The sequence below is a fragment of the Neofelis nebulosa genome, chromosome 5 (assembly GCF_028018385.1).
Source record: "Neofelis nebulosa isolate mNeoNeb1 chromosome 5, mNeoNeb1.pri, whole genome shotgun sequence".
Taxonomy (NCBI): domain Eukaryota; kingdom Metazoa; phylum Chordata; class Mammalia; order Carnivora; family Felidae; genus Neofelis; species Neofelis nebulosa.
The window spans coordinates 30,548,811-30,691,915 of NC_080786.1; the positions used below are offsets into that span (position 1 = coordinate 30,548,811).

Sequence of the window (143,105 nt, forward strand, 5' to 3'; positions counted from 1 at the left end):
TCTTTTCTATGGGGTTGTCTTTCATTATTGATGGACCGATGACTTGGGATCTTTATTCTGAGATGAAAGACTTCTAGGCAAGACACTGATGCACAGGGAATTAGCCTGGATGTATTTGGATTACAGGAGAGTTGCTACAACTGTTTCTGATGGAAACGCTAGAGCCATTTCTGACATATTTCTTCCTAAAAGCTAGGTAAACAGAAAGACCCCATAAAAAAAGATGAGAGACTTTTTTTTAAACATTTATTTGTTTTTGAGAGACAGAGTGTAAGTGGGTGAGTGGCAGACAGAGACACATAGAATCCAAAGCAGGCTCTGGCTCTAAGCCATCAGCACAGGGCCCAGTGTGGGGCTTGAACCCATGAACTGTGAGATCATGACCTGTGCCGAAGTTGGACGTTTAACCAAGTGGGCCACCCAGGCGCCCCTAATGTTTCTAGTTTTTGAAAGAGGGATACAGAAATATAAGCCAGGGGCTCTTTCTACAGTTCACAACCTGGGTAAGAAAATAAGAAACACCACTCAACAGAAGCATAATGACAGGTGATAAATGTCCATGGATATGTTTTTCACAACACGGGTTCTTATACAAAAGTGTAGCTGAACGTGGACTTTGTGGTGTTTCCACTGCATCTGAAAGGACTCTTAGAAAATATGAAATCTTGTTACTGGGTAACACTAGTGGTCCGGTTTGCCAAAGGTCCTTTCCAGTGGCACCAAGTTAACTAGTAGGGAGAGCAGAGATACCTGCCAGATAACCTTTAATCTGTAAACTTATCCAAAGTTTGAAAATGCCACGGGGAATCTTAGGAATCCCACCAATCAGCCAACAGGATCATCTAGACACTTGTTCCACCTGCAGGTGCTACAGGCCATTGCTCAGACTGCCTCTCAGAGGGAGGCAAGGACAAGTTAACGCTCTCCTTACATCTGGCTTCCTGTCTTTGCCCATCCCTCTTGTGTTTTTAATCACCTGTGTCACAGGACACGTGTAAGTAGTTGGCATGTGTTAAACTCCGAATAGAGCAAAATCAGAGTTAAAGGCAAATGTTGAACCACTTACATTCAAACACAAGCTAGTGAATGAAGAACTTTCGGTTCAAGGGCCAAATATTCTGCATTCCTGAGAAATCTGTTTCTCATTCTGTTAAGTATTTTCACATTGCGCTTTGCTTCCACAAACTAAGTGGGTGTACATTTTTGAGTGTAGCTTTATCACTTCAAGATCTGAATTAGGAGAATGAAAGAAAATATGTAGTTTTTAATTTTTTTAATTTTTACTTATTTTAGAGAGAGAGCGCGCGTGCATGTGTGCACCTGGGGAAGAGGCAGAGAGAGAGGGAGAGAATCCCAAGCAGACTCCACATCGTTTGCATGGAGTCCGATACAAAGCTCTATCTCAAAAACGGTGAGATCATGACCTAAGCTGAAATCAAGAGTTGGATGTTTAACCACTGAGCTACCTTAGTGCCCCTATGTATTCTAAAAAAAATCCGTCCATGAAAAGGGAGCCAGGTGTTAGTTTCCTACAGGGGGAACGTTCTCATGGAGGTACTGTAAGGCCAAGTCGGTCCACTTCATTTCTTGCTCTTTAACAGATTCTGTGGTGCCACCGTTGTCCTGTTCCGGTTCAGGAAGCTCATTCTGAAACGGTACAATGGACATTCAGAACGCTGGTATATTCTGCATTAATAAGCCCCTTAAAACTCAAGAGTACTTAGAATTAAAACCTGTGAGTTCTTAGAAACAGGCAGCATGATTGACAGAAATGTATCGTAAAGAAAGAACTAGGATAAAAAAACGTGAGGAAATATCACATGTATCGCTCACATGTGCCCTGATGTCTGTAGTAGGGAACAGTAGCACCACGACTCTGGCACTTGTGCAAGAGGCAGTGGTGGCAGAAGGATGAGAGCACAGGCTTTTGGAAGCCACTGGGATCCAAGCCCACAATGCCACCCTTTGCTGGGTTACCTGGGCAAGGTATTCAAACTCCTGGAGCCTTTGTTTTCTCTTTGGCAATGGGAGGAAAAAGGAGCCATCACCTCATAGGACAGCTATGAAGACCAAATGAGATCAAGTAAATGAGATCAAGTGCTCACCACTGTGGGGGCCATCCAATGCTCAAGAAATAGCTGCTGTTATTACTAGTGGCTAGGATCACTGAAAAGACCCCCTACTGACTCTTTTCTGGGGAGGCTGCTTTAATAGAATACTACATTTGCTGGAATATTCCTTAAGCACAAGAAATGTATTAAGATAAAACAAAACAAACTATCCTGTCCCCAACATGCTCATATTATTATTAAGTGGCAAGCACTGAAAATGTAACATGATAGGTGAGACTTCCCTCTAGTGATGGAGCATAGCAACATAAATCCTGCAAATGACCAGTTCATATCCGGCCAGCAATTTTCTTAGAATGGTAAATCATGGGCCACACTTAGTATAGAATCTGACATATAGATTTTTCAGCATGAGATTTAATTTACATGTAACACTGTATAAGTTTGAGGTATATGACATGATGATGATACATGTATGCATTATGAAATGATTATTGCAATAAGGTTAGTTAACACATCCATCGCTTCACATAGTTAGTTAACCATATTTTTGTATGTGTTGAGAACTTTTGATAGTTTCCTTGTAGTTTAAATTTAAATTTACTACTACCAGGATTTTGCTTTGTACCAGAGTTCACTGACACCAATATGTCTTTTTAACTACCTGAATTTACACCTTTTGAGGGGGGCAGCAAAGTGTTACCCGATACTGAGACTTAGGATTTCCCACTGAATTCCATTTTGCAGTATATGAATATAGTAATGTTTTTATCCTTTAAAATTATTCAAAATAGTGGGGCCCCTGGGTGGCTCAGTCGGTTGAACACCCGACCAGCTCAGGTCATGGTCTCACATCCATGAGTTTGAGCCCTGTGTCGGGCTCTGTGCTGACAGCTCAGAGCCTGGAACCTGCTTCAGATTCTGTGTCTCCCCCTCTCTCTGCCCCTCCCCTGCTCATGCTCTGTGTCTCTCTCTGTCTCAAAAATAAATAAAAACATTTTTAAAAATTTGTAAAAATAAAATAATTCAATATATATAAAATGATTTACTTACAGTTTGTACGAGTATTATCTGAACCACATACATCTTGTTTTACAACATACAACATAATACTGAGATTCAAACACATCTGTACAAACTGCAAAGAACTATCATTTACTGTAACACAATGATACATTCAAACTTAAAGAGGAAGTTTGTTTTCAATAATTATTTATAGCTGACAAAGCATAAACAAGTCCTTTGCTAATGAATTATGTGATTGGCAGACAAGCAACTTTACTTAATTTCACCTTATCCGTGGTATATGTTCTGAAATAATGTCTTTCATTTGGTCACTACTGTCTCTTGCAATGAATGCCAAGGTTAAAAAAAAAAAAAGCGTATGTGCTTGGAAAACAAACGCACAGTATCCTGAGGTATCATAAACCCAACCATCAATTATATGCTTTACTGCAAAATGGCCTCGATTCTCGGCAGCTACTCCTATGAAAAGGCAGAGTCCTCTTTCCCCAGTTTCAGGTTGGGACTGGCCAAGTGCCTTACTTTGGCTAACACAGAGCAGCTGCAGTGTCAGTGGGCTCGCTGTCAGCCTGAGCTCCAGGCAGCCTCACCGTTGGTCTCCTGCTGCTCTTGGAACCCCGAGACAGCCATGTGCAGTCTAGGCTAGTCTGCTGGATAATGAGACTTGGGCCTAAGCACCTCGCCATCCCAGCTGACGACCTGCTACCTACCAGATTATGTGACAAGTCCCCCGATGACCCAGCCTCCAGCTGGCCTGCTGGCTGACTGCAGAGCACAAGCAGATCCAGCAGGGATCAAGCTGGCAAGGACTGGAAGACCCTCTGAGCCCAGCCACAAAATCATGAGATAAACTGCTATTGTTTCAAGCCACTCTGTTTGGGGGAGATTTGTTAGGCAGCAACAAAAGCTAACCAGTACACACATTACCTCAGAATCACAAGACACAGGAAAAGACACAGATTTGCAAGCAGGCTAGGCTACAGCCTGGATGTTAGCATGGAAATTTCTCTCCCTCAACCCCTTCCACAGCAATGGTCCCCAAATCCTGCCATGAGCCTGTCGAGAATTAACCAGCTCCCCTCCAGTGTCGTGCCTTTGTTCAGGCCCTCCTCCCCTGCTGATACACTACTGCAATCACTTCCTTACTGGTCCCTCTGCCCAGTCATTTGCCCTTTTCTCCATGTCACATATCCTCTAACAACACTGCTGAACTGATTTTCCAAAACTCAAATTTGAGCATGGCAGATTTCTATTTTGAAGACCACTCATTCCTGGCTATCCTCAGAATGAGGTTGAAGCATCGCATCAAATACTCCTCTCAAAATCTGGTCCAAGCCCATTTTTTCTGCCTACCTTAGATGACAAATATTTTCTCCATCCACAGTGAATGTCTCACCATCTCAAGCCTTCAAAACTCTGAGCCTTTGAACTTCTGTCCCCTCTGTTGGAGTGCCCTTGTCTATCCCCACTAAATTTCTGGCCCTCCCTTATGACCAGCCTAAATATTATATTCTCCCTAAAGCCCTTCCTGATGCCAAATGGGCAATCAGCCACTTCCTATCCTATGTAGCTGTTTACAACCCATTTATAACACTTACTGTAATTATTTATGTATGTTGCCTCTCTAGCACCCCAGGGGCAAGAACTATATCTGACGTTCACATAGTCTTATGGCATACAGTAGGCTTCAAAAAAATGCTTGTTGAATGAAAAAACAAAAGTTTACAAGACAGGATCTGCAGCCTTCACACAGACCTAGGTAGGAAGTCCCAACTTACCAGCTGTCGGGCTTTGGACAAGTTCCCCTCTCTGATCCTATTTCCTTACTGTAAAATAGGGATAATACTACTACTCTCGCAAGGGTGTTTCAAGGGCTAGAGATAACATACATGAAATCTCAACCTCGGTCCAAGGCATAAAACTGGTATTGAGTAAGTGACAGCTATAATTCTCATTATGCACTCTCTTTTGACTATTTTTCTAAACTTGAACTAAGCTGTGACTTATTATTTAATATGTGTATTATTCATTGAACATATTATCATCTCTTAACCTTAAATGAAAATGTAGGTGAGCTTAAGTTTATTTGTTGGTCAACAGCAGTAGCAGTCTACTTGTAAGCTGTATTTCATTAACAGCTCCTCTCAAGGCACTTGGCGTGCTCTACAGAAAAAGTTCCCAGAGCCTGTTCTCTTTGTTTTTTGTTAGGCCTCTATGACATACATAGGATTTTAAATAAACATTTATAAATGCAAAACTTTTATATTTTATTTTTTAAAAATGTTTGAGAGCAAGAGAGCGCTTGTGAGTGGAGGAGGGACAGAGTGCAAGGGAGAGAGAGAATCCCAACATGGGACTCGATTCTATGAACTGTGAGATCATGACCTGAACCAAAATCAAGAGTCGGACGCTTAATCAACTGAGCCATGCAGGCACCCTTACAAACGCAAAAACTTTTAGATCATTTATTATTACATGAGGTTCAACAAACTCCTTGCAGGACAGTTCTCCAGAGATCAGGAAAGAAAAGAGTATCGTAGGGCCCTTTTGGTCTAAATGCAAAAAAGCCAGGTGTCTTTCAAACATTTTCCAGGAAACCTAGGATAGGTGTGTATTTCAAGAGTGTGTCTCTAAAGATGTCAATTGATCAACTACAGGTAGACAAGTAGGAAATACACAGTAAATGCCACTGCTTCGTGTTCCACTCCATCTTGTGCATTAAGGTCTCATTATCTGGTTTACTAGCTTTGGTGCAGTGGACAGAATGTGGCTCAGAAGGCTTGGGTTCCAGTCCTGGTGTGACCCCTAACTGAACTCCTCATATCAGCTCTCTGAACCACATTTCTCTACAAATAAAAAGGTCAAGCTATCCAGGGTCTTCTAGAGTTAGAGAAGACCTAACTGTTCATTTCTTTGCCCTACTGTTTTATTTGTCCATTGACATCCTACATCTACTAGCACACTCCAGATCATACGTCTAAGCCACCATCGCTGGCACAAATTATAGCCTACCAGTGGTATTGCAACATCTTCATACGGCAGCTTGTCTTCTCGCCAGGCATCGTCAATCAAATCCAAGATCCTTCCATCTCTCTGTACCTCACTGTCCATTCTCCTGCAGCTTTGATCTTGTCAGATCTATAAGCCAAAGAGGTGACTTCTTAAACATGAAGGCTGAAGGGATGATATAATCTAGCACTAGGACTCCCCAGGCTTTTTAGCCTGGATGTGTCTTTTGGTGTAACATCACCCTGGGAAATGGGAAAGACTCATCTTCTCATTTGGGTCAGGTGACAACTTATTTATAAGATCACAGTCTCTCCGTTCTGCTTCCTGCCCCCGGCCCTCCCCGCTGCTGAAGGATGCTTTATAGCATATATAGGACAGAAATCAGATATAGCTCAGTTGACAGACCAGTGTGACAGTGTGACCTTGTGTACAAGGCCACGGTATATCTAGAATGTAGCTTTTCTCTCCTAATATGCATGTTCACCTTTCCCTGTTCGGGATGCCTTTGATGAATCCCTGATTCATAACCAAATCTCCTCTCTGTCCCCTTTAGCCTTTTCCTGAAATATTTCTACAAGTCTCCACCTGCCTTGGCTCTAATATTAGCATCCTTAGGCACAGGAGCTAAATGAACACACTGAGATACTGAACTGGGCCACACAAAGTAACCAACTACAGATCTGACAGAAATCCTCAGCTGAGTTTGTAAAGGAAAACTGCCTCCCTTCTTAAAACAGTGCCCAACCAGAGTTCTGAAAGGAGCACCTCCCAGTGAACAAGAGTAGCAGGACCCCATGCTGCTCATTTCTGCTTTCCTTTGGGGTTCCTTCCTGATTTTTTAATGCTGTACTCCCTTCAATGCCTGGACCCAGTGGTCAAGATGTTACTTAGCTCCTTGGCCATAGCTGATTCTCCATTTTTCTCCTAAACAGCTGCAGCCAGCATGGAGAAAACCTCTGGTTTCCCTGTTTCCAAGTTTGGGCTCTGCTTCTTCATTATGGGTTATCACCCTACTGTGCTTCCTGCCACAAAGTAGCCATCCTGATGGCCTGGAAGCCAATGGCACCAAAGGCACCTCCAGTCACTCCTAGTTTCTGAGGCTAGAACATTCACACAAGGAACAATCTTTCGGGGTGGACCCCAACTCTTTAGACAGGTCTGTGCTTGTCCCCAACAGCATGATTGCAAGATAGCCCTAATGCCTAGGTAGTAATTACACAAGTTAGGTGGGATAAGTTTTTGACCTCATGGTAAAGATCCAGGCAAAACTGAAGCAGAAGGTATCCAGCTAGTTCTGTCTTCTGTGAAACAGATGAAGCCTTGATGTTTCACTCAACAATTAATTCAGTACTACCCAGTAGATAAAGCAAGTATAAGGATATTGACTTTAGGAAATTTACATACAGTTCGTTATATTTTTGGAATCCCTGTCCCTTAAGAGCCCCTTTTCCTGCTGCCATTCCTTTGTCCTTGCTGCTGTCCCCTGGGATACCCTCATTTCTCTAGTTGATCAGAACTAGTTAATTTTCCCAGTCACACATAGATTGTGTGACTTTCTGTGAAGTGTTTTTCAAATCACTCTACCTTTAGCAGGCATTCTGCCCTTGAACGTTTCCTTCTTGTCCTTAGGATCCACCTAACAGGTTAGGTAGTCTTTCCAACAGTTTGCCAGGTATCCTTGTCTCCAATTAATATGTGTAAATTTTGCAGCAAGACTCAGCACATCTTTCCCAAATTTCGCCTCAATCTTTTTTTAGCCGTCCCTCTTGGAAACACCACTAACCCTGCCACACTTTCCAGACTTTGCACGTAAAAGCCTTTTTTCCCCATCACTAACGCCTACTTTTCCTTCCAAACTCAACACTGGGATCAGCTAATCTGGTCAACATCCCATTTCCAGAGTCAGACGCTAATGTGCCTTCACTCTTCAGGGGCTGGAAGAGTGGAAAGCATTGTAGACACTCAATGTCCCACACAAGGCCCGCTGTCCCAAGCACTTGCCACACTCGACAGAACGAACCACTACCACCTTCCTGAGCAAACTTTTCTTACACATTTAACAGTCCCAATGCCTGGAACGCTCTTTACAATTCCTTTGTTTCCAGCTAACCCCTAGTCAGTCTAAAAAACTTGGCTCCCAGGTCGTGTCCCGCAGGAGCTTGTCACACTGCTCATTACAAGGTTTTCCTAGACACTCGGTGCGTCCGATCCCCGGAGCAGGGGCACGTTTTATCTCATCATTGCACTTTATCGCTCTGGGAACAGGTAATTAACAAGATCTAAGTGGGACGGCCTTTTATCCCTTACTAGAAATGACCCTCGCAGGCCACCACCATCCGTAAGAAGCGTGGGGCGGCTCAACAGTCCCGGCTTCCGGCTCCAAGATGGATACACCAAATGTGGAAGCGGGGGAGGCCCAGAACCGCCACGGAAGTGCCTTTGCACCCGCCCACGGCGTGCACCGGGGAAAGTGATTGTGAGGATGAAGTGAAGCCATCGGCCTCCACCCACGGGAATGGGGAAAGGGCGACGCTGAGGAAGCAACGCGTCGGCGTCCCTCCAGACTAGGGGCGCAAGAAAGTCTTACCCGCGCGGTACCCAGCGCCGCACCCGCTTCTACCAGACCCCACCCTCAGCATCACGTGACCCAAGCCCTTTTCTCTCCGACTCCCGGATGTGGGTGAGCCCATTTGTTTGCGTGGAGGGGAGGTCTGGGAGGACGCAGCTTCGATTCAAAAGCGAGCGGGCAGTGGGCGGGACGAACGTGGAGACAACGGAGGCTGGACGTCGGGTTGGCGGAGACGCGCGTGCGCGCCCCCGGCCGGAGGTAACGGCGGGAAGGCTCGGGGGCGCGCTCGCGGCGGCCCGGTAACTGCTTGTGCGCTTGTACGACGGGCGAGGGGCGGGCGTGCCCTAGCCCGGAGGCAGCCCTGGCTGCGGTGGCGCCGCGGGCTGCGCGGCCGTATGGCCCGGGGCTGGCCTCCGCAGCAGCCCGCCGGCCACCAGCCCCGCCTTCGCCGGCCGGGGTCCGCTGCGGCGCCCCGCCCGTCCGCCTCGCTTCGTGTGCTGTGCGGACCCGCGAAGGCGAATATGGCCCTGCCCGGCACACCGTCCGGGCCAGCCAGGTTGTCAGCCCCTCCCCCGAGGCCGGGCCGGCTGGAGGGCGGCCGGGGGCGGGGGGGGGCGAGCTGCCGCCGAGCCCTCGTTTTCCGTGGCGGAGCCAGCTGCGTGCCGCTCTTCCTCTGCAGAGGAGGAACCCCCGGCACAGCCCTCCCGCCTAGGCTGCAGTACCTGGTTAGCTTCCCAGCATTGTTGTGACCGGCCCGTGACGGCACCTGATGCCGGTTCTCTAATTGGGGGGGGGGGGGGGGGGGGGAACTTAAGCAGTTTTTGAAGTAAGTTAATGTCAGTACAGGAGGTACGGAAATGTGACAGAAATCGTGAAGGACTGAAGTTACGGATTGCTCCAAACAAATCAGGGGTGGGAAATAATCATATCATAGAGTGAGGGTTTAAAAGGGACAGTTCCTTAGGAGCACTTCAATCTTGAAGATACTTGAAGACAGGAAATTCAAGCTCAATGTTTTTTTTATGTCCCTTAGAACATCAGAGAGTAAAAACGAGTCTGCTGGTAGTGACTAATCTTCATTTATAGTTAGAGTACCCTTATTTCCACAAAGTAGTTTTCGTTGAGCCTTACATCGGATTCATTAAATTGTTTTATTCCTTTAATAAAGCAGTACTGTAGGGTAGGTGCACTGCTGTTATAGTTACCCACATGGTTGCATTTCATTTTATATCTATGGAGAGGAAGTCCTAGTAAGGATCATCAACTACATGCAACTTTCAGATATTTATATTTAAACTTATAGCTGTAGTTTAATAAAGTGTATTCTCTTATTTGAAATGCAGTACCGCCTTTAGATTTGTATCAGTTTCTTACCCTTTATATCATTATCAGTGATCAGTAGAGTAAAAATGAAATTAAAATGGGTTAGAAAAAAATTAAAGTGAAATGAGTAGAGATTTATAAACATTTAGACACACCGTCCTTTAAAAATGTATGTAGATTCAGGTTTTACAAATTATTTTCAATAAATGTATCTTAATTGTACTGAGGCCATTTTTCTCCCATTAGAAGGTGGACTTTTGCTTTGTCCTTCCCATTTTCATTTATGTAGTAGTGGTGGCCAGTTGAGACAGCATCAGTAATCCACTCTATTAGAGATCGCTACTTCAAAAAAAAAAACAAGTCAACTTGATTTGAAATTCATCTGCAGCCAACATGAACAGTGGTTGCAGGGATTGAATTTATTTTTATGTTAGTTTTTTTTTTCCCCTCTGAAAGTTAAATTTGCTTTTTTGGTTTTATAAAACCACAATAGTGTCATCATACCTGTGAAAATTTATAAAAGTACCACGATGTCAATATTCAGTCTGGGTTGCTTTTTCCAACTGTCCCTTAAATGACTGTTTACAATTTGTTTGGATCAAAATCTCGTAGAGATCCACATGTTGCACTTGGTTGATACATCATTTAAATCTTTTTTAATAGAGCAGTTCCCTCATGTCCCTTTCTCCCCATAATAGTCTAGAGTTAACTAATTGTATCCGCATAACATCCTTTAACATGTACATCCCTTTATTTCCTTTAAACCAGTAGTTAGATTTAGAATCACACGGTCCAGTATAGTAGCCACCAGCCAGGTATTTAAATTAGTTAAAATGAAATCAAATTAAAAATTCAGTTCCCTAGTTTCATTAGCCACATTTTAAATGCCCAATAGTCACAAGTGCCTGGTGGCTAACCTTGGAATGGCGTAAACATAAAATATTTCAATAATCACAGAAAATTCTGTTGAATAACACTAGAAGATTAGATTCAACCTTAATTTTTGTTTTTGTTTTTTTGTTTTTTTTGGGGGTCAGGGTGGTGGGGGCAAGAAGATTTCCTAGGTGGTGCAGTAGACAAATCTATTGCATTAATTATCAGAGAGGCATGAAATGCCTGAGTTGTCTCTCTTGTGTTAAGATTGAGCAGTGTAATGCGTTCAGGTATTGTTAGCCCAATCCATCCATCGTGAAATTCCCTATGAGCTTTTCACTTAATGGGGAAATCTTTTCATGGATCTAGATTGCCTGTATCCATTATTGCATTAGGGATTGCAGAATGCTGATATTCTAATTCTCTCATTCCTTCAGTGTTTATTAGCTGGAAATCTTTTATGAAGAACAACTCTCCCCCACCAGCCATTTGACTACCATCAGCTATTTGAAATGTAGTTTGTACAGGAAAGGCAAAAAAAAATGCTTAATTCTTTCCCTCTATTTTCAGACTACAGTAATGAGTTGGTGGCCTAGCAACCTCCAAAGGTAACCATGAGGGTTTTTGCATTTTTAAAAAAAATCATCATGGACTTGAATATATTTAAACTGTTTCAACTTACTGCAATTTTGTTTTTTGTTTTTTAATACCCAAATTTTCCTACCTTTAGGTAGTGGCATCTCCTTTAAGTTGGCTCCTGTCCACCTTGATATGACTAGTAGCCTTTGATAATTCCCTTTTTTCTGGTAAAAGCATGTTCCTCTCTCATTTATACATTAATGGCCACCAAAAAGACCTGGTTCCTTTGAGTGGAAGATGGTATTTAGAGACCACAGCCTGGGTGCTCTTGCTGCTAGTTTGGTCAATGGCTCTAGGATTTACGATGGCCAGAGTTAGAAAATACACTTATCATTTATTATTATTATTATTTTTTTTTTTTTTTTTGTTTTATTTTTAAAAATTTTTTTTTCAACGTTTTTTATTTATTTTTGGGACAGAGAGAGACAGAGCATGAATGGGGGAGGGGCAGAGAGAGAGGGAGACACAGAATCTGAAACAGGCTCCAGGCTCCGAGCCATCAGCTCAGAGCCCGACGCGGGGTTCGAACTCACGGACCGCGAGATCGTGACCTGGCTGAAGTTGGACGCTTAACCGACTGCGCCACCCAGGCGCCCCTCATTTATTATTTTTTAAATGTGTATTTTTGAGAGAGGGAGAGCATGCGCGTGTGTGTGCGTGCACACACACACGCGCACACACACACACACACACGTGAGAGAGGGGCAGAGAGAGGGAGAATCTGAAGGAGGCTCCAGGCTCTGAGCTGTCAGCAGAGCCCGATGCGGGGATCAAACTCACGAACTGTGAGGTCATGACCTGAGCTGAAGTCAGATGCTTAAATGACTGAGCACCCAGGCACCCCAGAAATACATTTTTTAAAACAAATATACAGAATTCACACTGATTATTTACATTTTAGGGTTTTTTTGTATTTGTTCTTATATGTGTGTCTTTTTGTCTTGCTGAAAATCTTAGAACCACATTAGGTTAACATAATTACTTTTTTTCCTTATCCTATATTCTACATATTGGTTTTAAGTTAATGATACCAATTTTATTATTAACCATGTGATTCCTAATAGTGTTTAGGATTTCTTTGCAGTTCTTTTTTATCTTTAATATATATCCCACTTGGGCTATGTACAGTAAAACTTGCATTTTAAAGGCATATGAAACAATTTGCTATATGGTTTGTTTGCCAACTTGATATCTAGTTGATACTTGTTTCATTTTGTTTCCAATTTTTAATACTCCTTTTTTAATTTGGATTTTTTTATATATGTAACAAATTAGCATAGTTCTCAAAACAAGTATCTGTAAAACAGAGATATCCAGACAAGTTTAGCTTTCATTCCTCTTTTCTCCACCCTGTTTCCCTTCGTTATAGGTATCATGTTTACTGGCTTTGGATTTATCCTTTGATAAAAACAAATGCATTATCTACTTGCTTTCCCCGTCTGGTAATATATGCCTTGTAGATCCTTCCATAGGAGTATGTTATCCCTTTTGACAGCTTCATAACATTCCATTGGTGGATGAATATTCAACTAGTCTCTCTCTCGATAGGCTTTTGTGCTATGTCCTACTGTTGCACATTGTGCTGCACCGTGTGTCCTTGTGCATGTGTGACTTTGTATTTTTGCCAATGTGTCTTTGGGATAGTTTCCTAGAAGTGGCATTGTTGGGTCAAAGGGTAAATGCATATTTCTCAGTTGCTAGGTATTGCCAAAATCTCTACAGAAGTTATACCATTCTGTGTTCCAAATTTGCTTACCATGTATGTGAGTGCCTGTTTTTCCATAGCCGTATCAGAGTATATTGTTAAACGTTTGAGCTTTTGTTAATCTAAATATAACTTTCTGTATTTTAAATTTGTATTTCTCTTACTTGTGAGACATCTTTTCATGTTTTGTTTTAACTTAATTAAGTTTTTATTTTCATTTCAGTTAGCATACAGTGTTACATTAATTTCAAGTGTACACCTTAGTGATCGGTACTTCCATACAACACCTGGTGCTCATCACAGCGAGTGCCCTCCTTAATCCCCATCACCTATTTCACCCATCCCTCCACCCATGTCCCCTCTGGTAACCATCAGTTTGTTCTGTATAGTTAAGAGTGTTTCTTGTTCTCTCTCTCTCTCTCTCTCTCTCTCTCTCTCTTATCCCATTGCTCATTTGTTTTATTTCTGAAACATAGGAGTGAAATCATACGCTATTTATCTTTCTCTGACTTATTTTGCTTTGCATTATACTCTCCATCTCCATCCATGTTGTTGCAAATAGCAAGATTTCATTATTTTTTATGGCTGAATATTCCATTGCATGTACATACCACATCTTCTTTATCAGTTGTTGGACACTTGGGCTTCTTCCTTGGCTATTTAAAATAATGCTGATATTTTCATATGTTTAAAGTCATTGGCATTTCTTTTTGTGTGAACTGCTTGTTCATATCTTCTGCCCATATTCTATAGATTCCTCCCCCTGTCTAGTTTTTATTTATTTATTTATTATTTTTTCCCCTCAACTTTTAGGAAATTTTTATATATTGGATAATTTACCCCTTGTGATAAAACTTTCAAATACTGTTATTTATCTTTTGACTTTGCTTATTGGCATTTTCCCTATGTACAAGTGTATCTTTATCTACACTGATTTCTCGGTCTTTCTTCTTATTCTTTCTGGACTTTGAGTGATAGTTTGGTCAATGTTTTAAAATTTCATTTTTATTTTGGAAAATTTCTTTGATACTTTGTGTTTTTTCCCTTAAGTTTAAGTAGGAACCTTTCTGAGGAATGATAAGTTATATTGATTGCTTATTGGAACAGCCAGTTTATCAGCCATAGTAAATCTGACAGAACCATATGTCTTTGTAATCATAGTAACACCAAGACAGGTAAGGGACAGAGCATTGTTACCCTCCTTTAAATGAGACGTGATGGGTAGGCATAACCCTTTTATTAGTACATATCAATTCATAATTCTATCTGGAGTTTTATTTTCTTACTGTGTCCCATTTTGTGATAATTTGATCTTGGGCATATACTCTGAATATTTTTCCTGAATTGTAAAATGAAGAGGTTAAGTAAGAGGCCTTCAGATCCTTTCTAGCTCTTAAATTTCAATATACTAATGAATTTCAAAGCTGTGCCTGTTATTAGCTATCCTATGTGGATTCTTTTTCCCCTAAGACTTTAAGTGTCTTTTCTCTGTTTCCCACCCTGCATTTCCTTTAACTCTCCTATTCTAGATTTCACCACTTTAAAACAGCCTTTATTCCAAAGAAAAGTTGTAATTAATAACTTAAAAAGAGTTAACCATTAATAGCTTATGTCTGTTGATGTCTTGGTCTAACTGCAGAAATGACCATTGTAGAGCTACACCGTTTCCATTTAACCACATTTAGCATTTTATGTTAGTGGCAAGGAGTAGCAGATGATCAAACAGTAATTAAATTGGTATTTAATTTTATGAACCAAGAATATCTAACTTTATATCATTATCACATGGCACAGGCAAAGAAGAAAGCAAAGTGACATAGTACCTAGAGTTGAATGAAGCTCAGTTTGGCTAGCAAGGAATCAGTGATCTAGCCATGAGAAACTCAAATTAGAAAAGTCCATAGAAAATCTGGGTCCTTGCTGTTTACCTGATCCCAAGAAATGAGAACTGATGGTGTTTGGCAGCTATTCAAATAGATGGTGAAGGTATTGGTAAAGAAACACACTAGTAAGATTATTTTCCACAGAGAAGGTTGATGGTTCCCCCACTTCACCATCATCCATTTTTTAAAAACAGAAATGTCTTTGTTTTAGTCTTAAACCATTTTTACTTCTGAAATGGCAGTTTTCCCAGATGTGGACTATTTTCATTATTGTGTTACTGCCATCTGGTGTCCATGGTGTTGAGTTTGCATTTTTCCTGTATTCAGACTTTTTCGTGTGGTTTCATTTATTGCCAGTAAGACACTATTAAAGCAAAAGAAGATATGAGGGTATTTTTAGATCTGAAACTGAAAATATATAAACATTGCACATTGGTTGGGACTTGGGAGTCGCACTGCCTAGGTTTGATCCTAGGACTATAATTTGTAGTTTACTGTAGTCAAGATAGCCTCAGTTTCCTCAAAGTAGTGGTATCTTTTATGAGCGTGTGAAGAATGAATTTGACTGTATATACAACGCAGAACAATTGAGCATTCAATGGCTGTTACCTTCTGTTATAAATATTGTTAGTTAATAATATCCAGAAAATGTTAATGTATATTAGTAAATGTGTATTATTAATACATTAATGTTTAAGAATTATGTGACCTAAAAAAGTATAATTTTACTGATCATAATTTTGAATAACTGTAGTAGCACTGTCCTTAGGAATAGCTGTTTCTTTTCCTTTTTTTAAATTTTTTTATGTTTAGTTTTGAGAAAGAGAGAGAGCCCATGAGCGAGCAGGGGAGGGGTAGAGAGAGAGGGAAACACAGAATCTGAACAGACTCCAGGCTCTGAGCAGTCAGCACAGACCCCAGTGCGAGGCTCAAACTCACAAACTGTGAGATCACGACCTGAGTTGAAGTCAGACACTTAACTGACTGAGCCACCCAGGCTCCCCAGGAATAGCTCTTTCTTACAGATTTAATAAATACCCATGTACGGTAGTCAAGAGCATGCTACTTACAGTGCACATTTGATGGGCTATTAGAATCCCATGAAACCTTGGAGATGATAGTTCATACCCCCTCATTTTACAGATGCAAAAACTGAAGTCCAAGGACACAAAGCTGCCTAGTTGCAGAGCAGGGCTATATCTTGGGTTTTCATCTACATGGTGCTGTGTGAACTATGCACTGCCTCTCAGCTCCCCAGAGGGGAATAAAACATGGAATGTAGTTATACTGTAATTAACCATGTGATGGTTTGAAAGAAAGTGGATTAGAACATGACATTCTTTTTCTTTAGGTTTTTATTTTATTTAATGTTGGCATAATATAATGGGAAAACCAACTGGAGAAAAACCCTCTGTGCCATATTTGTGCACAAACAGTTTAATACTCCTGTTAGTAACTTTAGAAATAAATGCAAATAACATGCAGTAGTTGTATTTTCCAATCTTTCATTCCTCTCTGTGTCTCCAGGACACCCTGTTCTCGCCTCTGTCGGTACATTTGTCACACGGGGGGAACATTTTGGGTTTAATTTTTTCTTTCTCAAACTGGACTATTAATTCCTTGAAAAGGACCATTTCTTTCATCATTATGTACCTGTGGTTAGTACAACACTGAATTCTGTGTTAAATGAAGGAATCCCCTTCTCTTGTCTTTATAATAGATGAGGCGTTAGTACAAAGGGGCAGAACCTCCCACCACAGCCTTTCAGAATTCCTTAAAGACTAATTCAGGGTTGAGCCTTTGAAGGGTTAAGGAAAAAAAGTAGTTCCTCAGGAATGAGGAGTGGTTTGACATTGGTTAATAGTTTTGTAGAGGGGAAGAAACCTACAACAGGTACTTCTTATTGGCAGGCACTTCCAAATTTAAGGGTAATCTTTCCCCTGTCCTTCTCACCTTCCTTTCTTTGTGGTGCATCTTTACCTTTCTATGGCAGTCCGTTCTGTCTCCTTCCATTCTTCTCTGCTAGACTCTCCTCTGCAGTTCTCCAGCTATGACCAGGTTGCACAGAGGGATAGGGAAAAGGGAGGAGAGTTATGATAAGTTCAGCCAGAAGCATCTAGCATTTGCCATCTGAAATGCTACACTAAGCTCTGGAGCTGCAGAGGTGAATAAGATTCAGTTTCTGCCCTTAAGGGTTAAATAGTAAGGAAAAAGTGTGCAAAAACCTCATTCCCTGTGTAGTGTAACTCCTATGAAAGAGCTCTTAAGGACTCGCAGTGGGGGAAGCACAGAGGAGGGAGGACCCGTGGGGCTGCCTTTGAGGGAAGGGAAGGTGTTCTGGGAAGCCTCACAGGCCTGCCATTTCAAGGGTGGGTAGGATCTTTCGTGATGGACCAAGGAGTTCAAGCTCAGGGCATTTAACCTTTTTATAGTATTAGTCTCTTTTTTAAAGGGCAGCGATCTTTACCTCTTTTTTTTTTTCTTTAAGTCTTTTCATTTATTTTGAGAGAGAGAGAGTGTGCCCGCATAAAAGGAGGGCTAGAGAGGGAAGGAGAGAGAGAGAGAGAGAGGGAGAATCCCAAGCAGGCTCTGTACTGTCAGCTCAGAACCTGATGCAGGGCTCAAATTCACAAACCCCGAGATCATGACCTGAGCTGAAACCGAGAGTCAGATGCTTAACTGGCTGAGCCACCCAGGTACGCCAATATCACCTTTTTATAATATCTCTTTTTTTAAAAAAATAAAGGTATACTTTTCCTCTGATGTGTGTGACCCCTGATTACTTCCTCTCATTTTGTGAGGGGCTTTGTTGTTAGTGTCCTTCTGGGACACAGAACTGGTTCACAGGAATGCAACAATAAGGTATGATTTCTATCATGTGGGAAGGCTGTCAGTAGCATTCAGATTATTGTAAGTCATTTTCTTGTAGTCTGAAATGTATTTGGTCCTAATATTTCTTGAAGGGATATTCCTGGACTGCTTCTACACCCATCCTAAGAAGTGGCTGCATTTTCTCATTGTTATTTGTTATTGTATGTTTTCATTCACATTCTTAGGTTTGTAAGTTGGAATGTTAGAACTTGAAAAATGAATTTTCTCCTGACTGATTGTTTTTGCTTTCCCAGTTGCCAAGACAAAGGGGATTTGGCGATGGAGGCTTTGTTGGAAGGAATGCAAAATCAGGGACATGAAGGGTAAGATTGCTTTTGACCTTAAGCTCCTCACTGAGTTTAAAAAGCGTATCCAAGTTATCCCTCTATTTTGTGCTTTGGCTACAGAAGCAAAAGTGCTGAGCAAAAGCCCAGTTGATCCGTGTCATGTTTGTGGACGGCATCTCTCTTTGGGGTGTTGGCCTCATCTCAGTAGTGTGAAGCTGGCTACTTGTTTTCATCCCCCTCTAAATTTTCTCCTCCCCAGAAGCAAACGTAGAAGTTCAGCAGTTTTGTACACTAAGAACAAATGCTTAAAAAAGTGTTTAAGCCTTAGTGATGATAGCTGTCTGTGGCCATTCCTGGACACCTGTTTGAACCCAGTGCACCTATCTATGTTTACTTCTTTTTCTGCCTCTGTAATATCCGGCACCTCCTATAACTGTGAAGGATGTCAACAAGTTTACAATAATAAGGTCGGCTGCAGGAAGTTTCTAATAATAAGGCGGGAAGAAATCGTTGAAATAAACCTGGCTCAATGATGAGTTTCTTGAAACAGCTCTTAAAATTGTATTATCACCTTCCCACTAGCCTACTCACTTCCAAGGCTTTTTATTTTGGTTAGCTAAGAATGTGACAAGCTCGCCTGGATTCTTCCTGATAGCTCTCCTAAAACATTACAGAAGAGCTACTTGTTGGTCGTGGAAGCCCCGCTCACAAGCCAGACTTGAACATCATCTCGTGTTTGAACAAACGATTTAGGCTTTAGGGTTGGCTATGAGAGGAAGACAGAACATGCAGTGGAATAAGTAATCATCTTAATATGAACATTAAAAGGAAAAGCTCGGAAGTCCTTTTCTTTGCTTCTAATAATTTCTTTACTGACACTGTTCCACCTCAGGTGGGTTTATGTCTGCTACGTTTTTACATGCGAAGGATAAGTCATGGGCATATGATCTTATTTACAGGGGATTTTTGACATCCTGTGAAGCAGAACTACAAGAGCTCATGAAACAGATTGACATAATGGTGGCTCATAAAAAATCTGAATGGGAAGGGCAGACACATGCTCTTGAAACTTGCTTGGGCATCCGTGAACAGGAACTGAAGGCTCTTAGGGGTCAGTTGGATATGAAACACAATGAGGTAAAGCCGTTGATTCACTCCTCTTTTTGATATTTTGACCTTGACTTTTGTATTAAATATGTTTCTAAAATATTTGTTGAAGAAAGCATTTGTGTGTTGTTTCTGAATTACTTCAGTGGTTTCTTTTAGAAGAAAAATTCATTGTGAAAACATGTAAGAATATTAATATTTATTTCAAGGATCATGTTACTTTGGTCACATAGAGCATATAACCTCTTAAAGAATGTGCAAAGGGTGTTACACGATCTTTGTATAACTGTCATCCTATTACATGTTTGTATTACCATTCACCGAGTTTAGCGAACGTTGTTTTTGGCCTCATTGTATGACTAGTGTAAAAAAGTTAAGCCCAGAATTCAATAATTTGCCTCTCTGGGTTCCATTTAAAATAAAATCCAGAAAAACTTAAAGTTTTTTTTTCTCTGCCCTTGTTGAAAATTAGGGGAAAAGAAAGGAAAGAGGAAAATAAAAATTCCTTGCAATCCCACCACCACTAGTTATTGGTGATTTGGGGGGAAAGTTTTATAATGTTTGTTGATTGACTTCCATAGTTTAGCTGGTACAGTAAAAAGAAGAACATTAAATATTAGAAAGGAAGCAGAAAGCACTTCTAAGCCCAAGAAATGCCTGTAATGTCTCGCATGAGTGTCAATCTGAGAAGGATTGCAAAAGTTGTAGGAAGGGCCTGGCCCCAACCCTGACTCTGATGAATTTTCCCACCAGCAGGATCACCCACGTATGAGTGCTGTTACTCAGTTTATTCAGGAACACTCCCGTGAGAGTATACACTGAGATTGTGATGCTTTTTTTTTTTTTTTTGTAATGTTTGTTTGTTTATTTTGAGAGAGAGAGAGAGAGCATGCATGTGAGTGGGGAAGGAGCAGAGAGAGAGGGGGAGAGAGAATCCCAAGCAGGCTCCATGCTGTCAGCACAGACCCCCAATGTGGGGCTCAACCCCATGAACTGCAAGATTGCAACCTGAGCTGAAATCCAGAGTTGGATGCTCAACCACCTGAGCCACCCAGGTGCTCCAAGATTATGATTCTTTTGATGACAATTATCAAAAGTATTTTAGAAATGTTTCACATAACAAGGAAAGAATTAGGCTTGATATAAAGTGGTTTATGCTTGTCAAGGGAGTCTGTCAGTGGTTGGCCGTTTGCACTTTGGGTCAGAGCGGTACAGAGTAATATTGGCCGTGTCAAATTCAGTTTTCTGTGAAAGCCATTTGCTAAGCTGTAATGTATTTTAAAATTTTGTAGAACTTTGAGAATGTATTTTAAAATTACACTTAATGCAAACACAAAGGTGGTGAAAAAGTATATGAGATGGTAATTGTATTTGATTTTTTTAAACACTGTAATTTAGGTAGGGTCAATGCTCCTTGTCTGGTAAGCTACTTTAGCTACCATGTCTTTATTTCTCCTAGGGCAAAACAAAAGTAGTTTTGTTTAGTAAGTTAAATTGATTGTGGTTTCCTAGCTAAGAAAATCACCGTATGTACACATAGGTATCTAAGTCGTTTATTTTGTGAGAAACCCATTAAGGAAATTCCTATGTGTGTGATTTTGAGAATATTTAGTCACTATGAGGCTGTTTAAACTTATTCCTGTAGCTTAGTTTTGATGTCAAGGGCATTATTGCCGTTACTTAGTACCTCAAAAAGAAATTAAAGGGATTGAATGGATAGGTTCCATGGTAAGGATTTGAAGATTACAATTCTGGCCTGGGGACATAAAAGAAATTTAGAATTGTAGCTGTCTGGTCAATTTACTGCTTCATTGATTGGGCTGCTGAAAGTTGGTTAAGTTTCTAGAAGTAAAGTGCTTTTACCAAATGCTAGTAATGAGAATCTATCCCATAGAGTTCGTCTGTGAAATTGTGTTGGTATTAACGTGTTTATAATCTGCTTTGATATAAGAGTTAGAAAATAGGACTTTAAGTTTTTGTCATTCTTATTTGTTTGAAAGTTACAGGCTTAGAAGCAGCCCTATGGTATGAACAAGTGCTACCCAAATGACAGGTGCGTGGTGAGATACAAAACTTTCACCAGAATGGACATCAGCACGTTGCATCATTTACTTCTTAGAACGTTTTGCTACATAAAAAATGCGAGTTACACTAAACAGTGTGTTTGGTGACATAATTGCTTCACATTCTGCCTCAAGCTCCTTATCTTGTGCTGGATTGCTGTAGTGACCAGATCCAGCCTGTGTGCGCATGCGTGGTGCTTGGAGGAATACTAGTATAAACAATTCATTTTGTAAGTGAGTGCTTTATGTGTTTTCTGATTACACTGTTGGGATTGGGTTGTTCGTTTTTTTAAATTTATTTTTATTATTTTTATTTTTATTTAAGAGAGAGTGTGGGCAAGCTGGGGAGGGGGCAGAGGGAGACAGAATCTTAAGCAGACTCCACACTCAGTGTGGAACCTGATGTGGGGCTCAATCCCATGAACCTGGAATCATGACCTGAGCTGAAATCAAGAGTTGGACGCTCAACTGACTGAGCCACCCAGGTGTCCTGGGATTGGGTTGCTGTTTTGGTTTGGGTTTTGGTTTTTAATTTTATTTAAATCCAAGTTAGTTAATATATAGCATAATAATGGTTTCAGGAGTAGAATTTAGTGATTTATCCCTTACATATAACATCCAGTGTTCATCCCAACAAGTGCCTTCCTTAATGCCCAACACCCATTTAGTATATCCCCCCACCCACCAACCCTCCAGCAACCCTCAGTTCTCTATAGTTAAGAGTCTCTTATGGTTTGCCTCCCTCCCTCTCTGTTTGTAACTATTTTTTCCCCTTCCCTTCCCCCATGGTCTTCTGTTAAGTTTCTCAAGTTCCACATATGAGTAAAAACATATGATATCTGTCTCTCTGACTGACTTATTTCACTCAGCATAATACCCTCCAGTTCCATCCATGTTGCTGCAAATGGTAGGATTTCATTCTTTCTCATTGACAAGTAGTATTCCATTGTATATATAAACCACATCTTCTTTATTTATTCATTAGTCAATGGACATTTGCGTTCTTTCCATAATTTGGCTATTGTTGATAATACTGCTGTAAACATCAGGGTGCATGTGCCCCGTCAAATCACCATTTTTTTATCGTTTGGATAAATGCCTATTGCAATTGCTGGGTTGTAGGGTAGCTCTATGTTTAATTTTTTGAGGAACCTCCATACTGTTTTCCAGAGTGGCAGCACCAGTTTGCATTCTCAACAGCAGTGCAAAAGTGTTCCCCTTTCTCTGCATCCTTGCCAACACCTGTTTCCTGAGTTGTTAATTTTAGCCATTCTGACAGGTGTAAGGTGGTGTCTCATCGTGGTTTTGATTTGTATTTCCCTGATGATGAGTGATGTTGAGCATCTTTTCATGTCTCTGTTAGCCATCTGGATGTCTTTGGAAAAGTATCTGTTCATGTCTTTTGCCCATTTCTTGACTGGATTATTTGATTTTTGGGTGTTGAGTTTGATAAGTTCTTTATAGATTTTAGAAAATAACCCTTTATCAGATTTGTCATTTGCAAATATCTTCTCCCATTCCATCTGTTGCCTTTTAGTTTTGTTGATTGTTTCCTTTGCTGTGCAGAAGCTTTTTATCTTGATCAGGTCCCAATAGTTCATTTTTCCTTTTATTTCCCTTGACTCTGGAGACATGTGTAGTAATAAGTTGCTACAGCTGAAATCAAAGAAGTTGTTGCCTGTATTCTTCTCTAGGACTTTGATGGTTTCCTGTCTCACATTTAGGTCTTTCATTCATTTTGAGTTTATTTTTGTGTATGGTATAAGAAGGTGGTCCAGGTTCATTTTTCTGCATGTCGCTGTCCAGTTTTCCCAACATCACTTGCTGAAGAGATTGTCTTTTTTCCATTGTATAATCTTTCCTTCTTTGTCAAAGATTAGTTGGCCATACATTTGTGGGTCCATTTCTGGGTTGTTTATTCTGTTCCATTGATCTATGTGTCTGTTTTTGTGCCAGTCCCATACTGTCTTGATGATTTCAGCTTTGTAATACAGCTTGAAGTCTGGAATTGTGATGCCTTTGGCTACTTGGGGTCTTTTGTGGTTCCATACAAATTTTAGATTGTTTTAGCTCTGTGAAGAATGCTGGTGATATTTTGATAGGAGTTGCGTTGAATGTGTAGATTGCTTTGGGTCGTATAGACATTTTAACAATATTTGTTCTTTTGATCCATGAGCATGGAATGTTTTTCCATTCCATTGTTTCTTCTTCAATTTCTTTCATAAGCTTTCTATAATTTTCAGTGTACAGATCTTTTACTTCTTTGATTAGGTTTGTTCCTAGATATTTCATAGTTTTTGGTGCAATTGTAAATGGGATTGATTCCTTGATTTCTTTTTCTGCTGCTTCATTATTGGTGTATAAAAATGTAACTGATTTCTATATGTTGGTTTTATATCCTGTGACTTTTCTTAATTCATGTATCAGTTCTAGCAGTTTTTTGGTGGAATCTTTCAGATTTTCCATGTAGAATATCATATTGTCTGTGAAGAGTGAAAGTTTAACTTCTTCCTTGCTGACTTGGATGCCTTTTATTTCTTTTTGTTGTCTAATTGCTGAGGCTAGGACTTCCAACACTATGTTGAACAACAGTGGTGAGAGTGGACATCCCTGTCACGTTCTTGACCTTAGGAGGAAAGCTCTTAGTTTTTCCCCACTGAGGATGATATTAGCTGTGGGTCTTTTGTATATGGCCTTTATGATCTTGAGGTATGATCCTTCTATCCCTACTTTCTTGAGGGTTTTTATGAAGAAATGATGCTAAATGCAAATACATGCAAAATGATGTATTTTGTCAGATGGTTTTTCTGCATCCGTTGAAAGGATCATGTGGTTCTTTTTCTTTTATTAATGTGATGTATTATGTTAATTGATTTGCAGATATTGAACCATCCCTGCATCCCAGGGATAAATCCTACTTGATTTTAATATGTTGTTGGATCCAGTTTGCTAGTATCTTGTTGAGAGTTTTTGCATCCATGTTCATCAGGGAAATTGGTCTGTAATTTTCCTTTTTAGTGGGGTCTTTGTCTGGTTTTGGAATCAAGGTAATGCTGGTCTCATAGAATGTGTTTGGAAATTTTTCTTCCATTTCTGTTTTTTGGACCAGCTTCAGAAGAATAGGTATTAAAACTCTTCTTTACATGTTTGGTAGAATTCCCCTGGGAAGCCATCTGAATATATCTGTTAAATCCATCTGATCCATTGTGTCATTCAAAGTCATTGCTTCCTTGTTGATTTTGCTTAGATGATCTGCCCATTGTTGTAAATGGGATGTTAAAGTCCCCTACTATTATGGTATTATTATCAAAGAGTTTCTTTATGTTTGTGATTAATTGATTTATGTATGTGGGTGCTTTCAAGTTGGAGGCATAAATATTTACAGTTGTTAGATCTTCTTGGTGGACAGATCCCTTAATTATGATATAATGCCCTTCTTCATCTCTTGTTACATCTTTGTTTTAAAAGCTAGTTTGTCTGATATATGTATGACTACTCTGGCTTTCTTTTGACATCCATCAGCATGATAGATGGCTACTTTCAACCTGCAGTGTCTTTAGGTCTAAAATGAGTCTCTTTTAGGCTGTCTTTTTTTTTTTTTTTTTAATGTTTATTTATTTTGAGAGAGCATGAGTAGGGGAGAGAGAAGAGATTGAGAGAATGAGAGAATCCCAGCGCAGAGCCTGACATGGTGCTCAATTCCACAGACCATGAGATCATGACCTAAACCAAAATCAAGAGTCAGACGCATAGCCAACTGAGCCACTGAGGCCTGTGGATTGGTTTTAATGGCCATTTCTGCTAGTGTTACCTCCTGACACCATGCAGTGCAGGTTGATCTAATGAAACAAACAAGTAAGGAATTTGGAGTCCTGGCTGTGCCTCTTTCCAGCTGATTGGCCTTGGACAAATATTCTAACTTCTCTGAGCCTGTTTAATCATGTGTAAAATTGGAACGTAATGCTTATGTCCCAGGGTTGTTGTGAAGAGTGAGTTACTCTTTAAGAATTCTCTTTGAAAACTTCCAATTGTATCTAAAACGATCCGTTATTTCAGTTTTTTCTTCTGTCATCCATAGTGACAGTTTCAAACCTTGGCTCCCGTTTCTCTGCCTAATGCCATCCCTTCTCAGCATTTAACCTCTTTTTTGCCTCTAAGAAATTGAAATATTGTTGAGTGCCCATTATGAACAAGACCCCTGATACATAAATAAAAGTAAACAGTCTTTTCTTCACATTTAGTATTTATGCTTGCCACATGTAGTAAGTAAAAAGAAAAATGGTTCTGCAAGGTTGGTAAGAAAAAACAGTAATCACCTGGCTTACCCCTCTGAAGCTGGAATTCTGGCTGCTTGGAAGCACTCATTTCAATGCCTTTAAGTCTTTTGGTATTCTCCCCATGTTTCTAAGTAACATTTGATACTGATTTTTTTTTTAATTTTCAGTTTTAGCTATTTATCTAATGATTTGTTACTATGAAAGATAAGGGTTTTACTCTTTTACATACAATTTTCATCCCCTCATCCTGCCAGGATTGTATATCTTAATTTTTGGTTAGATCAGTATTTCATATTTACATCATTAAGATGGTAGATGTTATTCACATCTGAGACAGATAGTCTAATGGTAAGCATATTTCTTACATAATTTTTTGTTTTCCTGGGAATTAATAATTATCTCATTTTCATTTACTTTTTAAAAATTTACCTACCACTGATTCTTCCCAAACTCTCTGACCCAAGTGTAAGTCTTCTCTGTGTGTTCAGACATATCAGGTAATTTATTTATTTTTTTTCTTTTTTGTGAAGATGTCTTTAGTGGAACTTGTCATTCTCGAATAAGGATAGGCAACGCTGTAGGCTAGCTGGAGAGCTGTGATTTTGGGAACTCCCTTCACCAGTATTCTAGAGTTTCTTATGCTTTTCTCCTTTTTGTCTTTGTATTCTGTCATATTCTTTATTAATTTCTTCATTTTTGGTAGAACATACTTTTGAGATCTTCTATGTCTAAAATAACCGTAGTCTCTTTTTTATGTCAGATTGAGAGTTTTATCAGCTGTAGAATTCTGCTTTCAAAGTAAATTTTATACAGGATGTTTTTAGTTAAATACGAATCTTTTAGGCTTTAGCATCTGATAATGATAGACTGGTTAAATTTGACCAGCCCACCCACTGAGAATAACTAGGTAAGTTAGATTAAAAAAAAAAAAAAAAAGTCTGCTTGAAGTAGAGTGCTAAACAAGCTGGTGAAGAATTTACCAGGCCAGGATCTGGGCTAAACGAGAGGTTGAGGCAGGAGCCCAGGGTTGGGGAAGTTATTAGCTGAACCTAGAGAAGGTAGCTCAGAGGATAGAGACTGAATGGGGTTTTTGATAACTTCAAGGAGCTAAGAGAATAAAAGATTTGGTGTCCAAAGCAGCTGTGAACCCCTCCTTACTGTGGGTTGGGACCTCAAAAGGCAGCACTCTAGGAAGAAGGATGGGCTGGATATAAAACAGGCCCTCTTGAAATTGTCACTCAGCCACAGACATTTGGATCTTGAAACAGTTTAAGGTGACCCTAGAGTGCTGCTGTCCCTAGGCATCTCCAAAGTTCTAAGCCTTCCAGGAACCTGGAAGAAGCAAACTTAATTTTTTTCCAGAGGGAAAAAACCCCCACTGTTCTGGGGCTTGAATTATTTCTTCAAATAATTTTTGCAAATACAGTGCCTGATACCCACTCAGAAAGTGACCCCTGACACACAAGAAGATAAGCAACAAAAATGCGAAAAAGCAGAAGCGACAGAAGTTAGACACAGATACATGGCAAATCTAGATATTGGGCAAATACCATGCTCCAACTTTGCAATAGCTGTGTTCACTATGGTCAGGGAGGTAAAAGATAAGATTGAGCACTTCAAGAAAGAATTGAAAACTATATAAAAAATGAAATGAGGGGGAATTATAATATTGAAAAGTAAAATAACTCAAATTAAGGCCTTAAAGATTAAGAGATAATTAAGAGAGCTTGGATATAGGACAGAAGAAAATGTTTAGAATAAAGCACAGGCAAATGATGGAAAATATAGAGGGAAGATAAGAGAAAGAGGATGCAGTGAGAAAGTTTAATATGAGTGTTTTTGGAATCCCTGGAGGAGAAGAAAAGAGTATGAATGAGCAGAAGCAATATTTGAAGATAAATTAACCAAATGTGAGGAAGGCCATGTATTTTTGAAGTCAGAGAATCTCAAGCAAGATAATAAAAAGGTTAGTAGAAAGAAATATTTACCTATGTTGAAAGCTAAAGACAAAGAGGAAGTCTGAAAGCAATCAGAGAAAAAAAAGATTATTTAACAAGAAAAAAAGATTATCTATAAACAGCTCTGAACAGCTGACTTGTCAGCTAAAACAGTGGAAGCCGGAAGCCAATAGAGTGATCCTTACAAAGAAATGACTGTTCTCCCTTGCCAAACCAAAATCTATATCCAGAGTAAAGATGACATAAAGATATTTCAAATCAATAAAAATTGAGAGAATTTGTCATTGACAGACCAGCGCCAAGGAAATACTAAATGTTCTTCAGGCAGATGGAAAATGATCTCAGTTGGAGATGAGCAGATAAGGAAGAAATGTAAGACAACAGTAAATATGTGGGTAAATCTAAATGAACAGTGACTGTATGTAACAACAGTAGCCTTTTCAGTTTTACATATATGTGTAATTATGATGGCATTTAAGTCTGGTTGGGGTATAAATGGAATTAAAATATTTCTGTAGTCCTTGGGTTGCCTGGGCATTAGTAAAATGACTAACACTGGATTTGTTAAGTTGCAGACCTATGTTTTAATCTCGAGAGAACTATTAAAAGTATATATTGATATATTAATAGAGTATATATTTTCCAAGCTACTAGAGAGAGAATAATGAAATGATCAGAAGTTACCATTTCCAAAGAAGGCAGGAAAGGAGAGAAAAAGGATCTTAGTGTTTATTAAGTACACATTGTACTTAATAAATGACAGATTTAAGGTTTCCTCTGCTATCTGAAGGTTCACCTTACACCACTTCTGCTTTTCAAAAGACTTAAGTTAGTACCTGTCTTTGCTAACTGAAAAAGCTGAAGAGGATTTTTACTTTTATGAAGTGATCATTGCTTCTTTGCTTTATGCCATCTTGGCTTGTAAACACAGGTTTCATGGGAAGGCTTTCAGATAGTGGGGGGATCCTTGCAGGTCCATTAAATGTAATTGCATAAAATGGCCTAATTAAAAGATACAAATTGTCCAACTGGATACGAATAATTAAACTCAATCATTTGGTGTTTATAAAGATGCACCAAAATTGAATTGTTCTTAAAAGAATTTTGTTTCTGTTTTTTCTAATTAAGATAAAACATTATGTTGATTTCAGGTGTACAATGTAACGATTCAGTAGTTATGTATATTCTGAAGTGATCACCACAATAAGTCTAGCTAACATGTGTCACCATACATGCTTACAAAATTTTTGTGTTTGTGATGAGAACTTTCTTCCCCCAAAGCTTTAGATGCCTCTATTTTCTCCTTTATTGATACTGCCTATTAGGATATAAATCTCTGAGGTATTTGGTGATCAGTATTTTTATCTTATTTTATTTTAAATTAATACATACAATATTATATTAGTTGTAGGTATACAACATAACAATCTACACGTTACAAAATGCTCACCATGATAAGTGTAGTTACCATCTGTCACCATACAAAGTTATTATAGTATTATTGACTTTATTCTCTATGCTGTACTTTTCATCCTTCTGGTTTATTTTATAATTGTAAGTTTGTAGCTCTTAATTCCCTTTGCCTATTTTGTCCATCCCCCTGCCTTCCTCACCTGGCAACTACCAGTTCTCTGTATTTATGAATTTGTTTCTGTTTGTTTTGTTTTGTTTTTTAGATTCCACATATAAATGGGTGATGAGAACTTTTAAGATGTAATTGTCTTGTTTGCTTTTTTTTTTTTTTTTGAATGTTTATTTATTTTTGAAAGAGGGAGAGAGAGAAAAAGCACAAGTGGGGTAGGGGCAGAGAAAGGGAGAGAGAATCCCAAGCAGGCTCCGTGCTTTCAGTGTGGAGCCCGATGTGGGGCTCAGACCCACGAACCGTGAGAACATGATCTGAGCTGAAGTTGGATGCTTAACCAACTAAGCCACCCAGGCGCCCCTGTTTACTTTGTTTTTTAACTTACTACATTGTGATTATTACCTCCTGTTCCCCATTCTCCCTCTCCCTCCTCACTTATTAATAGATGAAATTCTAACTGGTTATGGAGAGAGACTGATGGGTATTGATGGAGGTGAGGGCTGATAACTAGCTGTGGCTGGTATCAAGCCATTGAAAAATGGTTGGGATAATGCCCTTACTCTGGTTGCTGGAACTGATTTCTTTGAAGTGGGGTAAATGGTAAAGCAGGTTCAAGCCTCCTACTGTCTTTCCATCTAACATGACTATTCTGCACTTTGATTTCTATAACTTTTTCTTGAAGTCTTACTGATTTTTGTTCAATATTCTTAGTTTCCAAGGTTTTTACAACCTTGTATCTCTTAATTTTTTCATGAGTTTTTTTAAATAAAAAATGTTGGGGAGAATAAGTCAAACAGAGCAAGTTTTCATGTAAATCTAGAAATTTTAGAAAGGTTCTGTTTTCCATTTTTTGTCAGTGTTATGGATTTTTAAGTAATTAGATGTTTGATTTCCTGAGAAGGGGGGTATTACCATATACAGTTGAGAACTTGTTTTTACGGGTAAGTGCAAAGGTTATTTCCTATTTCAAGGTTTCAAGGATATTGTTTCAATGCCAATAATGAAAAATACTACACCTTTTGGCTTCTAGGTTGTAATGTTGCGTCAACAAGTAGAAGAACATGAAAAAGTTAAACAAGAGATGTCCATGGACTATAAGCAGGAGTTAAAGAAACTACATGAAGAAGTAAGATTTTAATTATGTTATGTGTTGCATAATTCTCTCTTTAACCCTTAGAATTTTGTTAACGGGCCTGTTTGGACTTCATAAAACGAGAAGTGTATATATTCTCTGGGAGGTATAGGGTTAGAAATTTATTTCTTTGTTTTTAAATTCAGGCATAGAGTCTTGTCTAATTATATGTTTGATGCTATCTAAACAGGGATTCTAGAATGTGTTTCTCAGTTGAGTACCTGAAAGAAATAAAGCCGTTTTTGTATAATACTATAAAATATTGATACCAAGAACTTACGTAAAAAAATTTAATGTTTGAGTTAAATCAGCTAGATTTTAAATAATGGAGAATCCAGAGTTTTCAAAAACATTTTGGGATAAATAAGAAAAGTAAAAATTGTAGCAACTCAATGTTGCTAATTAACTGAATGTTGAGTTAAATCAGCTAGATTTTAAATAATGAAGAATCCAAAGTTTTCAAAAGCATTTTGGGATAAATAACAAAAGTAAAAATTGTAGCAACTCAATGTTATTCTCCAGATTAGGAAAAAACAACAACAACCTGCTTTTATTTTTATTTAATTCCAACGCATTCCTCTCCTGCTTACTGAATATCAGTGTTCCACAGGAGAATGACTCAAGAACCACAGGTCTAGAGAAAAGAAAAAAGAATTTTTATTTACTGCTTTTATCATGGGTGTGGTTTATGGGGTCCTTAAGTGCAAGGCTATTGTAATAAAAATTAAAGTTTTGTTTAAAAAATATTTTTCCCTTGATTTTTTTCTTTGATGCAATATCTTTCTGTTCTAGTGTTTATTTTTTATATGCAAGTTTGAATCGTTTGTATTTAATTTGCAAATCTAACACGCTCAGTCTATTTTCAATAGTCCTGTTTAGCACTGCTCTTGCTTTCATAATACCAATTTGTTCCACCATGACTGTTTACAAATTCTTAAATTTTAAGTCTAGAAATAACTGTGTCTACAGTTAGGCAGACTGAAAAGAAGCTATGAAAGACTACAGAAAAAGCATATAAGGGACTTCAGAGGAAACACCAAAAATCACAGGGAAGATCGATCTGAAATTGAGAGGTTAACTGGAAAAATAGAGGTATGTTCATGGTAATAATTTCTTCATAGTGGTTGGCAGACTTCCTGTAGGAAGGTGCTCTTTCTAGAAATGGTACTAGTTCTGAACCTGGTTTTCTGCCGTCTCCAGGACTGGCGTGGAGCTATTTCAGAGGTACATCCTGTCATCACCTGGTCTCCTGTGGTTAATGGGGTTATTACCTATCAGTAGTTTCCAGTGGGGCACTACCACCCTTTGAGGGCATTTGGAAATGTACGGACACATTACTTTGGTTGTCCAAATGACTGGGAGTGAAACTAGTGTTTAGGGGACAGGGACTAGGGATTCTAAACATGCCCAGGGCCACACTACACAGGAAGGGTTACTGTCCCCAAAATGCCAATATTGAGAAACATTGACCACCAGTCACTACCAGTCCTCCATGGGCAGTGTCCTTGTCTTATTTACCACCTAATAGAATAGGGGTTAGTAAATGTTGAAACTACTTGGCTTTTTGTACAGAGTACTGTGCATATCAGATTGCTTATCCTCAGTTCCCATTTAGATGTAGTAAGCCATTTACTCCCTTCTTTGCTTTCTTTTTATTAAGGCAGAGTAACTCTGGTTATTGTGTATGTTGATTCCCAGAGGACCTAAGGGAGGTGGTGAGTTAACACTGCCAAGAGTGAAGGAAGGAACAGCATGAGGCTGTCACTCTTTTCCCTGGTATCTGCCTCTCCCCTCCTCTGTCTATACCATTGGTCCTCCAGTGTACCAAGAATCACCAGAGTCCTCTTTAGGCTGTCAGAGATTCTGCTCCAGTAGTATGATGTGGGGCCTAGGATCTGCATTTTATCTAGCTCCCCTGGGTGTTTGTAATTTGAGAAGTATTGTTCAACATTTCTCTATGATTAGATACAATTTTCTCAGAGCATCTGTCACCCACAAATACCATTATTACTATTTAGAATTGTAATTTCTATAGTTAGTGTTCTTTTACATCATAATATTTTTATACGTTCGAAGAGCCTAGACTCAGAGGACTATGCAGATACTGCTTCCTTTCCAGGCACCTTCAACGATACCTGAGGTTTTCTCCCCAGACTCCTCATCTTCCTCTTGTTCCTCATTACCACTTCTTGGCCATTCTCTTTTCTACCTTAAGACCCCATCTTTGATCTTCATGTCTTCAGCCTGTATCCCCTACCAATATACATACAACCAAAGTCATCATCTTCTGATCCTTGGGTTATTTCCCTTAGAGGTTTCAGCTTCCAGGACACTGTCACTGTCTCCAACAATACACTTACCATAATTCTTAAAGATTTCAGTATCTACAAGGATGATACTTATATGACTCTGGTCTTTGAATTCCTTGTTGTTCTTTCCTCCATGGGCATATTGATCTCCTCCTTATCTCATCCACCCATTCCCGCTACTGTTCCTTAGGTGTCGTCATGACCAAACTTGCAACCCTCCTGGAATCACATTTTTAAGCATTTCATTCTTTGACTACCATCCTTCTCTTTTTAGCTCACTTCCTCTAGTCCCTTGACTCTCAATAGTCATTTGATCCCATCCCCAAGTGATTGAATTCTGCCACCTTTTCACTGCTGCATACCTATCACATGCCTTCATGTGTCAGTCATTACCCAGCTTCAATTCCATGGTAACATTCCTTATATTCCCCTTCAGCTCCTGTGTCCCTCTCTTACTTCATCATATTTGCTTGGCAAAACCATAACTGTAGTTAAATCCAGCTTTCTGCCCAGTCTCTACTTGCCATGTGTGGTAGACCGTGGCTGGAGAAAAACATAATTATGCTGACTGGCCTCATTTTAAATTCATGGTCACTTCCTCAAATAAGTCCTAATGCTACCCAGAAACATACTATATTTCCCTTCACTCTGCTACTTTCCATAATGACTATTTCATACTTTCTCTTTTCTCAAATTTCGATACTTTTTTCCACATTCTTATATTTGGGTGATGATCTTGCTTTCCATTTCATTGAGAAAATAGAAGCAATAAGAAGAGATTTTCACAGACTTCTGACACTGTATCTTCCCACCTATTTGCATCTGTGCCCATATACTCTGCCTTCTTGCTGGTGGAACTGCCCATACTCTCCCCGATCCTTACCCAAGACATGGCTCCACCGATTCTTCTCTCTTCTGCATCCTCCCTTCTTTCATACTGGATATTTCCACCACCATCCAGATTTCTCCCCTCTTAAATCCTCTTTTGACCTCTCTTTCTCTGGATGCTGCCCCATTTTTTCCTTCATTTTTTAAAAATGTTTATTTGTTTTTGAGAGAGAGGGCAAGCAGGGTAGGGGCAGAGACAGAGGGAGACACAGAATCTGAAGCACTGAGCCCAACGTGGGGCTCAAACTTTTGAAATCATGCATGACCTGAGCTGAAGTCGGATGCTTAACTGGCTGAGCCACCCAGGCACCCATTTTCCTTTGTTTTATAACTAAACTACTTTAGGCATCTGTACTGGTGTCCAATTCCTCATTGTCCATTTTTCTTGCACCCACTCAATAAGGCTTTTGCCCCCTCAACTCTGCAGAAGCTATTTACTTGGAGGTCACCAATGACTTGTACCTGAAAATAGTTCCTTGATTTGACTTAGAGAACAGCCATACTTTCCTGGGCTTTCTCCTACCTTGTTAACCAGTCCTCTCAATCTCTTTTGATCCCCAGCCTTTTACCTTTGGAATACCCTAGGGTAGTGTCATTGGACCTCTTCTTTTTTCTATCCATGCTCCCTCCCTTGGTGATATCATCCAGTCTTGTAGTTTTTAGCACTGTATATATGTTGATAATTCCCACTTTTATATATCCAGCCTTGACCTGTCCTTTTTGCTACAGAATAATTTTTCTAACGGCCTGTTTCAGCTGTTTCACATCTCCACCTTGATATCTAAAGCTGTGTCACACTTCATACTGGTCTTCTCTTCCCCATCTACCAACACCATTCCTGTTTTAGTTAATGGCAACTCCATTCCTCAACTTTTCAAGCCTAAAACTTTGGAGTCACCCTTGGCTTCTCTTTTCTCCACACAGCAGCCAGAATGATTCTGTTGTAATTATGTCAAATCATGTCCTCTCCTCTACAAAAAACCTTCTAGTAGCTTCTCTCAAAAGCTGAAGTGATCCTGATCACCTACACAATCTTGCTCCTTGTTAACTGACCTTTCTCTACCTACTTTTCCTTTTACTCCATTCAAGCCATACCTCGTTGCTTGCCCTTAAACATACCAGGACATTTCTACCAGTTCAACCTTTGTACTTGCCTTTCCATCTTCCCAGAATAGTATGACTTCATCCCTATCTCCCTGGGAATTTAAATGTTACTCAGTCTGGCCATCCTTTTTTTAAAATTGCAACTCCCAACTCTGTGTGCTCCATTTTCTCTAAAATAGGTATTGTCATGTAATGTATTATACAGTGAATGTGTTGTCTAATGCCAATTGAATGGGGCTAGGATTTTGTTTGTTTTTGTTAACTGTTGTATCCCCAATCCCTAAAATAGCCCCTGGCATATATAGGAGAATGAATGAATGAATGAATGAATGATTATCAGAAAGCTGGTTAACTGTGATTACCCCCAAGTTAGCATGAGACTTCTAGAGGTGAGGGTCCTAGAGAACAGTGATAGAAATCCCTTTGATTTTCATAACTCATAATTTCATATTTTATATGATCATAAATCATATTTTCATAATCATATTTTCATAAATATTGGGCTCATCTTCTTTGTTGCTCATGCAACTTGTAGTGACCCATCATTAATTTTGACTGTTCCACTTTGGGTTACAAATACCTGTTAAAATTTAGTACAGATCTCCCATTGTTATTCAAGTTCTTGCAGTTGTTCTGTTGAGATGGTAAAAATCTGGATATCAAAGGGTATTCTGCTTTAGGAATCTATTTGGTTCCTGAATTTCAGATACTGAGAAGAATTGGGCTACGGAGGGACTTACCTGAAAATTTATTTGATCTGTTCAATTTCTGTGTTTGGATATCAAGAATTGGTAGCAGGATCTCCTCATGATCATATTTTGAAATTTTAGTTCTCTTCAGATCAGTTTTCTGAAGAACATCACAAAAAATGATAACAACCTTTAGGTGGCAGCAAATCTGTGAAAACCATCGTGGACCCAGTATTCAGCATCTGTGCTTCATACTCTTCACCATTAGGGTGTTAAATTTAGAGAGACAGATCTCCAGAGGCTCAGTATGTCAGGAATTTAGTGTTGCTCTCCAGTTCTATCAGCTAAGTGAGTAATGGAGCTCCTGCTGGGGAGTAAGGTGTGTGTATACCCAGGGACAAGGGGAAAAATTAAAGTAAGAATGAATCTGGGAAGCATGACAGTAAGGAGAAGCACTTAGAAGTTAAGTACCTTAATTGCCTCTTCAGGAATTTCGTCAGAAATCACTGGACTGGGAGAAGCAACGCCTGATTTATCAGCAACAAGTATCTTCTCTGGAAGCACAGAGGAAGGCTTTGGCAGAACAATCAGAGATAATTCAGGTAGGTTTAAGCCATTTTAAAAAAAGAGGCGGAGAAGTCTTGATGACATTGACACTAGCTGACCACAGTACACGGGTCCTCTCTCATATCTGCTCACGTCTTTGTGCCCCATGCTCCTTTGCCTGCTCCCTCCCTCCCTCCCTTGTGCTCTCTTGCCCTCTCACTCTGTGGCTGTCTGGTTCTCCTGCTCGCTACATGCTCACATTCACGTCATTCTCCTAATCTTGGTCTTCCCTTTTTCTCCCCCTCTGTCCTTCCCCTTCTCCCTCTCTCTACCTCTGTTCTTTCTCTGTTTTCTTTTCCATTTCTTTAGTGTTTGGCTGTTTCTGGCTCTTGCCTTGGCTCCACTTCTGTGTCTCGCTCTGTTTCTGATAGCTGGGGTACCTTGGCTGAGATGCCTCCGCCAGGGAGCCTCAGATCGGCTGCTGTTTGCATACAGATACTATGAGATTCATACTGCACTGATGTGCATACTAACTAAAAGTATCTTTGTGGTGACAGATACTTTTGAGAACTGTAGTAAAAACCTTTTTTTGAATGAACTGGTGGCTTAAGCAGAACTAAAAAATTGCTACCTAATTTGGGGATATTGCTTCTTAGAATACACTCACTTTGTATGCTTTTCCAATTAAAAACCAAGAACATAAAAGGAAATGAACATAGAGGGGAGTAAATATTTGTGACCATTCATTGTGTGCCAGACACAGTCTCAGTGCTTCTTCTAGAAGCAGTTATCTGGAATATATTGCTCTGTGTTATCTCTTTCATTTGATAATCTGTCAAGGTTGGTAGTTATCTCCATCTTACAGAATAAGGGAATTACTGGAGAAATTACAAGAGCTGAAGGAAAACCTTAAAAAAATATATTTAAAAAAAAGTCTGCATTATTTTCTGCTTTAAGTCTCAGTAATGTTTTGGCTTTTAATCATTCCCCTGAAATAACAGCTGGCTGATAAAGTACCATGAATGCTGTGCTGTGAGTAACTCTGGTCAGGTGGCACGAGGGGCCTCCAGCATCCTCAAGGAGGAAAATTATTTCCTACGCTGCAGCAAGCTATGCAGTCAGAGTGGGCCAATAAAATCCTGGATGTCTAGACCAGAGTTTTTTTTTTTTACCTGAATGCTAAAGCACTGTGCAAACATAAATAGTTATAAGATATTGTTAAATTCTTTTTTTTTTAATGTTTATTTATTTTTGAGGGAGACAGAGCTCCTCCAGGGGAGGAGCAGAGAGATAGGGAGACACAGAATCAGAAGAGGCTCCAGGCTCCGAGCTGGCAACACAGAGCCTGACACAGGGCTCGAACCCACAAACTGCGAGATCATGACCTGAGCTGAAGTTGGACATTTAACCGACTGAGCCACCCAGGTGCCCCTATTATATTCTAATTGTAACCTTCAGGTTGGAGAAAAAAAAAAAAAAAAAAAGGAATCACATCCTACTTTTTAGTTCTCAATTACTCATCTGTGGAGTGTGCTTACTATTGATTGCAAATCCTTTTTTCAAATTACTATTGTGATTACTCTGCATAATTAAACCTCATTGTTGGTAAAAGTGAGATTTTTATTTACCATAATTCAGCTAGGCTAGAAGAAGCAGCCTTTAAAAAGCCAGCACTTGTTTTCCCTACTAAGGCTGTTTGAATTGTTCTTCTGATACTCTGCCTGCTTAACTCAAAAAATGTTACTGATAATATATTTCTCTTTCTTCCTTAGCAAACTAAACAAAATTAAACCTTCATGTGATTCAGTATGTGGCAGTGCTGTGTGAGCGTCATTAAAAAAAAAGAAAAAAACTTTTAAATGAATTTCTGTATAGTTGTTACCCAACATTAGATGGTTACCATCATTTTGCCAGTCTTTTTTTTTTTAATTGTGGTAGAAAACACTTTAAAATTTACCATGTTAATGATTTTAAAGGGTATGGTATAGTAATGTTAACTATATGCATAGAGTTGTGTAACAGGTCTCTAAAACTTTTCTCACTTGCAAAACTAGGCTCTGTACCCATTGAACAACAGCTCATTTTGCTAGTCTTATTTCATCCTTCTCCACTTTTTTATCTTTGGCTGGAATATTGTAAAGCAAATTACAGAAATTGTCATATTTCCCCACAGATAAGGACTTTAAAAAATTATGATATACTAGTACTACATTAACAGAATAAATGATCTATTAACATAATTTAATGCTTACTCTATTCGGACTTCCCCAGTTGTCTGAAGTTACGTCTTTTTACAGTTGGATGTTTAAATTGGAATCCAGTCAAGGTTGACACATTACATTTTGGCGATATGTGAATCACCATTGAACAATAAAGGCAGAAAATCTGGGTGATTGGATAAATGGATATCACATCTACACTTCCCCAAGTTTTTAAAAACTCTTGATGTAGACTTTTTTCTTATCCATTTTTTAACATTTAAAAGTGGAGTTCATAGTAACTTCTCAATCTTTGAGTCATTTATTTGTTCAAGTTCTTTCTTCTGGTCAGCTATTAAAGTTACATAATACATGTTCATTTTAGAAAAATGAGAAAATGTGGATGACATGAGAAGTAAATAAAATAACCCATAATTCTGTCCTTTAGAGAGTTAGTTACCATGATTTACATGTTGGTATAAATTTCTTCCAACTTTTACTATGCTTATCTGCAGTTATATACTGCAGTCATGTACCTTTAGTAGGAAAACATTGTTATGTGTGTGTGGGAATATGTATCCTTGGTTTTTAGGTTCCACATAGAAGTGAAATCATACAGTTTTTGTCTTTCTGTCTGACTTATTTCACTTAGCATAATGGCCTCTAGGTCCATTCATGTTGTCACAGTGGCAAGATTTCATTTTTTTTTTTTATGACAGAGTAATATTCCATTATAATAGAATATGAATATATATGCACACACCCCACATCTTTTTTACCTGTTTATTTATTAATGGACACTTAGGTTGTTTCCATGTCTTGGCTGTTACAAGCAGTGCTGCAGTGAACATAAGGGTACATACATCTCTTTGAGTTGATATTTTTGTTTTCTTCAGCTAAAGACCCAGGAGTGGAATTACTGGATCATATGGCAATTCTATTTTTAATTTTTTGAGGAGCCCTCAGACTTTTTTCTGTAGTGGCTGTACCAATTTATATTCCCACCAGCATTGTATAATGTCTCCCTTTTCTCCACTCAGTAATACTTGTCTTTTTGATACTAGCCACTCTGACAGGTGTAATGTGATATTTCATTATGATTTTGATTTGCATTTCTCTGATGATGAGTGATGTGTAGCATCTTTTCATGTGCCTGTTGGCCATCTGTATGTCTTTGGAAAAATGACTATTCGTTTTTATTTTACTTTATTTTATTTTATTTTATTTTATTTTATTTTATTTTATTTTATTTTCCTCTGCCCATTTTAAAATCAGGTTTGGTTTTTTGATATTAAGTTGTGTAAGTTATTTATATATTTTGGATTTTAACTCCTTATCATATGTATGACTTGCAAGTATCTTCTCCCATTCAGCAGATTGCCTGTTTGTTTTGTTTATGGTTTCTTTTATTGTGGAAAATGTTTTTAGCTTGATGTAATGCCATTTGTATATTTTAGCTTTTGTTGCCCTTGCCACAGGAGACTGGTCCAAAAAAATATTGCTAATACTGATGTCAGAGCTTACTGCCTGTGTTTTCTTCGAGGAGTTTTATGGTTTCACTTTTTATGTACAAGTCTTTAATCTATTTTGAATTTTTGTATGAAGTGTAAGATAGTGGTCCAGTTTCATTCTTGTGCATGTAGCTGTCTAGTTTTCCCATCATTTATTGAAGAGACTGTTTTTCCCCTTTGTATGTTCTTGTCTCCTTTGTCATAGATTAATTGACCGTATAAGCATGGGTTTGCTTCTGGTTTCTATTCTGTTCCATTGATATATGTGTCTGTTTTCATACTGGTATCTTACTGCATTAGTTACTATAGCTTCGTAGTATAGTTTGAAATTAGGGGGCATGATACCTCCTGCTTTGTTCTTCTTTCTTTTTTTTTTTTTTTTCTTAAAAAAAAATTTTTTTTTTTAACGTTTATTTATTTTTGAGACAGGGAGAGACAGAGCATGAACAGGGGAGGGACAGAGAGAGGGAGACACAGAATCTGAAACGGGCTCCAGGCTCTGAGCTGTCAGCACAGAGCCCGACGCGGGGCTTGAACTCACAGACCGTGAGATCACGACCTGAGCCGAAGTCGGACGCTTAACTGACTGAGCCACCCAGGCACCCCTGTTCTTCTTTCTTAAGATTGCTTTGGCTACTTGGCATTTTTTGTAGTTCCATAGAAATATTACGATTCTTTGTTATAGTTCTGTGAAAAATGCCATTGATATTTTGATGGGGATTGCATTGAATTTATAGATTGCTTTGGGTAGTATAGACATTTTAATTCTTTTAATTTATGAGCATGGAATATATCTTTCTATTTATGTTGTTTTCAGTTTCTTTCATCAATGTCTTATGGTTTTCAGTGTACAGATCTTTCACCTTATTGATTAAATTTATTCCTAGGTGTGTTATTCTTTTTGATGGAATTGTAATTGCAATTATTTTTGCAGTGGCATTTTTCTGATAGCTCATTATTAGTGTGCACAAATACACTACTATGTTAGTATGTTAATTTTGTATCCTACAGCTTTACTGAATTCATTTATTAGTTCTAGCAGTTTTTTCTGTAGTCTTTAGGGCTTTCTTTATGTAGTGTCATGCTATCTGCAAATTGTGACAGTTTTACTTTTTCCTTTCCAATTTTGATGGCCTTTTATTTCTTTTTCTTGCCTAGTCACTGTGGCTAGGACTTCTAACACTATGTTGAATAAAAGTGGTGAGAGTGGGCATCCTTGTCTTACTCCTGATCTTAGAGGAAAAGCTTTCAGCTTTTTACTGTTGAGTAAGTAGGTTAGCTGTGGATTTGTCATTTATGCCCTTTATTATGTTGAGATATGTTTCCTGTATATCCACTTTATTAGGAGTTTTTATCATAATGGATATTGAATTATCAAATGCTTTTTCTGCAACTATTGAGATGATCCTGTGATTTTTATCTTTCATTTTGTGGTGTCTCACATTGATTTGTTTGTGGATATTGAACCATCCTTATGTTCCTGGAATAAATCCCATTTGATCATGATATATGATCCTTTTAATGTATTGTTGAATTCAGTTTGCTAATATTCTATTGAGGATTTTTGCATCTGTGTTCATCAGGGATGTTGACTTGTAAATTTCTCTTTTTTTGTGGTGTCTTTGGTTTTGATATTAGGGTAATTAATGCTGGCCTCATAAAATGAATTTGGAAGCATTCCTTACTCTTCAGTATTTTGGAATAATTTGAGAAGGGTAGATACTAACTCTTGTTTAAATGTTTTGTAGAATTCACCTATAAAGCCGTCTAGTTTTGGACTTTTGTATTTTGGGAGTTTTAAAATTACTGGTTCAATTTCATTACTTGTAGTTGGTCTATCCACATTTTCTATTTATGTGTGACTTAATCTTGGAAGGTTGTGTGTTTCTAGGAATTTATCCATTCTAGGTTTTCCAGTTTGTTGGCATGTAATTGTTTGTGGTATCCTTTTATGATCCTTTGTATTTTCTGTGGTGTCATTTGTAACTCTTTTATTTATTTTGTCCTTCTCTCTCTTTTGTTTTCATATTCTTATGAATATGGCTGGAGGTTTATCAGTTTTATTTATCTTTTCAAAGAACCAGTTTTTAGTTTCATTGCTCTTTTCTGTTTTATTTAAGTTTCTATTTCATTTATTTCCTCTGGCCTTTATTATTTCTTCCTTCTGCTAACTTTAGGCTTTGTTCTTCTTTTCCTAGTTCCTTTATGTGTAAAGTTAGATCGTTCATTTGAGATTTTTGTTTCTTGACTTAGGCCTCTATCTTTAAGAACTTCCCTCTTAAAGCTACTTTTGATACATTGTTTCCATTTTCATTTGTTTCAAGGTATTTTTTTCTTTCAATTTTGTTGTTGTTATTGTTGACCTATTAGTTGTTTATAGCGTGTTGTTTAGTCTCCAGGTGTTTGTGTTTTTTCCAATTTTCTTCTTGCAGTCAATTTCTATTTTCATATTATTGGGGTTAGAAAAGATGCTTCATATGATTTCAATCTTACTGAATTTATTGTGGTTTGTTTTGTGGTTTAACATGTGGTCTGTCCTGGAGAATGTTCCATGTACACTCGAGAAGAGTGTATTTTGCAGTTTTTGGATGACATGTTTCGTTTATGTCTGTTAAATCCATCTGGTCTAATGTGTCCTTTAAAGCCAGTGTTTACTTACTGGCTTTCTGTCTGGCTAGTCTATTCATTCAGGTAAGGTGTTAAAGTCATCTACTATTTATTCTATTACTGTCAGTTCTCTCTTTATGTCATTTAATCTTTTCCTTATTATGTAGGTGCACTAAGCATTTTATAATACAATATTTTATTTAACTTTCACGCTTAAGATTTTCCTTTTTAAATATGACAAATCAACAAATGTATAGTAATAATGATTGCAAAGGAGTCCAGTCTACTATTAAATGTACCATAATTTACGTAACCAATCCCTAATTATAGAACATGTAGTTTTTTTACTTTTTCACTCTTGTAAATAGTGCTTGGTTGAATGTCTTTATATAAACATCTAGGAGAATATGTCCATTTATATTCTTAAGAAATGGCCCTAGAAGTGAAATTGCTGCATCCGTGTAGTTGTCTTAAAGATTTTAATATATATTGGCAAAGCACTCTCAAAAGTTTTGTTGATACAGACTTTCACCAGCAGTGTTTGAGATTGTCCATTTCCTCACGCTTTACCAATGTTGGGCACTATTATTTCTTTTAATTTCCCCTACTTCTAGACTTGTCTTTGCCAATCTTATAGGTGAAAAAATACAATATCTGATTATTTGTTTTTAATTTGCATTTCTTTAATTATGAATTAGGTTGAGCATTTTTTCATGTACTTGTAGGCATTTCCAGTTTTTGTAAATGTTTTATGTCCTCTGCCCATTTTTCTTTTAGTATATTTATATTTTACTATTTTGAAATAGCTCTTCATACATTACCTATATTATTAGCCCTTAGCCATTTTGTTGCAATTGTGGATATTTTCCTATTTGACCTTAATTTTTGCCTAATAGTTTTTTTTGGAAATACAATTGTTTCATAAACAATTATTTAGAATTGCTTAGTTCTATTAATTTTTTCTTTAGGGTTTCTGTCTTTGATGTCATACTATAAAGCCTTATCTAAGCCAAGATTTCTTCTGCTTTATAATTTTTTTTATATATTTGATCTGAAAATTATTTTGTGACATGGTATTTGATACGCTAATCTTTTTTTTTCTAAATGGTTATCCACATAATTTATTGACTGTTAGATTTTGAGAACTTGACAGAATGAATCTAAAATTGATGTGGAAAAATAAATGAATGGTACTAGGCAACATTTTTTAAAAAGAGGGTGATGTTCTATCAAATATTAAAAAATACAGTTGCTAAACAACATGACATTAGATACAGTGATAGAATGATGGTTACATTTGCATAGGAAAGGATCCATTTAGTCACTGAAACATAAGGTCATTTCTGTGTGGAAGGCAAGCAATCACCGGCTGCTTTCTCTCTTGCCCATATACAAGTGTTGAAAGGAGATATTAAGGGAAATCTTAGAGAACATTAATAACATTAAAAAAATTAAAATATTAAACCAGCACAGAGTATAAAATATTTAGCCCATAAATGGTATGTGAGAAAAATAGAGGCTGCATTAAATATATATGTTTTCCTTTTGAAATATTTAGATGAGCTGTATGATATTGTACGAGTCAGTTCTAAATCCACTTTTCAATTATGTATGTGAGTATAAATGTAATATTTTTTAAAGCATCATATTTCTCTCACAACTTACAAAGAAAAGATGATCCTAACTCAAATGTTAATCCGTTGTCTAGGGAGAATTATCCGAGTTAATTAAATTGGCTCAGACCTACTGTTTTAAAGTTTGTGGTGACATAGACACGACAGTGATAAGAAGGTATTACTGGGAGCGGTTCTCTTAATGGGCTCGTCAAGCTGCTCCTTGGTGAAAATGCTGCAAGGCTGTGGCTGCGCTGACACATTTGGAGTTGACACTGATGGGGAGGTTGGTGAAGATGGATCCTGCCGTGGCCATAGCTTCATACTGGGATCCTTTGGAAAATAAAAGGCCCTTGTTTCACATGACACTGTTCTCAGGAATCTTGGCGGTCTGGGAGAGTCACACCCTTGAAGCACCAGGATTACAGACCCCAACCCAGTGAAGGATTTGACTGCAACCCTGGTTCCTAGCCCCTTCCTTACTCTTACACTTCAGCTGCACACCATCGGCTTTTATTTCCATCTCCCTGACAGAAATGGTCTTTTTAATTGTTTCTTTACCTTGAACACCTCTGCTGTGAGCTCTGTTGTTGAAATAATCCCACTCATTCCAATAGAATAGTTAGGATGCCACATGTTAGATTAATAAAAGGAAGTTCTGGATTCTAGTTCAAAAACTTAATGGCAGTGGTTAGTGCAAAAAAAAAAAACAAAAAAAAAAACCAGTTCAGAAATATCGCCTTCAGATACCTCTAACACTAGATATTTGAGAGAAATAGTCATTACTTTAGAAGTGATTTATATGATTGCTTCTGACTGTTAGTATTGGAAGAGGTATTTTTGAGATATTCTAGTGTAGTTCTGTTCAGTGGAAATGAAATGAGAATTACATCTGTAACTTCAGATTTTCTTGGCAGTCACATTTAAAAAGTGAACAGAAAGAGGTGAAATTCATATATTTAAGTCGGCATACCAAAAAATATCATTGAAGCATTTACATTTTTTTTGTTGACTGAGTCTTTGAAATCCAGGATGTAGTTTACGGTTTGTGTACGTCTCCTTTCAGACTACAGTCCAGGTGCTCAGTGGCCACACATGACTGGTGACTGCCATATCGGACTGCACAGGCCAAGTGTGTTAACTCTAGTTAATGAAAATTGAGACTTTGTACTGGAATGATTAGGTTCTTCTTACTGTGCTTAAACACTGTACTTGTGTGCGACTGAAATAGTGAATCAACAAAAGAAGGTGGGTCCTTGATTCCTTACAACTAAGAAATTGGTGAGTTTTTAAGTATCAGATCTAGACTCACTGTTTAAAATATAACTTAGTTAAATTGTGACTCCAGCCTTGAGTTTAAGAACTCAGATTTGAACTAAATAGTATTAAATAGCTATTGCAGTGTTAAAAAGACAGTGTTAGTGTTTTGCAATTATGAATTCTTTCATCCTGAGAGGCCATTTGGGCAGAGGTTTTCTAGCTGTGTTCTGCCAAGGCCGGGGGCTGCCGTGCAGTTTAAGATGGGCTTGGGGAGGTTCGGCCATCTCAGCAAGTTGGGCCCCCTCACTTTCCTCCTCACCCTCATGGCCCAGTCTCTTCAATTATTTATTCTGCACAAGATTCTGTAGAAGAGTTTCCCTTGAGGAAAAAAAAAAAAAGTTTATATTGTATTTTAAAAGTTTGGAAACTGTTGCATGCTTGGCAGTTGTTTTTACAGACTAAAAATTCTTTGATATCCTTCTTTCACACTATTTTATGAATCTGGCAGAAAAAGGTTTTGGTTCTTTATGCTGGAATCTTGATCTATAATTTACACAAATACTATTTGTCTGTCTCTTTGCCTTTCTCCTTCCAGCCTTTCTCTGGCTTATGAGCATTATTGAGCATGTACTTGTGTGACCACAGTATAGGATTTTGGCCCTGTACAGTATACAATAAAATCTTTCATCTGTAGCATATTGATTTCTCAGAGACATTTCAGCTTAAATTAAAAAACATTTTTTTAATGTTTATTTTTGAGAGAGAGAGAAAGAGCGAGCATGAGCGGGGGAGGGGCAGAGAGAGAGGGAGACACAGAATCTGAAGCAGGCTCCAAGCTCCGAGCTGAGCTGTCAGCACAGAGCCCGACGTGGGGCTTGAACCCACAAACTGTGAGATCATGACCTGAGCTGAAGTCGGACACTTAACCACTGAGCTACCCAGGTGTCCCATCAGCTTAAATTTTTAAAATAAAATTGGATACCTTTACCTTTAAAAATACTTACAATTAGGGAAGTTTGACTTACACAGATGAATTATGTCCATCTTCGGTATGTAGAGGAAGTACCTATCTGGATGCAGGGTTAACACTTGTGAAAACTAGAAAGTTGGGAATTAAAAACCAGTATAGCTGGGATACATAGCCTAGGAATTACCTAAGTCTGCAGGAACTTTATACTGCAGGTCTGTGAGACAGTCTAACTAAAGTGGCATTATTTGTATGTACCTCAGTAGATAAATCACTAGAAGAAACTAATTTGAGTGCAGTATGTTTAGTGAAGTCTTTTAGCTCAGGGAATGTCTAAAAATTGGTGACAGAACCAGTCCTTTCTCTCCTCCAAGCACAGCACCTTTTTCCTCGAGGAACAAAATTCCCCAGTTCCCTCTAACCCAAATTTAAACATTTTGTGGTCAGTTTGAATCATCTGAATATGCATGTTTGTAATGTATCTGAAAATACAGAATAATTAACTACATGCAGCATGTTCTAGGGTGGGGAGAGAGGAGAATTTGACCTGGAAATTTAAGATGTTTAGTGATTAAAAAAATGTTTATGAGCTTCCATAAGAAATAAAATAATGCATTATAGTTTCTATTTCCTATGTTGTAAAGAGGAGAGAAATCCTGTTTTCGTATATGATGACTCATAGATGCAGTTAAACTTCTGTGCAGTGGGTAGAATAATGCAGCTGTCTTTGCAGTAAATGGGTAGCATCTCTTCTCCTGGGGAATCCCTTTACTTTCTCAATTTTTTATTACCCCTTTTTCTCAAGATATTTATTATATAATTGTTAGGACTTTATTTTTTTAATGATTCTTTAAAAAAATTTTTTTAATGTTTATTCATTTTTTGAGAAAGAGATGGAGACAGAGCACGAGGGGAGGAGGGGCAGAGATAGAGAGAGACACAGAATCTGAAGCAGCTCCATGCTGTGAGCTGTCAGCACAGAACCTGATGTGGGGCTCAAACCCATGGACTGAGAGATCGCGACCTGAGCCAAAGTCGGACGTTTAACCGACTGAGCGCCTCCCCTCTGCCGCAGGTGCCCCAAGACTTTATTTTTTTAAAAGCAGTTTTAGATTTACAACAACATTAAGAGGGAGGTACAGAGATTTCCTGTATCGCCGCCTCCATTACCAACATCACTCACAAGCATGCTACATTTGTTACTAAGTATGAACTTACATTCACACATCCTGGTCACCCAAAGTCCATAGTTTACTTCAGGGTTTATTCTTGATGTGTATGGCCTATGGGTTTGTACAAATGTGTAATGACATATACCGTCATTGTAATAGCATACAGAGTATTTTCACTGCCATAAAAATCCCTCTGTGCTCTGCCTATTCATCTCTCCCCTCCCTCCACATCTCCATAATCACTGATATGTTTATTGTCTATATAGTTCTGCTTTTTCTTTTTTTTTTTTTTTTTTTTTTTTTTTTTTTTTTTAAGATTTCCACATCTGGCTTTATTTTTTTTTTTTTTTCTTTTTTTTTTTTTTTAATTAATTTTTTTTTTAATATATGAAATTTACTGTCAAATTGGTTTCCATACAACACCCAGTGCTCATCCCAAAAGGTGCCCTCCTCAATACCCATCACCCACCCTGCCCTCCCTCCCACCCCCCATCAACCCTCAGTTTGTTCTCAGTTTTTAACAGTCTCTTATGCTTTGGCTCTCTCCCACTCTAACCTCTTTTTTTTTTTTTTTTCCCTTCCCCTCCCCCATGGGTTTCTGTTACGTTTCTCAGGATCCACATAAGAGTGAAACCATATGGTATCTGTCTTTCTCTGTATGGCTTATTTCACTTAGCATCACACTCTCCAGTTCCATCCATGTTGCTACAAAAGGCCATATTTCATTTTTTCTCATTGCCACGTAATATTCCATTGTGTATATAAACCACAATTTCTTTATCCATTCATCAGTTGATGGACATTTAGGCTCTTTCCATAATTTGGCTATTGTTGAGAGTGCTGCTATAAACATTGGGGTACAAGTGCCCCTATGCATCAGTACTCCTGTATCCCTTGGATAAATTCCTAGCAGTGCTATTGCTGGGTCATAGGGTAGGTCTATTTTTAATTTTCTGAGGAACCTCCACACTGCTTTCCAGAGCGGCTGCACCAATTTGCATTCCCACCAACAGTGCAAGAGGGTTCCCATTTCTCCACATCCTCTCCAGCATCTATAGTCTCCTGATTTGTTCATTTTGGCCACTCTGACTGGCGTGAGGTGGTATCTGAGTGTGGTTTTGATTTGTATTTCCCTGATGAGGAGCGACGTTGAACATCTTTTCATGTGCCTGTTGGCCATCCGGATGTCTTCTTTAGAGAAGTGTCTATTCATGTTTTCTGCCCATTTCTTCACTGGGTTATTTGTTTTTCGGGTGTGGAGTTTGATGAGCTCTTTATAGATTTTGGATACTAGCCCTTTGTCCGATGTGTCATTTGCAAATATCTTTTCCCATTCCGTTGGTTGCCTTTTAGTTTTGTTGGTTGTTTCCTTTGCTGTGCAGAAGCTTTTTATCTTCATTAGGTCCCAGTAATTCACTTTTGCTTTTAATTCCCTTGCCTTTGGGGATGTGCCGAGTAAGAGATTGCTACGGCTGAGGTCAGAGAGGTCTTTTCCTGCTTTCTCCTCTAAGGTTTTGATGGTTTCCTGTCTCACATTCAGGTCCTTTATCCATTTTGAGTTTATTTTTGTGAATGGTGTGAGAAAGTGGTCTAGTTTCAACCTTCTGCATGTTGCTGTCCAGTTCTCCCAGCACCATTTGTTAAAGAGACTGTCTTTTTTCCATTGGATGTTCTTTCCTGCTTTGTCAAAAATGAGTTGGCCATACGTTTGTGGGTCTAGTTCTGGGGTTTCTATTCGATTCCATTGGTCTATGTGTCTGTTTTTATGCCAATACCATGCTGTCTTGATGATTACAGCTTTGTAGTAGAGGCTAAAGTCTGGGATTGTGATGCCTCCTGCTTTGGTCTTCTTCTTCAAAATTACTTTGGCTATTCGGGGCCTTTTGTGGTTCCATATGAATTTTAGGATGGCTTGTTCTAGTTTCAAGAAGAATGCTGGTGCAATTTTGATTGGGATTGCATTGAATGTGTAGATAGCTTTGGGTAGTATTGACATTTTGACAATATTTATTCTTCCAATCCATGAGCAGGGAATGTCTTTCCATTTCTTTATATCTTCTTCAATTACCTGCATAAGCTTTCTATAGTTTTCAGCATACAGATCTTTTACATCTTTGGTTAGATTTATTCCTAGGTATTTTATGCTTCTTGGTGCAATTGTGAATGGGATTAGTTTCTTTATTTGTCTTTCTGTGGCTTCATTGTTAGTGTATAAGAATGCAACTGATTTCTGTACATTGATTTTGTATCCTGCAACTTTGCTGAATTCATGTATCAGTTCTAGCAGACTTTTGGTGGAGTCTATCGGATTTTCCATGTATAATATCATGTCATCTGCAAAAAGCGAAAGCTTGACTTCATCTTTGCCAATTTGGATGCCTTTGATTTCTTTTTGTTGTCTGATTGCTGATGCTAGAACTTCCAGCACTATATTAAACAACAGCGGTGAGAGTGGGCATCCCTGTCGTGTTCCTGATCTCAGGGAAAAAGCTCTCAGTTTTTCCCCATTGAGGATGATGTTAGCTGTGGGCTTTTCATAAATGGCTTTTATGATCTTTAAGTATGTTCCTTCTATCCCGACTTTCTCAAGGGTTTTTATTAAGAAAGGGTGCTGGATTTTGTCAAAGGCCTTTTCTGCATCGATTGACAGGATCATATGGTTCTTCTCTTTTTTTTTGTTAATGTGATGTATCACGTTGATCGATTTGCGAATGTTGAACCAGCCCTGCATCCCAGGAATGAATCCCACTTGATCATGGTGAATAATCCTTTTTATATGCTGTTGAATTCGATTTGCTAGTATCTTATTGAGAATTTTTGCATCCATATTCATCAGGGATATTGGCCTGTAGTTCTCTTTTTTTACTGGGTCTCTGTCTGGTTTAGGAATCAAAGTAATACTGGCTTCATAGAATGAGTCTGGAAGTTTTCCTTCCCTTTCTATTTCTTGGAATAGCTTGAGAAGGATAGGTATTATCTCTGCTTTAAATGTCTGGTAGAACTCCCCTGGGAAGCCATCTGGTCCTGGACTCTTATTTGTTGGGAGATTTTTGATAACCGATTCAATTTCTTCGCTGGTTATGGGTCTGTTCAAGCTTTCTATTTCCTCCTGATTGAGTTTTGGAAGAGTGTGGGTGTTTAGGAATTTGTCCATTTCTTCAAGGTTGTCCAATTTGTTGGCATATAATTTTTCATAGTATTCCCTGATAATTGTTTGTATCTCTGAGGGATTGGTTGTAATATTTCCATTTTCATTCATGATTTTATCTATTTGGGTCATCTCCCTTTTCTTTTTGAGAAGCCTGGCTAGAGGTTTGTCAATTTTGTTTATTTTTTCAAAAAACCAACTCTTGGTTTCGTTGATCTGCTCTACAGTTTTTTTAGATTCTATATTATTTATTTCTGCTCTGATCTTTATGATTTCTCTTCTTCTGCTGGGTTTAGGCTGCCTTTGCTGTTCTGCTTCTATTTCCTTTAGGTGTGCTGTTAGATTTTGTATTTGGGATTTTTCTTGTTTCTTGAGATAGGCCTGGATTGCAATGTATTTTCCTCTCAGGACTGCCTTCGCTGCATCCCAAAGCGTTTGGATTGTTGTATTTTCATTTTCGTTTGTTTCCATATATTTTTTAATTTCTTCTCTAATTGCCTGGTTGACCCACTCATTCGTTAGTAGGGTGTTCTTTAACCTCCATGCTTTTGGAGGTTTTCCAGACTTTTTCCTGTGGTTGATTTCAAGCTTCATAGCATTGTGGTCTGAAAGTATGCATGGTATAATTTCAATTCTTGTAAACTTATGAAGGGCTGTTTTGTGACCCAGTATATGATCTATCTTGGAGAATGTTCCATGTGCACTCGAGAAGAAAGTATATTCTGTTGCTTTGGGATGCAGAGTTCTAAATATATCTGTCAAGTCCATCTGATCCAATGTATCATTCAGGGCCCTTGTTTCTTTATTGACTGTGTGTCTAGATGATCTATCCATTTCTGTAAGTGGGGTGTTAAAGTCCCCTGCAATGACCACATTCTTATCAATAAGGTTGCTTATGTTTATGAGTAACTGTTTTATATATCTGGGGGCTCCGGTATTTGGCGCATAGACATTTATAATTGTTAGCTCTTCCTGATGGATAGACCCTGTAATTATTATATAATGCCCTTCTTCATCTCTTGTTACAGCCTTTAATTTAAAGTCTAGTTTGTCTGATATAAGTATGGCTACTCCAGCTTTCTTTTGGCTTCCAGTAGCATGATAAATAGTTCTCCATCCCCTCACTCTCAATCTAAAGGTGTCCTCAGATCTCAAATGAGTCTCTTGTAGACAGCAAATAGATGGGTCTTGTTTTTTTATCCATTCTGATACCCTATGTCTTTTGGTTGGTGCATTTAATCCATTTACATTCAGTGTTATTATAGAAAGATACGGGTTTAGAGTCATTGTGATGTCTGTATGTTTTATGCTTGTAGTGATGTCTCTGGTACTTTGTCTCACAGGATCCCCCTTAGGATCTCTTGTAGGGCTGGTTTCGTGGTGACAAATTCCTTCAGTTTTTGTTTGTTTGGGAAGACCTTTATCTCTCCTTCTATTCTAAATGACAGACTTGCTGGATAAAGGATTCTCGGCTGCATATTTTTTCTGTTTAGCACACTGAAGATATCGTGCCAAGCCTTTCTGGCCTGCCAAGTTTCAAAGGAGAGATCAGTCACGAGTCTTATAGGTCTCCCTTTATATGTGAGGGCACGTTTATCCCTTGCTGCTTTCAGAATTTTCTCTTTATCCTTGTATTTTGCCAGTTTCACTATGATATGTCGTGCAGAAGATCGATTCAAGTTACGTCTGAAGGGAGTTCTCTGTGCCTCTTGGATTTCAATGCCTTTTTCCTTCCCCAGTTCAGGGAAGTTCTCAGCTATAATTTCTTCAAGTACCCCTTCAGCACCTTTCCCTCTCTCTTCCTCCTCTGGGATACCAATTATGCGTATATTATTTCTTTTTAGTGTATCACTTAGTTCTCTAATTTTCCCCTCATACTCCTGGATTTTTTTATCTCTCTTTCTTTCAGCTTCCTCTTTCTCCATAACTTTATCTTCTAGTTCACCTATTCTCTCCTCTGCCTCTTCAATCCGAGCCGTCGTGGTTTCCATTTTGTTTTGCATTTCGTTTAAAGCGTTTTTCAGCTCCTCGTGACTGTGCCTTAGTCCCTTGATCTCTGTAGCAAGAGATTCTCTGCTGTCCTGTATACTGTTTTCAAGCCCAGCGATTAATTTTATGACTATTATTCTAAATTCACTTTCTGTTATATTATTTAAATCCTTTTTGATCAGTTCATTAGCTGTTGTTATTTCCTGGAGATTCTTCTGAGGGGAATTCTTCCGTTTGGTCATTTTGGATAGTCCCTGGAGCGGTGAGGACCTGCAGGGCACTTCCCCCGTGCTGTGGTGTATAACTGGAGTTGGTGGGCGGGGCCGCAGTCCGACCTGATGTCTGCCCCCAGCCCACCGCTGGGGCCACAGTCAGACTGGTGTGTGCCTTCTCTTCCCCTCTCCTAGGGGCGGGATTCACTGTGGGGTGGTGTGGCCCGTCTGGTCTACTTGCACACTGCCAGGCTTGTGGTGCTGGGGAGCTGGCGTATTAGCTGGGGTGGTTAGGCAAGGTGCACGGGGGCGGGAGGGGCAGGCTTAGCTCGCTTCTCCTTAGGTGATCCACTTCAGGAGGCGCCCTGTGGCAGCGGGAGGGAGTCAGATCCACTGCCGGAGGTTTGGCTCCGCAGAAGCACAGAGTTGGGTGTTTGCGCGGAGCGAGCAAGTTCCCTGGCAGGAACTGGTTCTCTTTGGGATTTTGGCTGGGGGATGGGCGGGGGAGATGGTGTTGGCGAGCGCCTTTGTTCCCCGCCAAGCTGAGCTCTGCCGTCCAGGGGCTCAGCAGCTCTCCCTCCCTTTGTCCTCCAGCCTTCCCGCTTTCTGAGCAGAGCTGTTAACTTATGACCTCCCAGACGCTAAGTCGAGCTTGCTGTCGGAACACAGTCCGTCCGGCCCCTCCGCTTTTGCCAGCCAGACTCGGGGGCTCTGCTTGGCCGGCGAGCCGCCCCTCCGCCCCGGCTCCCTCCCGCCAGTCCGTGGAGCGCGCACCGCCTCGCCGCCCTTCCTACCCTCTTCCGTGGGCCTCTCGTCTGCGCTTGGCTCCGGAGACTCCGTTCTGCTAATCCTCTGGTGGTTTTCTGGGTTATTTAGGCAGGTATAGGTGGAATCTAAGTGATCAGCAGGACGCGCGGTGAGCCCAGCGTCCTCCTACGCCGCCATCTTCCGGAACTCCCTTGGTTCTGCTTTTTCAAGAATGTCATATAGTTGGAATCATATAGTATGTAGCCTTTTGAGACTGGCTTCTTTTACTTAGTAATGTGCATTTAAAGTTCCTTCATGTCTTTTCATGTCTTGGTAGCTCATGTTTTTAGTGCTGAATAATATTCTATTCTTTGGATATACCAAAGTTTATTTATCCACTCATCTACTGAAGGACATTTTGGTTGCTTCCAAGTTTTGGCATTTATAAATAAAACTGCTGTGAACATACATGTGCAGTTTGTTGTGAAAACAATGTTTTCAGCTTCTTTGGGTAGATGCCAAGAAATACAATTGTTGGATTGTGTGGTAAGAGTATATTAAATTTTGTAAGAAAACACTAAGTTGCCTTCCAAAAAGTCTGTAACATTTTGCATTCATACCAGCAGTGTATGAGAGGTCCTGGTGCTCTACATCCTCACCAGATTTTGGTATCATCAGTGTTCCAGATTTTGGTCATTCCAGTAGATGTATAATTATTGTATTAATATGCATTTCCCTGATGACATCTAATGTAGTTCACCATTTCATATGTTTATTTGCCTCTGTATATCTTTTTTGGTGAGATGCCTTTTCAGGTCTTTGGCTCATTTTTTAACTGGGTTGTTTGTTTCCTTATTCATAAGTTTTAAGAATTCTTACTCTAATTTCTCCCGGTCTATGGCTTGTCTTCTCATTCTCTTCATATTGTCTTTCACTGAGTGGAAGTATTCAGTTTTAATCAAGTTCACCTTATCAGTTCTTTCTTTCAGGGCTCATATCTTTAGTGTTGTATTTAAAAAAAACATTCCTATACCCAAAGTTATCTAGGTTTTCTTCTATGCTATCTCCTAGGAGTTTTATAGTTTTGCATTTTACATTCACATCTTTGATCCATTTTGAGTTGATTTTTGTGACAGGTAGAAGGTCTTTGTCTAAATTTATTTTTTTGCTTGTGGATGTCCAGTTGTCCCAGCACCATTTATTGAAGAAACTGTCTTTGTTCCATTATATTGCCTTTGTTCCTTTGTCAAAGTTCAGTGGACCGTATTTATGGGGGTCCATTTCTGGACTCTGTATTCTGTTCCATTAAACTTTTTGTCTGTTTTTTCACTAGTACTATACTCTCTTGATAACCATAACTTTATAGTAAATCTTGAAGTCAGGTAGCATCAGTCCTCCAAGTCTTTTCTTTTTCTTCAGTATTGTTTTGGCTTGTCTGAGTCTTTTGCGTCTCCATATAAACTTTGGAATCAGTTTGTCAATATTCATAAAATAATTTGCTTGGATTTTGATTGTGATTGTGTTGAATCCATAGATCACATTGGGAAGAAATGACATCTTGACAATATTGAGCCCTCCTATCCATGAATATGGAATATCTCCCCGTTTATTTAGTTCTTCTTTGATTTAATTCATCAGAGTTTTGTAGTTTCCCTTATACAAATCTTGTGCTTATTTTGTTATATTCATACTTTAATTTTTTCAAATGTTAATGTAAATAATGTTGTGTTTTTAATTTAAATTTCACATGTTCATTGTTGGTATGTAGAAAAGTGACTGACTTTTGTGTATTAACCTTCTATCCTGTAACCTTGCTATAATTGCTTATTAATTCCAGGAAGGTTTTTTTTTCCTTTTTTCTTTAAGTTTTTATTTTAATTCCAGTTGGTTAACGTACAGTGTTATATTAGTTTCAAGTGTACAACACAGTGATTCAACAATTCTGTGTATCACCTTGTGCTCCTCGTGACACGTGCACTCCTTAATTCCCATCACATATTTAAGCCATCCCCCATCTTTCTCCCCTCTGTTAACCATCAGTTTTTATCTATAATTAACAGTCTGTTTCTTGCTTTGTCTCTCTTTTTTCCCTTTGCTCATTTGTTTTGTTTCTTAAATTCCACATATGAGTGAAATTATATGATATTTGTCTTTCTCCGACTGACTTATTTCTCTTAGCATTATACTCTGTAGCTGCATCCACGTCATTGTAAATGGCAAGATTTCATTCTTTTTTATGGCTGAGTACTATTCCATGGTGTGTGTGTGTGTGTGTGTGTGTGTGTGTGTGTGTTTGTGTGTGTGTGTACACACCACATGTTCTTTATCCATTTATCAATCAGTGGATACTTGGGTTGCTTCCGTATCTTGGCTATTGTAAATAATGCTGCTAGAAATGTAGGGGTGCATGTATCCCTTTGAATTGGTATTTTTGTATTCTTTGGGTGAATATCCAGTAGTGTAATTACTGGATTGTAGGCCAGTTGTATTTTTAACTTTTTGAGGAATCTCCCAGGGGGTTTTTTGTTGTTGTCGATTCTTTCATATTTTCTACATAGATGACCATGTTATCCTTGAGCAAAGACAGCTTTATATCTTCTGTCCCAATCTGTATACCTTTTATTAACTTTTCTTGCCTTATTGCAAGGATATCCAGTTGGTGTTGAAAAGGAGTAGTAAGAGGGGATATCCTTGCCTTGTATCTGATCTTAGTGAGAAGGCTTTGAGTTTCTCACTGTTAAGTATGATGTTAGCTGTACAGTTTTTGTAGATAGTCTTTATCAAATTGAGAAGGTTCCCCTCTATTCCCAGTTTTTATGAGAGATTTTTGTTTTTTTGGGTCACGAATGGGTTATTATAAATGAACTATTATTTTATGTTTTTATGCAAGTACAACTGGGTTTTATTTTAGTCTTCCTTATTCATCAATTATTCTTTTATTGTTTCACTTTTATCTATTGGTAATCTGTGTTTCTAGGCTCAGCTTGCCAATCGGAAACAGAAATTAGAGTCTGTGGAGCTGTCCAGCCAGTCGGAAATTCAGCATCTGAGCAGTAAGCTGGAACGGGCCAATGACACTATCTGTGCCAATGAGTTGGAAATAGAGCGCCTCACCATGAGGATCAATGACTTAGTGGGAACCAATATGAATGTTATACAAGAGCAGCGGCAAAAGGAAGAAAAATTAAGGGAATCTGAAAAACTGTTAGAGGTGTGTTTTAAAATTACTTCCATTGCGGGGGGCGCCTGGGTGGCGCAGTCGGTTAAGCGTCCGACTTCAGCCAGGTCACGATCTCGCGGTCCGTGAGTTCGAGCCCCGCGTCAGGCTCTGGGCTGATGGCTCGGAGCCTGGAGCCTGCTTCCGATTCTGTGTCTCCCTCTCTCTCTGCCCCTCCCCCGTTCATGCTCTGTCACTCTCTGTCCCAAAAATAAATAAAAAACGTTGAAAAAAAATTTTTTTTAAATTACTTCCATTGCGGGGGGAGCACCTGGGTGGCTCAGTCTGTTAAGCATCTGAATCTTGGTATCAGCCCTGGTCAGGATCTCACAGTTTTGTGAGTTCGAACTCTGCTTTGGGCTCTATGCTGACAGTGTGGAGCCTGTTTGGGATTATTTCTCTTCCTCTCTCTGTCCCTCCCTTGCTCAATGCTTTCTCACTGTCTCTCAAAGTAAATAAATAAAATGTGTGTATGCATGTTTTTAAGAGAAAATAATTAACCTCGAACTAGGTTCCAGAATCCATGGTTTCTTTCTTACTCTGCTGCCAGCGGATCAGACATTGATAGCTTTATTAATATGGTACCTGTTATAGTCTGACTCCCTGGCTTCCTTTCCTCATGAAATAGAAAAATTGTAATAACACCTGATTTTTTTCCTGAGCATTTTTCAGATTCTCCAGGAAGAAAAGAGGGAACTGAAGGCAGTTCTTCAGTCTCAAGAAAATTTCATCCATGAGGAAAGAATGCAGAAGGAGAAGCTACAAGCAAAATTAAAGCCAACTGACAGTCAACACACAGTACAGGCTGTGAGGTATATTTAATCCTAAATATTAATTGTAGCCATTTGGTTGTTTGGCATTCAGCACCAGTTTTAATACTGCATATTCATAATTTTGTGTTTGATCACATTATGGTTTTTCCTATTCAGTTTTAATTTCTGAGTTAAGTTTTTATGGTGTTATAAAATTTTGTGTGGTTAGTTTTTTTCTGCCTCCAGTTTGGGTCCTTAACCAAAAGACTGTAATGTTTAGAAAGTTAGAAAGTGCTTGGTCAATCTGTAGCCTTGGTGAAACTCCAAATGTGAAAGGAATTAGAGTCCACATCCCCTGGGAAGCCTCCGTTCTTGGTAAAATAGGTCATGATTTGCAGCTGCTTATCAACATCATTAATAAGCCAGCTATTGAGATAGCCCTTCTTAAAAAAAAATCCTAAAACTCATTTCTATATATGAATTATTGCCATGAGGTTTGTAATACAAAGTAATAGAGGAACTATGCTCCTGATTTAAGTCTGGTACACATTTCTACTCTTTACAGAACTTTGCTGTAACTTTTTAGTTTCTTTGGCTCAATGTATCAAGTGGAAACAAAATTTTTGGGTTTTTTGTCTTTTTCCCTTGAAAAGCAGGCCAAATCCCAGTTGAGAAAGGAGTAAACTGCTGCCGACTTCTTTGAGAAGCATCAGCTCTTGCTTCTTTACTCTCCCAAATGTTCTTTTTGTAAAGCAGGAATCAAGCTGAAGAGTTCTAAAGAGTTTCATTGCCAAAAACAGTTGAGAAATATGAACTGATTGTGCATTGTTTATTTGCAAAGATCAGAAACCTTGAACAGTCCTCTTGTGTCCTTCGTTAGGTCACCAGACGAGCCACAGGCAGAAAGGAGGTACACCTCGCAAGGGCAGGAGGACTTGGGCAACGTGCTGTCTCAGCTGGATCTCACCCACAATAGTGAAGAACTTCTGCAGGCAGAGGTGACTCGTTTGGAAGGCAGGTAGATAATTACATACCCTTTCAAGAATGTTCACGTTGTTAAAAATGATTTTTGATCATCATATTGAGAAACTAATATAACAGTCTTATTGAAAAAATAAGGTTTTTTTCTCTAGTTTCCACAAATAAGCTAACTTCTTATTTCAGTGAGAAAATAGAAGTAAGAAAAGGAGGGATTCTTGATTTTTCTCCCACCAAATCTACCGGTCTGCCTGCATCTGTGCCCTTAGTCTGTTAGAGTGGATGAGTGGATGGATGACATGTCTGTCCCCTACCACTTCACTTCTGTCCTGTTCTTCTCTCTTTTACATCGTCAAACTCTTCCTCTCTGCTCAATCATTCCCATGGGTATAAAGTAGGCTTAGTATTTCCTGTGTTGGGAGAAAATGGAAACCCTTCTTGAATCCTGTATCCCTGTCAAGTCGTTTCCATATTTCTCTGTTCTCCTTCAGAGTCAGATCTGTCAGAAGAGTTGTCTGTACCGACGCACTGATCTTGATCTTGCGTTTCTCCCCGTAGAATGCCTTCAGTTAGGCTCTACTGTCAAGCGGCCACCTCGCTGGAGCTGCTCTCAGCGAGGCACCCTGGGCACGTGGCTCTCCTTCTTCCTATTCAGAAGAGCCCTTGGGTTGTTTCTTGGGTGCTGGTTAAATCCTGATCTGTGCTGTAGCATGCCCATGCTTGCTTTGTTGTCATGCTTGTGAACTGTTTTTGTTTGTCATACCTCTAAACTTTGTGACTGGGAAGAGTTTCATATTTTGTGTGAAACATGAATCATGATCATTTGTACATGAGTACTTTCTGTACGTAAAAGATTTTAAACTGTACAAACTATTAGCCTTTAGGCAAAAAAACAACAAAAATATTGCCATTTTACCCTTTTAAGAAATACATTTTTTTGTGTTTACTTTTATTTCTTTGGTTTTTGGAAACCACCAAGTATTTTCTTACTAAATATCATGTGTGCACATATGTATGTGTGCACACACATACACATAGTTTATGCTTTATTTATTTTGCACCTTGGAATACTTAACATATTCTTGGTTATCATTATTGCGGTGTATGTGTATACTTTAGATTGAATAAAATAAAGGTTATTATTCTTTTTGACATTGGAACTAAAATTTACCTTCCTATCATAGATTTTCCATCGATGCACTTTTTAGTATTTTAGGTATGTTTTACCGTGCTCCCACAGGCTCTAAAGACTTACCTCATGTTTCTGACTTGCAGTGTGACCTTGGACCTGTAGCCTCTTTAAGCCCCCGTTTTCCCATCTCTAGCTAAGACAAGAGTATCTGTGATTCTTCTCTCTCTGCCTCAGTGTTTGACACACTGTACTTACATACGAGTACCAAATAAACAAGCATTCTACCACATTTAGAAGTAGGTAAACTTGAAATAAATGGACACAAACACCAGTGTTCAGTAATAAACAATGCCTTTAAAAATATTTTCTCTATCAAAGGCAAATTGAAAAAGGGATCCTTTTTTAGACAGTTTATTTATGTCATTCAGTTTGAACAAAATATTCCCTGAGAAAGGAGCAGAAGGATGTTTTTAGCAGAAATGAGTGGTGAGATAACAGAGGCATGGTGCCCTGAGGTTCTCATATCTGGTGAGGGATTGATTCTTAAGTAAGGGTGACAGGTTGGAAACTGTTTAAAGAAGAGTATTTTTTAGGTAATCAATATGTGGGTTTCAGGATTTTTGTGTTACGTCTGTGATCATATTTTTGTCATGCACACAGCTTGGAGTCTGTGAGTGCAACATGTAAACAGCTGAGCCAAGAACTAATGGAAAAATATGAAGAACTGAAGAAGATGGAAGTATATAACAACGAGTACAGGGCAGAGATTAAGAAGGTAAAAATCTGCCTGCGTTCGCAAAGTTGTGTTTATAGACTGAGCTGGGGGTTGGGAGGTCATCGGAGTTATTTTTAATGAGAGAAAAATGCAGTACAAAGAGCCACTTGATATTCAGGAGTAGCTATGCACCTGGAATGTGCTTTGGTAACGTCTTCGTCATCCTCAGGGATGCCGTAGAAATGTTTTTGAGATAATTGAAGCCTGTCCTTTTTGAATGCTATACTTTATTTTAAACGTGTTTTGATGAAAAGCTTTCTAAAAGTTATACACTTTTTTGCTTGCTAAAAGATACTATATGAACTAACATTTAATATTTTCTTACTGACTGGAGCTGGTTATGGCTGATTTTCCCATGCTGTGTGGTGTGGTTTTAATACCCTCACTGGCTGTTGAGGTATCAGAGCTGACTGTTTCCACACTGATGGGCCTTAGCTGTTACGTTTGTTGACTCGTATTTTTTATTACTTATTTGAGATTACTTCTAGTTTCTTCCTCTTCCATTTCTATTGTCTTCTGTGGACAAGGAAGCCATATAAACAAAGTTTTTAGTTTTGCAACTAAAGAGAATCACAGGTGTTGTCCTCTAAATAATGTGTGCATGGACTTTGACACTGGCTTTCAGCATTTGACTAACACATCTCTCCCTGATTTGCGATTAATAAATTATCATGGGTAGAGCCATTAGACCTTCGGTGTAGACATACAACTTGGTAAATTGCTAATTTTTTGCAGACTTAAGGTAAAAATTCATGTCTTGAGGTAAGGTAAAAATTACCTTAATATTTTAACTATTAACATATCTATCTAATGTGCTTTGTCTTCATTTTTTATGCTTTCCTTTCTGTTTCTTTGTAGTTGAAAGAACAGATTCTACAGGCTGAACAGAGTTACAGTTCTGCATTAGAAGGAATGAAGATGGAAATCTCTCAGCTGACTCGGGAGTTACACCAGCGAGACATCACTATTGCCTCCACTAAAAGCTCCTCCTCTGATATGGAAAAGCGACTCAAAGCAGAGATACAAAAGGCAGAAGAAAAAGCAGTAGAACATAAGGTGAAGCTTGAACAAAAACTCTCTTCATTTGAAGTGTTTCTGAAGATTGAATTGAGTACAGAGATAATTTCCATAGTATTTTTTTTTAATGTTTTAATGTTTATTTATTATTGACAAAGAGAGACAGAGCATGAATGGGGGAGGGGCAGAGAGAGAGGGAGACACAGAATCTGAAACAGGCTCCAGGCTCTGAGCTGTCAGCACAGAGCCCATCGTGGGGCTCAAACTCACAGACAGCGAGATCATGACCTGAGCTGAAGTCGGACGCTCAACCAACTGAGCCATCCAGGCGCCCCCCGCATAGTATTTTTTTAAAAAAATGTTTATTTACCTTGAGAGAAAGAGTGTGAGCGGGGGAGGGGCAGAGAGAGAGAGAGAAAAGTGAGAATCCCAAGCACAAGTATGGGAGCATTGAACCTCGAGCCCGACTCGGGGCTTGCTCCCACGACCTGTGAGATCATGACCTGAGCCTATATTAAGAGTTGGACACTTGGGGTGCCTGGGAGGCTCCGTTGGCTGAGCATCCAACTCTTGATTTCGGTTCAGGTCATGATCTTATGGTTCATGAGTTCTAGTTCTGCATCAGGCTCTGTGCTGACAGTGTGGAGCCTGCTTGGGATTCTTTGTCTCTCTCTCTCTCTCTCTCTCTCTCTGCCCCTCCCCTCTCTCTCTCTCTCTAACTAAATAAATAAACTTAAAAAATTTGTTTAAAAAGTAGTCAGACACTTAACCGACTGAGCCACCTAGGTGCCTCTCCATAGTATTTAATTCAGCAAATTTGTATTAGACTCCTGCTTTGGGCTGAGGGTGTGCTGGTTAACAAGCATTCTGTGAGGATCAGTGGGGAGGTGAGAGTGACTAGAGTAGAGAGGCTGTGTCCCTTGTATCTGGTGAGAGTGCGATGTGTCTGCACTGACAGACTAGAGTACACAAGGGATGGGACTGGGAAGCAAGAACTCCTGAAGGGCCCTGCCAGCTTGTGAAAGGTTTTAGTGTTCTCTTGAGGCCACTAGACAATGGCTGTAAGTGGGCGTCAAGGGTCTCTGTGGTTGTCCTATGGAGAGTGAGCGAGGAGGCAAAGAGACCACTATGGATACAGGAGTGACATGGTGGCCTGAGCAGTGGGCAGGGAAGGTAGAAGGAAATGGAGGAATTCTGAGGTACGTGGCTGGTAAAATCAACTGGGCTTTGTAGTTGCTCGGACCCAGAGGGCAAGTTAGAGTTAAGGGAGGATGTCACTCAGGATTGCAACATGGGCAGTTGAGTAAAAGTGACGCTCTTTAGTGAAATAAAAGATGGGAGCAGATTGGGGCAGATACTGCATTTGTATGAAAGTTACACAAAATAGGGAAGCTGGTGGAGGGAACTGGTTTGAGATAAAAGCTGGACTTTGATATGGAAATATCTAATAGATGATTCCACAGAAGGCTGGAGTTCAAGATTAAAATTGAGGTGAGGCATTTGTCTGTGGAAACCTCTGCATGGAGTTGGCCTTTGAAACACCCTGAGAGACTCAGAAATTATGGGAAGAAAGCATAGAGATAAAGAGCTGAGACTGAACCAAACTTAGGAAACTACTCATTTAGGGTAAAAAGGTTTTAGAATAGAGCTGAGAAAAGAAGGGGATAAGGAGGGAAATGAGATAGTTTTCACAAAGGAAGCAGGAAACCAAGGAAGGCAGGAGTCTTTTCAAGTTGGAATGGCCAAGCAGACAACTTGAGGAGAATGAGGACTGAAGGTAGGTTATAGGCATGCCTCCTCTTTTTGCACTTTGGTTTGAGCCCTGTGATGAGCAAATCTCTTGGTGCCATCTTTCCAACAGTATTTGCTCGTGTTTCTGTGTTACAGTTTGGTAATTCTTGCAATATTTCGTAAATGTTCTCATTATTATTATGTTTGTATGGTAATCTGTGATCAGTAATTATAACTTGCCAGAAGTTCAGGTGATGGTTAGCATCTTCTAGCAAAAAAAATTTTTATTTTCATTTTTTAAAAATAATTTATTTTTGAGAGAGAGAGCACACACATGAGCAGGGGAGGGGCAGAGAGAGAGAGAGGGAGAGAGAGAATCCCAAGCAGGTTCCACACTGTCAGCACAGAGGCAGATGTGGGGCTTGATCCTGTGAACCGATCCCATGAACTGTGAGATCATGACGTGAGCTGAAATCAAGAGTCAGAAGGTTGGGATTCCAAGAGGAGGGAAGATGGTGGCATAGGAGGACACTGGACTCACCGCGCGTCCTGCCGATCACTTAGATTCCACCCACACCTGCCTAAATAACTCAGAAAACCGCCAGAAGACAAGCAGAACGGAGTCTCCAGAGCTAAGCGCAGACGAGAGGCCCACGGAAGAGGGTAGGAAGGGCGGCGAGGCGGTGACACTACACGGACTGGCGGGAGGGAGCCGTGGTGGAGGGGCAGCCCGCCGGCCAAGCAGAGCCCCCGAGTCTGGCTTGCAAAAGCAGAGGGGCTGGACGGAGTGTGTTCGGACAGCAATCGGGACTTAACATCTGGAAGGTTATAAGCTAACAGCTCTGCTCGGAGAGCGGGATGGCTGGAGGGCAACGGGAGAGAGAGTTGTTGAGCCCCGGAAGACAGAGCTCAGCTTGGCGGGGAACAAAGGCGCTCACCAGCGCCATCTCCCTCGCCCATCCCCCAGCCAAAATCCCAAAGGGAACCAGTTCCTGCTAGGGAACTTGCTGGCACCACGCAAACACCCAACGCTGTGTTTCTGCGGATCCATCCCTCTGGCACCGGGTCTGACTCCCTCCCGGTGCCGCAGGGCCCCTCCAGAAGCGGATCTCTGAAGGAAAAGCGAGCTGAGCCTGCCCCTCCCGCCCCTGTGCACCTTACTGATCCACCCCAGCTAATTCGCCAGATCCCCAGCACCACAAGCCTGGCAGTGTGCAAGTAGCCCAGACGGCCACGCCACCGCACAGTGAATTCTGCTCTTAGGAGAGGGGAAGAGAAGGTACACACCACTCTGTGGCCCCAGCGGGGGTGCTGGGGGCTGATATCAGGTCTGACTGCGGCCCCGCCCACCAACGCAAGTTATTCAAGACAGCACAGGGGAAGTGCCCTACAGTTCCCCACCACTCCAGGGACTATCCAAAATGACGAAACGGAAGAATTCCCCTCAAAAGAATCTCCAGGAAACAACGACAGCTAATGAACTGATCAAAAAGGATTTAAACAATATAACAGAAAGTGAATTTAGAATAATAGTCATAAAATTAATCTCTGGGCTTGAAAACCGTATAGAGGACAGCAGAGAATCTATTGCTACAGAGATCAAGGGACTAAGGAACGGCCAGGAGGAGCTAAAAAATGCTATAAATAAGCTGCAAAATAAAATGGAGACAACCACGGCTCAGATTGAAGAGGCAGAAGAGAGAATAGGGGAATGAGAAGATAAAATTATGGAAAAAGGGGAAGCTGAGAAAAAGAGAGATAAAAAAATCCAGGAGTATGAGGGGAAAATTAGAGAACTAAGTGATGCACTAAAGAGAAATAATATACGTATAATTGGTATTCCAGAGGAGGAAGAGAGAGGGAAAGGTGCTGAAGGTGTATTTGAAGAAATCATAGCTGAGAACTTCCCTGATCTGGGGAAGGAAAAAGGCATTGAAATCCAAGAGGCACAGAGAACTCCCTTCAGACGTAACTTGAATCGATCTTCTGCACAACATATCATAGTGAAACTGGCAAAATACAAGGATAAAGAGAAAATTCTGAAAGCAGCTAGGGATAAGCGTGCTCTTAACATATAAAGGGAGACCGATAAGACTTGTGACTGATCTCTCTACTGAAACTTGGCAGACCAGAAAGGAATGGCAGGAAATCTTCAATGTGATGAACAGAAAAAAAAATATGCAGCCGAGAATCCTTTATCCAGCAAATCTGTCCTTTAGAATAGAAGGAGAGATAAAGGTCTTCCCAAACAAACAAAAACTGAAGGAATTCATCACCACTAAACCAGCCCTACAAGAGATCCTAAGGGGGATCCTGTGAGACAAAGTACCAGAGACATCACTACAAGCATGAAACCTACAGACATCACAATGACTCTAAACCCATCTCTTTCTATAATAACACTGAATGTAAATGACTAAATGCGCCAACCAAAAGACATAGGGTATCAGAATGGGTAAAACAACAAGACCCATCTATTTGCTGTCTACAAGAGACTCATTTTAGACCTGAGGACACCTTCACATTGAAAGTGAGAGAAGAGAACTATTTATCATGCTACTGGAAGTCAAAAGAGAGCTGGAGTAGCCATACTTGTATCAGACAAACTAGACTTTAAATTAAAGCTGTAACAAGAGATGAAGAAGGGCATTATATAATAATTACAGGGTTTATCCATCAGGAAGAGCTAACAATTGTAAATGTCTATGTGCCGAATACGGGAGCCCCCAAATATATAAAACAATTACTCACAAACATAAGCAACCTTATTGATAAGAATGTGGTCATTGCAGAGGACTTTAACACCCCACTCACAGCAATGGATAGATCATCTAGACACACGGTCAATAAAGAAACAAGGGCCCTGAATGATACATTGGATCAGATGGACTTGACAGATACATTTAGAACTCTGCATCCCAAAGCAACAGAATATACTTTCTTCTCGAGTGCACATGGAGCATTCTCCAAGATCGATCACATACTGGGTCACAAAACAGCCCTTCATAAGTATACAAGAATTGAGATCACACCATGCATACTTTCAGACCACAATGCTATGAAGCTTGAAATCAACCACAGAAAACGTCTGGAAAACCTCCAAAAACATGGAGGTTAAAGAACACCCTACTAAAGAATGAATGGGTCAACCAGGCAATTAGAGCAGAAATTAAAAAATATATGGAAACAAACAAAAATGAAAATACAACAATCCAAATGCTTTTGGATGTAGCGAAGCCAGTCCTGAGAGGAAAATACATTGCAATCCAGGCCTATCTCAAGAAACAAGAAAAATCCCAAATACAAAATCTAACAGCACACCTAAAAGAAATAGAAGCAGAACAGCAAAGACACCCTAAACCCAGCAGAAGAAGAGAAATAATAAGGATCAGAGCAGAAATAAACAATATAGAATCTAAAAAAACTGTAGAGCAGATCAATGAAACCAAGAGTTGGTTTTTTGAAAAAATAAAATTGATAAACGTCTAGCCATGCTTCTCAAAAAGAAAAGGGAGATGACCCAAATAGATAAAATCATGAATGAAAATGGAATTATTACAACCAATCCCTAAGAAACACAAGCAATTATCAGGGAGTACTATGAAAAACTATATGCCAACAAACTGGACAACCTCAAGAAATGGACAAATTCCTAAACACCCACACACTTCCAAAACTCAATCAGGAGGAAATAGAAAGCTTGAACAGACCCATAAGCAGGGAAGAAATTGAATCAGTTACCAAAAATCTCCCAACAAATAAGAGTCCAGGACCAGATGGCTTCCCAGGGGAGTTCTACCAGACATTTAAAGCAGAGATAATACCTGTCCTTCTCAAGCTATTCCAAAAAATAGACAGGGAAGGAAAACTTCCAGACTCATTCTATGAAGCCAGTATTACTTTAATTCCCAAACCAGACAGAGACCCAGTAAAAAGAACTACAGGCCAATATCCCTGATGAATATGGATGCAAAAATTCTCAATAAGATACTAGCAAATCGAATTCAACAGCATATAAAAAGAATTATTCACCATGATCAAGTGGGATTCATTCCTGGGATGCAGGGCTGGTTCAATATTCGCACATCAATCAACATGATACATCACATTAATAAAAGAAAAGATAAGAACCATATGATCCTGTCAATTGATGCAGAAAAAGCATTTGACAAAATTCAGCATCCTTTCTTAATAAAAACCCTCGAGAAAGTCGGGATAGAGTGAACATACTTAAACATCATAAAAGCCATTTATGAAAAGCCCACAGCTAACATCCTCAGTGGGGAAAAACTGAGAGCTTTTTCCCTGAGATCAGGAACACGACAGGGATGTCCACTCTCACCGCTGTTGTTTAACATAATGTTGGAAGTTCTAGCATCAGCAATCAGACAACAAAAGGATATCAAAGGCATCAAAATTGGCAAAGATGAAGTTATGCTTTCACTTTTTGCAGATGGCATGATGTTATACATGGAAAATCTGATAGACTCCACCAAAAGTCTGTTAGAACTGTTACATGAATTCAGCAAAGTTGCAGGATACAAAATCAATGTACAGAAATCAATTGCATTCTTATACACTAATAATGAAGCAAAAGAAAGACAAAGAAACTGATTCCATTCACAATTGCACCAAGAAGCATAAAATACCTAGGAATAAATGTAACCAAAGATGTCAAAGATCTGTATGCTGAAAACTATAGAAAGCTTATGAGGGAAATTGAAGAAGATATAAAGAAATGGAAAAACATTCCATGCTCATGGGTTGGAAGAATAAATATTGTCAAAATGTCAATACCACCCAAAGCTATCTACACATTCAATGCAATCCCAATCAAAATTGCACCAGCATTCTTCTCGAAGCTAGAATAAGCAATCCTAAAATTCATATGGAACCACAAAAGGCCCCGAATAGCCAAAGTAATTTTGAAGAAGAAGACCAAAGCGGGAGGCATCACAATCCCAGACTTTAGCCTCTCCTACAAAGCTGTAATCATCAAGACAGCATGGTATTGGCACAAAAACAGACACATAGACCAATGGAATAGAATAGAAACCCCAGAACTAGACCCACAAACGTATGGCCAACTAATCTTTGACAAAGCAGGAAAGAATATCCAATGGAAAAAAGACAGTCTCTTTAACAAATGGTGCTGGGAGAACTGGACAGCAACATGCAGAAGGTTGAAACTAGACCACTTTCTGACACCATTCACAAAAACAAACTCAAAATGGATAAAGGACCTGAATGTGAGACAGGAAACCAAAACCCTAGAGGAGAAAGCAGGAAAAGACCTCTCTGACCTCAGCCACAGCAATTTCTTACTTGACACATCCCCGAAGGCAAGGGAATTAAAAGCAAAAATGAACTATTGGGACCTCATGAAGATAAAAATCTTCTGCACAGCAAAGGAAACAATCAACAAAACTAAAAGGCAACCAACGGAATGGGAAAAGATATTTGCAAATGACATATTGGACAAAGGGCTAGTATCCAAAATGTATAAAGAGCTCACCAAACTCCACACCCGAAAAACAAATAATCCAGTGAAGAAATTGGGCAGAAAACATGAATAGACACTTCTCTAAAGGAGACATTTGGATGGCCAACAGGCACATGAAAAGATGCTCGACATCGCTCCTCATCAGGGAAATACAAATCAAAACCACACTCAGATATCACCTCACGCCAGTCAGAGTGGCCAAAACGAACAAATCAGGAGACTATGGATGCTGGAGAGGATGTGGAGAAACGGGAACCCTCTTGCACTGTTGGCGGGAATGCAAACTGGTGCAGCCACTCTGGAAAACAGTGTGGAGGTTCCTCAAAAAATTAAAAATAGACCTACCCTATGACCCAGCAGTAGCACTGCTAGGAATTTACCCAAGGGATACAGGAGTACTGATGCATAGGGGCACTTGGACCCCAATGTTTATAGCAGCACTCTCAACAATAGCCAAATTATGGAAAGAGCCTAAATGTCCATCAACTGATGAATGGATAAAGAAATTGTGGTTTATATACACAATGGAGTACTATGTGGCAATGAGAAAGAATGAAATATGGCCCTTTGTGGCAATGTGCACGGAACTGCAAAGTGTTATGCTAAGTGAAATAAGCCATACAGAGAAAGACAGATACCATATGTTTTCACTCTTATGTGAATCCTGAGAAACGTAACAAGAACCCATGGGGGAGGGGAAGAAAAAAAAAAGAGGTTAGAGTGGGAGAGAGCCAAAGCATAAGAGACTCTTAAAAAATGAGAATGAACTCAGGGCTGGTGGGGGGTGGGGGGGGAGGGGAGGGTGGGTGATGGGTATTGAAGAGTTGGGACGAGCACTGGGTGTTGTATGGGAACCAATTTGATAATAAATTTCATATATTTAAAAAAAAGTCAGAAGCTTAACCAGCTGGGCCACCCAGGTGCCCCAAAAAAGTATTTTTAAATTATATGCCCTGGGAAACCAGAATATTCATTTGACTCATTTTATTATGGTACTTGCTTTCTTGTGGTGCTCTGGAACTGAACCTGCACTATCCCTGAGGTGTGCCTATATTCTCTTGTGTACGGAGCACAGTCCATGTGATGTGGGAGGTAGAAGCCACATGAGAGGAGGCTGATGCTAGAGAGCGGGAGGGATTTACCAGTGAACTCGTTCATCTTTTTTTTTTTTTTAACATTTATTCATTTTTGAGAGCTAGAGTGTGAGCGGGGGAGGGGCAGAGAAAGAGGGAGACAAAGAATCTGAAGTAGGCTCCAGGCTCTGAGCTGTCAGCACAGAGCCTGACGCAGGGCTCAAACTCATGGACCAGGAGATCATGACCTGAGCTGAAGTCGGACACTTAACTGACTGAGCCACCCAGGTGCCCCTTCTTAGAATATATTAAATGCATGCATGTTAATTCATCTTGACACTCCTTTTTAAACAATTTTTTTAGGAAGATATTTATATACGTGTGTGTGTGTGTGTGTGTGTGTGTGTGTGTGTGCGCGCGTGCGCGCGCGCGTGTGGGTGCGAATGGAAAATGCATCTTTACCTGATGAAAATCATGTGTGGAAAACTTTTGTAGATGCATTTGATTTATTTGTTGTGTTTGTTTTTTTCTGCTTTTCCCTTCTCAGGAGATTTTGGATCAGATGGAGTCACTCAAGTTAGAAAATCATCATCTTTCTGAAATGGTGATGAAATTGGAATTGGGTTTACATGAGGTACATAAATAGAAACTTAAGTCTTTTTCTGTTATCCAAGCCTTTTAAAGAAATAGCTTTAAATATTGATGTTGTAAAGACAGAGTTAAGATCAAACAATGGAATGCTCCTTCTGCAGAAACATTCTCAAAGAAGTCAAGACAATGATGGAAATGAGCAAAATATCACTCTGCACTTCAGCAATTGGAAGATTTTTTTTATTATGCATATGACAAAATATATGTATAGTCTGTGTTCTTAATAGGGAGCGTGTATATAAAGTGCTCAGCATAGTGTCTGGAATGTAGTAAGTATGCAGTAAATGTTGCGTACTATTATTACTGTTGTAGGTACTATGTTCATAATATCTTGTCCTTATAAAGTATATCACCTTTTACATAATTTGGTCTTAATTATACTTCTATAAGGTATAATTAATTTAGTCAAATATTCTAGAATCTTTTACATTCAAAGTATTTTAGTAGACAGTGTAACAGACACAAGGATGGCTGAGGATTCTTGCCTTAGGAGAGTGAAAGTAAACCAGTAAGGAGGGTAAGAAGTGTGTACCAGCTCCTGTGAAGTGGGCAGAATATGCTTACTTAACAGTGAGTAATAAACCCTGTGGATGTCCTTTTAGCTATTTTTTAATAAAATTCTTGTAATTTGCAAAATGACCCATCTGTTCTGACCCATCTCTTCTTGATGTTGGTCAAATGCCTGAAGATTGTAGAAATTCTTTTTTTCTGCATGTCCAGAGAGTGTGTGCCTTCAGAGATGTATGGTTACACAGCCCCTATTTGCTATTAAGTAGTTTTAATTTCATAATCATGGTTTATGGGGGCTGGGGTGGGAGAAAGTGCAAAATACAAAATACTAAATGAATACTTTATTTCAAGTAAAAGAAAATATTAGGGACTATCTTTCTAATCTTTTGGGACAGTAAGATTCTCTTAGCATCATGAATGCATAAAGAATTTTACAGCATAAACAATTTTACAACATAAAAATGTAAAATTTGTGGACGGCATAAGACCCCATAAAATAAGACTAATAGAGTTGGGGAAAACAATTTGTACATAGTCAAAAGGTTAATATAAAATATTAATATGGGGCACCTGGGTGGCTCAGTTGGTCAAACGTCCAATTTCAGCCCAGGTCATGATCTCACGGTTTGTGGGTTTGAGCCCTGTGTCGGGCTCTGTGCTGACTCTCACAGTCTGGAACCTACTTTGGATTCTGTGTCTCCCTCTTCCCTTCCCCTGCTCATTCTCTGTCTCTGTCTCTGTCTCTCTCTCTCAAAAATAAACTTAAAAAAATTTTTTTTAATTAAAAAAATTAATGTAAGGATTTCCTGCAAAGATAATAAAAAGATCGGATTCCAGTAGAAAAGTGGACAAAGAACAGATAATTCATAGAAGTAATGCAAAAATCTAGTGACCAAGAAAAGCTTATTTAACCTCCCTATAACCAAAACAAAATAAATATTTTTTTGCTAACTGGCTTGACAGTGATTTTTTAAAATGAGTATAATCAGTATTGGCCAGGATATAGGGCAACAGACTCTTAAGCTCTGTTAACGAGAAAGTGAATAGATATGGCCTTTCTAGAGGACAATTTAGCAATGTCCATTAAACTTGTAAATATATATAGCCTATAAAGTCCTGGATCATCTGGATTTCTGATTTTGTTTTTATTTATTTATTTTTTTTAACGTTTTTTATTTATTTTTGGGACAGAGAGAGACAGAGCATGAACGGGGGAGGGGCAGAGAGAGGGAGACACAGAATCGGAAACAGGCTCCAGGCTCTGAGCCATCAGCCCAGAGCCTGACGCGGGGCTCGAACTCACGGACCGCGAGATCGTGACCTGGCTGAAGTCGGACGCTTAACCGACTGCGCCACCCAGGCGCCCCTCTGCATTTCTGATTTTGATAGTCATTGCAGATTAGTTCTCCAGAAAGGTCATACCAGTTTGCATTTCCAAAGAACCCATCTTATAGGAGCAAATGTGCAGAAATGGTCATTTTGATGCTATTTTCAATGTCTAAAAATTTGACATAAGCTAAATGTTAACCTATAGAGGGATGGTTCATCTGTGCCTATCTATACTATGAAATATTACGTCACCATTTAAGGTGGCACATGAAAATAATGCATCTCATTTTGCTCCCTCCCAAATCCCTCTAAAACTGTAATGAATGGATTTTTCTTAATTTTAGTAATTTTTTTTAAGAGTTTACTTATTTTGAGAGAGAGAGAGTGAGTGAGAGTGTGTGCAAGTGGGGGAGGGGCACAGAGAGGGGGAGAGAGAATCCTAAGCAGGCTCCACGCTGTCAGACCCTGATGTGGGGGCTCCATCTCACGAACTGTGAGATCATGACCTAAGCTGAAATCAAGAGTTGGATGCTTAACTGACTGAGCCACCCAGGTGTCCCATGAAAGGATTTTTTTAAGTGCAAGCCTACAAGGATAGGAAAAAGGGGAGAGGAGACAGCAGCTAAATTGTAAGGGGGAAGTTGGACTCATGGCGGGGAGGGGGGATGCCAGGAGAGGGAGGGAGGGAGGGAGGAAGGGAGGAAGGAAGATAGATGATTTTTGTTTGCCCTGATAAAGCCAATAGTAAGCTAGTAGTGGAGAAAGTCAAGATCCAGCCTCATTTACACCACAGAATCTTCAAAAGACTCAGGATTTAGTAGAACTTGATTGAGAGAATCTTATCTTATGCAGTGATTGCCTATTCATATTTAAGAGTTGGAAACTGTCAGGGGTGCTTAAACCAGACTATGCCCAGAGATTCTGTTGAGTTTAATTTCTCCTGAAACCCCATCTAACAGTGGTAGTCCTGTCCTTTCTTTACAAACAGCTGGGCATGTGTGTGGCATGCAGTTTTTATATTACCTTTCACATTCACTTATCTGAATTGTTGCTAATAAACTAATAAATTTGAGAAAACTTCAAAAGATGCCTGGCAAAAGCAAGCACTGTCTTTTTTAAAAAAGTTTATTTAATGACATCAAACATCAGACTCTGGTTGGTCAAAATCCCATCAAGTCGTTTAAACTTCCTCTGGTTTTGAAGTTACACACAGTGTGAACATGTTGTATGTATTAAGAATAATTATTAGAAGGTTCCTGTTCGTGTTTTATCACCTAGGAAGGTGGAATTACTTGTACAAATGAATGTCTGGATTAAATAACTATTGTAACAAAATTAATTATCTTAATAATGAAAGCAGTAACTCTGATAAAATAAATTATATGCCACACTTAAAAAATCGACATTAGTTTGTAGTTTAACTCCTGTATCCTGCAGTTGGTTTTTTTTTTTAAGATTTTATCTGGCATTGGCAACTTATTGAAAAATTTTGTAACTTACATCACTATTGGTACACAGATAATTGGATGCTGCATCTTAAAGTTTATAGTTTAAATTCTGTTTGTTAAACCACTTTTGACCAGCTTATTTCTAGAAAATTCTTTACAGAAAAGACCAAGCTAAACATCATATTAAATTCCAAACAAGATTGCCATAATTTTTCAAAATGTTAATGAAAGATTTTGTCATTAGAAAAAAAAAAACAAAAACGGTCCAGACTACTGTTTTTTCAGGTACTGTTTTACCAGCAGACACCTAGATGGAAAAGCAATAAAATGAATGATCTTAGAACCTATACCAGATCAGAGTAGGAATCTCCACCTTATACTTGCATGCAGCTTTACCACGTAGTTCATATTGATTTCACGTCCCAGAACAGGTGCCGATGTTATGTAAAAGTCCTGAAGAGCAGAGTACTTTTCAGAACCTTCTGCTCAAATGCCTTTCTTTGAACTAGGTCTCTCGGTCTTCTTTTGTAGATACTCTGGAAGAACCCATGGCTGCTGTTTTCTTTCTTTTCTTTGTTTCTGACTCTACTTGTAGCTTTCCTCCATCTGAGTTCCAGCCTTCCTCTAGCTCCGTAGGTATTCCTTGGCTCATCAGGGAAGCCCATTGTGCTCCTAATTCCCCCCCCCCCCCCAATTTACTGTAAGAGACAACACTTTTTTTCTCATAGGGGGCCAAACACAAGTATTCACTTTTTCCAAAGTAAAGCTACAGATGAACTAGTTATAACTGAAAGAAATGTAATTTCCTACCAGCAGTCTCCCAGATCACAAATATTCTTCTACAAATTAAGTAACTCTAGCATTCTCTTTTATTAGGCAAAAGAGATTTCACTAGCAGACCTCCAGGAGAATTATATTGAGGCCTTAAATAAATTAGTGTCTGAAAATCAACAACTGCAGAAAGAGTTGATGGATACTAAATCTAAGCTGGAGATTTCTACTCAGATATGCAAAAAAAACCATGAGAGAATCTTTAAACCGACACACAGCAGAGCACCTGAGTTCAAGAATACGGAGTTCAAGTAAAATTTCTTCACAGTTTACTTAAAATGTGTACTGTTGGAACTCTCGTTTGAGCACGATTTCAGACTACAGAAATTAAATCTTCCTCAAACGACTCTGTGTCTGATTCTGAAGTACAGTGTGGACAAGTAAAGCTGCCATGAGGATAAAATGCAGCGGGTGGTTGTATGGCACTTCCTTCAAGCTTTAGTTTCAGACACTCTGGACGCATGCATAAACAACGTCCTTCCTCCCCTGAGCCTTTCCATGCTGCCTCCCCCCTCTTTAGCCCCACTTGTACCCTAAAAGTAGAAATTGGCTTTTCATATAAAGAAAGCTTCCTTTGTATTGTTGGTCAATTAATTATAAGCTGTTACCATAAGAAGTCAGCATTCAGTGAAAACCCACCTGGCTTCAGCTCTTATTCTACAGCTGACGTGTTTCCTACCTACCAAAGCCTCTGCCGACCCCTCTCCTCCACTGCCACCTCCACCCCAGATGATGTCAGGCACCCTGCTCATGCGCACAGTACTTCCCTCTGTCCTAGCACCAGACACACTATGGCAGTTTGTCTCCGCGTGAGGGCTGAGGCCTGGCGGCGGGGGTTGGACGTTTGGGGCCTGACTGGATAGAAAGAGCATGTAGCCCGAGTGGGCTGCTCTTTTAGTAAATTACAGCCTTACTGGTTAGGCTATTCCTTTGTTTTTAAGTGAACTTCCTGCAGCGGTTCTGTGTTGAAAGAGAAAAGTTACTACAATGTATTTTTGTTTTGTTTTCTAATCTGCTATCCAGGCCAACCCGTGGCCCGTACAGACACGATGGAGTAAAGACTGAGCACTGCAAAACAGGTCTTCATTCTCCAAGACGACAGGCGTTGGATAGTATAGAGCCCATGTCCAGAGTCCTCAGCCCCCTGCGCTCTCAGATCAGCCCTTGCAGTTCCACCATCTCTTTGCCTTCTAACTTTCTGTATAAAACTAGCTCTTTGCCTTCAGCGCTAGATACAAATGATGCCAGTTTTTCTGACACTGTCTCTGAGAGTATAAATGACCAGGAAGAGTTTATGTCTTCGGTATGGAAACGTTCTGATCTTATTAGTTTATTAAGTCTATTTAGTTTGATTTTATTTTTTATTTTAAGGGTAAAGCAGGGTGATGGTTTTCTGTTTTGTTTTGGTTTTGTTTTTCCTTACTGGTTCTCTAGCTTAAGTACTCTTTATTATGTTCACGTAGTTCTGTCTTGCAGTTTTACTCATGAAGACACATTTCATGATTACTTTTCAAAATACATCTTAGTTTTGAAAATTAACATAACCATTCATTTGTATCTTTTTTTTTTTTGGTTTGTTTATTTATTTTGAGAGAGAGAGAGAACAGTGAATGCAGGGGTGGGACAGAGAAAAGGAGACAGAGATTCCCAAGCAGGCTTCCTGCTGTCAGCACAGACCCCGATGGTGGGGTTCGAACTCACCAGGATCATGACCTGAGCAGAAACCAAGAGTCGAAGTCTTACCCAACTGAGCCACCCAGGCACCCCCATTCATTTGTTTTTAACCCTAATTGGAAATTCCTTTCCTGCCTTTTTCAGAGAGGGTCAATTTTGTATTTCAGAGAGGGTCAATTTGTAGAGGGTCAAGGAATATCTCTGGATGCCAAGATGGTCGTGAGGCCTATCCAGTGAAGAAGAAAGGAAGCAACTTGGGAAAGGGAGAAAGCGGGTGGGTTGAGGCGGAGGAAGGAACTGCGCCTGACATGTCCAGACGTGGACTGGGTACCCCACTGCGACACTCGCTGCTCCGTGTTCCTGCAGCCACTGTGCAGACTCCACCATTTGTCTGCGTTCTCTACCGAAGCCCTTGCCTCTGGCCAGATTTTCATTACCGTCACCAGTTACATGGTCCTGTCCCTGTGAAAATGCAGTATTTTTGACCTTTGCATATGCCAACAGGTTCATGGAAGAGTTTTCTTTTCATTGTTAAAAGAAGTCTCTGCTTCACTTACATGTAATTCTGAGACCTAAAAACATCCTGAAAACTTTCTTCCTAAGTTTGGCAGCAAAACCTTTTTGGCACTAAAACCTGACCTGAACTGAACTGATGTGCTAATATGTATAGACTCTTTATCCCACTTAGTATTTTGCTTCAGAAATATCAGTGTATTTGATTATGAGATGTTACCTCAGACTCCACTAAGGTAATACAGTTGATCCTTATTCGTCACGGATTCTGTATTTGCGAATTCTCCTACTCGCTTAACTATTTAACACCCTGTTCAATACTTGAGGGTCTCCCACAGTCATTCGTGGTCCTGTGAGGAGCTGTGAAAAGGTTGGATCCCCGCTTACACGTTCCCAGCTGAGATTGGTTGAGGTGGTGCTTTGCCCTCCTGTCCAGCTGTCACACAGAGGTGACCAGAGTGGGGACGACGTGGGGACAGCACAGTGTAGCACAGGGAGCTCGGGCTCTGGGGCCTGGTAAACAGGGTTGGAACCCCAACTCTGGCACCCGTTAGTGGGGTGGCCTCTGGCAAGTCACTTCACACTTTTGCACCTCATTTTCTCTTATGTAAAATAAAGAAAATGGATTCTACCAGGAGGAGTTGTTTTTAGGATGATAGTCTGTGTGAGATTGTGTGTGTGTATATTTCCCCAAGGAGCAATGATTCTTTATTCACTAACTCAGTGTTTGAGGGGACTGTATATAGAAAATAACGACTGCACGTGAGAATGGACTGTATGTGGTACATGTCCTATATTACCTTTCTAAAATCTGGATTCTGAAATACCGTGGCCCTAGGAGTTTCAGATGAGGGAGTGTGGACTGAGATTTTGGATGAGGGAAAGTGTTGATTTCACTTGCTGTCTAATCTGTTGTCGGTAGATTTTCTGTGCTTTAAAATCAAAGTAACATATTCAGATTTTAAAAGTGAATTTAAAATAACAGGCATTAGGTATATTCTCTTCTGAGGGTATTAAAGGATATATAAGTCTGAACTGAGATATTCTTTAGGCCCATAACTAACATATTTATGTGACACTTTACATTTATACAACTTGTGTCAGAAAGGAAGAAGTCTTATGTTAACGTTTATGGAACAGCTGCTTTTTTACTAGTCCTATCATTAGGATAAAAACAAATTATCTCTTTGGAAGAAAAAGTATTTTAAGTCACCTTTTAATATTTCTCGTTAGAAAATGTATCTGAGAAATCTACTGTTCAACTTACATATGTCCAAATTTGTTTCTCCTTCAGTGTCCCTTGCCTGTGTCTCCTCTTGGTTCAATAGCTACCAGATTTTTGGAAGAGGAGGAACTGCGGTCCCATCATATTCTAGAGCGCCTGGATGCCCATATTGAAGAACTTAAAAGAGAGAGTGAAAAGACAGTGAAACAGTTCACCACACTAAAGTAGCCTTTTTAAAAAATCACAAACTTGGAAATAAAAATGAACCCTGAAGAGTTGCTGTCACCCAACGAAGCAGCTTGTCAAAACACGAACATGTAAAAATAGTGAAGATGAGACGTCCTAACACTGTTGGGAAGAAATCTGAAAACCTGATGCTTCTCTAAGGCATTTTCACTGCACTGGTTTGTTTGAAGAACTTTCTCCAGCAATAACTTGTAAGAATAAACCACTTTGCTAGACTTCTTTTTTTTCTCACATTACTCTTTATTATTAAGTGGTATTTTCTCTTAATGACTTCACTGTGAATAGCTGTAGACTAATTAAAATAAGGATTTTATGATACAAGTTGAAGAGAAAGTAACTATAGAAGTGGGTAATGCAAGTATGGATTTCAGAGTCAGACTGATCCAGATTGATGTACCAGTGTTGTTGCTTCTGGCCGGTTGGGTTGGGAGAGTTTATAGGGGTGAAAGAATTGTGACAGAAAGCCCTGTCTTGCTCCAAACAAAGTATAAGAGAGAGGTGGAGGGAGAGGACAGGCTGGTTTTAGGCATGCGTGCCTGTGGAATGTCAGATGGAAATGCTTGGCATGTGCATTTCTGAGATGTTTAAAGCGGAGACAAAGATCTCAGGGTGCAGAAGGCGTTTAAAACCATGGAGCGCTGATATGATCTACCAAGGAGGATGTGTAGGGAGAGGAGAGCAGTACAAAGGGCTGGGGGCCCTGAAGGACGCCAGCATCTGAGGATCCCAGGAAATGGATCAGTGGAGGAGCTAGAATGGGCAGCTGGAGACATCAGAAGGCACCGGCTGAGGGAAGGGACAGGGCTTCTGCGACTCTCCCCTCCCCAGTGCCCCTTTCCTCTCAGCATACAAACATCCTGTCATTTCCCCTTTCTTTAAAGCAAAACAAAACCTCAGTTCCCTGTGCCTTTCTGTCTCATACTCTGTATATTTCCTTTCTTTCACCCAAACATTTCTGGCAAGAGTTGTCTGCAGTGATGTTTCTGGTTCCTCACCTCTCTCTTAACCTCCTCCAACCCCACCTCCATCCCTACCATGAAACTGCTTTCTTGCTCTCGAGGTCACCAGTGATGTAATTAGTCCCTGAGCATCATTTCACACATTAGCCAATCCCTCTTCCTCTCTTGGCTTCTATGACCTGTCACTCCTGGTTTCTCTCCTACCTTACTGGCCCCTCCATCTCACTTGCTCTTCTGGCTTTTTCTCTTCCGAAGCCTCTCCTCTCCCTTCACCCCCACCCCGGGGCTTTGACATGGGTTTTCTCACTCAACTTCCCCAGAATATTCCATTCACTTTTTAAGCTTTTAAGAGCATCTATAGGCCAGTGACCCCTACATTCAAAGCTCATGTTGACTTCTCTCCAGAGATGCTGTCTTAGATACCTGACTCCCAGAGCTGCTTTACTTGAATGTCTGGTGAGCATCCTATGTTGAATTTTCACAAGAGAGAACTCTTGGTTCTCCCTCCTCCTAAGATTGCATGTCAGGACAGCTTCATGTCTGCCATTTGCTAGGAGTTCCCCTTATTTCCTTCTTCACCCACACCTCCAGGTCCAAGCCATTGGGAGGTCCTATCAGTTCTGCTTCCCAAATCTCTCTTTAGATGTAGCCATTTCTCTCCCCGGTGCCACCACCCTGGTCCAGACTAACGCATACTCCCTTCATACTACTCACCACTCTGAACTCATTTTGTTACTTGATTTACATTTTTATTATCTGTTTCTACCCTTAGAATTGTGCTTCTTGAGGGCAAGGACTTCGCCAGTCTGGTTCGCCGTGGGGGCGTCATCACCCAGCATAAGCCCAGCACTGTGGAAGTGCTCAGATTGTTTGAACCAACAGATAAATGTCCTTCCTTAGATGCACCACGTTTTCCCTTTGTGCCTGTGGACGTGCTGTCCCTTAGGTCAGCCTCCTCTTCCCAAACTCTTTCACATGCCCCTATTATCTTGCCTGGCAAAGACTTCCCACAGCCCCCGATCAGACTCAGGGAGAGCTGCTCATTTCTTACAGTGCCTTGTGTGTGCCCTTCTCAAAGCACTGACCATACTGTGCTGTCTAATTTCTGTCTCTCCCACTAAATTGGAAACTCCTTAAAGGAGGGACAAGGTCCTGCCTCTATCCAGTATGCTGTCTTACACATAGCAGATACTAAGTGAATACTAGGTGGGTAAAAATGGCTACTATTCTGGGCTTCATTGTACTCACCTGTAAAATGGGGATGGTACTTCATGGAGTTGAGAGGATTTACCGAAAATACATTTCTGCAAGGGCTTTGCAGACTCTAAAACTGTGATGCCCATCTGGATTGGTATGAGGGGATTTTTGAATGTCAGACTGTCCCATGCTTCCACTTAAAATATGTAGGGCACAACCCCAAGTTTCTATGGTACATGTTGACTAGGAGGAGCAAGGACAGACTCTAGTCACTGGAGATGCATAAGGAATCATGAGGTACTATGTACACCCTTAAACTTATACTGCATTGTTGGTTGAAGCAAACTGTCTAAATTTGTCAAAATGTTTGATTGCAATTTAATCTCTCAACTTCATTTTTCAAGAAGATATGCCAAATATTAAAATGTGTCAACTAAATTTGAGCTAGTTTCCTAACCCACACTTTACAAAATCTTTCTAGGATCAGGATGTTCACAGGAGATGAAAAGGTAAGGGTGCTCTCATCTACTTTTGGTGTTTACGGATGACGTTGTGTTGGGTGAGTTACCTCATTCCACTTGGCCGGCATTCCCAGTGAAGTTTGGTCTGGATTTCTATGCAGGTTTTAGCTGAAGAGGACAAAGTGGAGTTCTCACTGTGGGGAGGATGCTGCCTTTCAGTGGAGCCTCCTTTGATTTCAATGAGCTGAGGATGCAGTGGGTGTCATTGTTCCCACATGATTTATGTGGCTTACCCAGGGTCCCAGAGCCAGGCTCTCTTTAGCAGAGGCCAGGGGTAGAGAGTGCAGACTCTGCAGGCTGGCGACCCTGTTCCTAATCCTGGCTCTACCGCTAACTGGCTCTGTGACCTTGCACAAGTTAATTAACTGCTCCATACCTCAGCTTTCTCATCTGTAAAACGGGAAGCAATAATCATGCCTCCCTCATAAGGTTTTTGTGAAGATTAGTATTTGTAAAGTACATAGAACAGTGCCTAGCCTAGTAAGCACCATGAAAGTATCTTGTCAAGTAGAAAAAAAACACAACACTGTCTCTGTTATGTCTTCTCAACTTAAAAAAAAAATTTCTACCTTCCGTCTCCTACCTAGACACATATTGCTTGGTAAACTGGGGTGATGGTAATCTGTTTGCAAAACACCCTTGAGTCCAGAAACTAAAAGTTACGGGTGAGAAAAATAACTATAAAATAAGTTCTGTCATTAAGAACATGCATAAACAAACAGGTGTCATGAATGGCAGTCAAGGGCAGAAAGGTAAGGTTAGAAAAAGAGATTTGTTGACTTGTTCTAGAAACAGTTTGAGATCGCATGTAAAACATATCAAAAAGAAACAGTGGAATCAGGGCAAAGGGAAAATGAAGGCCATCAATGTCCATTCACAAATTAACAGAATATCTAGTTCAGTTGCTGGGGACAGGCAGCAACTTTACCTCTGAGGTTTTTGTTTGTTTGTTTGTTTTTTTAATGTTTATTTATTTCTGAGAGAGAGACAGAGCATGGGTGGGGGTGGGGGAACAGAGGGAGACACACAATCCAAAGCAGCTGTCAGCACAGAGCCCGACATGGGGCTCAAACCCACGAACTGTGAGATCATGACCTGATCCAAAGTCAAATGCTAAACCAACTGAGCCACCCAGACACCTGAGTTGTTGTTGTTTTTTTTTAAGTTTATTATTTATTTTGAGAGAGAGCATATAAGTGGGGGAGAGACAGAGACAAGGAGAGACAGAATCCCAAGTAGGCTCTGTGCCATCAATGCAGAGTTGGACGTGGGGCTCGAACTCGCAAACTGTGAGATCATGACCTGAGCCGAGATCAAGAGTCAGATGCTTAATTGACTGCACCGCTCAGGTGCCCCTTACCTCTGAGTTTCTTAAGGGCAAAAGTGGGGAAGGAAACATTATGTAACAGCTTTATGGTGCTGACGAGATCAAAACAGACCATGGGTTGAAGAGAGGCACATCTTTTTTGAGTGCGTGTATGAGCCTTAGGAGAGGTCCTACAACATTTTTGTAACTGATAGTAATAGAATCTGCATGGGGCGCCTGCGTGGCGCAGTGGGGCGCCTGGGTGGCGCAGTTGGTTAAGCGTCCGACTTCAGCCAGGTCACGATCTCGCGGTCCGTGAGTTCGAGCCCCGCGTCAGGCTCTGGGCTGATGGCTCGGAGCCTGGAGTCTGTTTCCGATTCTGTGTCTCCCTCTCTCTCTGCCCCTCCCCCGTTCATGCTATGTCTCTCTCTGTCCCAAAAATAAATAAAAAACGTTGAAAAAAAAATTTTTTTTTAAAAATAAAAAAAATAAAAAAAAGAATCTGCATAGTTTCCTTACAGTGTGCTTTCATTGTGGGCTGATGGCAAAGGCTGAAGTGCAATCAGAGACCAGTTCTAAGACAATCCCAGATGTGATGGTGTAAAGCTCTCATGGTCTGGCCTGATCATGGGATAATTTGGAGAAATGATGGACTGCAGGCCTTCAAAGCAATCTTCTATAAAAGCTGTTTCTTTACAGTGTGATTTCGATAATCTCACAGCCAGTTCACTCTTTTTTCCTCTGTGGGAACCTAGAATTTGGGCATTTTATGTCGTCCATTAAGGCCAAGTTCAAGTCATTTGACAATACAATCATTAGAAATAAGTGTACACTCTTCTTATGAAAAGAAAGAACCTTACTAAGGCAATGCTTGAATGGTGGAAGGTCCAGGAACTCCCTGATACTAAATGCAAAATAGACAAATTTGCGTATGTACATTTTTCTCTCAGAGACTGTCCATCAGACTCTCAAGGATATCTGTGAACTGGGGGGGAAAAAAAATCAAGAACCACAACTTCAGGGACTGGAATTTTCCCAGAATGATGTTATCTGGGAAGAGACACAAAATTTGCAGGAGCCCATCCCATTCCTGTTGGGGCTGGGGCTGAGTTTTAAAGTGCAGCTGGATAGTCATTAAAAACTCAAGCTTTTCTGACAAAATTATGAAATTTAGAAGTTTTGAGTTCGAGAGCGAATGGCTAAGCAAGAATTCTTGAGATGTTTTTAGTGCAAAAGTTGATTGTATTATAGCACGGGGACAAGCCCCATGCGCAGAAAGAGCTGCACCAGGATTGTGAGGGGTGACTACGTGCTTTTTAATTAGTGAGGTTAGGGATAGCGTAAGCCTCTAAGGAATTTGGAAGCAAGGCTTTCAGGACCTTGAGGGGCTAGCTGCTGTTAAGGTTACTTTTAGTCTTTAATAAAACATAAACATTAGGGCACTAAGGCAGCCATGAAGGTCATGCTGTGCGTGGTTCAGGTGTCAGTGGGTTGCAAGCTAGAAGGAGACTTAATTTTGGCTCCATTTCTCTTGCCTTTGTTCTCATCATTTTCAATAATAAAAGGACAGGTAACCCAATTTTAAAGTGGGCGAAGGATCCGAATAGACATTTCTCTAAAGAATATATACAAATGGCCGAAAGCACATGAAAAGATGCTCTACATCACTAGTCTTCAGGAGAATGCAGCTTCAGGAGAATGCAACGCTATGTGAGATAACCACTTCCTAGCCGCGATGGTACAAGAGATGGACAATAAACAAGTGTTGATGAGGATGTGGATAAATTGGAACGCTTCTGTGTTGCTGATAGGAATGTAAAATGGTGCAGCCATTCTGGAAAAGTTTGACAGTTCCTGAAAAAGAGTCACCGTTTACCCAGCAGTGCCAATCCTAGGCACGTGTCCAAGCTCACGAGAACACAGGTCCACACGGAAAGTGACACATGCATGTTCACGGCAGCGTTACTCGTGGTGGCCAAAAGTTAGAAACAACCTGAATGTCCCTCAACCGATGAGCCGATAAACAAAATGTGCTGTATCCAGACAGTGGAATATGTTTGGGCGTAAAAAGGGATGAAGCATTGCTGTCACAACACTGATGAACCTTGGGAACATTCTGCTACGTGACAGAAGCCTGTCACAAAAGACCACATATGTATCATTTCATTTATATGAAGTGTCTATGATGGGCAAATCTGGAGAGCCAGACAGTAGGTTGGTGGTTGCTAGGGGTGGTGGGGAGGGGGGGAAGGTGGGGGAGGTTGAAGACTAAAGAGTAAGGGGTGTCTTTTGGAGGTTATGAGAGTGTTCTACAATTGATTGTTGCACAAGTCTGAATGTAACAACCAAAAAACTATTGAATTATATGCTCTAAATGGGTGAATTGTATGGTATGTGGGTTATATCTTAATAAAGGTGTTACCCAAAAAAAGCCTTCCTGATGCATAGCAATGCCTAAAAAATTCAAGTTTATATTCAAAACACATCACAGCACAATGCATGCCAAAGTTTCATGTTTTCTGCTCTGCGCGCCCATTCAGGAGTAACAGTGGTAGCCTTCTTCAGAGAACGGGTGACCAAGCTCTGTCTGCATGATTGCTTGTGAGTGGAGGCAGTTCCTCACCTCCAAGATGATGTGAGTAAGGGCTTTGCCGCAAGCTGGGCGTGCTGCAAGCCTCCTGCTCTCCCTCCAGGGCGTGGTCTTACACTGCCTGTGAGGGGAGCAGTTTCCAGGATTACTGAGGGTCCTGGCAGCAAAGTCCATAATAATCAGCCAGGCAGCACTTTTTGGCTAAGTATCTTGTATGGAGGGGCTACAGGAATGCTTGGCACGAACCTCAGTGGTGAGGAGGACTGCGTCCAGAACGTTTCAGAGAGCGCTACAGACCAATGATGGGGAAGTGTGTGAATATGGGACATGTGCACTAAGACTGCTTGGCAAATCCTCCAATAGCTCTCCAAGCACGACTGGGAAAAACAGAGAAAGGAAAGCCAGATCCATTACATAAACCTCTTCATTGCTTCAGCTCTGGAACACAGATCAGCTAAGACCGTTTGACACTAGTTTGCCCAGTGCTTTTGTGGAACAACCACTCCTTTGGGAGGCATCTGGTGTGGCTGAGCTAATTGCCAGTTTCCAGAGCTGTCCTAATTCCCATGGCACTGGCTTTGGGAGGCAACGAGGACCTCTTGGGATTCCATCTCTTGGATTTGTCTTACCCCTGTTGGATAACGTGCCAGTCCCCGAATCTTTCTGCAATCTAGAACACATGTTTCAGGTCCTCAGCCCAAAATTAAATGCTACAAACAAGGCAAGAAGTGTTTTCTACCAATTAATTTCAACTGTGATGGAGGATATAGCCTGCTCCCAGCAGGAGCATGTACTCCCAACTGTGCAGGTCCCTGTATAACCCAACAGAGTGGTGGCTGGGCAGGAGCCCAGTGGTTTCCCCAGTGATCCCCCTCCTGGCTGACAGCCCAGCGTGGAATCCTGACCTGTTCATATTAACAAGTCCTGGACCGTGAGTGAAGGATAGGAAAGATTCTAGGTAGCTGGTATGTTCAGCGGGCTACCTCCTGCAAAAACTTCCATTTGTATAGTGAGAAGGCATCCCCTGATCTTTTTTATTTTGCTCCAAAAGGTCTTAATACTATCACTTTTTAATTTTTTATTTTTTTGGATTTGAGGTACACAAATGTGTTCTCTTTTTTTAGTGATTTTTTTATTGTTTTGTTTTTTATTTTTTTAAATTTACATCCAAATTAGCATATAGTGCAACACTGGTTTCAGGAGGAGATTCCTTAGTGCCCCTTACCCATTTAGCCCATCCCCCCTCCCACGACCCCTCCAGTAACCCTCAGTTTGTTCTCCATATTTATGAGTCTCTTCTGTTTTGTTCCCCTCCCTATTTTTATATTATTTTTGTTTCCCTTCCCTTATGTTCATCTGTTTTGTCTCTTAAAGTCCTCATATGAGTGAAGTCATATGATGTTTGTCTTTCTCTGACTAATTTCACTTAGCTTAATGCCTTCCAGGTCCATCCACTTAATTGCAAATGGCAAGATTTCATTCTTTTTGATTGCTGAGTAATACTCCATTGTAGATATATACCACATCGTCTTTATCCATTCATCCATTGATGGACATTTGGGCTCTTTCCATACTTTGGCTATTGTTGATAGTGCTGCTGTAAACATGGGGGTGCATGTGTCGCTTCGAAACAGCACACCTGTATCCCGTGGATAAATGCCTAGTAGTGCAATTGCTGGGTCGTAGGGTAGTTCTGTTTTTAGTTTTTTGAGGAACCTCCATACTATTTTCCAGAGTGGCTGCACCAGCTTGCATTCCTGATTACTATCACTTTTTTAAAGAACACCAAGCAATTCCAGTGTCTTCTCAGGCTAAGCCATTCCCTAAATCCATATATTTCAAGCTGTTTTCCAGAGATCTGAAATTTTTCAGTGTTAATACATGTTCCGTAGAAATATGCCCAAGCGGAATGAGAAATGCTGCATATCGTATCCCCTAGGGCCAGTATAGAATTGGGAGAACTCTTCCCTTCACTGGCCAAGATCCTTCCAGCCCTCCAGCTCTCTCCCAGTGCCTCCTCTATTGCCTCCCAAAGCACTGGGAGCTGGTGACCTTAGGCACTTACAGTTCTCGACCTTTTGTGTGCCAGGGACTCCTGTGACAGAGTGGTGAAGCCTATGGACACCTCAAAATCATGACTACGTGCATAAAATAAAATACGTAGTGTTAAAAGGAAAGCCAATTATTTTGACGTTCTGTTATCAAAACCTGAGACAAAATAGATTTGTAACACAGTATTCTGTATACTTCTTTATTAACTCATTAAATAACAAGATTGAGTGGCAGGTCTGGCTCCTACTATGCTTTCAAAGCAGTGACTCATGAAAATCATGTTTTGAGATGTCTACAACAAGTGTAATGAGATATAAAAATATCTGTGATTTCTACTGGAATAAAGCTCCCGGTACTGGTAGCTGCTGTGGTTTATGGTCTATATTCTTAATGGAATAAAAACTAAATTTCAGTTAGAGCTTACTGAGAATTAGGATGTCAATTTTTCCCATCCAAGTTCATGGACTCCTAAATTCCATCCTTTTTTAAAAAAAATTTTTTTTAACGTTTATTTATTTTTGAGACAGAGAGAGACACAGCATGAATGGGGGAGGGGCAGAGAGAGAGGGAAACACAGAATCGGAAACAGGCTCCAGGCTCTGAGCCATCAGCCCAGAGCCCGACGCGGGGCTCGAACTCGCTGACCGTGAGATCGTGACCTGAGCCAAAGTCGGACGCTTAACCGACTGAGCCACCCAGGCGCCCATAAATTCCATCCTTAAGCACCTTGGTAGGGGGTCTGTGAACTCCAGGTTAAGAATGGAGAGGCGGGGCGCCTGGGTGGCGCAGTCGGTTAAGCGTCCGACTTCAGCCGGGTCACGATCTCGCGGTCCGTGAGTTCGAGTCCCGCGTCAGGCTCTGGGCTGATGGCTCGGAGCCTGGAGCCTGTTTCCGATTCTGTGTCTCCCTCTCTCTCTGCCCCTCCCCCGTTCATGCTCTGTCTCTCTCTGTCCCAAAAATAAATAAAAAACGTTGAAAAAGAAAAATTAAAAAAAAAAAAAAAAAAAAGAATGGAGAGGCTTAGGGGCACCAGGTGGCTCAGTCGGTTAAGCGTCTGACTTCGGATCAGGTCATGACCTCATAGTTTGTGGGTTCAGGCCCCACGTCGGGCTCTGTGCTTACAGCTCAGAGCCTGGAGCCTGCTTCGGATTCTGTGTTTCCCTTTCTCTCTGCCCCTCCCCAGCTCATGCTCTGTCTCTCTCTCAAAAAATAAACAAACATTAAAAAAAAAAAAAGAGAGAGAATATAGAGGCTTAGAACTTTGTAAGGTTTACCTCACACCTGGTTAGTCTTGTTCTCTGTGAACACACACTTGGGTAGAGGGGGTACTATTTGTACTTAGTATCCCTGACTTACACAAGGAAACTTTTTTTTTTTTTTTAAATTCATGGCATACCTTTAGGCATCTTGGAGAACAAGTGTTGTTCATTGGCAAGCCAGAGCATCACACCTGGATTATTGGGGTGCCTGGAGTCTTGGGAGCCCTCAGCATTTGGGGCAGCCAGGTCAAGTCTGGGATGGGCAGAGCTCCTGGCCTGGGGCTCCTCAGAGGAGAGCTAGGTTTGGCCATACAGCCGATAGTCCGTAGAGGTGACAAGCCCAATGAGTGATGTGTGGAATCTTGGGCTTGCTGGATGTGACCAGGGAGAAGCTGGACCACTTGAACATCTTTGACAGAGCCGCAGAGGGTGCCACTGTCTTCTGTAGACAAGGTGCTAAAGGCAATTTTAGGCTAAAGGCAAAAGGGAATTTTGCATCCCAAGTGGAGCCACCTGGGGACTGCGGGGCAAGAGACAGGTGAGGGGTGGTTGACGTAGGGGGGCCTGGTGGTGTTCTCGTGGGTGCAACCCTGCAAGCAGTCTCAAATCTCTGTCTTCACAGAACAATCCAATAGTCTGAATCTTTCTGGAATCTCAAGACCTGTATCTTGGACTCTTGCCCTAACAAGACTCTTGTCTGCCTGCAAACAAGGCAATTATTTTCCAGCAATGGTCTGATAGTCGTAGCTGTCTACCGGTGTACCCTGTCACTTCTTTTTTTTTTAAACTTTTTTTTCCAACGTTTTTTATTTATTTTGGGGACAGAGAGAGACAGAGCATGAACGGGGGAGGGGCAGAGAGAGAGGGAGACACAGAATCGGAAACAGGCTCCAGGCTCCGAGCCATCAGCCCAGACCCTGATGCGGGGCTCGAACTCACGGACCGCGAGATCGTGACCTGGCTGAAGTCGGACGCTTAACCGACTGCGCCACCCAGGCGCCCCAAGTACCCTGTCACTTCTTTTTTTTTTTTTTAAATTTTTTTTTCAATGTTTTTTATTTATTTTTGGGACAGAGAGACACAGAGCATGAACGGGGGAGGGGCAGAGAGAGAGGGAGACACAGAATTGGAAACAGGCTCCAGGCTCCGAGCTGTCAGCACAGAGCCCGACGCGGGGCTCGAACTCACAGACGCGAGATCGTGACCTGGCTGAAGTCGGCCACTTAACCGACTGCGCCACCCAGGCGCCCCCCCTGTCACTTCTTATCACAAGGTAAGCTATAGGTTGACGGCTCCAACGAGAAACAGAAGTTGTCCAAATTAGCATTTCACGTTAACACTGGATCTAAAAGTGTTTGATTGGATTCAAGTCTATCCATAATATTACTAGAAACTTCAACGTTAAATTTGTCAAGAAAGGAATTACACTTAGAGTCTTGAAATACAATCTGTATTGTTGTAATCTTCAAATTGTTGTTGTAAAGAGCATTGTCACTACTTGGCAAAGTTCCTTGTCAAGGTCTGTATGAAGAATTTAAAGACATTGTTAATTCAAAATGCCTTGATCAGGAATTGTGCATAATGGTTTCAAGCGTAAGTCCTTATATAGAAAGTTAAAGTCACAAAAGAAAGCTCAGGGTTTTCATTAAAAATTTTTTAAAAAGACCATATTAAGTCATACTAGATCATATAAATCATATAAATTCAATGTCTTCTAATATTTGCATTTTATCTTTATCATCATAATTACATATTTCAGAGAAAATCGATGAATTTTGTCCCACATACACACCTTTAAATCCTCTCTTGTTTACCCCAGAGGGTTGTACAAATATTACTGTCTATGCTTTTTATGTGAAGTCTTCTTCTAAATGTTCAGTCATGAGATGAGAGGGCCTCATGGCGAAACCTGCCATGAGTTCTGGCACGTCATGGGCCTGCCCCTCCTCCTCTTCCTTTATATGCCTCAGCTAAAATATTTCTGCAGTTAAAATCTATTTTGATTAATGGTTAAATATACGTGAGCTACTCAGATGACAGCTCATCCATTTATTAGTTCATTTGTCAAACATTTAATCAAGCAAACCCCTCAACTAGGAGCCTGAGCACCTGCTACTCCCTGCAGGTGCCAGTGCAGGTGACACAGACCCCAATTCCCTTCACACTCGCAGAACCTGACAGGTGTGCCTGGCGGCCTAGTAACACACCTGCGCCCTGAGCACTTTGTATCTTAAAAAGTGCTTAAAGATAGCCCCAGTGCCCAGGGCGATGGGGCCCAGAGAATGGAGTCTCAGAGCAGGAAGGAGCATCTCAAAGCCAGCTCACCACTTAGCAGCTGTATGCCCTTGGGCATTTTCCTCATATGCAGAGAGTGGACTCTGATCCTTACTCAGCAAGGCTGTCAGGAGACCAGGTGAGAGGCTGAGTAGGGAAGAGGATGGAAAAGCTGTAGATGGAGCCTTGTAGGTAACACCAAAGAGGGCAGCTGTAGGAAAGCATCCACTCAGGCATCTGACCCTGGCCTCGGGGTCTGGGAGTCAGAGGGGCAGGTGTGAGGCAACCCAGACAGCCAGCTCATCCAAAGGAGGGGTGGGGGCTGCATTGCAATGCAGATGCTCACAGGCTTCTGGAGAAATGCTGGCCAGATTTCGGTGTGATTTTCCTGATTTTTAAATGTTGGCACTGATTAACTTTTTTTTTTTTTTTTTTTAATACTGCATGCTGAGCAGTAGTTTTCAACCTCTGCCCACACCAGTATTGGGGTGATAAGGATGACCTGGTACCAGGCTCCATTATCCCTGGCAAGGCCCCTCAGGGGGTAGCAAGGCAGCAGTAGGAAGGGTCATCTTTCTTGCCTGCAGGGCTCCCGGGGAAACTGATGCCACAGAAGGTGGCTGCCCGCCATGTGTTCCATCCTCAATGGAGAATGGGGCTCATCTTGCAATAGAGTGGACTTCTTTAAGAGTTAAAACCAGGAGCACCTGGGTGGCTCAGTCAGTTAAGCATCCGACTTCGGCTCAGGTCATGATCTCATGGCTTGGCTTGTGAGCTTAAGCCCCATGTCGGGCTCTGTGCTGACAGCCTGGAGCCTGGAGGCTGCTTCAGATCCTGTCTCCCTCTCTCTCTGCTCCTCCTCCAGTTGCATTCTGTCTGTCTCTCTCTCAAATATAAACTTTTAAAACAATAAAAAAAAAGAGCTAAAACCATAAAACTTGTAGAGGAAAACAAAATCTTTGAGACCCTGGTTTAGGCAAAGATTATTATTTTTTTTAATGGTGGCACGGATGATTTCTTTGCCCCTGAATAATGAATGCCAACATTTCAACATACATTCTTCAAAATTACATAGAATAAAAGACTACTGAAAATGTCTTAGTTTTGGTCTAATTCCATGCCTTTCTTCTGTCTCCAAGAAGCAAGTGCTGTCCTAGTGATGGTGTTAACATCTCACAACTATATTTTTGTATTTGTTATATCTATATTTTTGCTCACCCACAAAGAATGCACAGCATGACTTCATGTAGTATAATCTGTATGTACATATGCTAGAAACAATTAGAAAATGTACTTTAAAATTTATGCCATTTACATCATGAAAATACACCTGTAAATACCTAAAAATATATCTAACAAAAGACATTACTGAACACAAAATCTACTAAACATTACTACTGAGAGAAAGGAAGAATTTCCTACCTCAGCCTCAAAATTGGAAGATGGAAAAGATGGGCAGGGCTAGAATGGCAGGAGATATCCAAGCACAGTGTCTAATGCAAATCAGTACTTGACCTTTACATATTATGACCCTGTAAATACCCACATATAATATATACCATGATTAATATGACTTTTTTGTACAATATTTCTTCATGAAATTAGTATTTGCTTTGTTTTCATCATAGCTTTCACCAAATAGTCCTGCAAACTCCTCAATGTCACTGTAAAATAGCCCCAGTACCTCAGGTAACTGATTTAGTGGTCCCATTTTATTTTTTCCTGTGATATGCCTCCTGGACTGGTCTGCCCTCTTCCTTTCTAGACCGTGTCCATCCTCATTGTCATGCAGCTGTTCCCCAGATTTGTCCATTACCATCCTCCTGAGTACCCCCTTGTCCTCCCTTTCTGTAGGAGCTTCCTGGTCCCAGTGCACACTGTTCTTGGCTTACAGGAGGAAGTGGTAATGCCTTATATGTCGTAATCTTGAACATCACACACTGTTATTTCTGTCACATTCTAATTGTTAGAAGAGAGTCACTAAGTGTAGCTCCCACTTAAGGGGATGCAGATTAGGCTCTACCTTAGGAAGGGAGGAGTACCAACGAATCTGTAGAAGTATTTTAAAACCACCACAGGGGCACCTGGGTGGCTAAGTCAGTTGAGCATCTGACTCTTGATTTCAGCTCAGGTCATGATCTCAGGGGCATGAGACTGAGCCCCACATTAGGCTCCACACTGGGCATGGAGCCTGCTTAAGATTCTCTCCTCTGCTCCTCGAATGTACCTCACTCTCTCAAAAAATAATATAAAATAAAATAGTAAAAAAATAAAGTAAAACCACCATAGATGCCATTTGCAAACTCTGTGTGTGAGTTGTGTGTGTGTGTGCATGCATATGTGTGTATATGTGTGTGTATGTGCATATGAATACCTGCATGTGAGTGTGTGTGTGTGTGTGTGTGTGTGTGTGTGTGTGTACGCATGGGGAGGGATCCTAGAGGAATCCCTAGAGGTCTAATAGGGTCCTGGTCCTGTCACTGGAGACCTTGGATTGGTTAGTTTTCTCAAAGAAGAAATGTTTGGAGGGTATAAGGCAGGCAGCCAGGGGCATTATGTGGGATAAGGGCTTGGGGTGGTCTCACCATACAGTATGCAAATCGTATATATTTTCTAACCATTACTTTTCTTCATGTGGTTTCAGATGCACTGGCAGTCTCTCTTGAGTGGGAGATTTTCCTTTTCTTTACCTGTCTTTGGACTCTCCTTCCTTGTCTAGGTAGATTATAGCTGTTCCAGCCAACTCCCAGAAACCCTGGATGAGCTGGGTTTTGTACCGGTGGCTCAGGATGCCTGTCATCTAGTGATCTTGGAAAATTCTAGGTATGTTCATGGACCAGGGGGTGGATTGGCTCAACTGCTTGAAATTAAGGCAGTTACCTAGAGGGAAGGTCTTTTAACAGAGCTGTCTAGGAAGGGAATAGCTGTTTCATGGACAGATGAGCTCCTGGTCTCTGGAAGATTCTAGGAGAGGTAGGTGGCCAAGTGGTGGAGACAGGATTTCTGCTCTTAGAGGCTAGAATCAGTGATGACTAGGATTTCAGGAGGAGCCTGGGATGTTTGGATTCAACACTGCACTGGGAACAACACATGGCCCTTTAATATCATCCTCATAATGCTGAGGACACCCATGGTGTGGCAGTGATGACAGCTGACACTCACCAAGCAGGAACTATGTGTCAGGGGCTCTTCTGTTCACTGTATTCATGTTACCTCATTCAGTCCCCATAAGAAACTTGCATGCTGAGCGCTTTGATTATCCCTAGTTCACCGCTGAGGAAACCAAGACAGGGAGGATCAGTAACTTGCCGAAAGCAGAGGGAAGTGGCCGAGCTGAGACGGGACCCAGGGGGTTGCGTTCCTGTTATGCCAGCCTGACGTTGGCAGACAGGGTCTGAGCTACAGGCCTTCCCTGGCCTTGGGCCGGCCAGAGCTCAGTGAGAAGGGCTGTTCAGCTAGCTGCAGAGCTTCCCCAAGTTGAACCAATGTTTACAGAAAGAAACCACAGCTTCGATCATACATTAATGGCTCCCGATGGCGCAAGACAGCTTTCAGTCAAACGGGACCAGCAGCTAAGAGGACATCTTTCCAGAAAGAGGCCCATTCTCTTCTTTTTAAAATGGACTTTTAACACTCTTGCTGAGCTTTAAAAATTTCAAGTGAAGCTTTTACTGACAGAGTGGATTTCCTCCCGCAATCAGGTTAACGTGTTCTCTTCACTGTGTTTCTCCTGGGAGGTGGGGAAGGAGATCCGCTGCTGAAGAAATGGAGGCCAGAGGGTTCATGGTGCCCACGTTTGCCCAAGTCCCAAGGGCGGAACCATCACAAAGGATATGGGCAGGGGAGGGGACAGCCTCTAAATGCCTCAGGCGTCTTGGCTACACCTAATTTTTTTGTAGTATAATAAATGTTAACTTTCCCATCCCCTTGGTTTCACGTACATACACATACAGCAGCCAGTGTTCAGGGAGCAATTTGTAATCCTGCAGTTGTTTCGATTTAAATAAACGTCTCCCCGTTTTCCCCTGTCACCATTCTTTGTCCATGTGGGAGCTGCCGGGGCCCTTACATCTGTACTTCATTAATCATGTGGCCCAATTGTTCTTGGCTGTTCAGGGCTGTGGCTGCTCCTGTGCCCTCATGCCCCAAGCATCTCCACAGTCCTGTCTGCCACCCGGGGCAGGGCGCCACGGCCTCCGTCCCTGCACAGCCGGGGTGCAGTGATGTCTGATTCCTTGTGTCAGAGAGGCAGTCAGCCATCCCTCCTGATGGAAACAAAGCAATCTCAGTGCAAGCTGAGGGCCATGTGTTCCTTGAGAAGAAGGGTACTCCTCTGATCGATCTGGTGCCCTGATGGCTTCCTGGTGGCAAAACAGTGTGAGTGCTCCCGGCTGGTGGCAGTTTCTGTCTTCCTGTAAACATACATTTCCCACAAGGCAGAGAAACTTGCTGCTGGGCATGTATTTTGTACTCAGTTGAGAAAAAGAGGGAAATGACTGCTCTGGATGTTGTAACTCAACAGCCTTTTTGGTCAACAGCCCTGGAAATAAATCCAGTGATCTAGGAATTCTTTTTTGAAATGACAAATTGATGTTTACCTCAGAAACTTACTGATCATTTATTCGAAATGCAGGTGTCATTTAATCATGACATGAGATGAAACAGCAGGAACGTCCAGCCTGGGCTCCTTCTTCCTGGGGTGGTGTATACCTGCATGCACTTGTGAGCTCCAAGTGGGTGTGTTGGGTGGCATCTCCCTGGAGCCCAGAGGCATTGGGAGGCCTCCAGACCATCCTTGGACCTACGGTTGGGCAGCTGACTGGTTGTTAGTGGGCTAGTTTGCTCTGTTGGGATTGGTGTGGGGAGGGCTGCAGATGCCTTGAGCTATATTTATGTGCTACTAAACAGAAGCACTGAGCTTAGGCTATAGAATCTCCTTTAAATAGGGTCCTGGAAGGGGAAATCTGGGCCAGGATCCACAATTAGGGAGAGGAAAGGCAATTCCATGAAGCTATTCATGGACAAAGAGTCCTGACCACCCCCTGCCACCCACATTCACACACAGGGTGACCATTTTTCTCTTGTCAAGCTGATGCCCTTTGTTTGAGTCCTGTTCTGTGGAATATGCATGTGTTTTCTTTAGAGCCTCAGAAGTAAGTGTGGGCTGCTGGTCTTGGTAAAAAGTTCACCCACTTCTTTAAAGACCACCATGAACTACCTCCCCCACCATCCCCAGGGTGGTCATTCCAGTATCTCCCCTGCCTCAGGTTCCCAGCCCTTCCTGGGGTGTGGCCCTCCCTGAGAGCATCTTAGATTCTCCTCAAGTTCAGGCTGTGGTGTCCAGAGCTGGGCAAAAGGCATGGGGCCAGTCTTGGTGAATTGGAAACATTTCAACAAATGTCAGGGAATTGGTTACTGGACTGCTGAGTTACGTTACTTTGCTGGTCCTGTCTTCATCTTTCCTCTCTGTTTTCCCAGTGAAACACTTGCCCAGCATTTATCAAACCACTATTTTGTGCCGTGGAGAAAAACCAAAGTATCTGTGTTCAAACAATTCATGACTAAGTGTGTGGAACCTCCAACAACCCCCACAATCATATAAATCATGTAGAAAGTACCTGGTTAACAGATGAGCTGACAAAGTGCTAAGTGGAACAGGGAAGGTGGGCAGATAATTCCACATGAGATTGGTTAGTGGGAAGGCTAAGGAAGGGCTGACAAAAGATCTGGGGTTGGTTTGGATCCCTGAAGACCAGGCAGGGCTTCTCCAGAGAGAGGGGGAGGGAGGGGATTTCCAGTGAGAAAGAACATCATGTGTAAAAAGTATTGGGGGGGGGGCGGGCGTGCAGTCCCTGGGTGGCTCAGTCAGTTGAGCATCTGACTCTTGATTTCGGCTTAGGTCATGATCCCAGAGTTGTGGGATCAAGCCTGCCCACTGAGCCTGGAGCCTGCTTAAGATTCTCTCTCTCTCTCTCTCTCTCTCTCTCTCTCTCTCTCTCTCTCTCTCTCTCCCTCTGCCCCTCTCCCCCATTTGTGCCCTCTCTCTCTCTCTCTTAAAAAACAAAACAGGGGCGCCTGGGTGGTACAGTCGGTTAAGCGTCCGACTTCAGCCAGGTCATGATCTCGCGGTCCGTGAGTTCGAGCCCCACTTCAGGCTCTGGGCTGATGGCTCGGAGCCTGGAGCCTGTTTCCGATTCTGTGTCTCCCTCTCTCTCTGCCCCTCCCCCGTTCATGCTCTGTCTCTCTCTGTCCCAAAAATAAATAAAAAACGTTGAAAAAAAAATTAAAAAAAACAAAACAAAACAAAACAAAAATGGTGGTATGAGGGTCCATGGCCTGCCTGGTGTTGTGTAGTTAATTTTTGCAAGAAGCATCTCATGGAATCTCTAGCTAAAGTAGAGAAAACATTGTGAAGCCAGAGTGTGTGCTATAGATTGAATGTTTGTACCCCTCCCCCAAATTCATGGTTGAGACCAAATCCCCAAGATGATAGTGTTTCAAGATGAGGCCTTTGGAAGGTGATTGGGTCATAAGGGTGGAACCCTCATGAATGGTATTAGTGTCCTTATAAAGAGACTCCAGAGAGCTCCCTTGCCCCTTCCACCATGTGAGGACGCAAGGAGAAGAGAACCATCAGGAAGTGTGTTCTCACCAAACACCAAATCTGTGAATGAGTTGATCTCAGATTTCCTCCAGAACTGTAAGCAATGAATTTGGATTGTGTTTTTTTTTTTTTTAAGAGAGACAGAGAGAGAGAGAGAGAGCGAGAGAGCAGGAGAGGGGCAGAGAGAGGTGGGGACATAGGATCCAAAGTGGGCTCTGCACTGTCAGCAGCTAGCCTGATGTGAGGCTCAAATTCATGAACTGCGAGATCATGACCTGAGCCAAAGTCAGATGCCCAACCAGTTGAACCACCCAGGTGCCCATAAGAAATGAATTTCTGTTGTTGATTAGCCACCCAATCTGTGGTATCCATTATAGGAGCCAGAACAGACTAAGACAATGGGGAACTGAATCTTATCCCTTAGACAATGGGGAGTTGTCAGCAGGTTTTAAGTAAGAGTATAATATGAGCAAATCCTTCTGGCTTTAGTGTTGAAGTTGTCCTGGTTGACAGGATCCAGGAGGCCAAGGAGGAGAGGGAAGGAAGAAGCTGCCTTCTATCAAATTGGTCCACAGCACCTTGAAGGTGGCTCTTGGGGAATGCATTCCTCCTGGGCAGAGACAGCCAGACATGGAGCCCGCCCCTTTGACAAACCCTTTGGTGGCATTTCACCAATGATCACTGGATCCCAGATGGCTTTGGAATCTTCTGCCCCCCTCCTAGAACCTCCACCCATTCTTATCTGAATCCTCCGTGGCAGGCACAGAGGGGTGCTGCTCAGATTTCCCTTCAAGAGAGAACTTGCTGATTATCTGCAAGGCGTGTATTGTATCAGATAGTTTAGAGCTTCCAGTTGGCAGCATCTTCAGTGTCGGCCTTAGCTTTTAGACATTGTTGGATTCAAGTTGCTGATTTGGGGGGAAGATTTTTTATATCTGTGTTGATGAGAGATATTAATGTGTTGTTTTCTTATAACGTCTTTGGTTTTGGTCTTATGATAATGCTGGCCTCAGATGAGTTAGGAAGTAAGCCCTCTGCTTCTATCTTCTGAAAGAGATTGTAATAAATTGGTATACCCTCTTTCTTAAATGTTTGGTAGAATTCGCCAGTGCACCTATATCTGGCCATGGAGCTTTCTTTGTAGAGGGTTATTGATTATTGACTCAATTTCTTTAATAGATTATAGGCCTATTCAGATCACTTATTTCTTCTTGTGAATTTTGGAAGATTGTGTCTTGCAAGGAACTGGACCATTTGCTAGCCTAAGCTATCAAATTTGTGGGCCTAGAGTTATTCATGGTATTCCTTTATTATACTTTTAATGTGCATGGGATCTGTAGTGATACTCCCTCTTCCACTTCTGATATTGGTAATTGTGTCCTTTTTTCTTAGCTAGCCTGGCTAGATGATTATAGATATTATTGATCTTTGCAAAGAACCAAGCTTTTGACTTTGCTGATTTTCTCTGTTGATTTCTTGTTTTCCATTTATTGATTTTCGTTCTTTTAAAATTATTTCCTTTCTTCTGCTTCTGTTGCTCTTGTTTTTCTAGTTTCCTAATGTGGAAGCTAATGTAAATTGATTTTAAGAGTTTTTTTCTTTTCTAATATGTGCCTTCAATGCTCTAAATTTCCTACTAAAAAGAGCTTTTGCTGCATTTCTCAAATTTTGAAAAGTTTTGTTTTCATTGTCATGTAGTTCAAAATATTTTAAAATTTCCCTGGAGATTTCTTCTTTGACCCATTAGCTATTTAGAAGTGTGTTGTTTAATCTGAAAAAAAATTGAAGTTTTCCAGTTATCTTTCTGTCAATGATGTCCAGTTTAATTCCACTGTGGCCTGAGAGCAGACAGCACATGATTTCTGTTCTTTTAAATTGGTTGAGGTGTGCTTTATGGCCCAGAATGTGGTCTCTCTTGGTGAATATTCCATGTGAGCTTGGAAATAAGGTGTAATATGCTGTTGTTGGGTGAAGTAGTCTATCGGTGTCAATTATATCCAGTAGTTTGTGGGTGGTGTTGAGTTCTACTATGTCTTTACTGATTTTCTGCCTGTGGGTGGGGTCCATTCTCTCACTCCAGATACAGGAGGGGATTTTTCTCTGATATGCCTGGTGGGACCCAGTGGAGATCTGGGAGATAAAACTCAAAAAAATATGGGGGCCCTGATGATTGGGTCCCTGGAGAGTTTTCAACTCTCAAAGTTGTCCACATGGAGCCCCAGCAATTTGTCAATTACAATTCAGGTTGTCCCACCCAGACCATGCTTCCCATGGAGGTTTCTGCTCTGGTGGGTTCTGATTCTCTGTACCACCTGTCAGTCTCTCCAGTTTACCTTGTGACATGACCTCACTTGTCCTACAGACATAAGAAGGGCCATTGATTTTTCAGTTTGTCAGCTTTTTACCTGTTAGGAGGGAGTGATGGCTTCGAAGCTTCTTACTTGCTGGATCAGAAATCATATGTCTGCCTTCGCTTTTTTTTTTTTTTTTTTAATTTTTTTTTCAACGTTTTTCATTTATTTTTGGGACAGAGAGAGACAGAGCATGAACGGGGGAGGGGCAGAGAGAGAAGGAGACACAGAATCGGAAACAGGCTCCAGGCTCCGAGCCATCAGCCCAGAGCCTGACGCGGGGCTCGAACTCACGGACCGCGAGATCGTGACCTGGCTGAAGTCGGACGCTTAACCGACTGCGCCACCCAGGCGCCCCTGCCTTCGCTTTTGAACTGAGGCCGAGCTCTTTCTGAGCAGCCCCCAGCCAGTGACTGAGCAGACTAGGGTCTGGCCTGGCCGTTTCTGCACAACAAGGGACTCTTCTGTTGTGTTATCTGAGACTTGGACCACTGCCTGAAGTTCTCCCTGCCTGATCCTGCTTCCTCCATTTTTATCTTTTGCAGGTATTACCCTCTGATACCCTGTGTGCATTCCTAACTCTGTCTCAGAAACTGCTTGCCAGGGAATCCAAGGGGTAAATTTGAACATACGCTCGATACTGTTGTTGGTTCCAGGAGGAGAACAAGGAAATCTATAAGCCACAGGATATGGATAATCTGATTTACAAAGTGTAGCTTGCTAACCTTCGGGCTAGGCTCCACCACTTACGGTCACACATCCCCATTTGGCTGTGGTGCTATGAGCCATCCTCCACAGTACTGCCCAGGAGTGAAGACCTCAGCACCTGGCCTCTTCAGAGTCCAGAAAAAGGAGGAGTTTCTGCCCCTCTGTTAAAACCAGTTTTTGTTTGAAGACCTACCTTTTCTACCTGCACCTGACACAAATTATGCTTTCTCCTGAGATGGTGAAGTTCTTCTGGGAGGCTTTCACGGAAACCTTGGCTTAATACACCAATAGTCCTGGTGTTCTTACAAGAGGAAACATGGGGAGTCATGGATCAGGTGGTGGTGGGGGGCCTCGGGTCATCATGGAAAGCAATCACCACAGCATGGCTGAGAGATGGCAAAGGCCTGAATTAGGGCAACGCTGTGGGAGTGCAGTGGATGTGGGGGTGGGCGAGTGGGTCACAATGGACGAGATTTCATCATTGAGGGGAATGAAGGAGTCACTAGTGACCATCATAAGTCTGACTTAGGTACCTGGGGGATGGGGATGTATTTACTGTGTTGGGGACCCAGGAGGAGTTGGAGGTAATTTGGGGAAGAAAAGTGACTTCAGTATCTTTTGACTTGGGGATGCCTGCGGGACATCCAAGGGAGAGCATCCCAATTGCTCCCTGACTTTTAGTTTTCTTTCGTTCTGCTTGCAAAATCAGAGAGAAGCAGCATCCTGTCAGGGGCTGTTGCTTTCCCTTTGGTCCCACTGCTGGGTTTTCTCCAGCCCCATGCCCTCAGGCAAGAGAGGAGCTGGCAGCGCAGTCTGCTGGGGGCTGCAGGGCAGGCTCTTAACACAGCAGGGCCCTTCAGATGTTCCGAAACTGACAATCTCAGGTCTACCACCTGCCAGCATTTGTTCACAGAGACACAGCATCACAAACTCTCCGGACTGGAAGGGACGTTAGAGGTCATCCGTTCCAGCCTCGGGGTTGGCATTTCCAGACTGTTCTAATAATTTAAGAGTTCCTCCTCCTATTAATGTGGGAGACTTTCTTCTAACTTCCCCTTCTTATGCTATTAAAGACATGGCCCTACCCGTCCGTGGGCCTTCTTCCTTGGGAGAAGTGTGCTGGGGCTCATGTTTGTGGATCTAGCAGGGAGGGACACGATGAGGCCAGGTTTGGGAACACAAGTTCTTTTTGTCCTTCACACTACAGCTACGACGATGGTCTCCATGGTTACGGCAGCTTTTCAGAGGTCTACATTTTCATTTTCTCTATTTCCCTAAATGTCTAATTTATGAATAGTCTGTTTAGGTAACCTACTGGAAGTTTCTGTATGGATATGAAAATCAAGAAATATATATAGTGAAAACAACAAAACAAGCAGGCTGATAGGCATTTTGGGTACTTTTTTTTCTCCTCCTGATAACAGAAATTAGGATTGACTTTAAAATTTTCAAGTTAAACAAGATTCAGTGAAAGAAACACTGCCTTCATGTTCTTCAAAGGCATGTGAGCCAGAGAGGGGCTGGAGCTAACCCAATTATGTTTTCTTTAACGTGAAATAGCTATTTGCCTGACATTGCATTTGCACTTCACCGATGGGACATTGATTTCCAACCCCCCCCCCCCCCGCCCCCGCCCGGGCTCCCTTTGAACATGAAAGTGTTTTTTCCTATTTACCCCCTTGTGAGAGCAGTGATAAGAACAGATCGATAATTACATTGTTGGATAAAAATGAATATAAATTTTACTGAAAAACAACACCAGCAACAATGTGGGGAAAGCATACGCAACAGCCACTGGCCCCCACAACTCAACACACACGTTATGAAAAGTAATCACCTCTTAAGATTTCCAGCTACTTATTCCAAATGAAAAGAAATGATAGACCCCAGATAAACTGATGTGGGACACAGACGCACACCCCCTTTGAACACACTGCTAACAGCAAAGGATGTAGCAGCCTCGCTCACCTTGTGTTTGTTGCGGGCCACTTAGTGTATTTCAAGGATTCACTGGTTTAGAGAGAATTTAGTCCTTCCAGTTAGCATGGCATCTAAAACCCAGACCACTGGGAAAACTTTTCAAGTCCTTTGAGAAGAGGATTTCACAAACTTTCTTGGCAACTTGTCTCTTCTGCTTAAAAACAGGAAGTAGTTCTTTATGTCTAGCCTAAATCCTTCATGCTTCAGTTAATCTATTTATTTCCTTTTAGTCTCAGCAGGCTGTGAGGAGTTTGTCTTGGTGGGACAGTGTAGCATATGGGGAACTCACAATGATCATAATCAGATTGAAACGGGAGTCCAGCTGTGCTGCTGGCGTTTCTGAAACCAGCGAAAAGAAGGTAATTGCAGTTGTGGTTGTAGCCCATTTGCCTCCCACTGCCCGACCCTCCCCAGCCTTCTGGACCCTTCTGCCTGTGGCCTGAGGTCTGCCACCCTAGGATGTGCCAGCCAAAGCTCTGAGATTGATCAGTTTCAATCCTTCACTGGCAGAGTAATGAGTGCGGTGAAAGCTGTCCCTTCTAGTCCCATATCCAGGGTTTGCATTTCACGTTGTGATTTCCGGGCAAACCACTCCCCAATATTATATTCCGAGTCTTATCACCCTGCCACTCAGTCCCCAAGCTCACCTCACAGCTTGTACGTAGCAAAGATGTGCTCCGTGTGCACACAAGGAAGCGGCGAGATTCCATGGGAAAGCACCCAGTGGATTTAACACAAACATCTCAGCAGCATATTTCAGATTCTGCGTAAAAACCCTGGTGATAGACTCAGCCTCACAGTTTTCCTCACCGGCAGCTCCACACATTGGGCACCAGGGAGCGCCCGTGTCATTCCACCAGGCGCTGGGACCCCACCGCCAGGAGACAAAGATGGGGATTTGAATAAAAGATTTCAAAATGCAACCCCGAATTCTACCCTGAGCAGCATGCGTATAAAAATTCATGAAGATTGGATTTCATTTCATGTATTTTTACTTCAGTGGAAAGAAATACAGGTGATTTTTTACTGTGCCTACAGCTGTCTTTACAAAGGTGGGGGGGCACGTGGTTGCTCTGCAGACACTTTGAGAGGCTGGGCCTTGTCTTGGTTCCTGGGGCAGCTCCTGTTTTGCTGGGTGGCATTCTCTGCATGCTCCAGAAGGTATTAATTATATTATTTTAAAAAAGATACATGCCGTTCTCATCAGGACTAGCCATGGCTCTGTGTCCAGTGAGTGACATGAATCACAGAAGGCACTTACTATTTTGACAAAACACAGCACATTTCTTTCAGCCCATAAAATCAAAGGTGTGAAAAGAGGCTGTTTTCAGGGTGTAAAAACTCCCCTTGTTTTCCTGTCTTAGTGCATAGCAGTTCCGCCTCTGGGGCCGTTGTGCATTTTCCAGGCATGAATGATGCAGTGCCAAATGCCTGGGTGGCGGAGCCTGCCAGAGGACTGGACATAGGCCAGGACAGAGCTCAGACCCTCGTGGTGTACTCCCTTCATTTCCAGGACCCCCAGCCTGGTAGGGGACGGGCTTCCCTGTAACGTGGCCGTGGGCCAGGTCCAAGCTGGGTGGCAGCGGGGACCTTCAGGGAGATGATGGCCTGAAGTGTTGGGATGGAGCTTTAGAAAGGCCTGTGCAGGGGAGGCTGCTGCTGCTCACCCTGAGCTCTGAGATGGCAGGGGCAGGGGCCCCTTGGTCCTGCCTGTAACCCCAGCATCTAGCACAGTGCCTGGTGCATATTAAGTGCCCCGTGAACATTTGCTGAAGACACAAATGTGCGGATGAAGGCACGAGCATCGGGCTGGCCCTGGCTGTGGCTGAGCCTGAGGACATTTAGAATGGTGGGGGGTGGGGGCAGTGCTGGCCAGTGCCAGCTCTCAGGGTGGGGGTGCTGGGTTAGGCAGGGGCCACAGAGCTGAGAGGCCAGGAGGCAGGGAGCACCTGCAGGGCCTCCAGGAGCCAGGATGGTGTTGTAGTGACCACGCAAGGCCTCTCCATCCCTCCCTCTCGCGCTGCCCTTGCAGGAGCCAGCCTCTTGGTTGTTGCCATGGCAACACCGGCCTGAGGTGCTGCTGAGGGCTGGTGGGCAGCTAAGGCTCCCAGGGCTGAGCAAGCGTGGAAGGCAGGACCCCAGGGTCTCTCGTGTCAGAGAAAGGAAGGAAGGGAGCTGGAATATGGACGAGCACAGAAACTGCTCTCAGAGCAGGTGGAGGTCCCCCCACCCAACCCCAGCCGGGCTTTGCTGGTAGGGACCACTGGGGGCCGGCATAATCCTGTTTTTACATGAGTCTGCTTGGCACTACAGTATTTGCACTACTTCCTGCCTGGCCTCCCTGCCCAGGTCTTTGTTTAGGGTTACCAACAAGGCCCCCTCAAGGCTCTAGCAGCCTCTTGTGGCTTCTTATGAAAGCTGCAGGCCAGGGCCTGTGGTCAGGCTCTGAGAGGGCCTGGAGGGCCACCAACTAACTAGACTGAACTGACCCTCAGGTTCCTCTGGGAGCACAGAGTAGGAGGTCTCTCACCCTTAGACTCAGGTGGCAGGGCTAATGTGGCGTCTTTCACCCCTGGGCCCTCTACCCCCGACACCCAAGGGTGGGCACCGGGAGTCCCCTTGTAACTTTTCTGTTGCCACATCACAGGTATGCACAGGGATTGTGGAGCCTCCAGCCCATCGTGGGCCGGCCAGCTCCCTCTTCACACCTTCTTTTTTCTAAGGCTCTTGAGGAGCGAGAGGCAGCAGGAATGCTGAAGACGGTCAGGTCTGGGAAAAAAACAGCAGTGCAACCCTCCCGGGGGTCCAGGAATTGGTGAGAAACACTGATGCTGCCTGCAAGGGGCTCTGTGATTCAGAATAACTCACCCTTGCAGATCAGGTCCCTCTTGGGCACAGAGGAGAACTCTCTCACCATCACGTGAAAAGCTTTCTGCCTGAGCCGTGTCCCTGCTTTCCCACATCAGCCCTATAAAAACAACAACAGCATTAACACGAGAAGGGGGCATCTGGGCAGTGGTGTACAGTTTACAATACCTTGGATTTACATAGCACCTTTTTCTTCTAAAGGGCCTTTGCCTCAGTCCCCTCGGCCACCGCCACAACCGAGTGCAGCCATCAGAACAGAAGTGTCACAGCTCCCGCGGCAGAGCGGAGAGACTGGGGCAGAGGCCTAGAAGTGATTTCATGCAGACTCGGTGTCCAGGGCTCTCTGCACTTCCCGTTGGGCCCTCCCTGGGCAAGTGTGGCCTCGGCCCTCTGGGAGGGTGTGGCCGGGGTGCCAGCCCTCACTGGGCGTTCACTTTGTATTTCAGGATGTAGGAGTAGAAGTTGTGGTTGGCGTTCTCCAGCACCATGACATAGACTTCCTGGCAGCCGGCCGTGTTGCAGCTGCCCTCCCAGTAGCCCTCTTGATTCAGGGTCAGGGGCCACGTGTCCTGCCCCTTCACCAGGGCTTTGGCGATGCCATGTAGCTTCAGTTTGAACGGGACGTTCCGGTTGGCAGGAAGCACGCCCGACAGAGGCTCCAGCAGCTCATTGTCCTGCCCCCAGTTGCCAAAGCTCTCGGGGAACATGGGCCAGTTCACCTTGGTGTTGGTGCAGCACAGGAGATAATTGAAGACGAAGACATAGTTGCCCGGCTCCAGCCTCTTCTTGACAAAGATCTTGAGGGCAAACTTGCCGGCCTGGGGCAACTGGACTTTGAGCTCTGCCCGCTTCTCCCGCTGCATCTGGAAGATGTAGCGCCGCTGCGTCTCCTCGGTGATGGGGCCTTCGTCCCCGTGCAGGGAAGCCAGGACGCTGATGCCCTCCTCCACGCCGAAGCTGACAGAGCAGCGCCCGTCGCTGGTGTGGATGATGGGGTCGGGGTGGGAGGGCTTCATGATGCCCATCTGCTCTGAGAACCAGCTGGGGCCCACGGGCTGGTGCAGCTCAGCTGGCAGCCGGACGCCGATGTCCACGTAGTTGCACTTGAGCGTGTACTCCAGCACCGAGCTGTAGATGTCAGACTTGCCTTTGGCAAAGATCTGCAGCTTGTGGGTGCCCACGGTTGGAGGGTATATGTCCAGCTTCATCCCGTTCTTCCTGAGGCTCAGCAGCCCATGCTCCTGCTTGCCATTGAGCATAAACATGAAGAGCGTGGGGGCGCAGCTCTCAACGGTGACGGTGGCTTTCCCGTTCACTGTGGAGAGAGAACCAGGGTCAGGTGGGATGGGCCCAGTATGTGCTGATTTGCTGGTAAATGTTTAGCAGCTGGCTCTCTGGGCGAGGGGTGGGGGTGGGGGAAGCCCTAATTTCTAGTGGCTGCCCACTTCCATGGTGTAAATACTTTCAGCACGATGGATTTTAAGCAATCGAAGTGATGTCACCGACCGCGATGTGAGCCAGCTGCGGCACACCGCTGGAAGGGCTCCCCTCCGCACTGCGGGTGGTTCTCTTAGAATGAGCTGAAAGCTGAGGGTCTCCAAAGAAAATCTGCCCCAGCTGGATGTGCTTGCCCCACCCAGGTGATTCACATTAGATGAAAGTTGCATGGAGGCTTAGTCTGGTTCTTGGAGCAGGGGAGAGGGTCCATGACCAGTTGGAGAGACACCCTTTGTCTCCTTCCAGTCTCGAGTCTTGCCTCACACCTCCCCCTCCTGGCATCTGTTCTTTACAGTGTCAGCAGCTGTCAGGTGAACGCAGGACCTTAAAACCTGGCTGGAATGGTTAACCACCGAAGGCTGCGCTCAAGGGGTGGGGCTGCCTCCTAGCTCCTGGAGCCCCCACCCAGGCCTCCCGCAGGGAAGTGGCTCGGTGTGTCTCTGGAAAGGTCAAAGGTGAAGGGGAGGGCCTTTTGCATCCACCCACCTTCTGCCTCTCCCTGTGCCTTCCAGTTTTGTCTTCCTCTGTCCTCGTCACTTTTTCAGGGACAGGTGGCCAGTTCTCTGGCTTTATAGCCCGTGAGCATTCCCCTACGTGGTTCTCCCTGCCTCACGGGACCATGGGGAGGGGCGGTGGCTCCTTTCAGAGCCTCACCCACCTTCCTCCATGAGGAAACCTTTCCCTACCTTCCACTGCCAACCCATTCCCCCACTGCACTTCCCCTCCACCCACGTAACTCTCTTCTGGCCCCTGACCCGACTCTCCAAAGACTTCAGTCACTTCCTCCTAGAGTCTGGGCTGCTGGCATGCCCTCCTGGAAGTGCTCTTCCCCCCTTTCACCCACCATGCTCTCTAGCCTAGCCCTCTTCCCAGCCCACTGACCACCACCCCATCTTTGCTGCCATCCCTTTTCTTTCTGGTATATCAGTTGTGGAGTGTTTTGTGCTTTGGTGCTATTTTCTTTGTCTACTTTCTTTCTCTTGGTTGAATCTCTACTCTCTCTTTGCTTCCTCTTCTAAGCCAATTCAGCGGGCAGAAGCTGTCTCAGCCTTCAACTGCTCATGGACCCAGTCTGTTCCATCTTGCATGAGAGTTGGCTGTGAGATCCTGTGGAATTCATGTCTGATGTGGAGTGTCAACCAGCACCTCCACATGGCTGCCCGAGGACCCCGAGGAAAATACCTGGTCACTCTTGGGCTCACTTGTGTGGGTCACCATCAAACTGGAGACCAGTGAGAGACCTGTCCCTCCTGCCTGGCCTGAGTCAGGACCCTCCTTTTGGGGACCACAGGGCATTCTCTCACATCCTCCAGGGCACACCTCCTCACATCCAGTAGCCTTCACAGTCTTCTTCCCTCCACTGCTTTCCTCCAAACCAGGTAAGACCTTAGTATAATGTCTGACTGCAAAGAATGCAAAAAAAAAAAAAAAAAGCCTTTTTCCAAGCCCTCAAGTGACGTTGAGCTCCCCGGAAGCCTCTCTTGTAGCTCCGCATCTCCTTCAGGAAACTTAGCACCAGTGCAATGAATTAGTTCTCTGCAATGTCTGTCTTCCCTGCAGGGGTGGGGCTGTGGGGAACTGCACTCCTGCCTCCTTTCCTGACTGTCCAGGGAAAGGACCAGGGTGCCTGGCCCAGCAGATTCTAGGCAAAGGTGAGCTGAATGGCTGGAAGACTTGAAATAAGGGCTGGTGACTTCAGGGACTCTGCAGGAGCCTGTGACCCACCCCTGCATCCCTTTTCCCTCCACCTCCCCTCATCTGTCTCAGTGGTATTCCACCCCCTACATCCTGTGTCCTCTTCCTTCCCTGCTTTTGCCCACCTGTTTCCCTCTTCTGCTTTCTTCCCATCCCCACTCTTAACAAAACTAGCTCCAACAACGAAAAATTCTTTAAATATGCATCATGAATATGGAATCAAATTTGAGATTACTGTATATTAAGAAACCCAGTGTTTACAGTTCTGTGTCTCTTGTAAAGGCAAGTTCTACTCCGCTATTAATTTGATGTTGCTGTAGCCTGGTCCATTCTTCCCTGTGGTTCCATGGGCCACAACAGACCGACCAGGCTCCCCATCGGATATAAGCACCGAAATGCATTCTCAAAGACAGCAACCTCATGCTGTTATTTTAACAGCAGGAGCCTCCAGGTATTTGTAGTTTTAAAAAAGTAGCCCAGAGCTCAGCAGACTGGTTACAGCAACCATTGTGAGGTGGAAGGGACAAATCAGTTGGAAGGAGTGTGGGGACACCTGTGCTCCCTGCACCCCGATCACTGTGCAGTGTGGGGTGGGGCTCACCCACAGACCCGCGCACAGACCTCTCTGTGCTAACAGCCAGTGTGAGCTCAGGCCTTCCCAGGCCCCATGCAGCAGAGATGGTGCTGACCAGCAGTCCTTTGCTAAAGTGTGTGGTGGGTGGGTGGCTGGGTGGGGGCAGGTGCATTGACAGGGTTGTGCTGGGCCCTGTAGTGTGTCCAGGTTATGTTCCCAGCCCCAGACCAGGCACGAGGGCCTTGAACACACATAAGACAAAGTCCTCTGGAGTCAGCCCTGTGAGGCTTGTGACCACAGTTCTGTGGCCTCCCCTCCCCTCAACATACAGGTGGCCCCTGTAAACCTCAGAGCGCACAAACACACCAGGCTGGGTGCCCGAGGCCGCTGTGGGGATCCGGGGAGCAAAGGTCAGTCCAGGTCAGCCATGGGACAGCTCAGCTGGGTGTCCTGCACTGCCTACTCCCAGGGAAGTTGGCTGGGAAAGGCTGGACTCTGCCTCCAGGAGGGAAGCAGAGCCAAGGGGCATTTGGGCTAGAGAGGGAAGGGCGCCGAGGAAGCCAGGCTGTTCCTCTGGAGCCAGCCCTAGCCTAGGGGTGCTGGAGGGCTTGCTGTGTCCTGCTAGTGCATGTCTGTCCCTGTGTACCGTGATGCCTGCTCTCTTCCAGCTCCTAAGACCCCGCTCAGCAGCCACTCCCCGTAACAAAACCTCCCCCAGTTCTCTGTCCTGGGAGACCCCCATTGCTCCCCCACTAGCCGGTTAGACCACTGATACACAGATCCCAGCTTGGCTGGGCCAACACGTCCTCTTTTCCAGGAGGTCGGAACAACAGAGCAGGCTAGTGAGCTTCTGTCGAGGACCTGAACTGGGAGGTGGGTACAGCCAGGCCTGAGGCAGTCCTTTCCCTGCTGTGGACACTGGGAGAGACTCACCTAGCTACGGACCCTTCAGTCCTGACTCGCTGACAGGTTGGGATGTGAGTATGGCCCTCAGGGGCTAGGGAAACCCAAGGACTTCCTACGCAAGGATGCGTAGGTGTGCTCAGGCATCTGTCCCTGCAAATGTGACCTATGGCTGCGTCCTGCCCTGATACCCTGATGGCCTTGGCTGCCTTAGTAGCACCTGCACATACATACAGCTTACAGCAAGCTCACAGGCCCTGGCAGGGAAGTCCCCTGGGGGCCCGGATGCCTTGAGGTACAGAGCAGGCTGCTCTGTCCCTGCTGCTACCTCACTGGCCACCTGCTTTGGGCTTACCTGTTTTGATCACCGAAGTCTCTGGGTGGGCACTCAGCATCCCTTTGTTGTAGAATTCACTCTTGTGGTACATGTTGTTCTCAAACTGCTTCAGAGATTGAGGAGGTTTGAGCAGTTGCCAGTTCTTGTTGTCTGGGAAATGGTCCTCGATGAACAGTGCAGGATGGGTGAGGAAGTAGAATTCATTGTAGCTAGAGGTTGGGGGAGGGGGAAGCTGGTCAGTAGCCACGTGGGGTGATAGGCCTCAGCTCTGTGGAGAAGGAGGCGGGGGTTCGCAGGGGGATCTCTTGGGCCTTCTTTTACCTAGTGTATCCACAGTAGGGGTCCTGCCAACAACCCAGTGGAAGGGCCACTATCTCCAGTCTTTTTTTTTTTTTTTTTTTAAATTTTTTTTTTTTTTCAATGTTTTTTTATTTATTTTTGGGACAGAGAGACACAGAGCATGAACGGGGGAGGGGCAGAGAGAGAGGGAGACACAGAATTGGAAACAGGCTCCAGGCTCCGAGCTGTCAGCACAGAGCCCGATGCGGGGCTCGAACTCACAGACGCGAGATCGTGACCTGGCTGAAGTCGGCCGCTTAACCGACTGCGCCACCCAGGCGCCCCTACTATCTCCAGTCTTAACACGGGCACTGCAGATGGCCCCTTAGTGGCTGCTTCCAGAAATAGGAGCCATGGCAGGATCTGAGGCCCCTTTTAAGAGAAGGCCATAGTCCACTGGGGCTGTCTAGGTGGGGAATGGGCTCCTGCTAGTCTCAAAGCCAAACAGAGATTTGAGGGAGCAAAGGCATAACCAATGGATCAGGTGCAGCTAGTGGGGCAGAGGGCCGGCAGGCAGGGAAGGTCTTGGGTGGGCAGCCCTCCTCTGGTCCCTGGGGCCAATGAGACATGGCTCTCTAGAGGTTAATGATAGGGATCAAGAGAAGAATTGGGAGGTTCATCTGAGATGGGGATGCTTCACTCTTAGCTTATATTTGGTCTGTGTGCAGAACTGTAGAGATTTAAACTGCAAAAATCAGAGACAGTGCTCTCATTTATGATCCAGGATGAATGTCACGGCCTTAGGTTAAAACCACAGTTGGTCAAAGCCTTGGAGAACAGACATGCTCCAGCGCCCTGCACCCTGCCACCCTGCCCCACCGTGTCTCGCGGTGACTCTGTGCACCCACAGCACCCCTTCCTACAAGCCATAACCCCTTCCGCACAGATATGATGTGGCTGCATTCAGCCCAGAGAGGAGGAGGAGGAACCCTGGTGTCTGGTGGTAGCAGACACCAGGAAGAGAATTCTGGCATCCCAGTGAGAGCTGTAATACGGTCAATGGGCCAAAGGCCTCAATGGGCCAAAGGCCTGAAGGGAATCTACAGACTGCTAAAGAAGCTTCTCAGCCCCGCCTTTCGTCTCCCATATGGCCTGTGGGCAAATGCTGGGCTTTTAGAACTTGGGTGGAGGGTGCTATGGGGAGCCAGAGGAGGGATTTTTGCCGGTGGAGGGTGAGGTGACAGAAATGTCTGGACCCTTACTGTCGGCTTGGAGCTGGCTCATCTCAGAGCTGGAGGAAGGGCGGGAGTGGCCAGCAGCAAGCAGAGCCCACCTTCCCCACCCACCTGGCTTGTCTACCCGCTGCTTCAACCTGGCACCTCCCCCATGTCCACCAAGCAGACAGGCAACAGAACTGAGATTTATACTTACAGGAAGGTGAATTTGGAGGTGGCAGAGTCCACCAGGCCGCTGCCCCAGGTGCTGTCCAGCAGGTGCCATCTCCCCTCCAGGTACACAGCATTCCAGGCATGGTCAAACTCCCCGGAGAAGCTCTGTCCTGTCTGGTAGCCAAAGCCCTTGGAGTAGCCAGGCACGGTCATGCACTGCACTCCAGCGATCCTGAGGGTGGGACAGGGGGTCTGAGAGGTGGGCTCCTGCTGGTGCTGCCCCTCCCCCACAAGTCTGTCTGTCCACAGCTCCAGGCCTCAGACATATCTGCTGTCCGTCAGTTCCCTGCCCCGCCCCCTTCCTTTTCCCTGCCTTTCACAAGCCACATACAGATGGCCTGAGGGCTTTTATTTCCAGGGCTGGGGGATAGGGGGACACAGGGTCGGTGGGTCCTACCTGCACAGACTGGCTTTAGTCCCTACTGCCTGTGCATCCCTAAAGACTCCTGAAACATCCTTCCCTGGACTGAACCTGCCTGGTGCTTCACCTGCAGCTCTTCCGGAGGACAGTGGGTGCAGTGGTGAGGGTCACCCCAAGAACATGGAAACCCAGGAAATGACGATGTTCTTGAAGAACCAGAGCAGCTCTAAACAGGTGACTGAGGAGCTGGTCTAGGTGACCAGTATCAGGGAGGGGTGCTGGATGTGAGGGTACAGAAGAAAGTGGACACTGCCCTAGGACACCTGTGTGGGGACACCTGGGGCGGGGCAGCCAGTGTCTCCAGCCCTGACTGGGAGAGGACCGGCCCGTTGCTAAGATTACTCAGGGCTGACTGCCAGGGCCACTGCGGTGCATTAAGCTCATTTGATGACTGATTGCCCTGGCCACAGTTTCAGAGTCCCCTGTGGAAGTCCTTTGGGGGTGAAAATGTTGACCACTCACTCAACCTGAGCTTTCCACCCTCCCGAGAATGTGTTCCCCCAGAGCTCACAACCTAGGTGGCACCACTTTTTGTGGCCTGGACAGTGGGGGGATGGATGCTGGTCACCTGTGGGGACCACAGAAATCATGCAAGCTACAACCTGGGCATTTACAGCTGAAACCCTGAGGCACCACCCCAAGGCCAAAGCAAGAGCCCTGAGAGTCCCTCCATGACCAGCTGGACTTCCTCTTCACTGGCCCTGCCCACTGCATGGCGGTTACCAGTGTAGACCGCTACTCTGACCCCCGGGGACACCCTGTGCTAGCTCTCCTGGGGGCCTTTGTGTGAATTAGAGAAAGGTGCTCCTTCTTCATGACCCTTTTCCTTCACTTGTGGCAGATGGGTATAATAAACACACAGTGCATGCTATCCAGGACGTTCATGGTGGCCCCTCAAATGTAGCTCCTTTGAGTATCATGCAAGGTACCCGCTGAGTCTGCACTTCCCTCATATGAAGCAATTCTGTACTGTGGGTGTGGATGAGGCCCAGTGGTCCCTGGTGGCCAGGGCCAGGGTCCTTCTGCGGACCAGGCCTGCAGGCTCAGGGGCCTTCCAAAACAGGGCCACGCAGCCTCTCCAGGTAACCAGCAGGGGGAATGGTTCTGCATTCATCACAGGAACTGGAAATTTTCCCTCTAAAAATATATGTTTGATTAGCAATTCGAATATTGGGGGCACCTGGGTGGCTCAGCTGGTTAAGCGTGGAGTCTTGGTTTCGGCTCAGGTCATGATCTCGGGGTTTGTGAGTTTGAGCCCAGCATCAGGCTCTGTGCTGACAGTGGGGAGCCTGCTTGGGATTTTTTTCTCTCTCCCTCTCTCTCTCTGCCCCTGCCCTGCTCATGTTCTCTCTCTCTCTCTCTCTAAAAAAAACCAAAAAACAAAAAACAAAAAACAAAAGTAACAAAAAAAAAAAAAAAAAAAAACCCCACATCAGAATATTGGATGAAATATTATGTATCTAAATATTACTTGTCATTTGTTGAGAAAGTCTGTGAAGCCGACATGGGGAGCCTGCGCGTTTCCACCTCCCACCCTGCCAAGGTGCTGCTTTGCCTGCACATGACAACCGCTGCTCCCATGTCTGCTTGAGCTTTCCTCCTCTGCAGGGGGCAGGCCTGCCCTTCTGCCTGCGGCCTCACAGAAGCGGGTCCAGGCCTCCCAGGCTGTCTAAGAAATGCCACACGAGCAGAGCATCGAAGCCCTCTGGGAAGGGTTTCAGGAGCACTTGGGGAATGGGGGCAGGGAGCAAGAGGGACTGGATCCTGATGTCAGGTTTTCCTGCTGGTAAAAGCCAAAACCCACTCCTGGAGCAAAAGGGTGACCCTGGGGTAGGAGGCACAGGAGGCAGCTGCAGGTGGAGGAGGAGCGGAGGAGCCCCCAGGAGGAGAGAAAGTGCTTCTGGAGAGCCCCCTGCCTCATTAGCTGCAGGAGGAGAAGGGGCGTGCCTCTCTGGGGTGGGGGGATCTGAACATGTTTAAGGTCTTAGAAAAAATGCGCAGCACAGAGGGGGTGGGGGGGAAACCAAGGCCAGAGGGTGGGATGGAGGTGCGCATTGGCGGGGGGAGGGGGTGCTTTCCTAGAGGGTGGTGTTCCATCTATTCAGAGAGAGTGCGAAACGTGAGGGAAGACACGCCCCAGACGATGTTAATGGATAAATGTCTATAAAACTCTGCCGTCAGCGCAAGGCCTGAGCGTGTGCGTGTGCACGTGTGGGTGCGTGTGCGTGCGTGTGTAGGGGGAGAAGCGGAGGAGGAGGGCAGAGCGAGCCGCGGCTGTCTTTACCTGGTCTCCTAGTAATGCGATTAGGGGTGATTGTAATTTTCTATTTCAAACTTCTCTATATCTACTAAATTTTCAGTAATGATTATGTGTTACTTTTAGAATTGGAAAAAATCCATAAATACTACTTGAAATTACATTCTTCAGTGAGTTATTTTCCTTTCTTGCCCAGAAATGTCCGTGCGCGCTCACTTGCAGGAAGGAGCATGTGGAGGGATACGTGGAGCCCTGGGAATAGTCCTGCGGAGGGGTAAGTTGACTGAGGCGGGCTGTACACCCTGGACAAGCCACCCACTGGGGCCCCGTCTCGCCCCAGAGCCCCCTGCAGTCCAGGAGGGAAGCTGAGCACTGAACGTCCACACGGCCCCCAGGTGTTACAGGGCAACGGCCCAGGTGCCGCTGCGGGCAGTGTGGCCCACTGGAATTCAGCCTGAATGCCCTCCCGGGAGAAGCGTGTCCCAGGCAGTGGACCTGCGGGTACCCTCCCACTGAGGGGTGGAGATAGGATTTGAGAACCAAGTGGGGGAGGAGGAGTGGGCTCAGCCCCAAGCCTGCGAAGGGCGGAAGGAGGCAGAACTGGGTGGCAGGATGGGTGGGCTCTGGGCTGAGCCAGGGGATCAGGGCTCCATCTCAGCTGTACAGTCGCCTCCAGTGTGACCTTGCCAGGCCCATCACGGGCAAAAAGAAAGGTTGGCATGAACTGATCTCTAGGGGCTAATTCTCCTGTGACAGGCTGAACAGAAACTGGGAAGGCCATGGGGAATGCCTGGGGCAGAACAGAGGAAAAAATAAACTCAGCTGTAGGCTTATGCCATGCTTGACTATGATAGGAGGATATTTTGTTACCTGGCAGCAATATGCAAGATGAATTGGACAAAGAAGTCATAAGGCATTACTGTTAATAATCCATAATTCTCATGCAAAATAGTGGAACTAGTCATTCCAGCTGCTGGGTGCTAGTCAGGATGACCCACGGCCATTTCATGTTACCAGAAGATCACTGGCTGTGTACACTATGTGAAAAGCACTGTACCAGGCACTAGGGAATAATATCATATCTCATAGCATGATAAATACTATAGCATAATAAAATATTGTAAAAGTAAAGTTCACTGGCTGCCCGAGATGCACTCATAGTTGTAAGGGGAGCAGATATGTGCACCATCACTAAAATGCCAGTGATGAACACAGCCCTTTTAGGGGACCAAAGGAAGAGGAATTCGCTAGAAAGATCTAGAAGAGCATTGAAGAAGGGACAGAAATGTTTCCACCTCCTACTGAGATCTGACCAGCCATCTTAAGAGACCAAAATAGCATCCCACGACATCTACCTAATAACCTCAGGCTGCAGAATCTTGGGTTTTCCTTTTGACCGTTAAAAAAAATTTTTTTTAATGTTTATTTATTTCTGAGACAGAGACAGAGCATGAGTGGGGGAGGGGCAGAGAGAGAGGGAGACACAGAATCCGAAGCAGGCTCCAGGCTCTGAGCTGACAGCACAGAGCCCAACGTGGGGCTCAAACTCACAAACCGTGAGATCATGACCTGAGCCGAAGTCGGTCACTCAACCGAGCCACCCAGGCGCCCCTTGACCGTTTTTAAAACACCAACACTAGTGGTATCAATTGAGGATGTGGTAGAACCAGCCTGTGACTGTTATTTTATACAGACATGGTCAGGGTCCTGCCATGAAAACCATAAATGCTGTGTTAGCCACACCACTGCCAGGCCCCCAGCAGGGTGGCCGCACTGTCTGGGGTGGGCAATGTGCCCTGTGGGCATCAGGCTCTGACCATAGCAGACTCCCCGAACTCTGATCACCTCTCTAGGGTGTGTGAATCATGTGGAAAATAAGAGAGGGAGGGAGGGAGGGATGTTGCCAAGGGAGAGGTAATGAAGCATACTTTCTTTTTTGTATCTTGATGAAAATATCATGATTTTTAATGTTAATTTTTTATTGGAAATGTAGTTTCACTAACCTTAAGCCTAATGGTCACTTCAAGTGGACAAGCATATGCGAATTAGAAGTTTTAGGCCCTTGTTGTCCCTGAAACATTGGTCCTCAAGAAAGTTAATATTGATGCAATCAAGGTAGTTTAGAATCTACCAAAAACAGTTTGTGATTTCTCTCCTGCAGCAGGACAATCATAACCATGGCTTATGTTTCACAGTTTATATAGTTGATTTCTTGTAAATTCAACAGTGTCTCTATTTCTACAATACGGTCCCCTTTGCCTTTTCTGGCACCAGCCTTTATGGTGAGGTCAGTAACTATAACCACAGTAATAAGTCTCATGCTGAGACCCTGCGAAGGGCCTTGTGGGGTGTGATCTCAGGGGCCTCCTCTCTGACAGGTGAGGAGTCAGCAGAACAGAGAAGGAAGCTGACTTGCCTGGGGACACACAGCCAACTAGTGGCCAGAGCCGCACCAGGACTCAGTTGTCCTGCTGCACATAGTTCCGGAGGCTTTGTATTGTACTAGGTGTTTTGATTGCCAAGGTTTGTTTTAATTTATAAATGTATGGTTGGGGCACTGAGCAAAATTAAAGGATGGTTTGTTCTGGTGATGTCATCCATGTCTGCGAATGCTATCCTTTGGCGTATCTATAAGGCTGAGGGAATTCAGATGTCCCTTTCAGAGGCTTTTTATGACAAAGTCAGATCTGGGGATAACTTAAGGTTATGCAGGGTATCTGCCTCTTCTAGGAGGCTAAGATGGTCCATCCCCAGCCTTTCAGGGCCTTTGGAACCAAGTGTTGTGCTAGGATCGTCTGGGACATTGTGCTGAGCAGAAGTGTGCCTCTGCTCTTGTTCTCAGGGAACAGCTGAAGGATGGATGCAAAACAGGCTGACATCTGATTGGTGACAATCAGTCTCCACAATATCAAAGCCTCAAATTGTAATAGGCTCCTTGCTTTACCAAAAGTCTCTAGAAAATCTGCTATAGCTGGTGGCGCTAGAGCCCTGATAACAAGGGGAGGGGCTGTACTGGAGGCTGACTTGGTGACAGGAATCTGGGGAATTGAGCTTGGCCCCTGCAAGGAAGTTAAGCAGAATTCATGAAGGCTGTGGGGAATTGAGGCAGAAGAAAGGACATTAATGCTGGATGATGGGAAATCAGAAAGAAACCAGACCAGCAGTTACAAGCGATAGCACTAACAAAAAAACCCCAAAAAACAACTCCCATCAGTTACTCAGGAAAGACGATGAGGAAGTGAAGGATGTTGCAAAAATATCTGAGTTCCCCACCAAATTACTTTATTAAATCAGTCTTTAATGAGGCTGTTGCAGGGAGGCAGAATGGACTGGCAGAAGTAATGATGGCTGCGTGGGTACTACTCTTGCTAAGAGGCCACCCTGACAACTGAGCCGGGATAAATCAGCAAGTGTGGATTACATGTCTTCTGTTATTAAGGACTCCGCTAATGAATTTACCAAACCTTCGGCAATTATTTGGAAGGTCGGGGAATTAGGAAAGTGATGCATGGCCGAGGTTACTGATCTTTAAAGCAAAAGTTAAAGGGATCCAGGGAACCGTGAGCTACGATTAAACGTCTGAGCAATGTGCAGAGTTTTCCACATGCTAACTGCCAGGCTGGAACTTAGCTTTAAATGCTGTAAAATGTTGGGATGTTTTAATGAGCAGCTGCAGGCCAGAATAGGGCCATTGTTAAGCATCCAGACCAGGCCAAAAAGCTGACAGGTTCACTCAAGGCAAGTGTCAATTTTCTGAGTCTATGTGTGTCTGTAAGAAAGTTCCACAGAGCAACAACACTCCCATACTCAAGAAAGACAGGCAAGGTTGAAAAAACAACCCGTATGTCAGGTGAGCAAACTCTAAAATGCGTGTTCTCATCTAGCCCTACAGAACTGCCAATAGGCAATACAGTCCCCATGTACAGATGAGAAAATTGAGGCTCTGAGAGGTTCAGTGCCTTTCCAAAAAACAAAGAACTAACAAGTGGTAAATCAAGAACTGGAAATTAAGGACTGGTAAACTGAGGACTGCAAAAGTCTTTCTGGCTTTAAATCTGGCACCCTTTCTGTACCATGCTGGAAAGCTTGTGGTGGATAAAGAAGGATATACTATATGACTTAAAAGTCCTGAGTGCTTTCAAGTTGGCAAACTAAGATGAAAATTACACTCTGAAAGATGCCAGGCACAAATAGAGCTGAAAACAGTCTAAGGGCTATTCCATTATTTAAAAAGAGAATAAGGCCCATTTCATACAACTGCACTCTGAATATCTTATCATTTCCTGTCATTGAGGACCTACGGTGTGAAGGATTCTGAGTGGGTGTTCATAGGGGAAGCAGAAATAGAGAGCAGCTAAAGACACATAAAAGATGTATTAGACCTATAAGACATATAAGAAAAGATGAGCACAGGGAACACATCTGTGCTAGAACACAGTCTGGAAAGGAATGTGGCAATGTGAAGTGTTCTCTCTAAATGGTCAGAGTAACTGAATTTTCTTCTTTTTTCTTTGCATTTTAAAAGTCATCTACCATTAACAAGTATTTTTTTTTTAATTTGGAAAAATTACTAAATAGAAGCATAAGGCAAGACGGGAGCTTGTGTATAAGGTGTGCTGATGACATCAAGGGAGGGAAAAGGAGGGGGCCATCCTGGAAGGAGCATGAGAGACGGGAGCAGAGCGAGCTTGAGGACACGGAAGTGCAGGCAGTGTCACAGGTGCAGGGCTGGAAGGGTGCCGGAGGTCAGATTTTAAAGGACTTTACAGGACAGCATGAGTCGGTAGTCCTGTTCGGGAAGTCAGGGCCTAGGGAGTCTGGGCAGAGGGTCAGTGAGGGTCCCGGTTCCTGGAGGGGCCCGCTGGCACGTTAGGGTGTCCGGGTCTGGAGTGGGGGCAAAAATGTGAGGGGTGGGAAGGACCGGTCCGGTGGACTGGATGGGCTGCAGAGGGGTTGCATCCTCTGCACCGGGACCTGCCCTGGCTGCCTCTGGGACTGTGGTCTCAGGGGCAGGGCTTGGAGGTGGGGGGAGTGAAGAGTGGGGAACAGGCAGGAGGCCTGGAGCCACACGGGGGCAGGCACATGTCTATGCCTGGTGGTGGTGTTGCAGGGTGGGAACCCGACAGCTGGGTGCTAGGCCGGGAATGGGCTGTGTGTGCAGCGAGGACAGAATACAAATGCCCACCTGTGGACTCTTAAGTGTCTGTTGCTGTGCTTGGTTTGATGATGAATTGCCACCTGAGTCCTGGTGGGCTGATATCTGGGTGTCCGAGGGGCCCCTCTCCCCAGAGGCCTGTGGAGACAGTGGGCAGAGCCTGTCCATCTCCCTGGAGAGGAGGCCAGGGCTGACTGATTGTGTCCTGTGGAACACCGCAGACCTTGGAGACTGGGCACAGGAGGCTGTGGGGTCGGCGGGGCTCCCCCAGCCTGGAGCCTGTCTCGAGGTCACCTAGAAGCAGCAACGGTATCTCCAAACACAAGTGGTTTCCTTACCAGCTACTCGCCTGCTGTCACCCACCTGGGCAGCGTGACCAGGTGTGTGTTCCCAGAGCAATGAAAGTGGAGCCCAAAGGCTCCAGGAGAAAAGCTGCTTCCTAGTTATTCAGCTTCTCCAACTGACAGATCTTTTCAGGTAGGAGATCTTTTGTTTTCCCCAAGAGAGGGCCCCTGTGCCAGCCCTGAGGACAGCTTTCACAGTCCCCTTGGCGTCAGCAGCCATTGTCCTCCTGTTCCCGGACCTGCCATTCTTCTAACCTTCAGCAGCACAGAGATCGGAGAAGGTGGGAAAAGGGCCTTTTATAACCAAATTATCTCAGTGCATTCATCTGCCATTATGTTAATGCATCGTGAAGCCCGGCAGATGGTACAAAGTCAATTATGCTGGTGTTAAAAAGGGAGAAATTGACCTTTTCAGGACTCACTTGGATTCCAGAGCAGAGTTTGCAAATTCAGGTTTCAGGCCTGGCATGTGGGTGAAGGTGCTTGGTGCTTCGGAAGGGGAGAAGGGATGGGTCAGGGTGGTCAGCCCAGGGCTCCCTGCCTTTTGCTGGACCCCTCTCGTACCTGCACATCTTCTCAAAGAGTCCAGCGTAGCCGTCACAGTTGGTCTTCTGGGTCCGCAGGATGTCGGTGGGCTTGAAGGCCTGGCGGTCCTTCTCCTGGGCAGCCTCAATGTCGTACTCTGGAGGGCAGAGGAGGCTGTGAGAAACAGGTCCTGGGAGGCAACCAAGGTTGGTGCAGAGGAGAAGGGGGCGGGGAGTCCATGGCTTGCGGCCCCACCCTCACCCTCGGCTGTGCTTTCGGCACCATTTGGGTGGGCCTCTCTCAGGTCCGGGAGAAACTGCTGTGGGCTGAAGGGAACCCAAGTCCAGCCAGGGCCAACTCTCAGAAACATCACTGTGGCGAGAAATGTGCAGTGGCGAGAGGAAGAACAAGGCATTGGCAGAAGAGGCTGCTGACTGGTTCCTTCGGCCTCCAAGGAGAGGCTGGGAGGGAAGGAGACCAAGATAGTACTAGAGGTGGGGGCTCTGCCCTCCCTTCCCACCCCCACCATGCAGGTCTGCAAGCAGTTTATCCCTGTTGCAGCCCCCCCCCCCCCCCCAGGGCCTCACACTGACCCACAGGGGGCACTCCGAGCTACCGCTAAACAGCTTGTCATTCACTAACAGCCTAAGGCCAACGGTGAGGCCCTGAGGCAGGAATCATTGTGGCCACTAAGGGCACAAAGGGAACATATGTAAGGGTGGCAGGCAGTACATGAAGTCCTACCTAATGTTCTGTTTCTGATTCTGCCCTCTCAAGACCCAGGATGAACTGAGCTGCTGGGCTTGGGGTGGGAGGAAATGGCCTCTCAGGCCCTATGGTCAAGATATCCTACCTGTGTAAAGTGAGTTCATGCTGTAAGCTGTATCCCTCACTGCTGCTCTGGGAGGACAAAGGAAAGGCCCAATGGCAGCAGATCAGGAGACCCCCGCTTGTTATGCCACAAGGAAAACACTGGAAGTCCACCCCACCACCTGGCTCTTCCATCGACTGCAAGGGGCTGCATCCAGCATCCCCCTAGCAACCACCTGTGAGGCTTGGCTTGAGCTGGTCAGACCCCCAAGGCTGTCCTGTGCAGAGCTGGGGACAGCTGCACAGGCCCAGGTGCCCTGAGCTTGCCTGGAGGTGGGGTGAGGACTGGTGGCTGAGGTCACCTGTGTGAGATCAGTGAGCAGGGGGAGGAGAGCCTACTTTTCCTGGCACTGGTACTTGAAGAAACCTTTGGTGTGGCAATAATTTCTCCAACAGCTATGAATCTGCCCCATCCTTCTTGGAGATGACCTTCTGTCCTGGGTTCTCAGGTCTGTGGAGCAGGTGTACTGGGAAGCCAGGACTGAGGGAATACTGCCACTGAGTGAAGGGGCCTTAGCTCTGGTCACGGGCTGTGGGCAGATGACCACGTGGGACACCCCCCCCCCCCCCCCAACTAAACAACGCTTCATGGAGACCGTTAGCACATGTTGAGTTTTACCCTCCTTCATTAGTCTTTGGTGGTTCAACTTAGCCATCTGGGAACCCTTCTCTTCCACCGTCCATCTCTTTCCCTACACACTGCTGGTCAAGGGAATCCCAGAGAGGCTCCCTTGCAAACAGGGTCCTTCAGGAAGTGGTGTCAAAGGAGTCCTAGAGCCAGTGGCACCACAGGTGGGCCTACCTATGTGGTGGCAGATCCAGATCCAGATCACGCGGACCCTCTCCAGGTCACTGTGGGCCTCCTGGAGTAGGTCGCTCACCAGCTCGTCCAGGCCACTCTTGACTGTCACCTGGGGAGTGGGAGGGGCATGCTATGTCATATGTCAGACCCTGGATGAGAGCTGTGAGAGCCCAGTGCCCTGACACCTTCAGCTGGTGCTGCTTTTCTTCCAGGCAGAGGAGGAGGAAAGGGCCGGAAGCACAAAGGCTAGGCTGAGGGCAACCCTTGGTAGGGGGCTGGACATATCAGGTAGGGCTGACCAGCTGAGTCACTGGCCCTACAGCTACACATCTTTTCACTGCAGACCCTGAGGCCAGCCAGGTGGGCAGACATCTGGGCAGCTGTAGCAGCCCCTACTCATGATCTATACCACCCAAAGCAATCTGCAGACTTAACACAATCCCTATAAAATTCCAAAGGTCTTTTTTGCAGAAATGGAAAAGCCCATCCTCAAATTCATATGGAATTGCAAGGGACCCAGAATAGTCAAAACAATTTTGAAAAAAAAAAAAAACAAAGTTGGAGGACTCATATTCCTGGATTTCAAAATTTACTACAAAACTACAGTAATCAAAATAGTGTGATACTGACATAAGGATCATATAGGCCAATGGCATAGAATTGAGAGTCTAGAAATTAATTCATACACCTATGGCTAACTGACTTTTCTGACAAGGATGCCAAGTCCATTCAGTGGGGAAAGAATAGTCTCCTTAACAAATGGTGCTTGACAACTGGATATCCACATGCAAAAGGATGAAGTTGGCTCCCTACTTCATACCGTATATAAAAATTAACTCAAAAAAGATCAATGACTTAAAAGAAATTAAATGATAAAACTCTTAGAAGTAAACACAGGAGACGGGCGCCTGGGTGGTTCAGTCGGTTGAGCATCCGACTTTGGCTCGGGTCATGATCTCATGGTTTGTGAGTTCGAGCCCCATGTCAGGCCCTGTGCTGACAGCTCAGAGCCTGGAGCCTGCTTTGGATTCTGTGCCTCCCTCTCTCTCTGCCCCTCCCTTGCACATGCTCTGTCTCTCTCTGTCTCAAAAATAAATAAAACATTAAAAAAAATTAAAAAAAAGTAAACACAGGAGTAAATCATCATGACTTTGGATTTGGCAACAGATTCTTAGGTATGATACCAAAGACACAAGGTAAAAAAGAAAAAATAGATTAATTGGGTTTCATAACAATAAAAATCTTGTGGGCATCAAAGGACATTATTAAGACAGTGAAAAGACAACTGACAGAATGGGAGGAAGTATTCGCAAATCATGTATCTGATAAGGGTGTAGAATCCAGAATATGTAAGAGAACTTCCACAACTCGACAACAAAAAGACAACCTAATTTTAAAATGGGTAGACTGGAATACACACTTCTCCAAAGATACGTAAACGGCTGATGAAAAGCTGCTCCACATCATTAGCCACCAGGGCAATGCAGATCACAACCACAGGACACCACAGCCACTAGGATGGCTGTTGTCATCAAAAAGATCTCCGAGATGTGGAGAAATCAGAATCCTTGTGCATGGCTCATGGGAATGTACAACAGTGCAGCTGCTGTGGAGGACGGTTTGGGGGGGTTCCTCAATAAGCTAAACAGAATTAATCATACGATCCAGTAATTCTACTCCGAGGTATACACCCCAAAGAACTGGAGACAGATACTCAAACAGATACTTGTTCAAACTCCGTTCATGACCGCGTTATTCACAACAGACAAAAGGTAGAAACAATCCAAGTGTCCATCACAGATGAATGGGTAAACAAATGTGGCATATATCTGTACCATGAAATATTATTCATCCATCAAAAGCAGTGAAGTTCTGACACCTGCTACAGTGTGGACGGGCCTTGAAAACAGGACATGTACGTATGATTCCACTTAAATGGAATCGAGAGTGCAAAAGTTCACAGAGACAGTAAGTGCTTTAGAAGTTACGAGGGAGAATGGGGAGGGATTGCTTCATGGGTACAGAGTTTTTGTTTGGGTGATTCAGGAACAGATGGTGGTGATAGTTGTACAATACTGTGAATGCAATCAATGCTGCTGAGTTGTACACTTAAAAATGATTAAAAGGGCAAATTTTATTATATTACCACAATTGAAAAAAAAAAAAAAGAACAAATTAGGTCAAGGTTTAGAGTTGTGGGAAAGGCAGCCCTGACTATGTACAGTCTTTATAGAGAAGCTGGGGCAACCCAGTGCTTAATTCTACAATAGCTGCCCACACCTCTGCCAGCCCCCATCTTAAGCTCTCTGAGCGCCTGGATCCTTTTCGCCACTCACATCCGAACCCCAGGATCCACTGTCTGATGACAAGGAGACCTCTGGATCCCTCTTCTGCCTCCCACCTGCCCAGCTGCTGCCCACCTCCTTTTGTTCGATGTCCAGCTCCAACTCCATAGTCCTGGTCTCTGTTGCTCTCCCCGGGCCAAGGACAGCACTGGACACATTGCAGGGCCTGCACACGAGCCTGGCTGATTCCTGACTTAAAACCCTGTGGCTTCTGGTCCTTTGGTCTCCTCTACCTGGGCCCGGCTGGCTCTGGACACTCACTGCTCTGTGGCTGAGTCTCTGGCCTCAGCTGCACTCCTGGCACTGCTCTCCAAGCAGGACCAGCAGCCTGTCCCATCCCTCCGGGTGGCCATTACCACACAGCCCACCCTCCTCAGACTCTGGCACTGCACCCCCTTCTCTCCTCAGAGACAGCCTGGCCTCAGACTCGACAAGGCCCAGGCAGGACTTCTGCATAATGAGCCCTCCCCCTGCTCAGCCATGCCTCCTGTCTTTGCAGGGCTTGCTCTTCCTCAGGCAGTGCCCCTGCTCACCTGTGTCCTCACCTTCTCCCTTCCAGTCCTGGCTGCCCTATCCCCTCCTGTCTGTACCCCTCCGTATATCTCTTTCTCAGGACTGCCTACACCTAGCCTTCCCCTCTTTGCCAGGCTCCTGTGGGGTCTTCACACCCCCCCCCCCCAAACCTCCGCTTTGCTCCTTGGCCTGCCAACTGAGCCTGCCAGAACATTGATCCTTCTTGATCTTGCCTCGGCCTCAGGTGGCTCCGGGCCCTTTGGACCTCCTGCCCTGTCCTCCCCAAGATGACAGCCTGTGGCTTCAGCTCTTAGCTAAATCTGATGGTTCCTGAATCAGTGTTTCTGGCCCAGAACTCTCCAGGCTGGATACAGCTCCACGCTTGGACACCCAGCCACCTCCACTGGCTGTCCCACAGATACTGGAGCCCACTGTCCCTAAATGATCTCATCATCCCCTGAGACTGCTTCTTGTAGTGAGGAGCTGGCTGTCCCATTCTCCCTCCGTCATCCAGTCTGCAGCCTGTGAGCCCCCTGCCTTCTCCCTCCCTCACACACATCCACTGCCTTGCACACACTGGGATAGAGTCCTCCCTCTGTCCCCAGCTCAGTGTTGACCTTTCTGCTCCTCTCTGTTCTCAGTGTTCCCACTTAATCCAGGTCACGCCTGCTCCTGCTGGGACAGCTGATGGCTCCCCACTGATGGCCCTGCCTCTAACCTGACTCTGGATCCATGCCCCTATCCATCTACTCATTGGTTAGCAAACAAGGTTCCTGAGTACCTGCTATGTGCCAGCCACAGGGCGGTCTTTTTAGGCTGTAGATGATCTCCCTGCTTACTGGCCTATGATGGCTTACTTCTGACATCAGCAATGGGTCCAGCTCCTTGGCCATTCCAATCAGGCAGCACCTGGCTCCCAGGACTCTAGTTGTCTCTAGTGCTTCTGCTTTTGTAGCTGCCCCTCCCCAACCCCACCCCAGAAGAGCCTAGACCCAGACGTGTGAGAGCTTGGCAGCCTGTGTGCTCCAGGGGTGAGCAAGGCTGTGGTTGCAGTGGGTGCTGGCCAGCTGCACCCATGGCCCTCCCTCATCCTCTTGCCACCTTTCTTCATGGGGCCGGGTGTGGCCTGGCTCAGCAGCAGCAATGCCCAAATGGGCAATGGCAGGCGGTCAGCATAGGGCCGGCCAGAGGGGCCTGGCAATGGGGTGCCTGCGGGGTGTGCGGCCTGGGGTGGGAGCATCAGGACAGTGGGTGGCATTGGGGAGAATAGAATGGTCTTCCATCCTGAGCAGGGGCCTGGTGACTTGGCCTTCTTCTCTCCATCCATGTGATGTGAGAAGGCACTCTGGGCCATCTATCCAAGGGACTCTGGATGCATTTAGGAGGGGCCTGGGCAGAGACTTCATTACTCTGACTCGGGAAACTCCGAGCCACCTTATGCAGAGAGGCTTGCTTTCTTACCTGTGAGGCATACGTGTCCAGTTTCTCAAACTCCTGCAGGTCCAGGGGCATGGATTTCAGGCTGGACCGATCCCAGGGGTAAACTGGAAACATAGGGAAGCTCAGTTAGCCACTGAGGCCTGCTGGTGAGTGCTGCCCGGCCCAGGCCTCTCTGTCGTTTTGAAGTGCTGTGATTGGCTGACCTTCAGCATGATTCCCAGAACCTGGAAAACTGCTCCCAAGAGCTATATCTCCTAGAGGAGTTCCTTGGTCAAATTGGTTTGTGAACTATGGCAACTTCTCTAGTTCGTCTGGAGAGTCACGGGGAACATGAGCCTATTTGCAGACCCTGGGAAGTCAGCAGTAAAGAGACTGGTTTCACCTCAATGAACTCAGCAGTGCCCAGGCAGATTAATGATGGAGTCCCCTTCTCCCCACCGTTTAGTTTTCTGCAGATTTCTGCTAACTTTTCCAGGAATGAGTGCTCTGTGGGAAGTGTCCAGGCAATGCGGCCAGCCCCTGACAGGCTCAAGAAAGGAGGGTCTGTGCTCTAGTTATGACGCCCAGGGTGAAGGGCACTCTGGGTATGGGAGGAGGGTGTGCCGGAGCCAGGCTCTGTAGGCTTCTGTAGGGTGAGGCATGTTTGGCACCCAGACAGGCTTCCTCCCTTGCCCACAGTCAGCCATAGACTGGAGCACCCCAAGAAAGCCAAGTGTGTTGTAGCAACAGGTGCCCCAGGTATTGCGGGGAGGGGGGGCTCTGAGGGAGGCTGGGCCCCAGAATCACTCCTTTGTGCCAGCCTTTCTTATAGGAAGCCGGGCACACCAGTCGTCAGACTAGCCACGGATGGGCAGCAAATCCCTGTCTCAGCCCAAAAGAGAGCCTGGCCTACGGCAAGGTCCTCCCATTATTCAAGGCTGACCAAGTCAGGCAAGCTGGGTGGGAGGCCAGGGTTTAGGTGAGGAGGGTGGGGCCAAAGGGGCACTGATCCCCTAACTCAGTGATAACCCCACTCTCCTGTGGGGGTGCTGGTGGGGCCCCAGGGCACGGCAGCCAGCCTGGGAAGAGCAGAGTGACATGGGGAAGCAGCCGGTGGGGGCTGCATGAAGGCTAGGTTCTAGCGGGGGCCTGACCTTCACGACCTCCACCGTGCTAGGGGTTGCTGGACTCAGCCGCCAGGCATGAGGTGGACATCTATGGGGCAGCTGGGAGAGTGAACGAGACGGTGGATCACGCTGTAAGGTCAGTGCTGCTTTGCTCCCTGGGAGGGTGTAGGGTGGGGGTCCTCTGTGGGCAAATACAAGGGTAGAGGTGTGAAGCGTCTGTGCCCGGTGTGGGGGCTGCAGCTGCGTTTGCCCAGACATCCCTCGAGGTCTGTGAGAGACCCAGGCCTTGGTGCTACAGACCCAAGAGATGTGGCGAGAGAGTGAGAGTAGGGAGGGGGCGGCCCACCAGCTCCGGCCCGAGCTCCTGCGAGATCCTCTCTGGGCCAGCATTGGCTGAGACACAGTGGCAGCTTGTTAGGGAGCTGACCAATTTCCAGCCACAGAGGAGATCCCAGCCTCTAGTCAGCGGTCAGGTGCAGGCCATGTGGGTCCATCCTCATTTCCCCACTACTCCAACATCCCTTCCTTTTGAGAACGAGGCCTTCTTTCTTTGCAGCCCAACTGGGTCTGGCACATTCCCCAAGGCCACTTTGTTCTGCTTTCTTGCTTCCTGAGGACACTCTGCAGCAGCCCCTAGAGGGGTTTGGTCCCTTTGACCCTAGGCCTCTGACTGGGTCCTCACCACGTCCCGTGCTATGACACATCCAGGACCTGAGGACTGTTCCTCTCTGAAGAGGAGGCAGACCGTGTGGGGGGCAGGCAGGCTATGTAAACCCTACCCCAAGGCTGTGGTGTCACCACCAACCTAGTATTTTCTTTCTTCATTTTTCTACCTCTTTTATAAGGACCAAGATATTTCCTGGACCCTCCATAATCCTTGTGTCCTGTCCAGCACCACTGTGGGTCACTCCTCTGGTGCTGGCGCTGGGATCGCTTGTCTCTCATCACTTAGATCCCTGTCAGCCCCTGTCCTGTGTGGTCTGAGCGCAGCCCTTGTCCAGCCAGCCTCTCAGAAGGGGGTGGGGACCCGCAGCAGGTCCTCAGTGCCTTTTCCCTCTGCGGAATCTGGCTCTTGCCATTCTCTGACAAGGGCTAGCAGGGTGACCTAAGTGGATATGAAGTGAACTTACATTTAACAAATTTCTGCTTGGTATAACTGCAGAGTTATACCAAATGAGGTCTCCCCCGCCCCCATTGAGAAGAAGGATGACATTTCTAAAATGGGACTGAAAACCCTATTACTAGTTTTACCCTTTCTTGGTTCCATTTTACAATATCTCAACATTAAAAATACCCACAATGATTTATGCCTCATTACATTTACCTTCTGAAGAGATTATATAAGATCTAAATATGATTTTGCATAAATACATTTAAAATACCAGTGGCATTAACTAAATTATTCTAACTTTAAAGCAAAACAATGGGAAGAAGTGCCAAGCTCTCCCAAACCTTAGATGCCATCTGGTCTATGGAGAAAACTGAGGCCCCAGGAAGGTGAGGGAGGGACAAAAATAGGACTCAAAGCCAGGCCATCGATCACCCCATTCAGGGTTCTACCCTCTGTCCCATTCTACTTATTCATATGCCTCCTACCTTACACAGGTTTGGCATTCCATTTAAAGTTAACACAGTTCTGAATTCTGTGTTTAATATGTTTTCTGTAATGGGCTGCCTTGTTATTGGGGTTTATGCTTTAGCTTTGGGCTCATATGGTGTGTGAGCTTTTCATTACTCTGCCTATGTCCATGGCAGACCTTGCTAATCAATCATGATACTCCTCCCCACCCTGAGCCCAGAGGTAGCCCCAGACTCTCATAGGACCCAGAGAGCCATTTCCAATTGCCTGGAGACTGGCCCATGGGGCTAAACCAGTTCACCATCTCACAGAACGGCCCTGGAGAAGGACCTGCAACTTACCATGGGCATCTTTTGCTCCAGGCTGCCGGGGTCTTGTGTTTCCATTTTTATCACCTTGCAAACCTGCAATATCCCAAAGGTCAGAAGTTGAGACACCTGAGAAGTCAAAACACAAGCACAGACGATTCTTTTTGTGGTGGTCCTGGCTTCTGACCCCTCCTCTTCTATGTCTGTGCCCCGCCTTCTTGCTCCCATATCCACCCACCATCTATTACTGCTGGAATTGTTCTGGACTTCCTGCTGAGGCGGAGGAAGGACTGACAACCAGGGAGGGAATGACAAGAAAGAGAACTGCAGTCTGTAAGCAAAGGCAGAATTTACCCCGACATCAAAACTTTGTGTTCCTCAGTGGGTCCATCTACAGCCTAGAGCTCCTGCCTTCCTCTGGATTCCCCTGCCATCTTGGAACACAGCTGGAGATGCCAACAGCACCAGTGAATTCATTGCCACATAAGAACTGACCATGGGAAGAAATGAATGTGGGCGAGGGAAAGGCAGTTTCTTTCTTTTTTTTTTTTTCCCAATATATGAAATTTATTGTCAAATTGGTTTCCATACAACACCCAGTGCTCATCCCAAAAGGTGCCCTCTCGATACCCATCACCCACCCTCCCCTCCCTCCCACCCCCCATCAACCCTCAGTTTGTTCTCAGTTTTTAAAGTCTCTTATGTTTTGGCTCTCTCCCACTCTAACCTCTTTTTTTTTTTTTTCCTTCCCCTCGCCCATGGGTTTCTGTTAAGTTTCTCAGGATCCACATAAGAGTGAAAACATGGTATCTGTCTTTCTCTGTATGGCTTATTTCACTTAGCATCACACTGTCCAGTTCCATCCACGTTGCTACAAAGGGCCATATTTCGTTCTTTCTCCTTGCCACGTAGTACTCCATTGTGTATATAAACCACAATTTCTTTATCCATTCATCAGTTGATGGACATTTAGGCTCTTTCCCTAATTTGGCTATTATTGAGAGTGCTGCTATAAACATTGGAATACAAGTGCCCCTATGCATCAGTACTCCTGTATCCCTTGGGTAAATTCCTAGCAGTGCTATTGCTGGGTCATAGGGTAGGTCTATTTTTAATTTTCTGAGGAACCTCCACACTGTTTTCCAGAGTGGCTGCACCAATTTGCATTCCCACCAACAGTGCAAGAGGGTTCCCATTTCTCCACATCCTCTCCAGCATCTAGTCTCCTGATTTGTTCATTTTAGCCACTCTGACTGGAGTGAGGTGGTATCTGAGTGTGGCTTTGATTTGTATTTCCCTGATAAGGAGTGACGTTGAGCATCTTTTCATGTGCCTGTTGGCCATCCGGATGTCTTCTTTAGAGAAGTGTCTATTCATGTCTTCTGCCCATTTCTTCACTGGGTTGTTTGTTTTTCGGGTGTGGAGTTTGGTGAGCTCTTTATAGATTTTGGATACTAGCCCTTTGTCCGATATATCATTTGCAAATATCTTTTCCCATTCTGTTGGTTGCCTTTTAGTTTTGTTGGTTGTTTCCTTTGCTGTGCAGAAGCTTTTTATCTTCATAAGGTCCCAATAGTTCATTTTTGCTTTTAATTCCCTTGGGGAAAGGCAGTTTCTATGGAGCCGAAGCCCAGAAAAGTCAAGCAATTATTAAATTATTCCTCAGGAAGGTTCAAGGGCAACCAAATCCTATCAATCCAGGACCCGTTAATGCAGAATGGTTACCAATAGTTATTAGACTCCTGGGAAACAGGAAAGGAGCTGCTTATTTGAAACCAGGTCAGGAAGATATGGGTCCCTGATGGAGCCAGGGGGAGCTGAGGAGGCAGGTTGTTTTATGCCCTTGAAGCCCACCAAAGGCTGTAAATATAACAATGGAAGGTTGCAAATGTATAGAGGCTCTGAGAAAGAGTTGTCCTTGTGTTTCTTGCACCTACATTTTATTTCCATCTCCATTCTTTGATAGGGTAATGAGGGTTCAACATAGTAGCTAGCATTTATTGTGCACTTACTATGCCTGCCTTGTGCTTTATATTGACAGTCTCATTTAACTTCACAACAGTCCTATGAAGGAAGCTGAATTATTTTCCTCTTCTTATAGATGAGGAATTTGACTCCACAAGAGAGGTTAAGCTACTTGCCCAAGGTAAGAGCTGAGATCTGAACCCATCCTGTCCGCTCTATACCTGACTGCCCTTCTGAGACCCTGACCTCTGAGGGCTGCAGGACAAGGCAGGTGGGAGGGCCTGCCTTGCTCAGGCATGGACACAGAGAGAACCTGAGCTCTGGATGCTCTGTAGACTTCATTCCTTGGCCAGCATTTCCCCAGGCCCCTGTAGCTATAAGGTAGACAGATGCCCAGAGAGGACCAAGAAGGGAGTGGAAAAGACATCATGGGTCTGACCCCATGCACTTTGCACTGAAGGCAGCCAAACATGGTGGCTAAGAGCACAGGTCTCAGTCAGACCTGGTTTTGACCCACTTCCTAGCTAGTCCCTTCACAGTTATTTCACCTCTCTGGGTCTCACTTTGGTGATTTAAAAAGTGAGGCATCTATCAAAGGGTTAAAAAGTTAATGAATGTAAAATGCTTACCACTGTGTATGCCACTTTTTAGGCAGACAATAAATGGTATCTAAGAACAACACTCTTGTGATGAAATTCATCTTTAGTGAAGTGCTTTGTGTTACCCACACCTAAGTACACAGACACAAGAACAGTGGGTGTTAGATATGGAGAAGGGAGTCCCTAGAATGAAGCTGTCATGCCTCTGCCTCTTTCCAGTGTGTAGGCCTAGGTTACTCCTCTCGTGCCCCCACAAGATGTCCAGGTTGGACTCTGGCCCATTAAGTGACTGTCACTCCTCCCTCCAGCCCTCCACACACGAGCAGCCCTGTACGTACGTACGTTTAGCCAAGGAGAACTTCTTGAGCAGCTGGGGCATGGCATCTCGAGGGTGGACCTCCACAGTCAGCTGTGTCCCTGCAAAGGAATGGGAGGTGACATTCTCAGCCAGATGCTGCTAGCAAAGGGTGCAATGTCCCATGACAGATGTTTGAACAACAAAACACGATTGGTTTTAAGCTTTCTTCTGAATATACAAGTAATTCTTGTTTAAAGAAATGAAAAACAAAATACAAGCAGACAGTTTCCAAACCCAGGCAAGATGAAATAAGAACACTACCTTGTCTTTTCCAGTGAATACAACTATAAACCTTGGAAAGAAAGCACGGAGCAACTATTTGAGGACTCTGTAGTCCTCTGTAAATCATAGAAGGCAAGTCAGGGAATAAGATTAGCATTTAAAGCATCACTGAATTTTCAGTGAGTTTACTATTCCCTTTCCCATATGGTATTACTTAGACTTGACTCACAGGCAGCCCCAAACCCAGAAGTGCACAGTGGGTACAGGGAAATGGTGCTCCAAGAGAAGCTCTTTCTTCCAGCTTGTGGAGTAAGAAGGGAAACCTCTAAGAGTCAGAGAGCATGGGGGAAATCCCCTGTTGGACCTCCCCCATCCCTTTTTTCTATTATCTCCCCATTCAGCCTCTAGGAAAGTCTGTTGGTAGGGGTGTAGCAGTGAGTTTGTTGGTCAGCCCAAACCTTAAGCACTTGAGTCTTCGAGGGAAGCTATGATTCCCTAGAGTGTGGGAGCAAATACTCACTGTTTTTTCTCTCTCTCTGTTCCCCACTGATTGTCTCTAGATGTAGACAGAGTTGTGAGAAGTGCCTGGCAGAGTGGGGAAATTAGAGTCCAGCTTTTGTGCTGGAGAATTGAGAAGCGGGTTGTGAAGGGGTGGGAGCTCAAGAAAGCGAATCCATACAGTTATGGATGAACTCTTGTGGTCCCCTCCGAGCTGAGCACACATGGATCTCATCCTAAACATTATACCACAGTCTTGGAGAACTAAACTACAGTGTAGACCAATGCCTAGACTGGCTACTGGGGGTGCATGTTCTGAGAAGATCTATAGAGCATTGCAAAGGCTACAATCCAAAACTATACAGTGTAGGAAGAACGAGGAGTATCTCTACCTGAAAGGAAAAGATAATCAACAGATGCTAACCTCGGGATGATAAAGATTTTGGAATTATCAGACTTTCAAATAGCCATGGAAACCATGCTCTAACAAATAAGGGCAAATAGTCTTGAAATAAATGGAAAGATACCAAGAATCAGCAAAACATCAGAAGATACAAAGAAGAAACATAAAATTTTAGAGGAAAAAAATATAACAGTTTGAAAAACTATCTGGATATGCTAAATAATAAAAATAGAGATGACAGAAGAGTCAGTGAACTTGAAGAAAGATAATATAAGAAACAGCAGAATGAATTGAACTTCAGAGACCTGTAGGATAATACTTTAAGGTCTAACATTCATGTTACTGAGATCCCAGGAGGAGAGGAGAAACAGTGTGGTAAAAAAAAAAACAAAACAATTAAAGAAATGATGATAAAGTAATCAATGAAACCAAAAGCTGATTCCTAGGAAAGATCAGCAAAATTGATAAGCCTGTAACCAGATTGACCAAAAAGAAAAAGAGGTAAGACACAAATCAGAAATTAAGACACCAATATCAGAAATGAAACAGATGAGAACACTACAGATCTTGTATGTATTAAAAGAATAATAAGGGAATACTACCAACAACCCAATGCACATAATTCTACAACTGAGATGAAATGGATCAATTCCTTGAAAGCTACAAACTACTAAAACTCACCCAAATAGAAAACCTCAATATCTCTACATCTATTTTGAAAACTAATTGTAGTTCAAAATCTTCCAGGAACAAACAAAGGCCAGGTCCAGTTGGTTTCACCAATAAATTCTAACAAACGTTTAAAAAGAAATAAGATCAATTTTTAAATAAGATCTTTCAGAAAACAGAATAGTAAATATTTCATTGCCCATTATATGAGGCCAGCATTAATCTGATACCAAAACCAGGCAAAAACAGTATAAGAAAAGAATATTACAGATGAATCTTTCTTATGAACACAAAAATTCTCAAAAAATATTAGAAAATTAAATCCAGCAATATAGTAAAAGAATACCATGGCACTGCAAAGCTCGTTCAATATCTGAAAACCAGTTAATGCAATTTGCCATATTTGCAGGCCAAAGAAGAAAAACCACATGATCATTTCAATGGGTGCAGAAAGTACATTTGACAAATTTAACATCTATTCATGATGAAACTTCTCAATAAACTAGGAATAGAAGGGAACTTCCTTAATCTGAAAAAGAGTGTCTAACAAAAATCTACAGCTAACAGCATATTTAATGGTCAAAAATGAAATGCTTTCCCCCTATGACTGGAACAAGGCATGGATGTCCACTCTCACTGCTCCTAACAAACATTGCACTGGAAGTTCTACCCAGTGAAATAAAACAAGAAAAAGAATAAGAAATAAGAAAAGAAGAAAAGAAAAAAAGAAAAATAAATAAAAGTCCTATAGATTAGAAATAAATAAAACTCTCCTTATTCACAGATGACATACCTATGTGTGTAGAAAATACCAAGTAATCTACAAAGAAAGCTCCTAGAACTAGTAAGTTTAGCATGGTCACAGGATACAAGGTCAGATACAAAATCTATTCTATTTATAGTCACAATAAATGATTGGAAATTGAATTTAAAAATCAATATTTCCCATAGCTCCAAAAATTGAAATACTTAAATATAAATCTAAAAAAAAAGTGCAAGAGCTGTATGTTGAAAACCATAAACTATGATCAAACAAATTAAAGAAGACTTGAATAAGTGGAAAGACATACCATGCTCATGAATTGAAAGACTCAATATTGTTGTCAATTCTCCCTAAATTGATCTATAGATTTAATGCAACTTCATTCAGACTCCTTACAGGAATTTTATAGATGTTAGATATAGGCAAGATAATTCTAAAATTTAGATGGAAAGATACAGCAACTACAGTGGCCAAACCAATTTTGAAAAAAAAAAAAGTTGGAAGAACCAGCTATTTGATTTTAAGATGTGCTATAAAGCTACAGTCATTACACAGTGTTATACTGGCAAAAGGACAGATATATAGATCAATGGAGCATAATAAATAGTTAAGAAATAGACCCACACAAATATGGCAAAGTGATTTTTTACAAAAGTGCAAAGACATTTCAATTAGAAAATGGGTAAAAGAAGAGATTACAGATGGCATATAAGCACGTCAAATGATGTTCAATATGATTAGCCATTAGGAAAATGCAAATTAAAACCACAATGAGATATCATACCTATTAGAAGAGAAGTCATAAAAAATAGTGATAATACTCTACGTTGACAAGGTTGTGGATAAATCAGACCTCTCAGACATCGCTGGTGGGACTGTGAAGTGATACAGCAACTCTGAAAACAGTCTGTCAGGTTGTTATAAAACAAAACATACACTGAACATCTGACCCAACCACTGCACTCTTGAACATTTATCCCAGAGATATAAACACTTACATTTGTTCATACAAAAACCTATACACAAATGTTTATAGAGCTTCTATAAACATTTGTGTATAGGTTTTTGTATACACATCTCTTTACACACTTTTCAAATCAGTCCCTTTGAATACATTTTTAAATATGGATCTTTTGCTGTATTTTGGCAAACTTCCCATGAATGATTTTATCAGTTGATCACACCACCAGCACAAGGGAGTGTCCATTTTGCTCATTCTTACTGTGTTTGATTGCAAAATTCATCACAAAACTTCGTACTTCCAACGAGAGGTCTTTTGTTCTGTCCCTTGAATTTGGGCTATCTATAGGACTTGGTTTGTCTAGTTAGCATGGGATGTTAACAGAAGGGGTCCTGGGGAAGCTCTGAGCATAGGTCTCAAGGAATTTTGCAGCCTCCACTCTCATTCTTGGGATTCTAGCCACAACTGCCGTGTGAATGAGCCCAGGCTAGCCTGCTGGGGGTGGAGAGACCACGTGGAACAGAGCAGAGGCATCTCAGGTGAGGCCACCCTACCCTACCTGGTCTCCAGCCAACTTACCAGCTGACCACAAATACATGAGCAAGCCGAGCCAAGACCCGTGATGAACTGGGCGTATCTCAGGCGGGAACGCACAGCCAACCTGTGAGCTGGTAAATGCTTATTATTTTAAGCCCCTGAGTTTTGGGGTGGTTTGCAATGTAAAAATAGATCACTGATATACTCACTGACGTGTGATTTTATCAATCTCTGAGATTTTTATTAATGAACAATGGCATCTCATTTTTGTGCATTTAATTTTTAATGTATTTTCATATAGTTATTTGCCATTTGAAATTCTTATTTTGTGAATTGCCTATTTTCCTAGTTGTATTATTTTTTCCTTATTAGTTTTGTAAGAGCTCTTTTTACTAACCCTTTCCCTGCTAAATGTATTGCGATGATTTTCACAGAATGACAATACTATCTTGTATAGCTCAGAAACTTGCTCTGCATGCCAAAGAGGGTAATTCTCAAACAACTTAATAAGATACAATGTGACCTTCCCAGGTATTACTTTGAAGGGGTTAACCTTCACTTTGAGGGTAGTTTCTAGTACATTCACTGTCAAAGAAAATCAGTGTGTGACTTTATAATTAAGAGTTTAAGCATTTCAGAGTTCAAAGCATAATTCAGTTCTGGTTATAGGATCGAGTGTCAATGCTAAGAGCAAACACTTCCTGTGTGTCTTCCCATGCTGCGTGAAGCACAGGTCTATTCTCCTTTGCCTTTTTACTTTTCCCATCTGAAACACTTTCGGGTGTTTTTCAAAGTGGGTGCCAAGCTGTACTTGGCTACAAGATGCTTTACAAGAAAAGGATTTGAGAAACATGCCCACTGTCTCCCTTTTTGTAGGTCGTAATGTGTAATGCTCTGAGAAGTCCTGCAGAGAAGAAGCCAGTTTGACCCAGTACTGTTTTGTGAAACACAATTTGGAAAACGCTGGACTGCAACAACCTCCAGAAGCTTAAAGAAGGTGCAGAACTGAACAACTTGGTTTAGTCAACAGCAAACCTCTTCCCCCAACTTCTCACATCTAACATACAGGCGCTTCCAACCACCCCCAATTCAGCCCTGGCTCTTTGTCCAAGAATGAGTGATGTGAGAAACTAGGTACTGGTAAAGCGGTGGTAAAGGTGGACATGGAGATATTCTCACACCCGGATGTGGTCCTGTTCTGCAACCTCCACCTAGCACCATTTCCAATCCCTTCTCTCTTTCCTGAACTTCCTCTTCCCTCCCCCTTCTTGGACAGGGGCCCAATTTCCAATAACCTCCTGAGCCCCACTTCCTGACTCTCCTCCAAAGGGGCGCTGCTAATCAGCCCCCTGCTGAGGAAAACACAGCTCCTTAGCCTTCCCGATCTGTGGGAGTGTGATACCCACTCTTGTCACACACAGGTGTGTGAGGGCATTTTCGGAGGCCTCTCTGCCCCAGAAACTGGGCCTGGGTGTGCTGTCACAGGTGAGCAGCAGTCACTGGAGAGCCCTGTGCTCCCTAAAGGAGTGAAATGGTAAGATTTTGCAGTCTACTATATTCCCGTATCACATCAACTCTTAATCTAAGAAGAAAATTAATTTGACCAATTTCCAATGAATGAGAGTGGAACATCATTTGGAGCAAAATTTAAAGTAAGATCTAAAACCTAACTATAGTCAGATACCATTGCACCAATTTTAACAGTCACGACCAAACCCACAGGAGGTCCTTCCCGGGACTTCAGGTCACCTGGCTGGCTCTCTCATGGCGTCCCTCCCTGGTTCTACCAGTTGTCACCGAAATACCACTCCTGAGGCTGCAGCCCTGGCTGTCTTAGTAGCAGCATATCAGCAGTTGCTTGAGAAGTGCCTCCCAGGCCCCTGCCCCAGGTGCCACCAGCTCCATGTCCTTTCCTCTTGAGCCCTCAGATCCGGAGATGCATCAGGAAGTCCCAAAACGTCCCTGCCCGTGGCCCTACTGCCTTGGGTCTGCCTTTTACCTGGTCGGGAGAGTTCTCCCTCCAGTGGGTTCTCCCCAGGTCTCTGCAGGTCTGAATCAGGATTTGTCTAAAGCCCTGATTTGCTCAGAATATCTAATGCAGAGATGGCAAACAGATTTCGTGTTGTTCATTAACTCTGACTGGCTGCAAGTAGCTGCCTGGAGTGTTGATCAATTAGCAAAGACTGTCAGGCACGTGTGTGTGTTATGAATGTGAGTGTGTGTGAGCGTGCACACGTGGGGGGGGCGGGTGTCTGTGTGCCTAGGGCTGCAGGATTCAGGTCAGATACTTGCTATCCTTGACTTAAGGTGCTCACTAACGTTTTCTGTACCTGGAACCCGGGTTAATAACCGTACCCAGGTTAGTAGCCGGGTTCCTTGCCTTGGAATGTTCCTCTGCAGTAGCTGAGAGTCAGGAAGCCTCAGCTAAAGCATCTGTAATTTAAAAACGCCCTTAAAGGGGCGCCTGGGTGGCTCAGTCGGTTAAGTGTCCAACTTGGGCTCAGGTCATGGTCTCGCGGTCCGTGAGTTCAAGCCCCGCGTCGGGCTCTGTGCTGACAGCTCAGAGCCTGGAGCCTATTTCAGATTCGGTGTCTCCCTCTCTCTCTGACCCTCCCCCGTTCATGCTCTGTCTCTCTCTGTCTCAAAAATAAATAAACGTTAAAAAAAATTAAAAAAAAATAAAATAAAATAAAAATGCCCTTAAAGAGCCCCAGGGTAGGTGTTCAGCAGGGTTGTGCGTGGTTTCAGCCCAGGGACTGGTAGTCCGCTTCAGTGCTCTGACAGCCCAAGAGCAGCATGCTGGATGATGACAGGGACAGTCTAACTCTGCAGAACCCTCGCCAGGCTCCACTGGACGCAGCGTGAAAGGCCCACTCAGCAGCCCGAGTCACCAGGTGACAACCTGACAGCTGAGTGGGCTGAGACGGCTGGGACACCAGCCAGGGGGTGATGAAGGGTGTCTCTCGCAGCCCTGACCGACCCCGGCTTTCACTGGGCTCTTGAAAACACGGGGCCATTCATGATCCCTTCTGCAGCACGGAGCTCCACAGGAGCATCCCATATCTGGAAACATGGCCGTTTGACCCCAGTGCCTGCGTGACCAAAGAAGGAATGGAGTGTCTGCTTGGGGACAAGGGTGCATGACCGGCAAGAAAGGAAGCCTCAAAAGAAAACTGGCTCCTCAGGAACCACTTTTGGGGCCCCAAGTCACAGGGGCTCCAGCAACCACCCTCCTGTCTCCTCCCTCACACACCCATTACAGATTAATCTTCTGAAGCACCCTTCCGCATGGAGATCCGAGACTCCACTGATCTGTTTGTCAGCTGTTGCATAAAATTTATCATACCTGGTGCTCCCTCTCCTGGATGCTCTTTCCCAGATGCCCACATGGCTTGCTCCCTCACCTCCTCCCTTATTCAAATGTCACCTTCTCAACTACTCTGTTTTAAATTGTACCCATGTGGTAGGCTGCATAACGGCTCTTAAAGATATCCATGCCTTAATTCCAGGAACCTGTGAATGCTCCCTTATATAGGAAAGGGGACTTTGCAGATGTGATTAAGTTAAGGATCTTGAGATAGGAAGATCATCCTGGATTATCTGGCAGGCCCTAAGTAATCACAAGGATTCTCATAAAACAGAGTCAAGAGATTAAACTACTAATGTGGAGAAAAGGCCATGTGACAATGGGCCAGAGAATGGAGTGGTGCAGGTGTACAAGTCAAGAAGTGCCAGCAGCCTCTAGAAACTGGAGGAGTCAAGGACCAGATTGTCCCCTAGAGCAGGTGGGTGGAATGTGAGTGGCCCATGAGAGCCAGGGTGTGGTGTGCCAAGTGGGGCTCTGGTGTCTGGTGGGCCCCATACCACTCCTGTCTGTCTGGGACACTGTGGGGACAGTGCAGTGTGGAGGTCTGGCAGGTGTGCCTGACTCGGGGACCACAGTACCCTATCTCAGTTTTCTTGTGCACAAATGGGGATAACACCATGGCCCTATCAGGGGGTGTAGCCAGAACTAAGCAAGATTGGCGGTGGCTAATCCACTTTCCTTTTAGTGAGGTATTGCTTATTTTTGTTTTGTGGTGAGCTGTGTGCTGCTAGTTCACTTCAGGGAAGCAGGGGGGCCTGGGTTTGTCTTTGCAGGGCTCAGGGCAGGGGGCAGGTTGTGGTGGGCCCACTGAGGGGGGCCTGCTGTGGAGCCATATTCCCTGGAGTTCTGCCGTAAGATACACTGGTCAGTGTCGTGCTGGTAACCCATCTTGACAGGCCCTTCCTCACCGCCTGCCAGTGCCTTTCTGTGGTGATGGTGGGTTAGTCTGTGATTCTGAGAGCGATTCCGTGAGAGACTCCGAGTCCTCCAGGGACTCCTACTTTGCCACTGCTCCCTGAACACGAGCAGATAATTTCTTTACAAGTTAGGACATCAGTGCTGAGAGCAATAGGGGTGAAATCTTAGGGCTGAGTCTATGAGAGCTCTCAGATAGATACCAGGCCCTGAGTCTTTAATGCAGAGCAGGAGGCCAAGGTGGGAGGTTATTGGTGGGGAGGGGGAGAGGAGGGGGCTGAGTAGGGGGTGGGAGTCTCTATTTAACCTGGCCTCCCCTCCAGCCGGAGCTCTAAAGTCCTCCCGTCTCTATCACTGTAGCCTCACCACCCCACATACCCTGTGTTCTCAGATCTGGTCAACTGCAGAGTCAGCATGGTGATGCCCTTGCCTGTCCTCCCAGAGCCCCGGAACCCATCCCAGCAAAGTGAGGATTCTCAGGGAAGAGCTCTCTCAGGGAAGGGCCCTCTCACTTCCCCTTGCCGAGTTAAACTCATCCCTTGTGGGGAGGGCCCTGGAAGACTCAGACTCCGGTGTGACTCAGGAGGAGGGAAGGCTTGGACAGTGGGTAGGCAGTGGGGAGGCCGGTTTCCAGAGGCGTTGTGGAAGCAGGGCTGTGTGAGGGTTAACAGCTGAGGCCTTGGTGGTGGCTGTAGCGGGGTGGGCAGGTTCCCCCAGCTCTGACTCTCACCAGCCATGTGCTCTCGAACATATGACAACTTTTCCAAGCCTCAGTTTACTCATCTGTAAATTGAGGACAGTTAAGAGGACCTATCAGATAGGTAAGCTTCATTTACATGAGAATAATTATGTAAATGGACCGGCAGGGTGCCTCGCACTTGGTTAGCACTCATAAATGTTGGCTATAGTGAAGACAGCAAGGGTGAAGAGGACAGCTGTGAGTTCTGTGGCCCAAGGACTTTATCACTCTATCCCATGCAGCCTCTCACTGTTTCCCATGGGACAGGAGGAGAGGGAGAAGAAAAAGGTGCTCCAATGTCCACAGGGCAGAGGGGATCCTGCTCCCCACAGTCTGTGCTCTGCACTTGCTGTCTCTGGCCTGGGCAGCGGATCCAGCCACACAGGAGCTGGAGGAGAGGTCACGGGTAGCAGTGAATCCTTACCTTGGTTGTCGTAGGAAGTGATGACCTGGGTCTGCTGAGGGTGTTGTTTCTCCGCCAGGTTTCCTGTAGACGCAAGACAGAGGGACCTGCAGTGGCCACAGGGACCGTGGAGGAGTTTGCCCCAGGCAAAGCAAGGAGCAAGGAGCTGTGTGCGTCCGCCAGAAAGGTGAGCTGGTGGGGGTCAAGCTCACCCCAGGCCTGGCTTAACCATGCGCACACCCACGAGCACATCCCCATGGTGTACACACGTGGGAATAGGCACAGTTGCACACATGAATGCAGAGGCAAATGACTATGAACCCGTGTGCACACACCCTCACACCTCTCAGCAGGTGCCAGCAGAGGCTGGGTTTCTTCTCCATAAGGTGGGGACAGCTCCAGTGGGCTGAGTAACCATAACTCCCAACTTTAGTGTCACCAGGCTCAGTTGCCAAAATACAAAAAGATGCCTCGCTGATCATCATGCCTTTCTATCCCCATTTTACAGCGGATGAGCCTGCTGCCTGGAGGCTTAACTTCTGGCTAAAGACCCTCCTGCCAGGGTAGGTCAGACTGGGATCTGAACCCCAAGTCTCTTGATTCCTAGCTCAACCTCCTCCTCTGAGAAGAGTGGGGGCAGCCTTCCTAGCTTAGGAGTTGGGGTGATTGCCGCATGGGTCAGTTTTAGAGACATTTGCAGGGCATCCGCTATGTGATAGCTCTCTCCATGCACAAAGGGTATTTATGTCCTGGAACACAGAGCTGTCCTCAGAGCCTAGTGGGGTCAGCTTGCTGTGGAGAAATGCCCAGTTCCTGCCACAGGCCATGAAGGGGGAACCCACAGGCTTACCTGCCCCTCCTATGGGATGCAACACCTTCTGCTACATCTTTCCCTTAACAGCTGCTGTGGTGGCCTGGTCTTGCTGAGGCTGCTTCAGAGGGATCAAGGGAGGGGCTGGAGGAGGGCCAGGGTTGTGGCAGCAGGGGGTTCCCCCACTGTTACCACCCTCACCTGCCACCTTCTCCCCTGGCCTCACACTGGTCTGCAGAAACGGTGTCGAGCCTGACATTGGAAGTAGCCACTGGGACCATTGCCTGGGCCTGGAAATAAGCATGCCTCTGGGGCACTGGCCTAAGCAGGTTCCATTCAGATGACTTCCCTGGACCTAATCAGCTCTGCCACTCAGTGCTTCCCACACCTTGGCCTAGGTAGAAGCCAGTCAAGGTGGGTAGGCAGGTCACTGAGCTGGGCTGGACTTGTGATCCAGCTGGCAGGGTCTTGCCCTGGAGAACCTGCCTGCTCCAGCCTTCTCCTATGAGCAGGCCCAGCCAGGACCCTCACCCCATGGGCTGAGGTTGGTGGGTTGGCCAAGGGCTAGGAGCACTGTGTGTGCCAATCCAGGGTGATGCTGGTCTGGAGCTCTAGGCCAGACTTAGGCGAGGACAGGGAGGCCACCTCCTTCAGGCACAGCTGGCTACTTCTCTGCTGGGCTGGCCGATGAAAGAAACAGGATCTGGGAGGGAATCCTCAAGGAGGACGATTGGCTGGCATAGCTGCTGTGGGTATTTATAGTCAGGGCTGCACAATTGGTTTCCCTGTGGCTGTGGGGTGTCAGTCCCTGTGCTGCTAGGCAGACTTCAGCCAGGACCAAGGAAAGCAGCCAATCACAGTAGGGGAAGCCCGTTGCTGGGCAAGCTAGTGGG

The 143,105-nt window shown here is 43.5% G+C and overlaps 3 protein-coding genes and 1 long non-coding RNA gene across 11 annotated transcripts in view; 1 reads left to right on the forward strand and 3 right to left on the reverse strand.

Moving 5' to 3' along the window:
• Positions 1-229: 229 nt before the first annotated feature.
• ANAPC13 (anaphase promoting complex subunit 13) lies at positions 230-8,794 on the reverse strand. Its single transcript, XM_058729960.1, has 3 exons — positions 8,689-8,794; positions 6,105-6,230; positions 230-1,647 (listed from the first exon to the last, which is right to left on the reverse strand). Exons 2-3 carry the CDS (start codon positions 6,201-6,203, stop codon positions 1,522-1,524), a joined length of 225 nt encoding a protein of 74 aa, XP_058585943.1. The 5' UTR covers positions 6,204-6,230; positions 8,689-8,794; the 3' UTR covers positions 230-1,521.
• On the forward strand, positions 8,662-80,591 carry CEP63 (centrosomal protein 63). 8 transcript variants are annotated; one of them, XR_009261790.1, is made up of 16 exons: positions 8,961-9,226; positions 18,219-18,287; positions 19,211-19,388; positions 30,269-30,364; positions 31,340-31,462; positions 35,849-35,962; positions 56,308-56,541; positions 57,220-57,359; positions 58,180-58,317; positions 60,070-60,184; positions 61,043-61,240; positions 70,056-70,142; positions 74,323-74,528; positions 75,301-75,580; positions 77,759-78,126; positions 80,573-80,591. XR_009261790.1 is itself a non-coding variant. In XM_058729953.1 (16 exons), the coding sequence occupies exons 2-16, from the start codon at positions 11,446-11,448 to the stop codon at positions 77,915-77,917; spliced, it is 2,166 nt and encodes a 721-aa protein (XP_058585936.1). In that variant the 5' UTR covers positions 9,120-9,226; positions 11,437-11,445; the 3' UTR covers positions 77,918-78,150. The 8 variants fall into 8 exon arrangements, 7 of the variants coding, with proteins under 7 accessions (XP_058585938.1, XP_058585939.1, XP_058585935.1 ...); XM_058729953.1 differs by lacking the exon at positions 80,573-80,591 and adding an exon at positions 11,437-11,474 and having other exon boundaries at positions 9,120-9,226; positions 77,759-78,150; XM_058729955.1 differs by lacking the exons at positions 8,961-9,226; positions 80,573-80,591 and adding an exon at positions 8,662-8,781 and having other exon boundaries at positions 77,759-78,150.
• Positions 80,592-91,104: 10,513 nt separating this feature from the next.
• LOC131511876 (uncharacterized) lies at positions 91,105-100,143 on the reverse strand. Its single transcript, XR_009261791.1, has 3 exons — positions 99,950-100,143; positions 93,256-93,366; positions 91,105-91,364 (listed from the first exon to the last, which is right to left on the reverse strand). It is a non-coding gene; the product is annotated as an uncharacterized LOC131511876 (long non-coding RNA).
• Positions 100,144-101,472: 1,329 nt separating this feature from the next.
• The window catches only part of KY (kyphoscoliosis peptidase), a 47,381-nt gene continuing 5,748 nt past the window's right edge, over positions 101,473-143,105 (reverse strand). Inside the window, exons 3-11 of the mRNA XM_058729961.1 lie at positions 141,423-141,485; positions 131,909-131,983; positions 129,036-129,098; positions 126,031-126,113; positions 121,712-121,820; positions 120,079-120,196; positions 111,321-111,509; positions 109,629-109,819; positions 101,473-105,919 (exon numbers count right to left, since the gene is read on the reverse strand). Of these exons, the coding sequence (XP_058585944.1) occupies positions 105,024-105,919; positions 109,629-109,819; positions 111,321-111,509; positions 120,079-120,196; positions 121,712-121,820; positions 126,031-126,113; positions 129,036-129,098; positions 131,909-131,983; positions 141,423-141,485 (1,787 nt within the window). The 3' untranslated portion in view covers positions 101,473-105,023. The remainder of the gene's footprint in view (positions 105,920-109,628; positions 109,820-111,320; positions 111,510-120,078; positions 120,197-121,711; positions 121,821-126,030; positions 126,114-129,035; positions 129,099-131,908; positions 131,984-141,422; positions 141,486-143,105) is intronic.

Excerpts from the sequence above, each read along its gene's own strand:
- ANAPC13 (XM_058729960.1), bottom strand. The coding sequence starts at position 6,203 with ATGGACAGTGAGGTACAGAGAGATGGAAGGATCTTGGATTTGATTGAC. Across the intron at positions 1,648-6,104 it reads AAGATGTTGCAATACCACTG|AATGAGCTTCCTGAACCGGA; the intron begins GTAGGCTATAAT and ends GTACCGTTTCAG.
- CEP63 (XM_058729952.1), top strand. The coding sequence starts at position 9,066 with ATGGCCCGGGGCTGGCCTCCGCAGCAGCCCGCCGGCCACCAGCCCCGC. Across the intron at positions 19,389-30,268 it reads TGGATATGAAACACAATGAG|GTTGTAATGTTGCGTCAACA; the intron begins GTAAAGCCGTTG and ends TTTGGCTTCTAG. Across the intron at positions 31,463-35,848 it reads GGTTAACTGGAAAAATAGAG|GAATTTCGTCAGAAATCACT; the intron begins GTATGTTCATGG and ends TTGCCTCTTCAG.